The following is a 121,896-nucleotide window of genomic DNA, read 5'->3' as shown; positions in this document are numbered from 1 at the left end:
ACCATCCACTCTCCCATTCTATCACTTGTGTGTCAATCAATCAACATGTGGGATACAATTTGTCAGCGCTCGTCTAAAATCTTGTCAAGGCTGCTTCATGTAAAGACATGCAAACGACCGCTAGGTGTCACTGTGGAGGCGGTTTCGGATTGATGTTTCGAAGCCTCGAAACATACGGCACAATTGATTCAACTGTTTCAGTGTTTCACAAAGCCTCGCTCTGCCCACCACTACAGATTAAAGGGGAAAAGGGCAAATAAAAGACTGGTACAAACAAGAGAAACACGACTGGACGAGACAAGAACTAGCTGGGCTAGCAATTGGTGAGCACATATACTGTAGCGAACAGAGACAAAGCGTATATAGACAAACTTAGACAAACGAACTTGCAAAGACACACTAAACACACAGGGATTAAATACACAGACATGATGACGGGATAACAAGCAACAGGTGAGGAAGACATGAGGAGGCAATCACACAGAGCAGGAACACCTGAGGGAATCACACGTGAACCTGCAAAACAAACACAAACACAGGACAACCACAGCACTAACAAGACAAACCATAAATATAGTTATATATATACATATACATATATATATATATATATACATATACAAATATATATATACATATACAAATATATATATATATATATATAAACAAATATATATATATATATATATAAACAAATATATATATATATATATATAAACAAATATATATATATATATAAACAAATATATAAATATATATACACATGAAAACAGAACACTAGACTAAACAAAACATTAAAACAAAGACTAGAAAATACAAGGGAGCGGGGAAAAAGTCACAAGACACGGGAAAAAACGTGGTTAAATATAACAAAACCAAAACCACGATCCCCCACACAAAACATGTACTGTTAGGACCCTGCCATACAAAACTAGATATAATTACCAACAAGATTATGGCAGAGTCCCAACACATAGTTCATCGATAAATTACCCTTAAACACTGTGTTCATCTCAAAGAATACTTTATAGTATCAAAGTTCATCGATAAAGCACCCTTGAACACTGTGTCCATATCAGTGAGCTCTCTATAGTATCATAGTTCATCGATAGAGGCACTCATAAACACTCACTCAAGCAACCCACTGGTTTTTCCCTCACTCCAGGGGCCCGTTCTTCGTACGTCGCTTAATACATCCAAGATCAAATGAGACATCCGAGAAGTTTAGATCTGGCTAATTATAATCTCGCTTATTTGGTTCTTTGAACACCACTGCTGTTGATGATTATTATGGCAGGACTGAATTATCTGAGATCACTGCGCGTTCGGGCACTGCAAGAAAAGTCAATACATATCGATAGTAGAAACACTGATCAGCCACGCTGTGATTGGCCAGTTGTTACAATGGCCAAGAACACGCCATAAAGTATGATGTGCAGTATAAGGGAATGGTAATGTTATTCTACATCAAAAGATTATAAAATACAACCGTTTCTGATAGCAATGCACATGACAGTAAAGAAATCCTCTCAGATGGTAGTCCTTTAGAGAAACTATATGCAAGTGGTTAAATAAGTTTACTTCAATTGCATTATTCTTAACTGATTTCTGACTATATTAGCAGTATTCCACGTTAACTGAAAGTCCTGCATCTGCTGAGTCTGCACAGAAAAGTGTAGTAAAGAAGATAAAGATATGTGAAAATATGTGCAAAAAACTTATTTGGTTATTTTGGTCATTTTTGTCACAGAACAGGGACAGGGTAACATATTTGTAGACAACGTTTTAAAGATAGAACAGATAGAAATTACTAAACGAAAACCCTTTCATGCATGACTTTGTAAGCTAATTGACAATCTAAAGAAAAAACTAAAATGGGAGATTAGTTTATTCAAATGAAAATTATTTTACACTGAGTAATAGTCTTTATTGTACATAACATCTATTAGTGCTGGGTATGATTAATTCAAACAAATTTAAAATGAATGTGATCAGCATGTTTGTCTTGTCATTCGTTTAAGAATAATAATCAAACAACTGTTACACAAAAACAAGTCGCACAAGTACAGAACAAATATATTTGTTATATTATATATTTTTTAAATAACATCACTAAAATATTTAATTAATATATCTTTTTTATTATGTGTTGAATTTGAAAAGCTCTTTATATTAATCATGCATCTTACGCAGATTGCGCTCGTATAATGGAGAATACGCGACTGCCTCAGACTTTCTGTATCACATCCGCTTAAATAGGTACAAACTAATCTTGTTTACATGAAATAAGCCTGCTCCTGAGCAGGTTTGAGCTTACGGACCTGTTGCTATGACAGCAAGTCTAGAATGAGCTTCGAAGAACCAAATAATCCAAGATCATGCCAAATCATCAACAATCAAATCCAGCTAACTGAGTTAGCGACGTACGAAGAACGGGCCCCAGACTCTCTCGCTCACCCTTGTTTGCACATTCTAAGCACCTTGGTACACAAACTATGCAAACTCTTCATATTTGTTTCATAGAGCAATTTATAGTATCAAAGTTCATCAATAAATTACTCTCAAATACTCATTTAAGCAACCCACTGGTTCTCCCTCAACAAAAATCTCTGTCCTATCTCACTTTTGTTTCGTAACTTAACCAGTTACATCAAAAAACAACTAACAATCAACCCCACTGGTCTTCTTTCCTTTAAAAAGATATATCCGTACTAATCTCAGATAATCTATTTATATCAGCTTTGGCTTTACAAAATTTAGTTTCAAAATTAATGTTTTAGTTTGAGTCCATAAAATCAACAAAATTTAGTATAATTAAATGCCCTCTTGGCTATTAACAGTCAACGCCCTCTTGGCTATGTTAATATTAATTTCCATCAACTGTTTCACAGCTGGATCCTCTTGACCCTCAGATAAGAGTACACCTACTCGGAAGACCAGGTTTCCCTATTAGAGATAATTTATCTTGTAATATCATCCACAAGTCCCTTCTCATTTATCGCAATACTAGTTAGTTTATGAGTTACAGAGAGAATTCAGGAATTCAAATGAAAACGCCGGGCTGCCTGTGTTTTCCAAACAGAGTCAAAAATTCCATCAATGTAGGTGAAAAAATGCTATAACACTTTGCTTACCTTAATTTAAGAAGCAAGCGGCTGGCCAGCCTTAGCAGTTTAACACCCACAAAGAAGAAACAATCAACTCAGGATGGAGAACATCTCCCCCCGACCGTGACCGGCCTCTGAACGATCCAACTCGGTTGTCCAATGTTCTCTCTTGTAACCCTGCTCCGCAGCGCCAATAATGTCGTGGATTTTTTCAGGAGAATCAGAGACGGTTGAGATGTAAAATTCTCTTCAAAGTATTTTATTAAAGAATTGTGTCAGACAGCTTGAAACACAATACTGGTCATAGGGTGTACACCTGGTAAAATGATAATGACAATGACCCCGATATGAGTTTTTCAGTATATTATATAGTGGTCCAATAGTGGTCCAGTAGCCCTGCCTTTCTTTCACTCTGTACTATCCCAATGCTCAGCAGACTCCTGCCTTTAGGCCCCTTAGCTCCTTCTCATAACTCATGACAACTTGGTGATGCTGTGACTTTATCTCTATAACATTCCAATCTGGTACATAAATCCTCCCATGGGTGGTAAAACTCAGTGTCTTTGTTCTCTAACACATCATACAACTATTTCGCTATCCTTACCAAGGACACCCTTATCTCCTCCAGGCCCAGCTATGGACCTACACATTCATGTTCAAGCAACAGAGAGACAACTTTATTCATGTAGACATTAAAAACATACCATATAAAACCTTTATACTAATCTTTAAGATAAAACACTCAAAATTTCTCTACCATAAATTTACATGCAAGAAGCTCATAAACTCTATCATAGATAGAGTAGTGCCTTACTGGCAATGGAGAAGAACACCTACACCTCTTGGGATTCAAACCTGGGACTCCCACATGGGAGAGCAAGTGCTCTAATCACTAGACCACAGAGAATGTGCTGAATCAATGCAGCCTGTTGCTGATCCTGTGTATTGCTCTCTATGCTAACGGTTGGCTGGGAAAGTCAGAGTCAACCCAACACAGACTGAGAAATACATGAATGTATTTAGCTTGAAAGCACTAAATGTTGTGTCCAAGACTCTTTCTTAAACTTCATCACAAAGATCCAACAGGAATTTTAAGCTCACATCAGCTCTGAAGACTGCTTCAGTAGCCATATTAATAGTGATAAAGGGATCAACTTACTTGCTTTGTAAAGGCAAAACGGAAATTCCAAGCATGAAGCTGCCCACAAACTCTATCAGAGCTTAAGAATTGCCTAGGCTACAGAGGATGTGTTGATTGCTGTCTATATTCAAACTGTTGGTTGGCTGGTAGAATTAGAGTCAATCCCACACAGGCTGACACATACATGAATGCATTTTGCTGGTTATGTCCAGGAATCTTTCTTAAATTTTATAACAAAGGTGCAACAGGAGCTTTAAGCCCTGATCAGCTATAAAGACTGCTTCAGTAGCTATATTAATAATGAAAAAAGGATAAACTTACTCACTTTGTAAAGGCAAACAGAATTTACAAGCAAGAAGCTCATAAACGCTATAGTAGTGCCTTACTGGCAATGGAGAAGAACACATACACCTTCTGGGATTCAAACCTGGGACTACCACATGGGAGAGCAAGTGCTCTAACCACTAGACCACAGAGAATGTGCTGAATCAATGTAGCCTGTTGCTGATCCTGTGTATTGCTCTCTATGCTAACGGTTGGCTGGGAAAGTCAGAGTCAACCCAACACAGACTGAGAAATACATGAATGTATTTTGCTTGAAAGCACTAAATGTTGTGTCCAAGACTCTTTCTTAAACTTCATCACACAGATCCAACAGGAATTTTAAGCTCACATCAGCTCTGAAGACTGCTTCAGTAGTCATATTAATAGTGATAAAGGGATCAACTTACTTGCTTTGTAAAGGCAAAACGGAAATTCCAAGCATGAAGCTGCCCACAAACTCTATCAGAGCTTAAGAATTGCCTAGGCTACAGAAGATGTGTTGATTGCTGTCTATATTCAAGCACTTGGTTGGCTGGTAGAATTATAGTCAATCCCACACAGGCTGACACATACATGAATGCATTTTGCTTGTTATGTCCAGGAATCTTTCTTAAATTTTACAACCAAGGTCCAACAGGAACTTTAAGCCCTGATCAGCTATGAAGACTGCTTCAGTAGCCATATTAATAGTGATAACAGGATCAACTTACTCACTTTGTAAAGGCAAACAGAATTTACATGCACGAAGCTCATAAACTCTATCATAGATAAAGTAGTGCCTTACTGGCAAGGGAGAAGAACACCTACACCACTTGGGATTCAAACCTGGGACTCCCACATGGGAGAGCAAGTGCTCTAATCACTAGACCACAGAGAATATGCTGAATCAAGGCAGCCTGTTGCTGATCCTGTGTATTGCTCTCTATGCTAACGGTTGGCTGGGAAAGTCAGAGTCAACCCAACACAGACTGAGAAATACAATAATGTATTTTGCTTGAAAGCACTAAATGTTGTGTCCAAGACTCTTTCTCAAACTTCATCATAAAGATCCAACAGGAATTTTAAGCCCACATCAGCTCTGAAGACTGCTTCAGTAGCCATGTTAATAGTGATAAAGGGATCAACTTACTTGCTTTGTAAAGGCAAAACGGAAATTCCAAGCATGAAGCTGCCCACAAACTCTATCAGAGCTTAAGAATTGCCTAGGCTACAGAGGATGTGTTGATTGCTGTCTATATTCAAACTGTTGGTTGGCTGGTAGAATTAGAGTCAATCCCACACAGGCTGACACATACATGAATGCATTTAGCTGGTTATGTCCAGGAATCTTTCTTAAATTTTATAACAACGGTGCAACAGGAGCTTTAAGCCCTGATCAGCTATAAAGACTGCTTCAGTAGCTATATTAATAATGAAAAAAGGATAAACTTACTCACTTTGTAAAGGCAAACAGAATTTACAAGCAAGAAGCTCATAAACGCTATAGTAGTGCCTTACTGGCAATGGAGAAGAACACATACACCTTCTGGGATTCAAACCTGGGACTACCACATGGGAGAGCAAGTGCTCTAACCACTAGACCACAGAGAATGTGCTGAATCAATGTAGCCTGTTGCTGATCCTGTGTATTGCTCTCTATGCTAACGGTTGGCTGGGAAAGTCAGAGTCAACCCAACACAGACTGAGAAATACATGAATGTATTTTGCTTGAAAGCACTAAATGTTGTGTCCAAGACTCTTTCTTAAACTTCATCACACAGATCCAACAGGAATTTTAAGCTCACATCAGCTCTGAAGACTGCTTCAGTAGTCATATTAATAGTGATAAAGGGATCAACTTACTTGCTTTGTAAAGGCAAAATGGAAATTCCAAGCATGAAGCTGCCCACAAACTCTATCAGAGCTTAAGAATTGCCTAGGCTACAGAAGATGTGTTGATTGCTGTCTATATTCAAGCACTTGGTTGGCTGGTAGAATTATAGTCAATCCCACACAGGCTGACACATACATGAATGCATTTTGCTTGTTATGTCCAGGAATCTTTCTTAAATTTTACAACCAAGGTCCAACAGGAACTTTAAGCCCTGATCAGCTATGAAGACTGCTTCAGTAGCCATATTAATAGTGATAAAAAGATCAACTTGTTCACTTTGTAAAGGCAAACTGAATTTACAAGCAAGAAGCTCATAAGCTCTATCATAGATAGAGTAGTGCTTTAATGGCAAGGGAGAAGAACACCTACACCTCTTGGGATTCAAACCTGGGACTCCCACATGGGAGAGCAAGTGCTCTAACCACTAGACCACAGAGAATGTGCTTAATCAAGGTAGCCTGTTGCTGATCCTGTGTATTGCTCTCTATGCTAACGGTTGGCTTGGTAAGTCAGAGTCAACCCAACACAGACTGAGAAAAACATTAATGTATTTTGCTTGAAAGCACTAAATGTTGTGTCCAAGACTCTTTCTTAAACTTCATCACAAAGATCAAACAGGAATTTTAAGCCCACATCAGCTCTGAAGACTGCTTCAGTAGCCATATTAATAGTGATAAAGGGATCAACTTACTTGCTTTGTAAAGGCAAAACGGAAATTCCAAGCATGAAGCTGCCCACAAACTCTATCAGAGCTTAAGAATTGCCTAGGCTACAGAGGATGTGTTGATTGCAGTCTATATTCAAACTGTTGGTTGGCTGGTAGAATTAGAGTCAATCCTACACAGGCTGACACATACATGAATGCATTTTGCTGGTTATCAGGGACGTGCACAGGGGGGTTGCTCAGGTTGCCCGGGCAACTGCCCATATGCCCTTCTCGACTCAAGTTGCCCTTCCGAGGTGGAAAAAAATTAATTGTACTTTTACTTTATTTACACTATGCAGCGATCCTTCGTTACTGTATTTTAATTAATTACGAAATTTGTATTTTATTTTTAAATTGCTATCTTTTGTTTCTGGCGTATTCGAGAATTAATGACTCCTTTGAGTCGATTCCTTACAAAGTGTTGCAAATAAACGAGTCTTTTGAGTCGATTCTTTACAAAGCAAATGGGCCAATCGTTTTAAATTGGTTCGCGAATCAGTTTGAATGAATTGTTCAGATCGCTGCAAAAACGGAATCGTTCGAAGCTGTTTTACTCGTAACCTATAAGCACGCAGAATATAACCAGTGTTGGGTGACGTGGAAATGAATTTACCAATCTTTTAACTAAAAGCAAAACTTCACACATGTACCCGCCATTACATACACGCGACCTGTTCGTCGTCAGACACAGTTAAACGCGTGCAACCTCCAGAAGCATTGTAGCACAGATTGAAGAAAATCCATCGATGATTGACGTCTGATTCGCTGTATACTGTACTGTATATGATACGAGTCCAGATTAAGGACAGCCCTTAGTTTTTACAACAACCAATCAGTTCCAAATTCCTATATGCTTTGTTCTCTGGTTATTTAAGGAGATGTGTAGAAGATTTAGGCGGGACTTTCCATATCGAGAAATGCACCCCCATGATGCTGTCCTGGCACAGCATCATGTATTTTATTTTACTTTGAGGAATCTGTAACCAGATCTTCATCTCATTACCAGGTATGCAATGGTTTTTCGTTTGATTTTCGTATTTGAATTGGAATGTAAATTGGCTTCTGAATTATGTTTTACCTACCTGGTCAATAAATTGTTACATTTGTATTCATTCTAATTTGCTACGTATCATTGACTCTTCTAAGTTACTATAAGTATTACAATATCTTTTGTCAACATAAATCTACGACCGGGGTATAAATTCATGCTAATTGTCTATACCGATGAACTAAGAGGTTCAGCCATTACTTTACTATATGTGGACTATCAGATGATAAGTCAGGACCTCTGATCAGTATCTCTACTATAATTATAGTTTTGAGTTCCGTATTAAGTTGGATATAGTTGGCTGGGTTGCATAATATTTTCTAATGATAATTAAGGGCACGCCAGCATGGGGCAGTTGCTTCAACCATTTCCTCTTGTTACACGGATAGACTAATTATTTAACCCTAACTAAGTTGTGGGTAATTGTGATGATTATTCGAGGGCTATATAAGTCAGGACCTCTGGTGCGGTTAAGTTAAATTGTTTAACCCTAACTAAGTTGAGTATGTTTTATGATTACTATACAAGGGCTATATAAGTCAGGACCTCTGGTGTGGTTGAGTTTATGTTTCAGAATCCGCACAACGGCCGGTGTGGGCTGATATGACATTGGTAATCGAAGGAATGAGTTCAATGCTAACATGAGTAAATAGAATGATCAAACGATTATCCAAATTCTACATTTACATCAATTTGATTCATATTACAATACGTTTTATATCTTTGGAGTCAGATGTAAAGTTGCGTAATGTTAAAGCGTCATCTACAAGCACCGGAAAAGACCGAACGCGTTATAATTCTCGTTTGGATTCCGTCGTTGGGCCAAACGGATGGATGGGGTCATATTTGGACCTCCTTACACCCTTACAGAGCCAGAAAAGATCCAACCATTTATGCAGGAAATCCGAATTATAGATCTGCCTTCGGGTAGCACTCCACTGGCCTCAACATGCACTTATATCACCACGACTCCTCTAATCTTGGCGTGGCTTCTGTCGACACAAGCACAGCAATACACTGCACACTTTAAGTGAAATAAGGACGGAGACACAAACGACTAGGGTTCGTCTTGTGGTTTGTTGGGCGTTGTTCTTAATGGAAGGAGAAAGAAACCTGAAGATGACCGCCTGGCCTACTGCGTTTTCTTCCACTTTTACTTCCCGGCCCACCCACACTCTTTTCCACAGTTGGGCCGCTAACCTGTTTATCTTGGGCTTACAACACACGCTGAATGATGCACTTTTCCTTAATGATGTACAGTTCAATGTATAGAGTCACTCACGTAAGACAATAACACTCTGACTTTATCTCCTTCTTGCAGATGTCCGATCCTCCTCACACTGTCAGCTGTCCTGTCACCATCGATCGTCATTGACGACACTTCCGGTAAGTAGCTCCTAGAACAATTTCTCAATACACATCAATACTTTGTAAATGCTGTCTCCTCACAACATCAATCAAACGTCAATACTCAACCCAGTATTTCCATGTCCATGTATCCTTCTTCACCCAGTCAATAACCACCTCTGCCTTTGCCTCTAGCGACTTCGCTCAGACCTCAACTTCTTCGCATCGGATCGATTGGTAAGCACCCCGCTGTTTCCGTGGTGCTCCTTTGATAAAACAACAACAACGCCTTTCTTTCACCTTCTTCAGCCCCACAAATGGTGTGTGTGTTTTGAGTTCGCCCTTGGCGGAAAAGAAGCTCACCCCGAAAATCAACCGCCCCTTCCTGTGTTTCTATGGATCTATTTTTATGTCCCATCCTCATCACATCTTCCAATACTGTAAATGCTGTTGTTACCAGCCGGAGCGGGCCACTAATGCCCCTCCGGACTATCCACCTCGAGGAGGTCCCCAAAAGCACCCCAATGACCAAGCAACGAAACCAGATGAGTAAAATTAAAACAAACTTTATTTAAATTAGTTAAAATCAAGATGGGAGGGGAAAGGGGACTTTAAAATAATGGCCAGTGTGTTCTTCTTTGCAGGGAAAGAGGGGGGCCAAGGGAAGAGGATGGAGCTCCTTCATTCTCAGGTAAGTATTTCCTCTTCTCCTCGGATCCTGGAGGCAGACAAGAAACACACAATTAATGACTGGAAGTCCAGCGGCTACCTGTGGCTCAGTCCCTGTGTGAGGCGTCCTGGCCTCGCCCTAGCGACTTCCTGTGGCTAGGTAGTCCTCTCCCTTCTAGATCCCGCGCCGACCGCAGAGCGGATCAGGAAAGGGCCTCGGGAGATCGATGGTAAAGGTGGACCCTCGCTTGTGCCCCTGAGGTCTTACTCGCCAGCGGTTCCTACAGTCACAGGGATAGATAGTTAATATGCTTTTATTCTCGTTTCAGGCATGCCAGGTCGTTGCGAGGTCCAGCTGAGAGTGAAGGACGCCGGGCGTGTTACTTTGGACTCTCAGACGTCTTGGGTATCTATCACTCTTAGGTTGGGTCTACAAGACTCTGGTTTCGCTGGACGTGTTGCTTTGGACTCCCAGGTGGTTTGGGTAAGTATAACTCTTAGGTTGGGTCTACAAGGCTCTTGGTTCGCTGGGCGTGTTACTTTGGACTCTCAGGCGTTTTGGGTAAGTATAACTCTTAGGTTGGGTCTACAAGGCTCTTGTTTCGCTGGGCATGTTACTTTGGACTCTCAGGCGTTTTTGGGTAAGTATAACTCTTAGGTTGGGTCTACAAGGCTCTGGTTTCACTGGGTGTGTTACTTTGGACTTACAGGCGGTTTGGGTAAGTACGACTCCTAGGCCGGTTCCCTCGACCACACTAGAGGGCTTCTCCCCTGAATAATGTTAGGGTAGAAGGAGACTATACATCACCTAAACGAGGTAGGGGCTGGATAGCTGACTACTGTTCCCGTCTTACTGTCCTAGTGAACTGAGCCTGGCCGGCGTCCTTTGTCGATGGAGCACCTGTGAAGAGAAACCACAGGCTTCGTCCGTGCGGCTGGTCACTAGGCCTACTCTCCGCCCCGTCCCGGGGTATGAGAAGTACCTGGTTCAGGGGTAGATGGCAAAGCTTTCTTCCAAGACAAGATGGCACACCACAGTCAGGTAGGTAACAAGTAATTTCCTTTGTCCTTGTAGATCAATATAGTTATTATTGTAATATTCCGTTCACTGTACTCACAGTTTCTCTTCACAGCTGAACACACGCAGGCGGGGGGTGGTAACCAGATAAGTCTACGTTGGTATTACTGTTGCTGTACTCCACGAATCCACTCACACGGCGCTTTGCCGGATCTGGGGTAAGTATGGGGGCCAGGAGACACGGCACAACACTGCAACACTCCAGGTGTACACACGTCAAAATAGCACACTTACCCACAGCACAACACATTCTATTGTGAATTATAAGGCCAATACTTCCACACTTGGTCCAGCTCTGTCCCGGGGGGAGTCGTTGGAGCACTGTCACAGCGAGTGGAATGAAGATCGTAAGCCCCCTCGCAGTTCTCGCCTTTCCCTGGCTCACCCACCAGCTACAATCCTCCACGGTAGGGCCACTACAGAAAGAAAATCCTCCACACAACGGTAGGCCTCTATGTACCAAACGTACTTTGAAAGTAAACAACGTGTGTACTCATAGCCTTCGTTGAATTTTTGTCCCACAGCTTCCGTGTCGTTCTCTTCACCTTACAGCTCTTCGGTGACCACAATGTTACTATGGTTCCGCTGAAAGTGACTTCCTAAGCAGCCTTCAGAACAACATGCACATTAGGTAGGTATGGGTTGCAACAACACAGCTTTTACCTTTCACCCGGTGCTACTGGTAAACACAAATCTTCATTTTAATCCAGCGTATCCTTTCGCAGTGCTTAGCCTGTTTGCCTTGTCCTCACGCCACTATTTTGCAGCCTAGTCTACAACGCCGCTTTTCCGCTTCCAAACATGAACAACTTCCTGTGTTTCTAATGCTCCTTTTATCCTCCCCAGCTCATGCGAGTCGTCCAATGACCATCCGCTGTGTCATCATACACACCTGGTGCGTGTTTGCCCTGATTTGCGTTGCCCGGGGTTACCCGGAAGTGCCGGTGTTTGCGGAAGTCGGACGGGGCGGAACCTTCTCTCGCTGTTTTTAGTTCCGCCCGTTCTGTCACTCATGACACTGTCTCCTCACAACATCAATCAAACATCAATACTCAACCCGGTATTTCCATGTCCATGTATCCTTCTTCACGCAGTCAATAACCGCCTCTGCCTTTACCTCTAGCGACTTCGCCCAGACCTCAACTTCTTCGCACTGGATCGGTTGGTAAGCACCCCGCTGTTTCCGTGGTGCTCCTTTGATAAAACAACAACAACGCCTTTCTTTCACCTTCTTCGGCCCCGCACTCTTTCCGCTCGCTTCCCAGCAATCGCCGGATCAACGGAGCCTTCAGGCTCTTCAAAAGGTGTGTGTGTTTTGAGTCCGCCCTTGGCGGAAAGGAGCTCACCCCGAAAATCAACCGCCCCTTCCTGTGTTTCTATGGATCTATTTATATGTCCCATCCTCATCACATCTTCCAATCACGAGTTGCCACATTAAACCTCCACACCTGTTGTTCGTAAAGCCTTGATTTGTGTTGCCATCGGAAAGCAGGAAGTACTGGTGTTTGAAAAATTCGGTCCGGGCGGAACCTTTCTTCCCCATCTTAGTTCTGCCCTATAAAGTCACCCTGTGACAATAATGTCTCTAAGGTCTTTATAAACCACTGATAATATAGTTATGTATATTATATTTCTGTAACTCCACGCCAGCAGGGGGAAGCCCACACCCGAGTACTGACTGGGTACCGCCTCCTTCGCCCTTTATGGTCAATTCCTGCCACCTGTATATTAAGCATGCCATGTTTAACTACACTTTGCAAAGTATTGCCAGTTTACCTGCCTTATCTATCATTATTCTCCATGTTATTCAGTGTATGACTTGTTATGACCATTGCCTATTTTGTGTCCACGTTTATTGGATTTACCCTTTGCTCTGTTGTTTGAATTGGACTGCCTGTTTGTGTACCTACTCTGCCTGCTTCACGTTTATGCTGTTTGTCTGCCCCTTTGGATTTGTTAACACCTACTGGTTTTAATAAACATCTGCAAATGTATTCTGCCCTCTTAGCGTCATCCTTACAATTGCAGTTCTATCAATAGATCCTTCTATAAGTTACACAATGCACCTTTAATGGTCTAACTCAACAGTTCAGTAATTTGTTTCAGCAGTACATTTCTAACATTTATAATGTGTGTGTTTAGAAACAATTCTCTAAAATGACTTTACATGGACTTTAAATATGTATGTTACGATAGTCTCCAGTATTGTTGCCAATAAAATACATGAAAAGAACTGCATACTTAAAACCTCTAAGCAATAAAAACTTTGGATTGACTGACTGCATTATTAGGCTTGTATTGACTGTATGACAACTTAAACATCTGACCAGTAAACCTAAACTTCTCTGTAATTACATAATCAACCTTAACTGTAACAACCACTCTGTCTGTTTGTTATCTTGGACATTGCAGCTGATGCCAATATTCCTGCTTAGATTCTCTCTTTCAACAGAGCAATGCTGTAACCACCAGAGGGTGCCACCAGAAACCTTTAAGAAATGTATTTAGAAATGGTAGACTAAAGATAATTTGGCTGAATTTTGTGAGTTTAAAATTTTTTTGGTGTGGCCTAGCCTAGCTTTAAGGACAAGTTCGGAATTTTACACTTAAAGCCCTGTTTTCAGATTGTTTATTATGAAATAGAACGGTTTTGACTGAAATTTCGACATATGTGGCTGCCCCGAGAATTTTCCGGTGTTTGTTTTTCACCTCCCACCTCTAGGTGCACAGGAACAATCCTTCCTAAAATGCATTAAACTTTCATTTACAAATACGTGAAACTTACAGAGTGGTCAGGGATATTCACTGACATGCTCACACAAAAATCGCTGCAAACGATGCTTTCCAAAAGGTGTTTTGGCATTCATTGAAAACTTGTGGACCTATTTTTCCAAACGCCTCACACCCGTATATTCTTCCGTTGAGAGCTTGAATAATAAACACTCCAGCCCAGTTGGTGGCGATAATCCGCCTTTGCCAATTGCAAGAATAGAAACAAAGTTCCCGGCGCGGAGTAATACCGTACCTCACAGCACATCTAATACAAGTCAATGGAGTTGGACAAAACTACGATAAAACCTGTTGGAATGCGTTTTTTGCAGCGATTTTTGTGTGAGCATATCAGTGAACACCCCTGACCACTCGGTGAGTTTCACGTCTTTGTAAATGAAAGTTTAATGCATTTTAGGAAGGATTGTTCCTGTGCACCTATAAAGCCATTACAGAGGTGAGAGGTGATACAAGAAACCCCCGAAAATTTTCGGGCCAGCATCATATGTCGAAATTTCAGTCAAACCCATTCTATTTCATCATAAACAATCTGAAAACAGGGCTTTAAGTGTAAAATACCAAACTTGTCCTTTAAGGAACCAGTCAAAACCACCATCACCAATATGGGGGAAATATAGACTTTTTTTGCTGTATTTGTACATATTTCTGCATCCCCCCCCCTAAATAAACAGAAACTTTGCTTTAATTGCTTTAAAGGAACTTACAGTAGGGCGCTTTTCAGACCTGTAGCCCATTTGCTTTATTGTGATCCAGAGATTAAATTGTTACAACGTTGCATGGCAACCTGAAACAGACAAAAAATTGTAGTCACGTGAGAGTGAACTAAGTATCCTCTCAATAAACGGGGTTCACCCACATATGTTTTGGAATTCCGCTTGTACCCGTAATCATTTGTCACCTTGTAAACTTCTGTATTTTTATGCGTTTTGGAGAGTTGTTCTGAACTACAGTATGTTTTCCGACCGTATCTGTATATCCATCATATTCAGCATAGGTCTTTGGATAAGATTGCTGTCTTACCACAAGCAAACCCCTCCATAATTAATTTTCAAGCGGGCCAAGACCACCTCTGCTCAGAAGTTCTCGGAATAAGCTAGGTGTGAAAACACCCTTAAAGTAGTCAAAGCTGATGCCAAGATACGTCACAAAGACAATTAAAAAGAATGTACACGAAATTTAATGACAGACACAAGAACGTTACTTTTTTTTTCATTTTAACCTAAACCACACCTAAAAAATCCTTGATGGACATTGGTAATTATACAGGAAGGTCTAATCATGGTCGTGTTTGAATGCGATATCAAAGTTTTAATGAAACTTTTTGTGTGTTGTGTTGGTGCTAGCGGGGGAGTTGAAGCACATGAAGGTGTGAGAGGAATAAACAGATTGCACTGAGCATATCAAAACTCCAACTACCTGTACCTGCGTATCTCAATCACATGGAAATAGATGACATTTGGTTGCAACACAACAAAAACATGACTGATTTTGTTGTTGAGTTGTTAGTTTATGCATGCTACAAGGTCTTGGACACATAATCTTATTATTCATTTGATGCATTTTGGAAAACTAAAAAAAAAAAAATTTGAATGTATGACACTATAAAATGTCAGTCCAAGTAATAACAGTTTCCTTGAAAACAAGTTTTTGAAAAGCATAATTTTGAGTAAAAATTTTACAAAGATATTTGCATCCTAAATGTAAATTTTTTATTATACGTACTGTAAATATACCTGAACTACAAATGTATTTTTTTTTAAAGAAAGACTTAGGACTAAAAACATCAAATGACATGTTGACTGATGAATGTTTATGTTGCACAGTTGTTTTAATGTTAATACTTGTTAGTGTTGAAATACTGTAATTTTAGAGTTGCTTTATGTCTCTCTAAAGTGAAGAGGGGGAAAACATGCAGACATGAACAATGGCAATGGGCTCTAGTATTTTTCCTTTTGTATGTAATGTCCATCGGTGGGGATGTCAGCAGCTACAGTAACGGTAAATAGACTTCTGCCTCAATGTCAATTGTTACCAGCCCACATCCAGGCTTATTTGTGGAAAAAATATTATTATTATTATTATGACCACCTGCCTAAAATACTGTTAATCCTCCGCATTCTGCCATAGCAGCCAACCTGCTATATACTTTACAAAACTTCTGAAGGTGTTCTATGGCACCATGATGCTTCCTGACAATCCTTCAAGTCCTGTAGGATGTGAGGTGGAGCTGCCATAGCTGGAACGTGTTGGTCCAGAACATACCAAAGATACTCAGTTGGACTGAAATCTGTGAAAATTGGAGACCAAGGCACCACCTTGAAATCTACAACCTTTTTTTCTTAAACCAGACCTGAACAATGTGTGCATTGTGGCTGGGTGCATTATCCTGCTAAAAGAGGACACTTCCACCTGGGAACATCATTGTTATGAAGGGGTGTACCTACCGTAGTCTGCAACAATGTTTATGTCGGTTGTATGTGTCAAATATTCATTCAAATGAATGGCTGAACTCAGGGGTTCCCAGCAGAACATTGCACAAAGCATCACACTTCATACACCGACTTGTCATTTTTCCACAGTGAATTCTTGTGCCAAGTAAACCGCACACATGTACAAGGCTATCCACATGATAAAAGGTAAATGTGACTCGTGGACCAGGAGACCTTCTTCCACTGCTCCAAGGTCCAGTTATGATGCTTAATAATGCTTTTGACGGTGGAGATGGGTTATCATAGACACTAGAATGGTCTGCAGCTATGGAGCCACATGTGCAGCAAAATGAAATCCACAGTCTGCTTTGATAAATTCATTTTATAACCATCATTAAAATTTTGTGTGACTTATGGCGCAAAACACCTTTTGTAAGCTTGGACCTAACAGGATAGCCTCTGTTGCCCACATGCATCGATAAGCCTTGGGTGACTAAAACCCTGCTGCATGGTTTGTGGTTTTGTCTCTGCAGACTACTGTTGGTTCATTTTCACTACTGCTGATCAGAAGCAATTTACAAGCATTGCAGTTTTAGAGATACTTTTACCTAGTCGCCAGTTATAAAAAATTATCTTTCTTCTCTCCACATGGTGCAAAATTGTTATATTCTTAGGATGTATAAAAATGATAGATAAAAGGATGGATAAAAAATTTACCAATTTTTTACAGACAGTGATTGTTCCCTTCCTACACTGAAAACAAATCCATAGTTTTTAAACTGGCATCTGGTGGTTGCCAGGAAACCGCTGTAACAATACAGGAAACATGCAAACAACTTTACAATAAAAAACTGTAAAAAATAAGGTGGCATTTTTTTCATTTTTTCATCTAAGTTTGATATATTTCACAATTCTTAACTGTATTTTTCATGACAAAGTTGTCAAAACTTTACAATTCTTACCCACGTATGTAATTAGCTGATATATTATGTGTGTTAATATAAATCTGTTTTCTACTAACATAAAACTTACCAGCATAACACAGGTTGCAAATGGATGACTACATGCGGCTGAATCAAAGTTTGCCACAGGGGCCTTTCGATAGATTGTTGCCAATACGTGTAGAGATGGTACACAATGTTATTCACACAAATACAGAATGCCACGATGGTAACACATGTGAAAAAATTTGCACTTAAAGCACCTGTGTTGAACCGTATGGTGTTATGTACCATAAATGTAGAACAATAAGTGGTGCCATATCACCACTTATTGTTCTTTTGCACTAAAAATGGTTCCCCAAGCTTTTAGTGCTATTAAGCACAATTAATTTTTTCTGAGTATAGCGACATTAATTTAACAACAGAAAATGTAACAAAACACTTTATGTATGTAACTGATACAAAAAATGTAAGAGGAAACGTAATTATTTAATCAAATATAAAATGTGAAGGGTCACACAGGGAATAGTGGGAAATGTCCTTTTATGTTTTTCCCCGTACATTTTTTTTTACTTGTATTTTTAACTTACAGAAACCGTCATTTTAGTAATGTTTTAAGATAAAAGTAAATTTTAATCCCATTTAATATTATAGAGATTTTTACCATAAAATATATGTTAATTCACACATTTACTTTTAAAATCTGTACATTTCCCTTTATATTACCATACAATTAAATGTAATGTTTTGTTTTAATTTATCACAGTTTTATGTCAAGTTTTTTTTAGAATTAACAGGTTTTATCGTGGGATTAAAAATACAGTTAAAATTACAGTGTTTACAGTGTCGTTTTTTTTTAGAATTCCTGTTTTTATATATTTAAATCATCCTAGTATGGTGTACTTTATTATTACATTTCTTTCTGTTACATTTATACTTTAACAGTCTAAAAAGAGCTGTCCAGACTTACATTTCACTGCAAGTTGTAAGATGTGTATGTGACAAATTAACAGATTGAACTGAAAAATGGAGATTAGCAATACTTACAAAGCTTGTAAATTCTGTGGATACAAAAGAGGAAGACAATAAAATTTGTTTGGAAAATGTTTCTGATCACTGATATAAATCTACTTTGACGGCATTTAATATTAGGCCTCTGTTTGCAATAACAAAGTAAAAATATTTTAAAAACACATAAACCTTCCACAACTTAACAGTACAAGCCCAAGCCCTTGTCCTTTAGTGCAAAACAGACAGGTTATGTTTAGGATGGTTTCTGACAGTTTAACCATAGAATAACCCTTTAAATTAAGTCCTTCAAATGCTGCCAAAACAGCCTCAATAAATAAATAAAATGGTTTTAGGTCAGGTGGTGGATAAAACACCGTTGTTTATGTCAGTATCACCACAATTTATTAAAACTAATAACATTAGCCTTTTTGAGAAACAAACAGGCCCCCCTGTGGTAAGGAAAGCATAATGCAAAAAAATATATTCACCTTCTGTAAATAATAATAATAATAATAATAATAATAATAATAATAATAATCTTGAGGGTCTTACTTGTAAAAAAAATTTCCTTCCCGAAACTTTAGGGTCATATGCCTTGTGCTCTGAACATGCAATGCTATGTGAAGGCAGCAGTCTGCACTTGTGGTTTTGGTTTATAACATTGTTCTGTAGAGTAGCAGCAGAAGTACTGTGACATGTATTCAGAAAGACACTGTGGATTTAAGAAGAATTTACTAAAACAAAAAACAAAAAAAAACAAAACTGCAGAACAGGGTTTTATAGATAAAAAGCTTTCAGAGTCAGACACGATCTCTTAAGCAATGTGGGTGTTGAGTACCAAAAGGTTTGAACCAAGGTAAGAATTCCAGGGTGAAAATGACAAACCAGCAAGCAATAACCATCATTTCACCATCTAGGTTCTGTAGATGTTTATAACCTTTCTCAGGGCAAGGTGCCTTTTTGGATTGAGAAACAAAGCAGAGGTCCCTGTTACTTATGTTTTGGGTGAAAAGTTCCTTTAAAATGGCGGTAAGCTTTTTCACAACAATATAGAAATAAATCTAAATTATTCAAATAATTTAAATTATTCATGTACTATTTAAAATACAGTGCTGGGCAGTATACAGTGTTTTAGGCGCAGTATGCAGTACGCCTGTGCATGGGTGTAGTTAAAATGAGACGCTGTATCTTTAAGAGGCCGTGTGGTCTTGGTGTTCTGTAGGGATCGGCTGATGGGGGAAGGGCTTTCACACATCGACTCATGGCGGAGAGGAGATATCAGACTCGGTTCGATCATACCGCCGCGGCCGCTACTTAGATCCGCTAAACCCACGTCTGATTATTCCGAGAAGACGACATGAGCGCAGCTGAGATTGCGGACAGACTGCATGTTGTGTTTCTGCTTTTATTGAGTCAGAGAAGTCCTGCTGCATCCATACACGGTACGACAAAACAATACATGTGTTATTATTATCAACGTTTAAAACAAAATATGATCACATCTTTATATTACATCTGATACGTAGACTTTCCTGTCTGATCCAAAACAATATAGACTTTATTATCTTTATTCCATGCTATTGATAATGTAAATAGGATAGTGATTTTTTTTCATTGGATTTATTTGTATAAAGTGATTTTATGGATTGTATTCCACTAAACGAGATCAGATCCCGTTTAATGTATTCTAATTAAACATATTAAACATCAGATCACGGCATAAATCTCAGAATTGGTCCTTGTGATGTGCGGTATTTGTGTATCTGTAATAATTTGACATTTACGGCAAATTATTACGATATGTAAATATCTTACATTAACCGTAAGACATCTGTATAATCGATAATCTTTGCCTGTATATTTACCTGTCCAACCTGTACATATGCACACATGTTCATGTATCAGGCCTCTGTCTCTGTCTCTGCTCTCTCTCTCTCTCTCTCTCTCTCTCTCTCTCTCTCTCTCTCTCTCTCTCTCTCTCTCTCTCTCTCTCTCTCTCTCTCTCTCTCTCACACACACACACACACACACACATTGATGTGTGTGGTACATGCACTGCTACCCTGTCCTTTTGTTCTTTGTTGTTTTTCTGATGAACATTTTCTTCTTTATTTTCATAGGTGTCCCTGTTAGGCCAGGGAGGCTGTGAATTTTCTAAAAGGAACTGAACAACAAACAGGGGAAATGACTGCGACTGTGGGCTTCTCTAATGGACCTGTTCCTTGGACGATGAGCGACACTGAAGTGAACGGTATCTACCGTGACCTAGAGCTGGGCACTGTATTGACTCTCTTTTACTCGAAAAAGTCTCAAAGACCAGAGAGAAGGACGTTTCAAGTCAAGCTAGAGACCAGACAGATTATTTGGACCAGAGGAACGGATAAAATCGAAGGTGAAAGTAAGTGATCATTTCTTTAACTCCAGATTGATGGAAAAAATCCTTGCTCGTCACGAGAGGTTCAGAGAAGAATGCTCTTGTACTTTGTGTGAAAGTTTATATTCCTTCAGCCAAAAAAAAAAATCTAATAAGTCTCCTAAATAATCCTTAATTGCAGAAGAGGTTGGTGTCACATTAATAAACTATATTCTGCTTATTTCATCAAGTATACTTTTTTCCAGTGTCACCGAATTATTTGCTTACAAACTTCACTTATTAAACAATTGCTCTGTAGTTTTCATATCCGACAATTAAAACTTGAACTCTGTGTGGTACATATTGCTAGCCTAATAATCTTGCTTGGTTTGATATCTGACCATAACCACAGCTCTGGCCCTCTCACTTGGCTATTGGTCTGCAATGAAATGGTCTTCAAAAGAGTTGAAAATGACATTTGTCTTGGTACACTAAAAAGTAACAAAATATAAGACTAATACAGATGTGTGTGGTTAGTCTGTAGGTCTAGGTTTGGATTGGTAGGGCAAATGGGTTTTGTGCTAACATGTATAACAGTCGTGTGCTGCTCATCTCGGGTCTGATTGGAGCGTAGGCCCATCTGCACTGCTGTTCTCCTGCAGCAGGAAGCCTCGAACACAGCTGCGCTCTGCTCCGGATGCACCAGCCACACGAAACAGTAAAAAAACACCCATTGAGCCTCAATGTGGTGTGATTGTGTGCATTATGTAACTTTAAAAAAAAAAGACCTTTACTAGAGCTCCTGTCAGTATGGATCAGTTTGGTATAAGAGGAGGTTAAGTTATTTGATTTCAAGCAAGGTCAGATGGTATTGATTTGTTCTGTGCTAAGAATTGTGCACATATGTTCATTCCTGCTGTCCTCTTGCTAAGACGTTACATGATCACAGGAAATTTGCAGCTTTAGGTGTGCAGAAACCTCATGAGATTAAGACTAAATATTGTATGTCTGTTCACGGAAAACATGGACTAATAGGAGAATTTCAAAATTTTGACTTTAAGGCCTATAAAAGTTATAATGCCATGCATGGATCAGTTTCTCTACTTTATAATATTTCTTGGACTTTAAATTGTCTTTTTCTTAGTGTTCTTATTATAGTTGAAATTATGATTTGATAATCCGATGTGTTTATTAACCCTTCTCTTTTTCATATTTAAAGAGTTTTATTTAAATTTTATTAAATTTTATTAAATAAATTGTAATGTTTTGTCCTCCAAAGCTTATCGTTGTCAGAGCAGGTCACACAAGAAATATCTTTACAACACAATCAGCTCTTTTAGGACTGCACGATTACACGACAAATTATGATCATGGTTATTTTGCTCAAACTTATACAAACTTTTATATATATAATATATATTCTGTTTATTTAGTTATATATATATATATATATATATATATATATATATATATATATATATATTAGGGCTGTTTAATTAATTAACTGATTAAAATAGTTAATTGCGATTATTCACATGATTTCATGAGTTAACTGTTCTAAATTTACCTAAATGTAACACTTTTCAAGTTTTTAATGCTCTAATCAGCATGAATTTGGATAATATATATGCTATATGCAAATGTATGTCTACAACAGCCTGTTTACATTTTCAACAGAACCATCAGCCATAGTTTTATATATGATTTTCCCTTTAGAAGACCTTCTTCTTTCTCCATTTCTGTTTGCTGCTGCATCATTTGTGACCTGTGCTGGCAAATTGAGTTGGGATGAGCAAATTTTCAAAAATGTTTCATTTATATTTTAACATTCTCTATTAAAAAACTTCAAAACAATTGTAACAATATGGAATATGACAAAGCATGACAGAACTATACCCGTTTACGCAGAGCAAAAACAATATCAATATATGTTACATATATGTTTTTCTTTTATTGTTTAATTTTGACATTGAGACAGACTGCTTTAAGATACTGTATACTAATGCAAGGGTTTATAATGTTACACAACAGATACTTTTCCTTAACAGTTAACCAAACATTCACTTCAGATATAACAGATTATAGGTCATACCTGCGTGAATTCTTGTCAAAACAGATATTTTTAAAAATGTAATTTTGTGTTAGATGTTTATATATATCGGGGTCGCGCACTCCCGTGTTTGTGTACATGCGCTTCAGACGTCTGCGTCAGATATCACTTTTGAGCCTTGTCACTCTTAATAACTCTTTTAACATCAATCAGGTCCCAAACTTTATCTCTCTTAATAATTATTTATCAAGAAAATCCTGCAGTCTATTTTCCATAATTTCTGAATGCTTTAAAAACGAAACTAAAAAGTAAAAGAAGACGCATCTTTGGTTTATATGGATTTGGGACGGTACACCTCACAGAAAACGTACAGATAAAGATCATTTTAGATGTTTAATGACCATTTAGAGCATTGGATTCGCTAGAAGAGAGCTTAATGTTCTTATTTTTATGAAAAGCTTGTGATGAATGATAAATGAATGCCCTACCAGACTACATGGATGTGACCTAGAACACTAGAACTTGCATTGGGCATAGTGATCTAAAATGTCAAACGTGCCAGGTTTGGTCTTTATGCTCCTCTGATCATATCTGATACCTCATTCTTTATCTGTATGAATTAATTTTAAGCAAGAGTGTCAGATAAGATTGGTTTTTGGTTGGTTGGCCAGCAAGAATGAGACTATGCCAAAACATTCTCATGACTCCTTACCAAAGTTACCTGCAAAAAGGCAATAGTTTATATTTTGATATCATTGTTTCAGAAATTGATACAGTTTGATTGTGTGTGCCTGTGAGTACAAATTGTACTTACAAATCCCAAGTTTAGAGTATTACAAGCTCTGGTGTATTCATTTGGACATTTCTGATGGTTGAACTTTCTTAATGGTTTTTCCGGAGTTTTCGAAGCTGTGATTGTGTCTACAGTGCGCAATATATAACATGTTCTTGTTTTACGTGTAACGAATTACAATAAATTATTTTTTACACAATTTACTTATCTCTATAGCGCTGTTTTCACTGTCCTAAAAATGGGCTGATGTCTTTCTTTGTTTTATGAAGTCTCTCCTTCAGAAATAAATAACGAGTTCTGATTGTGTAGTTGGTTTACTGTGTTGTGATTGTGTAGCTGGTTTAGTGTGTTGTGATTCGATATTAGCTTAGCTTAGCTGGTGACTGACGTATTCCTGTGGGTGGAGGTTAGTCAAAATCTCTTAAATTGACGTCATATATGTGGGAAGCAGAGGGCTGTAGTCCAATCCGTCCGTTCTCTGTAGTCCTTGAAAAGCGAATTCTGTTTATCTGTTTATATCAGGTATTATTTATGCTCTAACAGCAACATTACACACTAACTAAAAACAGTTGCTTTAAGGTGTTTCTGTGTTATGGCTGCACAATGTATTGTTTCTCCATCAAGATCACAAAGTGCGCACAACGCAGAATATGCAGAGAAAACAATTTTGGATGCCTTTTGCACACCGGATGAGAAGCGCCGTGTTGCGCCATGAATCTAAAAACAGAACACTTATTTTCTATGAATGTACGCACACCGGCGGAGCCACAGAGCGCCACTCACGTAGTTTAACATTAAATAACATAATATTTGTCCCAAATCGTTAGCAATTAACAATGGCTGCTAACGTACATTTTGCATTTTGAATAAACACTATCTGACTCAGCTCGCACTATTTAATGTTCCCTTCGGTGTTCGATACCTCCGAGTTGTCCTAGACGCGGCGCTTGGCATTATCAAAACAATGACATAGAGAGAAGCCTAGCGTTTGTCTGAGAGTGTAATGGCTATATTTCCACACTTTGACATTAATGATAAATGCAATGCAATATTTCGAAATTTTTACTGTATCTAATTATAGCTATTTTATGCTATCCTTACATGCAATTTGGCTATCTTCTCCTGCGCTCTTGTAGTGGACAATGTGACGGTGAGACAGCGCTGATTAAATTTGAATGATTTTTTTATTTGAATGATTTTTATTTAAGATTGGATTGGACAGGAAGATGTAATAGCCTATATGAAACAATTATCACTCAGTACAAGTGCAAACAACTGCTGGATACAATCTTCATGATAATGTGTATTTAACGTATGAGATGGATTGAATTTAAGTGTATGTGTTTGTGTTTATGCCCGCTTGCACATAGCTGAAAAACAAAATATCACAACATCAGTTTTTACCTGATATTGTGCAGCCCTACTCTGCGTGTATGTCTCGGCGGTCCTGCTGCTGCGTGTTTGCGAGACAGGAAGACACTTGGTTGTGCCGTGCAGTCTTGTGTTTCCTGCTGTGCTGTTTGGGATTGTGAAGCTGTTCTCTTACACCCAGCCCGAGCTCCTATCTCAGGCCAACTGCCTTTGTCCTGTGTGTGTTTGTCCCGTGTGTGTTTGTCCCGTGTGTGTTTGTCCCAGTCAGAGCGGCTTCCTCCTCATGATTGTTGTGTTTCTAGTAGCAAGCTTTATCATATAAAAAGAAACCGATGGGGCAAATGTAGATGCCAGTAACTAGCCCAACAGAGGTCATATTTTGGGTCTTATTCACATACTTTTTGAAAGAACAACATTTTTTTAGAGTTTTAAACAAAGCAACTAATCTGTTTCTTGGGTCTGATGTTGATTTTTATTGGAATGAGAGTTTTATTTTCTAAGGGACACATTTCAATAAAAGCAAATAAATTAAAGGAATAGTTCACCCAAAAATTAAAGCTCTTTCATCATTTACTCAACTTTCATGTTCTGATGACCACAAAGGAAGATATTTTGAGGAGTGTTTAAAGCCAAACCAATCATGGGTCACATTCACTTTCATAGTATTCTTTTTTCCTACTATGTCAATGGGGCTCATGATCGGTTTGATTTCAAACATTCCTCAAAATATCTTCCTTTGTTGTCATCTGAACAAAGACATTTATGCAGGCTTTTAACAACATAATAATGAGTAAATGATGACATGATGAAATAGTCAGGTTCACACAACTATGATAAATGCAAAATCATGGAAATTAAAGAAGTTGTTGTATTTGTTTATTTTTACACTAAATGTGCATTTATGATGTTAGTGATTTTTGTTGTGTAATTATTTAAATATATGTAGTTTTGTTTATATATGTATATGAGTACAACAGTTCTTTAGTCAAAAACAGAGAGGGATTTTCTCTTTAATCTAATATGTTCGATTAAGCATTTAGGATGGTACACCTCCAAGGATGTATGGCTACAACTCCTTGAAATGCATATCATAAACAGGATTACTACCTAGTGATCTGCCTACGGACAGAGCGCATCTCTCTGCACGTGCGCGAGAGAGCCGCCAAGATGCAGCGGCTTATATTTAAACAAAAGCGATAGTTTGCCTCAGCTCGCATGAAACACATAAAACTGAACAAATACGTAAGGATTACTACTTTAGTTTATGTTTAGACTTTGGACTAGGGTGACCAGATGTCCCGAAAAATTCGGGACAGTCCCGAAATCTAAGCTGCTGTCCCGAATCCCGAATTCTGCTCTAATTGTCCCAAAAATTATACTGATGCAAAATCTTGAGTAGTTATTGTCTGATAAAACATGCGCAAGGAGTTTGAGTCATCCTGCAGCCAGCCCCCGCCGGCTGCTCATTGGCTGCAGCATCTTTGTTTTTTATAAAGGCTGTAGGCGCGCAGTAAGATATGTAAGGGATAATGTAGAGGCAGCCAGTAGTTATTGGGAAATAAGCCCCGACAGTGTGATCAGGACCCGACGCGAAGCGGAGGGTCTTGTATCACACTGAAGGGGCTTATTTCCCAATAACTACCGGCTGCCTCTACATTATCCCGCTTATTACACGGCTACTTGCCACATAAGAAAAAAAACTGGACATGAATATGAATTTGAAACATTTTATTGGCATATTTGTTTTAAATTAACATTTTTATCCTTCCGCAAAACTTTGCACAGATGCATAAAATGATCGTAATACCTTATTAAGATCCTCTGCTTCATACTTGTCTGTCTCCATTTTTTTCTCTTTAACTAGTCTTTGAAAAGTTTTAATGCCCATTCTGTATTTTTTTGTGTGTTGGCTTCGTAGCTGTCATGCTCTATTTTGTCAAGTTCAGTCTCAGTAAGCTGTCTGTGTCTTGTCGTGGTTGTCGAGTGTTTGTCACAAGATGGCGCCAAACAGACAGTAATCTTTATTGATCTTTATTGGCGCGGAGCGATTTTACTCGTGCAAGTAGTCCGGCTATGCGTTATTATTTTGGAGCGGTTATTATTTGAAAAGAACGAACCTGCAAATGTCTCAACTGACCAATCAGAATCAAGTATTCCAGAGAGCCGTGTAATAAGCACTGATAAGGCATGGGAGTGCTGGATGCAGTGAAAACCTCCGCTGGCGTCGAGCCTCCACAACCTCGGTAGGCTATAGCTCAAGTGTGAATTTAAAGTTGGATTGTTTCTATTAATTTATCTAATTCGTCTATATGCACAAAGACAATATGAGCTTTTTGTCCTCTTTTTGTTTTATAGACTAGAATAAGAGAGTGAAAGTTACAGCAGCCGTGAGGACAGTTGAAAGTGCAGGCAGTGACAGTCAGTCGCCTGAAGGAGTCAAGGGCGAGGCACTGTGTTAAGAAAAACTACTTCTATAAGTATTATATAAATGTATATGCATATGTACTTATATTAATAAAAATATGATTGGTTCAATAACTTCAGTTTGATATTCATTGTCTTTTATAAGTACATTTAATATAGAAAACTATCGGATGATCTAACTATTATTGTATGAAGTATAATATTTCTTTAGCCTACGTATTATATAAATGTATTGATATGCATATTAATATGATTGGTTCAGTTTGAAATTCATTATCTTTTATTATTAAATAAAATAAATAAATAAAACTATTATTGGATGATCCGCAAATCAACACCGTATCCCCCCCGGTGACGTCTGCCCCGTCCCGAATTTCAGTCAGTCTCATCTGGTCACCCTACTTTGGACAGATGCAAGAGTGCGTGCACGTGAGACAGAGAGAAGCGCAGCTGCTTATGACGCACTGGTTTTATTTCAGATGTGTGGAGTCCAAGATGCGCGCATTAAGTCCATGTGCGTGCAAGAAGGAATCCTCTCTCTACAAGCTCTCTTGCGTTAACTGAAGCCCACAAGCCCCCTTGCAAGGAAAAGCACGCAATGTGCTTGTTAATGTGAAACTATAATAATAATAAATAATGACATAACATTATTTATTGACTTTCAAAAAAAAAAATGAATTAAAAACCGAGAATCGGATCAAAACGTGACCTTAGAATCAAAAATGTAATCGAATCGAGGATTTGGAGAATCGTGACACCCCTATCAAGATTGCTAGATGAGGGCTTATTGTGCTTATTTTTTATGAAAACCTCAATTTGATCAAAATTGACACATTTTCTTTTGCCTCTATAGACCAATTTAGAGTAGACGTCACAGTTACGTCACTGCAAGCTGCGCGCGCAATGCGGTTGCAGAAAAACAGTGGAAATGAATTAGACACGAGTGAAAAGAGCAAGATAACTCACTAGAAAATGATCTGCTGTGCTGTTAAGTGTCAGAATAAGAATGCCAAAAAAGATGGCTTTCATTTTTATAGAATACCATCGTCAAAGACATCATTTCAAGATAAACGTAGGTGTTTATGATTACAATAAGCCCTTAAATGGACAGAATGGAGCGAGGAAATCATCTGGAAATCTTTTAATAATTAGAATAGAAAATAAGTAGAGAAGATGTCCGGTGTTTTGTCGAAGTCTGTTCCCTCCACGTGTTTTTATAGCGTTTTTATCACGTTACAATTATAATTTATTCAGAATAAATGTTTTTTTTATACTGAAACAGCAATAATATCACAATTTTTAAAAATATTTCATACTTTTTTCGTTTTCTATTATTTCTTTTTATTTCCTTATATCTTAGCTTATGTCTTCTTCCTGTTTGTTCTAAAATTATGTTTACATACTTAATAAATATATCAATATAGCACACACACACACATTATGTAAAGTGTTATTAATATATAAACAGGCCTTTTTAATGTATGTTTAAACATAATACTTTTATAATAGTTTTAGAACAAACACGTAAGATAAATATAAGGAAGAAATAGAAAACAGGAAAATTATGAAATATTTAATAAACGCTATTATATATAATACATGATAGTATTGCTTTTATATGTACTTTAGCGATTCAGACTGTAAAAATAATTGATTTAGAAAAAAAGAACAATACATATACATAACATACATGCATATCAGTATCCAAGCCATTTAAACTTTTTATCTATCTAAAAAATAAATGTTACGTGATTAAAACGCTATAAGAAACATTGCACTAAAGGGAAACATAGGGGAATCAGACTTCGACAGAACGATCCATAAAAATCACGGTTTAATGCTAAAACACTTCACAACCACTGCGGAGAAGTCACTTTCTGCAACCAGTTTGGCTCCGCCCACAAAAAACGTCATCTCTGTTTGCAAACACGAAATTGGTCTATAGCTCAAAATGAGTCTGTGTGCATTCTCATTTTGCCAGTATCACACATTATTGAGAGAGTGAGAGAGATCTTTGCTCTGCACTCGTGTTTAATGAATGTCTGAGAAGCTGCAAGTAAAATGAAAGTTTAAACTGTCAAAACTTTGAAATGCATGCAAAAAAAAACTTTTGTCATGAAGGTGCAATGTCCGCGGTAGATATATATATGAAGGGTTATATATATCCCGAAAATCGGTTGGTTATCCCGAAATCCCGATATCCGGCATGTTATTCTGTCATCTTTTCTCCCTTTTTTTCCAAACCGCAACAAATGCCACTTTTTCTCTGCGGAATGCAATAAATCCACTTAAAAAATCACAGTACACCATTCCACGCATTGTAAACAACATTGGCGGCGCTTTGAATACACACAGAATCCTAGTTTTCCTCATCTACATTGTGATCAACAAAAAAAGGCATTGACAAACCTGTGTTGGTTTTTTGTGGCAATAAAGAAACGTAAGCCATTAAAATAGAATAATTTACATGAGAGGCACTCTGGCAAAGGAAAACTGCCGGCTGTTGCTTGTTCTCACATTATTTTACTCAAGTCAACGAAAATCAAGCAAGACCAGAACATCTTACAGCTGATCCCTGTCAAAAAAAGTTCAGCGATGACGTCCCAAGTATAACAGCAGCAATGACACTGTTCTTAATATGACAAAGTAAATGTTTTGATTGATGCCATTTAATGTTTATTTTTTTATTCAGTGTGTACCTCTAGTCAACTAAATAAATATAACATGGCAAAGATGAGTTCACATTTATATATTGATTCAATAGATTTATAGCATTCAAAAAACTTTTTGCATTTTGCGGATAAAATAATCAGTTTTTATAATAAATCTCTGAAAATCAAATTATGAATTTAAAATTGAAATTGAAATGTTATTAAAACATAATGAATTCTAACTAAAGATGCTATGTAAAACTTTGTAACAGAAAATAGTGGTTTTAATCTAGTCAATTTCTTGGTATAGAAAACACATTTTTGGAACCAAACTTTTCTGTTTAATGAGGCTTTGAAGATATGTTTTAGGACTGGAGCACGCCCATAGAATATACACCTCTGTATAAAGTCAGAGAGAGAAATCCAAAATTTCAGGTCGCACATGAGCAACTGGTTGAAAAAAATGCCTGCACTGTGTAAAAATGGTCTCAAAATGTGGCCACATTCAGGAGCCCTATGATGACGCAAGTAAATAGTAGGGCTGTCAACTTCAGTTGTTTAGTCGACTAGGCTTGTTGCGATAGTCGGTGAAACGGTGATTACCGGTGCTTCAGCCTCTCACCGGTTAGATCACTTGCCCACCGCGACACCGTCTTTCAACGTCGTTTTGATATTTTCTTGTAATTAAATCATTTAGTTTGGTTAGAGAGAGTAAACACTTACAACTGAATGTGTCTGCTGCCTGAATTCAGCGGAGCTGAACGTGCGTCATCACAGAGCAGCGGCTGCGGGTGTCAGATTTAATTTATTCCTGTCAGACTGCGGCGAGCAGACGATGGCAGAAGCCGCGTGCTTACACGTTTTTGTTATAAGATACATATATGATGTTTAATATAGGCGAGATCGTTTTGTTGTTGTGTTTTTCATTAAGAATAATAATAAACCCATCATTCAAGCAGTGCTTTATGGAGGAATAGCCGGTTGCTCTGCTTGGGACTGGCGGGTTTCTGTCAGAAGTACCTGCGCACATTGACTCAAGCGCTTAAACCAGCTGTTGCACTCGCATTTGCACGCAAATTCATACGCGATTTTAACGCAGCGTACGCAAGCGCTGGATTTAAACAACAGTTGCATCTAATTCAAAAGTAAAAGTAAAATGCGCACTTCTGTGCATTTATAAGCCCCTCCCACCCGGTGAAACCGGTATCACCGGGGTTTGTCACGCGCTGATTAACCGGTGGGAACATTTTGTCACGGCAACAACCCTATAGTCGGCTAATCGGTCGAAGCTGTCTTTGTCGACTGACATTTTCATTGGTCGACCAGTTGCATAATTAATTTATTTTCACCAATAATAAATTTTCATTGATTTACTCCTTGATATTTATTCCTTTAAAAGCAGTTACATATTACTGTATTCTAAATATAATTAGCCTATGTTTTATCCCCAACTTTAAATGCTTTATTTTAGGCTATTTTGTAACAGCGCCAAAATGCTTCTTCAGGCTTAGTAAGGAATATAGGTAGTTTTGCTGTATTAATTCAGTTCAAACGCTACTTGATTTGGCTTTAGTCAGCAAAATGTCCAAGAAATCTAAATCTTTTGTCTGGCTGCATTTTACAAAAAAAGGTCACGGAGTTTGGGTTCGCACGCTCACAAGGTTTGCGAAAAGTAAACAATACAGTCTATTTTTTTGTAAATTCTTTCATTCGAATAGTAAAAAAAATACAGTAATAAAATAATTAAAATGAAAGTCTCTCCTGATTGTGTTCCAAATTATTAACATTTACCGGTACGTAGGGGTGTGACGAGATCTCGTGCGACGAGATCTCGCGATATTCAATGTGTTTCGCAAGATTACATGTGTCTCGCGAGATTTCTTGTGGAGGTGAAATGCTGGCCGTTTCTCAAATAAAAGACTGCATCCTTCGGAGGTCGCATTTTTAAACTGCATTTACTCCCATATGTTGATTAATCAACACTGGCCGCCACAAATAGATTTTTCATGATTCCCATTTACATTTTAATCTTACTATTTAAAACGGCTTAATTCATTGCAGCGAGTGCCCAGCGCGCCTCCATCCTCCCTCTCTCGTTGTGTGAAGCGCCGTCGGCCCCTCCCCTCTCTATGAAACGCGCCTCCAGTGAAAGGTATTTTAACTCCGTGTTCCTCCGTGTACTTTCTCTTTTTCGCGTAAACGTCAACAGTCATGGATGTTACTGACAGCTGATCAAGTTCATCATGGGTGACTTTACAAAAGGTTAGCAGTAGTGTTTCCCACACTTACCCTTTCTTATGTGAGTCTGTGTCCGAGCTCTCTCCCTACCTATGATGTGGCATGCCCGTGCACGTGTTCTGGAGTAACAGCAACCGTGTATTCTCTCATATTTCTGAATTTGCAACGAATTGTCTGCGCTATATGCGATATACAATAAAACTACCACTCGTATTTAAATAAAAAAGCGCTCATAACACAACAACACTGATGAGAAGAGCAACATCAGTACAGCCTCAATGTAAATGTATGATGATTTTTTCAGACGATGTCGCATTTTTAGCAGCAGTTAAAGAAAGAGCTGATTGGATTAAACAAAGAGTAACTGGGTCGTGGGTCCTTACTGGGTCCTGTTTAGTCACTATTGTATAGACAACAGAACAGAAACTATGTAAAAATAGCATTCAGTTGTGTTAGAAAGCAATATAATGTGACGGATGCAGGCATTTGTTATAATACATACATAATGCTTTTTATTTATAGACCACAAATGTAATGTGTTTGTTAATGTTGTTTAATGTAACTTGGTTTTAATACTTTATTTGAACCAATTATTATTGCATCTTCGTTATTATGTAATTTTAAATGCTACTGCTCACTTGGGTCTATTTTTATTACCCCAAAATAACAAATTACTTCATTATCAGTTAGCAAAATAATTGTTAGGGCCAGTCCTTGATTTGTTAAAACATTTAATTAAAAAAAAAATGTGATTTCAGTTTCTTATTCATTTATTTTATCATTGTGGGTTTCTTAAAAAGTGTACAAATATCGTCTCGTCTCGTTCTCGTGAACCCAATCTCGTGTTTCGTCTCGTCTCGTGGATTAAGTGTCTCGTCACACCCCTACCTGTACGTCTTTTAGGCTATAAGTAAATTGCAGATTAAGTTTTGTTTTTGTAAATCCTCAGATATTATTTTTACCACTTAATTAAGTTTTGCTTCATAGAAAGCATTTCTTTAAAGTGAATTTCATTTTGTATAAATTGTATCTTAATTCTAATAAATGTTTCATTAACCAACTGCATGTATTTAATAAATAAAAGCAAATATAGCAGACAATATAATAACGGCGCATGGAGGTTCACTTGCCGCGTTCACTTGCATTGCATTGTTAACTACAACGCACATCATCATAAATTAATCAAACTCCGCGTATGCCTATATGCCTCATACATTGGCATTACATATCTTTGCTGCATTCGTTCTAGAAGATGACAAGGGCTGGCACACACAGTGAGTTAGACCCGCCTTGGCTGGTGTGTCTTTTACACATTTTATCCATTAGTTTTATCGTGTTGCAGTCTATTTGGCAACATTCCACATTCGACGGGCTTATATTTGGAAATATATTACATCTTCATTTCAGTGGTAACAGATACAGTGATGGTGATCATCTTCTTTCTTTATGTTAGCACTACCTCAGTCTAAAGCGGAGTTTCTTCTGAGCTTTCATTGTCTTAAATGAGCTGCGGCAATGTTTTAAATGAGCTTCTAACTCTAGACAAACGCATCTATTTTCAACACGATCACCTTGTACCCAAACCATTTCGAAACTGAGGAGCCATTTGTCCTCCGATTCATATCCTCCAAATAATGTAACAAAACGAAAATAAACCTATAGGCCATCCTACTATACAACCTATTATTATTAGGATTGTTTTTAGGCTATTTGTGTGTTTGTCTGTTTGTTTTAAAATGCCTAGATCGGCTGGACAAAAGTCATCCCATAACTTCAAAGTAAAGAAGAATATACAGCCTGTATAAACGAGAGCTTTTAGGAGTTTTCATTATTTGGCAGTTTTAGCAGTTATATTTTTGTAGTGTGGGGGTGTGGTGAGGTGCGCGATTGTGACTGTCACTATAGACCTAGGACAGAGCTCCTCACTTTGCAGTTAAAAAATCACGTAATTTTCAAAGAATTGTATTATAATTATATTTTTATGTATTATTATTGATGTTTTTTCGTTGTTGTTGTTTTATAAATTCTCTGACAATTGTTTAAAAATGTTCAATCAAAATGCAAAACATTGCATCTTTTTTTAATTTTTAGTCGACTAATCGATCGATGCGCAGGACAGGACTTTGGTCGAATAAGAATTTCTTTGGTTGACTACAGCCCTAGTAAATAGATAGTTATTTTGCGAGCTTTGTTTCAACAAATCCTGTGTGGAAATATATTTTGAGTTCTGATTTTTTTTATTGGTCAGAATATCGAATCCATAATAGTCAGTCAAACTGCAAAAAAAAAAAGAAAATTAGGTGTGGTTTGACTGATATGGGGGTTTAATGGCCGACATACAGTAACTTGAATGTGACATAACAGTCTATCACTTATCATCAACCATTAAAGTAAATTTGGTCTTTACTTGTTCAAGTAAAATATGATTGGCCCTGAGAGGAAAAATTACATACTGAAAATAAAAATAATATAATAATACAATCAAATCCTTTTTTAAATCTTGACCAAATAACATTTAATTCAAGAGATCATCACACATTAATGCATTATACCAGGGTTCCCCAAATCTTACTTTGGAGGGCCGGGGCACTATAGAGTTTAGATCCAACCCTAATCAAACTTACCCACCTGTGATTTTCTAGTGATCGTGAAGATCTTGATTAGCTTGCTCGGGTGTGTTTGATCAGGGAAATTACTGCAGCAGTATACCTTTTTATAAACCGTAGTCAGATTTTAAAGGTCTACATTTTCCACAGTTACTGTCTTAGACAGTCCATGCAAAGCATCTCTCCATCCTTTTCTTCACATCTCAGACAGTCAAATTCATCTCTCCAGCAAATGGAAGATTTCATATAATTTTTTAAAAAAAACTCTCTCTTGGTTCTCTTTGTTTTTGAGTTTGTGCTTTCGGAAGTATTGTATCGGGTCATGGAGGCCTTTTAGGAAATTAAAGTAATTAATTAATTAAATTAAATTGTACTTTGCTGAAGTTGCCTGATGGAAAATTGAAACGGATTATGTTTATTAAAACTGTATGTTTCTGTTTTTTTTGTATGTGGCAGTGTGGGTTTGGTTGCAACTGTCTATATCACAAACAGAAGTTATTAAAGCAATAAACCCCAAGAAGCATTGGGTTACCAGTGCATTTTATAACAGCTAAGGGGCGTTGTTAGGCACGACGGGAAGCGGAGTGCCTAAAACCCCCTTAGCTGTTATAAAATGCACTGTAACACCACTGCTTCGAGGGGGTTTATTGCGTTTATAAAACGGTTACTTCATATGCATTACGTTAGAGGGATTTTATAAAATAAAACACAAATAAGTTGTAATTATATTAGTACAAATATTACTCTTCCGCCAAACAAAGTAGTTCCTCAGAATCAAGTGTGACTGAACCAAGTTCACAACCAACAGAGACGCAGCAAAGACACAATGAAAATATGATTTAAGACTGTGGTGTTTATTTTATAAATCAACATTCATCAAATTTATACATTAACATTTATATCATGCAACTGTTGAAGTGATGATCAAATACGCTTGGAAGCATGCTGAACTCTTTCCCCGTCAGCGTTTTTTTTTTTTTTAAGTTGCCACCCAGTTTTAGTTTAATGCCTTGCAGAAAAATTATCTTCTTTAAATAAACATAAAATATCAAATGAAAGAACAGACCATCCGCTTTCAAACAAAAACAACCAAAAAAACGTTTCATCCTACCTTCATTTGTTCTCTTATCACCTCTCAAATTTTTTAGCTAAAAGCGGAGATAATTCCATTTTTGTGAAGAACTTATGTAAGAGATCAGATTCAAAGCCATCAAAACTTACACGCTGTGTTTTCAGTGTTGAGTGAATGCATCCGTGTTTAAGTTGGCTAAGATCTCCACCCAGTGGATAATAGCGGACGTATGAACTTGAGTTATAAACTCTTCAGACAACGTTTTCTCTTTATCGACGAGATGACTCAACAATATTTATTGACAGTTATCTGGATATCGCCATTAATTGTGCAATTGTAGACAAATTAAAAATATGATTAAAGACACTGTTGTTTATTTTCATAAATCAGTATGCAGCAACAGTGGCGCAGATACTTATGTTATGTGGTCTGAACTGTGAGGTTACCGGTGTATTTTATCACGGCTTAGAATGCGTTTCAACCAATCAGAATGAAGAACCAGAACTGCCCGTTTTATAATATTGTTTTTGACATTTTCAAGCTTGTTCGTTCAGGCACGTAAAATTCTATTGTCTTGGACAAGTCTTAATGCATTGTAACCGTTGCGAGTATTGTAAACCTTAACTTGGTCTCATGAAGGATATTAACAATTTTATCTGTCACTTATTCAGGACTTTTATCTAATGTCACACATCTAGTCATGTGGAGGACATCTTTGGCAGAATTTATGATGCATTCCTTTCCAACGACGCAGTTCAGTTTTGCAAAAACTGATGTCATATATTTGGGTTATTGAAAAATGTTTAGGTACTTTTAGATTGTAGGAATTTGTGAGATGAAACTTAATTTAATATTTTTTATTTAATTAATACATGAAACTAGGGATGGGCATGATTAATCGACGATCGATAATTGATCGTTAAGAATTTAGTCGATGACGTTAATTTGTTATTGATTAATCGAATACTTTTTTTTATCTAATGCAGGTTGCATTGTTTAGCGTAGCATGTGTCTTGAAGCAGTTTGACCTTCCGTTTTGATTTCAAAATAATAATCATGAAGAGGTCATGATTTTTTGGAACAAATTAAGTCTCTGTTTAAGAATGCGGCTCGCAGCTGCAGGTTCCGCTGCTTTAGAGCACCGCATATTCAAGCGCACATATCTTCCGTTTGTCTAACTAAATGTAGTTTAACTGTTTGCCACAAGTTGATCTTGTAATAAAGGTCTCATGGAGGAAAACGCGCTGTATTTTTGTATTCAACATTTTTGAATTATAAAAGTTAAATAATTATTTTTTATGATAAAAATATTAATGATTAATCGATAGTCGATCGTTAATTCTCCTGACGATCGACTAAAAAAATTTTATCGAATGCCCATCCCTACATGAAACCTAAAAGGACACAGAAAGTGTTGTTTGTTGGGCTCAATGCTAAGGATTTTCAACAAATTTGAACACTAGCACCAATAAATACAGCAGAAACATACAAATAAAATAATGTTTAGGTTTTTGTGTTGATCTAACAGTACTGTACTTTTAGGTACAGAAATGGAATAAAGTGCAGTGTTGTTGTTTGGTTTAACATTAAAGTCGCAATGAAATTGAAATGAAAAACTATATATGTATTTTTAATAGTGTGGTATTATTAACAAATGACTTATCTGTGAGCTTCATTATTTTTTTAAAATTCGTGTGTGCTCATAATCTTTAATCAAAAATGTAAATCTCCTCCCCTCCTCAAAACGATCTCTCTTCACTTCCGGTCAAAAGTATGGCAGGTGGGCGGGGTCCGGGAGAAGATCGCAGTGATTAGCAATTAGCAACACGACCCAACTTCAAACGATCCAATCAGATCTCGATGGACAAATTCAAATCCAGCCCTGCCTTATTTCATCTCAAAAGCCGTTTCATTTGGATATACGTCACCACGGGGAAAATAAGGCAATCGCTACTTCCGTTTCATGGCGACTTTAAAAACAAACCGCAGCAGGTTTATTTGGGATACTGTCACTAAGATGAAATACACAGATCCAATACTGTTAAACATGCGTTTTATTTCTTAACTGTTCACATTCCCTAGACATAACATATGGAATGTTTTTTTGGTCTTTTTTAAATTAATTAATTAAATTATAAAATAATTAATTAAATTATAAAATAAAAATAAAATTGCAAAATATGTCCCAAATTTGAAAATTAAATGCTAAAATAAAAATTAAAACATTATTTCATTTTCATTTTTAACGTGATGAAGCATCATTCCGGCCAAATTAAAAAATAAAATTTAATTGATGATTTGACATTTCATTTTCAATATAATCTTGAGTCAAGACTGACAATATTAAAATAAAAAGGCAAGCTTGAAAAGGAATCTGTAAATACATTTTTTTAAAAGGCTTTTTATTCATGCCCAAGCAATAATAGGGACAAAATTAAAATGTAAAGTTCAGTTTTAATTTTATGTTCTGTTTAAATTATTTGATTTCATTTTCTTTTTCGTTTTCATTTTCTTTTTCGTTTTCATTTTCAACTTGTATGCAAATTCAATGTTAATCAATGGGTGACGTTTACTTGCTTAAAAAAAGGGGATTGGCTGAAGCAGCGTTGCCAACTCAGCGACTGTGTTGCTAAAATAGCGACTTTATTGCTACATCTAGCGACTTTTAGGCCCATTTAGACAAACTTAGCGAATGTTTGGATGAATCTTAGCTTCATATCTGTACAGATAGGCTACTGTGTCGCTTGTACTGGCCCACGAGTGCCGGGTGGCGCTGACGTCCTGGTGAAATGTGCGTCTGGTGTCTCTGTGCATGGAGCTGGGCAGTGTAGGAGCTGACCCGTGGATGAGATTCGCGTACATTGTTTACATTTCAAAGGAGTAACAAACTATAAAAAGTGTCTGGTCCGCTGTTATATATGTGCGTATTTTCACACATCTGGTCCGGTGAGGCGTAAGTTTAACGAGCTGATACACCGACCAGTCACTTACTTTTAAATGAACATTATCTGTTTATTTAGCCTATGTGTTGTCTGTACAAGTATCAGAACTTGCGTCCTCTGTGAAATGCGAGTCTCTCGGAGTCTTCTGTGTACACTGCACTGGACACAACATACAGTTCTTCTGACCATAGCTGAAGCGTGGAAGACGAGCTACGCACATAAGGGCTGTGACGATATCACAGTAATACTGCATCACTGCTGTATGCCAGCTGCGGTGATGTCACGGCCGCAACCTTATAAAGCGCGTCATGCCCAAGTGCTCTGATTTCTTGAACTGTACCAACTCACTTCCTGGTTTTAAACCCCTGCGCGAATAACAACATCTCTGCAAGGAAATGTCAGAGCCATGCCCATGAAAGTTCATGTGCAAGGAGTCCGAGCCACACGCATATTAAGCTTTCTCGTTCAAGGAGAAGCAGGCACTGTGCTGGTGATGATAATGATAGCATAATAATAATTTAAAACTATAATGGGCAAACATGACAACTATCGTTATGAAGCCAGGAGCGCGTATACTGACAGCACAACTCGTTATTTGGTTGAATGCTGTGCTTATATCTGGAGCTACTGTAAGCGAATTTCTGAAAGCAATGATTGGAGTATCCATAAGTTTTGTGCAGTTATTTACGTAATGATGCAATTGTCGATTTCGTTTTGTATCCACTTTGAGAAAATCTAATTAAACATACTAACAATAATAACATTAAATAATGTTTATTTTCGATATCTTTTGAGTTTAATATCAATTATGGAACAGTTTTTGTCATTGTTTGTAACCCATTTTTTGTACAATAAATTATTAAGAGTTTCAACATGTTTGGAGAAGTGTGTTTCTATTCACGGAGAGTTTACCGAAAATGAATGTCTAAAGAAATAGGAATCAGGTTTTGCACAACTCATCAGAAACATCTTAAACTCTGCATGTTCTTTCTGCAGGTTTTCAGGTTGTTATTCTATGAAATGTATTGTATAAAATGGGTTATAAACGATGACATAAAAGGTCTATAAATCATAGTATATTCAAAAGATATAAAAAACAAAAGTTAACATATTGAAATACATATTATTTCACATTGTTATTGCTAATATAATTTGTTGTTTTAATAATATGGGGTGGGTTGTTGTGCTAACAGTCTAACCGCGTGATTCTGTTGCTTCTTCACCACGGTAAAATACAATCCCGTACGGTCACAGCCCTACTCACAAATCAGCGTTACAAATGAGGACCACTTATGCCACAAAGGCTGAAGGTCTGCTCTGCCAGTGTGCCCGCTGCAAAAGTAAGTGACTGGTCACGGTGTATGTCCATTTTCATGAAATGCATACAAATAACACGCAGTGTGATTATAGTGCTATATATACGCAAATTTTGCGAGCATATGATACTCCAGTCCTTCACGGATTTTGGCATAATTATGCATTGCACGATAATCACACTGTGCTATGTGTATGCATTTCATGAGAATGGCTGACGCCTCACTGGATCAGATGTGTAAAAATACGCACATATATAACAGCGGACCAGCCACTTTTTATTGTTTGTTCCTCCTTTGAAATGTAAACAATGTACGCGAATCTCATCCACGCGTCAGCTCCTACACTGCCCAGCTTCATGCACAGAGACAGACACCAGACGCACATTTCACCGGGACAGCGCCACCCGGCACTCGTGGGCCAGTACTATGGAAGGTTTTTTGGTCTTTTTTAAATTAATTAATTAAATTATAAAATAATTAATTAAATTATAAAATAAAAAATAAAATCGCAAAATATGTCCCAAATTTGAAAATTAAATGCTAAAATAAAAATTAAAACATTATATTAAATTATTTCATTTTCATTTTTAACGTGATGAAGCATCATTCTGGCCAAATTAAAAAAGAAAATTAAATTGATGATTTGACATTTCATTTTCAATATAATCTTGAGTCAAGACTGACAATATTAAAATAAAAAGTCAAGCTTGAAAAGGAATCTGTAAATAAATTTTTAAAAGGGTTTTTATTCATACCCAAGCAATAATAGGGACAAAATTAAAATGTAAAGTTCAGTTTTAATTTTATGTTCTCTTTAAATTATTTGTTTTCATTTTCTTTTTCGTTTTCATTTTCTTTTTCGTTTTCATTTTCATTTTCATTTTCAACTTGTATGCAAATTCAATGTTAATCAATGGGTGGCGTTTACTTGCTTAAAAAAGGGGGATTGGCTGAAGCAGTGTTGCCAACTCAGCGACTGTGTTGCTAAAATAGCGACTTTATTGCTACATCTAGCGACTTTTAGGCCCATTTAGACAAACTTAGCGAATGTTTGGATGAATCTTAGCTTCACATCTGTACAGATAGTACTGTGTCGCTTGTACTGGCCCACGAGTGCCGGGTGGCGCTGTCCCGGTGAAATGTGCGTCTGGTGTCTGTCTCTGTGCATGAAGCTGGGCAGTGTAGGAGCTGACGCGTGGATGAGATTCGCGTACATTGTTTACATTTCAAAGGAGGAACAAACAATAAAAAGTGGCTGGTCCGCTGTTATATATGTGCGTATTTTTACACATCTGATCCAGTGAGGCGTCAGCCATTCTCATGAAATGCATACACATAGCACAGTGTGATTATCGTGCAATGCATAATTATGCCAAAATCCGTGAAGGACTGGAGTATCATATGCTCGCAAAATTTGCGTATATATAGCACTATAATCACACTGCGTGTTATTTGTATGCATTTCATGAAAATGGACATACACCGTGACCAGTCACTTACTTTTGCAGCGGGCACACTGGCAGAGCAGACCTTCAGCCTTTGTGGCATAAGTGGTCCTCATTTGTAACGCTGATTTGTGAGTAGGGCTGTGACCGTACGGGATTGTATTTTACCGTGGTGAAGAAGCAACAGAATCACGCGGTTAGACTGTTAGCACAACAACCCACCCCATATTATTAAAACAACAAATTATATTAGCAATAACAATGTGAAATAATATGTATTTCAATATGTTAACTTTTGTTTTTTATATCTTTTGAATATACTATGATTTATAGACCTTTTATGTCATCGTTTATAACCCATTTTATACAATACATTTCATAGAATAACAACCTGAAAACCTGCAGAAAGAACATGCAGAGTTTAAGATGTTTCTGATGAGTTGTGCAAAACCTGATTCCTATTTCTTTAGACATTCATTTTCGGTAAACTCTCCGTGAATAGAAACACACTTCTCCAAACATGTTGAAACTCTTAATAATTTATTGTACAAAAAATGGGTTACAAACAATGACAAAAACTGTTCCATAATTGATATTAAACTCAAAAGATATCGAAAATAAACATTATTTAATGTTATTATTGTTAGTATGTTTAATTAGATTTTCTCAAAGTGGATACAAAACGAAATCGACAATTGCATCATTACGTAAATAACTGCACAAAACTTATGGATACTCCAATCATTGCTTTCAGAAATTCGCTTACAGTAGCTCCAGATATAAGCACAGCATTCAACCAAATAACGAGTTGTGCTGTCAGTATACGCGCTCCTGGCTTCATAACGATAGTTGTCATGTTTGCCCATTATAGTTTTAAATTATTATTATGCTATCATTATCATCACCAGCACAGTGCCTGCTTCTCCTTGAACGAGAAAGCTTAATATGCGTGTGGCTCGGACTCCTTGCACATGAACTTTCATGGGCATGGCTCTGACATTTCCTTGCAGAGATGTTGTTATTCGCGCAGGGGTTTAAAACCAGGGAGTGAGTTGGTACAGTTCAAGAAATCAGAGCACTTGGGCATGACGCGCTTTATAAGGTTGCGGCCGTGACATCACCGCAGCTGGCATACAGCAGTGATGCAGTATTACTGTGATATCGTCACAGCCCTTATGTGCGTAGCTCGTCTTCCACGCTTCAGCTATGGTCAGAAGAACTGTATGTTGTGTCCAGTGCAGTGTACACAGAAGACTCCGAGAGACTCGCATTTCACAGAGGACGCAAGTTCTGATACTTGTACAGACAACACATAGGCTAAATAAACAGATAATGTTCATTTAAAAGTAAGTGACTGGTTGGTGTATCAGCTCGTTAAATTGAACGCCTCACCGGACCAGATGTGTGAAAATACGCACATATATAACAGCGGACCAGACACTTTTTATAGTTTGTTACTCCTTTGAAATGTAAACAATGTACGCGAATCTCATCCACGGGTCAGCTCCTACACTGCCCAGCTCCATGCACAGAGACACCAGACGCACATTTCACCAGGACGTCAGCGCCACCCGGCACTCGTGGGCCAGTACAAGCGACACAGTAGCCTATCTGTACAGATATGAAGCTAAGATTCATCCAAACATTCGCTAAGTTTGTCTAAATGGGCCTAAAAGTCGCTAGATGTAGCAATAAAGTCGCTATTTTAGCAACACAGTCGCTGAGTTGGCAACGCTGCTTCAGCCACTCCCCTTTTTTTAAGCAAGTAAACGTCACCCATTGATTAACATTGAATTTGCATACAAGTTGAAAATGAAAATGAAAACGAAAAAGAAAATGAAAACGAAAAAGAAAATGAAATCAAATAATTTAAACAGAACATAAAATTAAAACTGAACTTTACATTTTAATTTTGTCCCTATTATTGCTTGGGCATGAATAAAAAGCCTTTTAAAAAAATGTATTTACAGATTCCTTTTCAAGCTTGCCTTTTTATTTTAATATTGTCAGTCTTGACTCAAGATTATATTGAAAATGAAATGTCAAATCATCAATTAAATTTTATTTTTTAATTTGGCCGGAATGATGCTTCATCACGTTAAAAATGAAAATGAAATAATGTTTTAATTTTTATTTTAGCATTTAATTTTCAAATTTGGGACATATTTTGCAATTTTATTTTTATTTTATAATTTAATTAATTATTTTATAATTTAATTAATTAATTTAAAAAAGACCAAAAAAACATTCCATACAGTACAAGCGACACAGTACTATCTGTACAGATGTGAAGCTAAGATTCATCCAAACATTCGCTAAGTTTGTCTAAATGGGCCTAAAAGTCGCTAGATGTAGCAATAAAGTCGCTATTTTAGCAACACAGTCGCTGAGTTGGCAACACTGCTTCAGCCAATCCCCCTTTTTTAAGCAAGTAAACGCCACCCATTGATTAACATTGAATTTGCATACAAGTTGAAAATGAAAATGAAAATGAAAACGAAAAAGAAAATGAAAACGAAAAAGAAAATGAAAACAAATAATTTAAAGAGAACATAAAATTAAAACTGAACTTTACATTTTAATTTTGTCCCTATTATTGCTTGGGTATGAATAAAAACCCTTTTAAAAATTTATTTACAGATTCCTTTTCAAGCTTGACTTTTTATTTTAATATTGTCAGTCTTGACTCAAGATTATATTGAAAATGAAATGTCAAATCATCAATTTAATTTTCTTTTTTAATTTGGCCAGAATGATGCTTCATCACGTTAAAAATGAAAATGAAATAATTTAATATAATGTTTTAATTTTTATTTTAGCATTTAATTTTCAAATTTGGGACATATTTTGCGATTTTATTTTTTATTTTATAATTTAATTAATTATTTTATAATTTAATTAATTAATTTAAAAAAGACCAAAAAAACCTTCCATAATAACATCCTACATTTTGGAGGATAATTGAGTTAATCTGGACATTTTGAGAATTTTGTATTAATAAGCACAAGAAAGTGCTGTCTGAAGCCCTAAGTTGTGGCTTTCCAGGCATGCACACAGAACTTCTCAAACAGGACGTAAGAAGTGCAGTGACATTTCTTTGGCGTTCTCTTTACTTGAATATTTAAATTGGCAACCCTAAAACACATTTAAATAATACATTTTTGAGATGATGCAGCACTGGCACGATCAGGCATGTGATAGTTCTGTTAACTGGCTATCAGGTACTCCTTATTATTGAGCCCTGCTCATGTTAGACACATTTGACTTCATTAACCACATTTCACACATGGATGTGAGAACTTTTATCTACCTTTTTTCAAACGCGGAAGTAAGTGGTGACGTATTTCCCATCTTTGTGCGAGACGTCCACTTCAATAGCCAGCCGGTAGAAAACAGTGTATTGGGAGCATGCATAAAACATGATTTAAACTGTTAATATTTACTACACCTGCCATGTATGAACCAGTGTGAGGATGAAATTAAGAAGTGGCTTGATATATCATATGAAGATATATTCAATCATTTCGTGTTGTTGATCGGAGGTGACGAGTCTTCAATGCGCAAATATAAAAGCATAGAGCATACGAGTATCTTTACAATGGTAAGTCAGTCGAGTGTTTGTACATGGAATTTACCAAGACCTTGTGTTTTAAACCTTTTTAGGCAATGGTTTAAAATGTCACAACTCTCCCTCTGGTTTAAACGGCAATTTTTAATGGTTTGAGTTTTTATGGCGACACGTCAAGCTTCACGCGGTCCGACAGTCAGCAGCATCTTTCTCATTCAACACATTGTAAGTTATTTGAACAAACCATAATAAACATATTAAACTGCTCCATGTATTGAGTTTGGTTTTTGTTTTATGAAAATATTACTACATCGCTTCTTACGCACTAGATAAGCTGATGAAATTATTTGCTTATTTTTAAATGAATTGCTTTTGCATTTAAAACATAACAAAAGTACACGGCACGCAAACACATTACGAACTATTATAAACATTAACTAAGCAGATTATGTCGTATATATTCTGTACTGTAATCACATTTTTGTAATATGTAGTAGCAGAATAAATAAATCAGCATTTTTTTATCAGCATAATATTAGTTGTTTTAAACAATTGTTGTATTTATTGATCACTGGCAGTTTCTGTGAAAGGTTTTACTTGATTGATTTGTGAATACAGGTATGAGTGCATGTGCACCACATACACATTCGGTGGTTGTGCTTGTATTATGGTTAAAACAAATGTTTTGTACAGATTTACTGCATTTGTATTAGCTATTATGGTAACCCCTAACTGCACAAATTATGTCGGTCTTCCTGGATTTCATAATAAACATTAAAAAGCCAGTCAAAATGGCACACTTGTAACCTTTGCAATAGACTACCATTAGCTTTAGTGGCTAACTGGAAGTCGTAAACAAGAAAGCTCAAAGATGGCGGCGCCCACATTTATGTAAAAAAAAAAAGGTGGATAGTTAACTACTCCTTAAAGGCATAGTTCACCTGCATGAAAATCAGTTTATTTTGACGGATTTATAGCTTAAACTCAAGATACTTAGCCATGCTTGAAACAAGAGACACCAGTTATCTGGACCTCTACTTCGTTCCATCTGAACCTGAGACATAACTAACCAATAAACACAGTAAAGGTGTACAAAACACATTTGGTGCCATGTTCTTTCAGTGCTGTATCCTAAATGTTGTTATATAGTGCAAACTATGCTGTATTTAAGGCCCTATCACTCTCTTCCCTATGTCAACGTAAAGCACAGCCGTGCTTCTGATTTTGCACAGTTTTAAACAATAGTGTTGTAGAAACATTGAACAGCTAAATAGAGACAGACAAATCTTTTTGCAACACTGCAGCATTTTTGTTTTCTGCAAAGTAAAAAAAATTCCGTCTGTAAAAGAGTTTACAGTAGGCTATATGTGACCATAAAGACAACTTTGAAATGACTAGGTAACACATTAACTTTGTTCATGACAGCATTTTGAGCAAAAGATTATTCTAATTTATAAATATGAAAACGGTCCGCTTAGACTTACCTTTAGAGGACCATTTTGAAGCCCCAGTATCTCTTCTCATTTACAAGGTATTTTATGTTACATATACATGAGTATCTGACTGTAAAAATAATAAAGGCTCTTAACTTACCTTATCTTTAAAGGTACATATCCAGTTGAGCTAAAATATTTATATAAAAAAATCTCACCTTAGCTGAAATGGAAATGCATAGACTTGGACCTCTTGGAACTTAAATTGAATACCCCAGCCTAAAATGGTGTTTAAGGATTTGCCAATTCTTTGAAACAAAAAGGTTTTCATAGAGACATTGGTAAAATTGCTTCTGCAGAGAAAAAAAATAAATATAATTGATTGCCCATATCATGTCGCCCTTAGTATTGTGATACATATCGTATCATGTAGTTGTGGTGATGCACAGTAGGGCTGGGCAAAAAATCGTCTGCAATTCTCGTGCGTGTTTTCGTCAGTAATGGCAGTTTCTTGATTAGTAGTAAATCTCCATAACCTGCTTACAGATGGAGCAGCGTTTACTATCCAGATCCGTATTTCACAGAGAATCTAGGCAAAATCGAGTTCATAATCAATGAAAGGCGACTCCGATAATCTATGCGATTTTGGCTAGCTTCTTGGTGAACTATGGCTCTGTGTAGTAAATGCTGCTCCATCTGAAAGCAGGTGATGGCGATTTACTACTAATTAGGGATGGGCACGAGAACTTGATTGCTCGAGTACTCGAACGTGGCATCGATGATCGATCACGAAAACGATGATCATGTGGGTTTATTTATTTTTATAAAACGGGCAGTTCTAGTTCTTCATTCTGATTGGTTGAAACGCGTTCTAAGCCGTGATAAAATACACTGGTAACCTCACGGTTCAGACCACATTACATAAGTATCACTGCGCCACTAATGCTGCGTACTGATTTATGAAAATAAACACCACAGTCTTTAATCATATTTTTATTTGTCTACAATTGTACAATTAATGGCGAGATAAATGTCAATAAATATTGTTGAGTCATCTCGTCGATAAAGAGAAAACGTTGTCTGAAGAGTTTATAACTCAAGTTCATACGTCCGCTATTATCCACTGGGTGGCGATCTTACCCAACTTAAACACTGACGCATTCACTCAACACTGAAAACACAGCGTGTAAATTTTGATGGCTCAATCTGATCTCTTACAAAAGTTCTTCACAAATATGGAATTATCTCCGCTTTTAGCTAAAAATTTGAGAGGTGATAAGAGAACAAATGAAGGTAGGATGAATGAAACGTTTTTTTTTGTTTGTTTTTGTTTGAAAGCGGATGGTCTGTTCTTTCATTTGATATTTTATGTTTATTTAAAGAAGATAATTTTTCTGCAAGGCATTAAACTAAAACTGGGTGGCAACTTAAAAAAAAACGCTGACGGGGAAAGAGTTCAGCATGCTTCCAAGCATATTCACTTCAACAGTTGATTAAATTAGATGAATGGTGATTTATAAAATAAACACCACAGTCTTAAATCATATTTTCATTGTGTCTTTGCTGCATCTCTTTGGTTGGGAACTGCGCTCTGTTTCAGTCACACTTGATTCTGAGGAACTACTTTGTTTGGCGGAAGAGTAATATTTGTACTAATATAATTACAACTTATTTGTGTTTTATTTTATAAAATCCCGCTAACTTTATGCATATGAAGTAACCGTTTTATAAACGCAATAAACCCCTTGAAGCGTTGGGTTACCAGTGCATTTTATAACAGCTAAGGGAGTTTTAGGCACTCCGCTTCGCGTCGGGTGGTTCTTCGCCTCTACGTCGTGCATTAAAACCCTTTAATGCATGGCTGGCCGTGGATTATCCCTTACGTGTTTCACTGTTTAGAATTAAATACTTTTTACAAGCACTTTTGCAGAATACTTTTGATTGAATGTCTGCGCTGTCTTTGTATTACAGTTGATATTCGGGAGATTAAAGAGATCCGGGCAGGACAGAAATCACGTGACTTTGAGCGATATGTGGAGGACTCGACTGCCAGGCCGGACCAGGCCCACTGTTTTGTCATTCTCTACGGAACAGAGTTTCGACTCAAAGCTCTCAGCCTGGCAGGTACCACACACACATATTACATATAACACAGGTCTGCAGTGTTCTATTGTTTACTGTATGATGAAGTATTTGAAAAACAAGTGTGTGTGTGTGTGTGTGTGTGTATGTATATTGAATATTGAACATATATATAATATTGAACATAATATTGCAAGCAGAGGGAGAGCGCGCAATATGTCCAATACAACCAGCACCACGTCGAATTTCATTCAACACTACAAATCACACAAAACACTGTAAGTAACAAAGTCTGTTCCATTGTTTTCAGCTAACATCTTAGCCATGTTAGAAGTTGATAAAAATAATCCAATAATCCAAGGCACTCAAATGTTATTGAGAAAAAATGTATGTATTCTACCGGTAGGTATGATAAACATCGTAGAAATGAGTCAACCAGCAGAGATTTTGGACTATAGTCTCTATCGAGATTAAGCGCCTACGTCTCTTGCTGTGCGCATGCATGGTCACGAAAACTTAACATTTGTTCACATATTTAAGCACCGCACGCTGTTTCTGTGTAAGAGGAGCGTGCAAGTCGCGCATCCGCTGCTCATTAAGCTCGTGAGTATTTTTTGCCGCTTATTGGCTTTATATAGACATATGCATCAAAATTCCCACCTTTGCAAGTATCCTTATAAATATGGCCATTTAGGTCTTAAGAGAAAGTAAACCGCTAAAAGAGAAAACGCATGTGTAACAGTAGCTGTGTCCCAATTCAAGGGCTGCGACCTTCTAAGCATTAGACCTTGAAAGGTGAGCACTCGGTCTTTCAAGGTGGCAGCCTCAGAAGTTCGCGAAGAGATAACTGAAATGAGACGGTCTAACCTTCGGAGGACCCATAATTGGTGTCACCTGCTGCACGCGCCCACCGCGCCTGTCAGCAGGACACAGCGGAGACGTTTCTGACTTATTAAAATAAATATGGAATCAGAAAAATATCAATTTATTTAAAAAAATATATGACACTTTGATGTAGATTTAACTATTCAACAGTATATCAAATTAATCAACCTTAGAAATATACGCAACATAAACAGAATAATATTAACATAAAACATAACTTATAATACTAAAACAGTGACAAGAAAAAAAAAATTTTCTGATATATTCACACTTTTATTTAATAAAGGTTTTTATAGCTTATTTTATAATATTTAGCCATTATAAAGTTGTGGCAGGCGCGCACCTTTTTAATAATTTTTTGTTGCAAATAAAACTCTCATAGTCCATAACTATTGTAGATTTAACTTTGTTTTATATATACATTTAGTTAAATCATCAAACATCTGTATGACTTGTCAGTGACTTGCTTGACTCAAGCTATGACTTGACTTGAATTGCTTGACATAAAGCAGTGACTTGACTTGACTTGACTTGACTTGACTTGACTCGACTCTCACAAAAAATGACTCGGACTTGCTTGAGACTTGAAGGTTAAGACTTGAGACTAACTTTTGACTTGCACATGTGTGACTTACTCCCACCTCTGATATATATACACACACACACACACACATATATGAGTGCGTGTTGAAGTTTGAGGAGCATAATGCTGCAATTCATTGCAATTTTGTATATATATATATATATATATATATATATATATATATATATATATATATATATATATACAAAATTGCAATGAAATGCAGCATTATGCTCCTCAAACTTCAACACGCACTCTTTTGATCCTATCTTTTGTTTGTCAGCTACCTCCGATGAAGAGATGGTCATGTGGGTAAAGGGTTTGACCTGGCTGGTGTCCGATACATTACGCTCCCCCACGCCCCTGCAAATAGAGAGGTGACCTTTGACCTATTTTTTAACTCTTTTCTAGACCCCATTAGGTATTGATTGATGACATCCATTAAAGAACATGTGATCCATGCTATGTGTACACACATGTCAAGTAAAGTTCTGGCCTGTGATCAAGTACAGATATTTTGAAAATAAATGTTATCAATGGTCAACATTTAAATTGTTTTTTTCTGTCATTGGACACATGCAGGTGGCTAAGAAAACAGTTTTATGCAGTGGATCGCAACAGGGAAGACAGGTATGTTCACAAGCATCAAGTTTATGAGATTGTATTGTATTACATTGTATTGTATTGTTTTGGACCGTCAATTTAGTGCTATATGTATATATATATGTATATATATATATATATGTATATATGTATATATGTATATATGTGTATATGTGTATATGTGTATATGTGTATATGTATGTGTATGTATGTGTATGTGTTAGGGTTGTGCCGATAGACGATAGTATCGTGTATCGACGATCTTCAGACATATCGCCAACGGCAGGCTTTCATGGCGATAGGCATGACGATAGTTGGCGAATGGTTACTATTATTATTATTATCATCATAGTTTTACATTAACATCCACAATGCATGCTTTTCCTCACATGAGGGTTTGTGGGCTTCACTTTACGCGGAAGGCTTGTAAAGAGAGAATTCCTTCTTGCACGCACCTGCACTTAATGCGCGCGTCTTGGACTCCTTCTAGCACCCGCGTCATGACCAGCTGCGCTTCTCTCTGTCTCACGTGCACGCGCTCTCGCGTCTGTCCGAAGTCTAAACATAAAATAAAGTAGTAATCCTTATGTCTTTGTTCAGTTTAATGCATTTCATGCGAGCTGAGGCAAACTTTACTTTTTGTTTAAAATATGACCCGCTGCATGGCGCCTCTCTCTCACTCTCGCGTACGTGCAGAAAGCTGCGCTCTGTCCGAAGTCAGATCACTAGGTATTAATCCTGTTTATGATATGCATTTCAAGGATTCAAGAAGTTGTAGCAATACATCCCTCGTGTTTATTATATGTTTGTGTTTAAAATATGATCGCGTTCCGCTGGACCGATGCGTTTAAAAAGGCTCATCTGAGAGCACCACTGCTTGACACGTGTAGCCTTCTGCAACAGCACTAAGCAAATGCATTGAATTGTTTGTATGTGCGTGCGCAGATGCATGTTTTTAAAGTTATTAAGTAATCATGGTTAGGGTTTTTGACGCGCTCGCATTAATGGCATCAGTTTTAAGAAGGTTGCGGTCATGACGGTGTTGCTCTTGTTCTTTTTTGTCCACCCATCAAGTGACTTTTATAATGAGTAAAAAATTAACAAATAAAAAAATGAGTAAACTACTGCCCCGCCCCCCGATACTATCGTGTATCGCCGATCTCAGAGGCTGACGATAGGACGATCTCAAAATAGGGCATATCGCCCAACACTAGTATGTGTATATGTGTATATGTGTATATGTATATATATATGTATATGTAAACGGATAAGGAGATTAAGCGGGTTCTACCGGTGGTCGTTGGTCAGGCATCAGCTGGGCATCACTATCATCTACGGCCAGTAGATCAGAGGTGTGCCGACCTTCATATTTACCAGAACTGGGTCTGTTTGTCTCATTGTCTTCGGGGTCGACGACAAGACGGGTAGAGAGAAACAAAATCCTATTAGCGTAGGGGCCGTTCAGATGTAATGCAAGTTGCACACAGTGAAGTGGTTTAAATCAGCTTGGTTTCAGACAGGCTAACTATTGGGGCATAAGTATGTTACCCACAGTTGAGGATTTAGCAAATTGGGGGCCCAATGCAAAGGTATCTATGGGCCTTTTTACACCTGGTCACTTCATGTGTTTTCTCTGATCGGATAGCTATCTGATTTGTTAAAACTGTTCCATTTACATTTGGCCACATAAATGCGTCTTTGCAAAATGGATATGAATCCAATCTTTTACCCCCGCCCAAAATGCAAATACACTATTTATTACTCCGCCTTAAAAAACTTAGGATGACGTTTATGCAACAATAGGCAGCACTTACTGTATGTTGTACTGTATGTTGGACAGGGGACGTGCGTCTCCTTGCTTGGCATGAGCTGAAGCTCGCAGTACAGCGCAGCAGGAGAGTGACAGCCGGGAGATTTCATGTACAGGTTCATGACAGGAAAAGCATTCACAAAACTCTCTCTTAAAGTTTTATTTCTTTGTTTAATATTATTTGAGTTTGTCATTAGACTCTTTTATTCTATGAAGCTTTTTTACCCGCTGTCATCGAAAAACTTTGGAACAATTTACCTCTACCTATTAGGACTGCTTCGTCACTCTTTGTTTTCAAATTCCATCTTAACTTCTTTAACTCTGTGGACCCTGTACCGGGTCCAGAATTATCTTATTTTGACTTAATATAAAATATTCCTGTAATTTGTAATGGTCTGTCATGGACCCAGTACCACATATGAGATACTGTTTGAAAGCTTAGACTCTCTACTTTCTGCAGATATGCATCACTTTGACATATCTTTCACTGTAAGAAAGTTATTTACAATTAATTTACACCATCACCCCCCCCGATATTTTTTAATATCTTTTAATATTCATATATTTCATGTTTTTCAAGTATGACAAACATGGGCAAGTCTTATATCAAATGAAAGCTCTCAGTCTCAGGAATAAGTCTGCAGCGTTATTTTTGTCCCTATTATCATCACCTATCTAACAATCATCGAATGAATAATGAGGTAAAAAATTGTCTTTTGTAAACATATGGGAAACTTGAGTGTGGACTGCCTCAGATAGCACAGATAGCCACAAATTATACACCATCTTTTATTTTAGGTCCTTCTCTAAAAAATGAGTCCATTCACAGCATTTTCTTTGGTTGTGTGCATAATTAATCCCTTGCTATTTATTATATGTGGAAAACAAAAAATTAATATTTATATGAAAAATTAATTTTCGCACACTTCAGTAAAATGAGAATAACTTTTGAATGGAACATGCTAAAGAGTTCATTCTTTTGTTGGGTGTTTACTGTCTGCTGCTGGTAACAACCAGAACTGTCTGCAGTCTGCTAGAGCACCCAGAACCAGAGTTATACACTATCAAAGATAGTATTACAACATAAAAAAAGAAAATTTGGTGTTTTAGCATATGAAAAACCACATAAATAACACTATTTGTCACAAACAACAGCTTTTTATGTAACTTCAAAGGGATTTTTGCAAAATGATATAAAGATATTGCATTTATTCCACTGTATGTGGTTATGGGAGCACTTCAAATGTTTTTAGGCAGAAATTGTACACCAAAAGCGTATTAGTCCTCCCATCAGTTGGAGTAAAATAACTTTTGCATTTATTATGATAGAGAAAAAATTCCTTTTTCCTCTGTAAGCTGGCAATTGCTGGAATCAAACAAAACTGTCTGGAGCTTTCGTTACCACTCAGGGCCAGAGTTATACACTTTTAAATACAGACTTTAGAAAAAAAACATCAAAAAGCGCCTATTTATTTTTGTGTTTATTAGAGGCCTGACATCACATACAACCATGTTTAGCACTTTTAACAGAGTTTTATGTAATTTCAAAGGGTTTCCTGTAAAATGATACCAAACTTTTGTATGTGCACCTTTGCATGTGGGTATGGGAAGCTTTTGAAATTGGGTAGGCCAAATCCAGGCAAAAATCCCCAAAATAGCCTCAGAGTGTAAGAAGTTAAAAGACATTTACTGAGGGCCATCTGACCTCTTACTGAGGCTGTTGAATTTGGACTTTTCTTACTGGTTTTTATATGTGGCACAGTGGATGCTCTGCATTAGAAATTTTGATGTTTTCCTGGTGCACGAATGCTCTCTGTTTCATGTCTGTGCGTCTTTATATTTTGGTAGTTAAATGTAAAAAATTGCCGACTCAGGGGGTAGTGGGCCTAATCAGTTAAAAACACACACTCGCACACAAACACACTCCTGTTGGGTAAATAGAGCACAGAGACGGCACATCCTGCGACAGGAAACAACATGAGAGTGTGCGCACACACACACACACACACACACACACACACACACACACACAGAAGGTAAATACAGAGAGACACCGGAGGGGTGGAGAGAAACAGTTTGAAATATATTCAAACGAAACTTGAGGTTACTTGTAGATGTGACGGATTAGAAAGCATCAGTGACTAAATCAAAAGGAAAAGACAACATGTGCAGTAAAGGTGAACAATCCTATCCACTTACAATGGAAAATTACCTCAGCACCTTGTCTTAGTGTATGTGCATGTTTATGTAAGCTGTACAAGCATCATACAACACACACACCAAATGTATTATTTGATTTTCAAAGATTTATTATAAAAACAGATTCTTTTTTTTCTCGCAAAATGCAATAAATCCATGAAGTTGTTTTTTTAAATGCTATACATCTATTGAATCCATATATAAATGTCCATTCATTATTAAAAAAGAAACATTAATGGCATTAATCAAAACACTTACTTTGTCATATTTAGAACATTGTCATTGCTGGTGTCATCCTTTGGAACGTTGTCTGTGAAATATTTTGACAGCAAACAGCTGTAAAATGTTTTAGTCCTGCTTGATTTTTGTTGACTTCCAGTAAAATGGAAAAGTTTGGTAAAATGTAAAGTTTTTCATAAGATCCCCTGGGGGTCAATGTGTTAGTATGACAGAAGCTTGATGTTGTCGTGTGAGAACAAGCAACAGCCGCCATGTTTCCTTCGCCCGAGTGCCTCTCACGTAAATTATTTAATTTTTGATGGGATTATTCCCCGCTACAGGAAACCACCACAGGTTTATCAATGCCATCAAAAAGTATTATTTTGTTTTTGTTTGTTTGTTGATCAAGAAGTTCAACGTTGATGAGAAAAACAAGGATTCAGTGTGTATTCAATGCGCCACCATTATTATTTTTAATGCATGGAATGGTGCACTGTGATTGTAGAATGCAATAAATCTGCTTAACCAGAGAAGGAGGACTGGCGTTTGTCGCGGTTTGAAAAAAAGGAAGAAAAGATGAAAATAACATGGCAGATATCGGATTTTGCGTAAAATGAAGAATTGACTTTTAAAAACTGACCAGAACCAATACTGATTTTGATATATATATATATATGAAAAGTTTGTTTCAAAAATCATAGATAATTGATTTAATAGATAATTGATAATAGATTTGCACTAGTTTTCTCTGCAGTATTAAAGATTAGAAACCACTGCATATTTTTTGTTATTTTGACCATGTTTTCCTCATTTTAATTTAAGTAAATAAATGCAAATAAAAAATTAAACACATCATCATTTTATTTGCATAAATACATATAATTGATAAATCTAGAAAAAACTGAAAGGGATATATACACATATGCATATAAGTATACAAAATGCAACATATCACAGTGGACATAATTAATTTCTAATAAAAAGCTCTAGGGAACCCTGCTTTATAGATTATAGCAGTTTTTGAAAAACTTGAACGGTAAAAACTGATGGGTTGAAATTATTCTGTGTATTCATTGTATAAATCTCTATCATAATTACATTCATCAATGTCTTTTATGTTGCAGAATTTCTTGTAAGGATCTGAAAAGTATGTTGTGTCAAGTCAACTACAGAGTTCCCAACATGAGGTTCTTGCGGGAAAAACTTCCGGTAACACACACAAATCATCTGGATAAACTGTTGTATTTTCATTATATTACTATAAAATAGATATAACCATACCATATTGGTATGCCCAACTGACAGAGGGTATTATTGGCTTAGTCAAAATAATTACCTAAAATCACCCAATTTGTAGCATCTCAGTTGCACATGATAAGTTTATTGGATATATTTATGTAAATAATTAGTTACATTGCAAATTTTTTCCAGTGTTTTTCATTGAGCAGGGTGATATATAGAAGTTGTCAGTGTGTACTGCACACTGTTGTAATGACACAGGTGTAAAGGGGTATAGAATTGAAAGGGGCACAGTTTCATTTCTGCAAATCCACACAGTACATGTATTTTATTGCCTGATGCTTTTTTTGACCTCCATTCACCTCAGACTCAAATTTGGCAATTTCCTATAGATCTCTACTAATGTGTTTTTCTAGAATGACAGTTTGCATAGGAGTTAGATGCTATTTATATCTATTGCGAATCAAATATTAGTTTAACCATTGTTTAAGTTGCTGTCTTAACTGCTTAAATACATTTGATTAACACATTTTTTAATAATTAAAATTTACTGTACGATTTAAAACAAATAGCAAAACCCCTTAAACAAGGTGTTGTATGCACATACTACAAAACATACATTTTAGAATAAGCACATTTGTTATATAGATGTTAAGATTCATCTGGGGTTCATATATTCAGAACTTGAAAAATGAATGAAACTCACTCTGTGTTTAAAAAGGATGGAAACTTTAAATAAATACGCTGCATTTGCACGCTTAGGACGTTTGAATTGTAAGAATGTACCGGGAGACTTCAGATAAAAAGCATTGATTGGTAATGTACTATTTTACCATGAAAATCTGATAACTTTTATTTATTCAGTATTGTGTTTGGGCAAACCAATATGGTGGAGTGGTGACTTCTTTATTATGCTGTCTAGTTCTTTATTGTAGATCACTGGTTGTGATGTGTTTTAACATTAATTTCTAGGACGGAGAGCTGAGGAATGGAGATGTGTCGTATAGTCATTTCGCCCAGCTGTACCGCAGCCTGATGTTTGATGCTCAAAAATCGGTAGGTTACTCATTTGTGTTATTTATATGTTGGTAAAATAGGGTGAGATTTGAACCCTTCCTCAGTGAGCTCTGAGCCACTTACACCCAATCATTTGTCCTGCTTCTGAAATGGCCTTCTCGTCAATACTCGCCTCTTTTAAAGATGCTGGATCACTCGGCTAAAAGCCATTAGACCACACTAATCCCCCCACACACACAGAGCACAGATGACCCTTACACTCACATTTTGTGTGTGATATTATTTAAGTTAATTGAATCACTCACATCAAGCTTATTTTGTACAGAAATTAATCTGATCTGATATTTGATATGATAATATATGCAATATTTCAGCACAATTTGTGGAATGATCTGCCGGTTGTGACAAGATCTGCTGACTCTGTAGCCATCTTTAAGAATCGGCTAAAAAACTATCTTTTCTGCCAACACCTCACTTCCTAATACAGAGTTTAATATCTTTTTCTATCTTTATCTTTTCTGTCCTTAAAAAAAAAATAAAACTAACCCTTGGCTATGTATACTGTGTTAGATTTGATGGGACTAGTTCTAGTGAACTTATGTATTGCTGTTCTTGTGTTGTATTTTTGCTTCATCATTTTCAAGTCGCTTTGGATAAAAGTGCTAAATGACTAAATGTAATAGTTCAATACAAATTAGTTGTATTTGATGAGCCTGTATTTGTGAGGTTCAGAGATGTGTTAACTTTTTTTATATATTATACTTCATATATTAGGTTTGTTGTTTCATTGTTTTCTATCATTTTTAAGTGCATTTAGTTATAATTATCCTGTTTTAAATGTGGTACTCCCCTTAACAATGTGTGTTTTGTTTTTGTATAGATGGAGATTCCACTGCTACAAAGGTACTTGCTCACTTGGTTCTCACTCACTCACTCACTCACTCTCTCTCTCTCTCTCTCTCTCTCTCACTCACTCACTCACTCACTCACTCACTCACTCACTCACTCACTCACTCACTCATTAGGTTATGTTGTCATTAGGTTATTTTGTATACTGCCAGGGGCATAAGTCCCAGGTGGGACAGGTCCCGCCCTATCTGAAGGTTGTCCCCCAAAAAATACTATGAAACATTTCATATTATAAAAAATATAAAGAGATGTAGTTTAAATAATTGTGAAAGTACTTAAACAATACAAAGTTAAATGGAGCAAAATGCTTTTTAAGTTTATAAACATTTGAGTGCCCCCTCCTTTCTCTTATAGTCATTCAAAACAGATATTCCCCCTCCAAAGGGAGAAGGGTACGCCACTTGCTCCGGATAAAGAGAAAGACGTTGTTTTCATTATGCCAAGTGTATTTTAAAAGGCCACAGTATGAGTACGAGACATAATTGGTACTCCCCTAAACAATGTGTGTTTTTATGTTTTTGTACAGGCCATTAAATTATTTGAAAATAATGCACAAGCTGGTGTTGTTGCACCGTGGGTGTGCATTATTTTCAAATAATTTAAAGGACTGAGTCAGTTTTTCCACTTTTACCACGGTTACCACAGAAATTGCTAAGACATTACTCGGGTAGTTATTTTAAGCCATTTGAAAGCTTAACTTCCGGTAGAATTCTGCATAGAATCTATTACAATAGAGTCCTTTAAAAGAGTAGTTTATTTCCGATAACAAGCTAAATAAATGATGATATATCTAACATGTATAAACTACTACACTGAGCTAACATTACGGTATAAATCAGTGTATACAATATGAGCTCCAGATCTTTGAATTCTTGCTTGGCTGTCAAAACCTCTCTTCACACAGCACTGATCCAAGCTCACTTTCTCCTCTCCTCTTAAGGAAACCGACACATTTTATTTTCGATGAGGTATTTGTTGCAGAGGTCAGTTTAGCCACTAGCCAGACTAATAAACATGTACAGAGCAGAAGTTAATTTTGTAACCGCGACAACTCGAGTAACATAACCTAGCTAAGGGGCTGGACACACCAAAACTTTTAAACGTGGCTGAAAACGCCTTGAGGACGCCGAATGCCAGCTGTTTTTAAGCTGAGTGCCAGCTTCCTTCAGCTGAGCGCTTTGGTAGCTGTGATACTTCAGCTGCGAGCCGGTTGGTTGCTGTGGTAATGTCCTGCCCCTCCTCCACTGTGATTGGGCGGCAGTGTGAGAACTGACATTGACGAGCGGAGCATTTCTCCCAAAGTTGAATCTCTTTCAACTCTCGACGCTCAGCGCCGAGCGCGGAAAAAACGCTGAGCGCCGTTTTCAGCACGGAATTTGAAAAACTTATTTGAAAAACGCCAAGCTTACATTGGAAACAATTGAAAACATGCGCCGGCCGCGGGCGTAAAAGTTTTGGTGTACACAACCCCTAACAGTCATTCCGTTTAAAATTTTGTTTGTATTTCATCGATGGCTTGATTGTAAACAGCTTCAAAACATTCCAATAAATAAATGATTTTGAAGAAGAATATTAGGCTTTTCGGCTGCACTATTTGTGTCCCCTTCAAAAATTGCTTTGGAGAAATGTCTTGTTTATTGCCCTCCCACTGTTAGATGATGTTTATGCCCATGATAACACCACAAACTAACTTTTTTTCACTTGATACACAGCAATACCAATTACGGTTTTTTATGTTTTTGGATTGCTTTTTTTATTAAGTTTTTTGTTTTATAAAAATATTTTTTAACATGACAAACTCAACTCAATTAAAAAAATTAAAAAAAATGTTTTAAGCGCTTTGAAGTGGTAAAAAGTTACATTTTGTCTCTAAATTTCCTGTAGGTTTATTGAGAGGCCTGAGCAGAAGATCTCACTGGAGGACTTTCAGAACTTTTTAACTGAACATCAGAAGGTAAGCATGTTGTAGTAGTATAATTAGCAATGTGCAGTGTGCTTAAAGGAGCATTTCCCCCGTAGAAACATTCATCTTTATTGAAAGTGGGTCATATTTGTAGTCGAAATGTAACATAAATTTAGAATTTGGTGCCTATTTGACAGAGAAAAGGGGTGTTTGTAGTCTCACCCCCTCAACAAAGATATTGGACTTCCTTCTTTCAATGATGCAAAATGATGATTTTACATCATTGAAAGAAGAAAGTGCAACACTGAAATCTGTATTTCTCCTGTCTCAGCGGCAACTGAGGAAATGATGCACGACTATTCAAAAACATGACTGGAGTTCTAACTAAAGAAAGCTTAATGCAAGTGGGTGAAGTGTCCCTTTAAGAATTGAGTCATTGCATTATAACACTAAATGTCTAGCTTGTTGTTTCTTCACAAAACGTTTTCTTTTGGAAAATAACATTCTAATGAAAAATACATTTTGTTTTTGCACACAAAAATCCATAAATATATACAGTACTTTGCAAAAATCTTAGGCATCCATGCCAGAATTATATTTGTTGTTTTTGCAATGATATAGTGATTATTTCTTAGTCTATTTTAATAGAATACATCAGGAAAATACAGGAAATGTGTATATAGTATTAAAAACCGTATAAAAATGTGTTTTTAGGGTAAACTCCCCTTCCACTTGAGCAATAGCAGGAATCTGCAGGATCTCTTAAACCTAAATAAAATTAAATCCTAATTTTTTAATTTGAAAGAAATTAGTCCTTTTTACTTTTTTCTGCTCAAAAACGCTCAAGATGTGTTTAGTGCCAAGAGAGGTCACACTAAACACTGACGATGCCTAAGACATTTCGTTTTGAAGATGTATTTTTGTTTACATATTTCCTGTATTTTCTGTTTGCATCTTAATAAAATAGATTGAAAAATAAATATGGATGGATGTTAAAACTTCTTAAACAAGAAGTCTGGTGGCCTAAGACTTTGTCACAGGACTGTATATGTTGCCTTTGCTACAGATGTATGCTTACTAATAACGGCAATGTTTTTGTGCGCTCAGGAGCTCTGGGCCACGGACAACAACAAGGTTCAGGAGTTCATGTTTCACTACCTGAAAGATCCTCTACGAGAGATTGAGCAGCCATACTTTCATCAAGATGAGGTTACTTTAACTTTTTTCCAAAGTGATTTTAAAAACATTTAAACTATACATTTTTGGTGTCTACCAGTTGAGCTATGAGAATGTTAAAGATACCCACACCGCTTGCTTTTTCACTGCAGTGACCTTCAGTGTTTTTTATATTCTTGAGACACACATTCATTTAATACCCTTATCTGTAAATTGAAACATCAGTGTGCTGTTTGCAAGTGTTGGAGCCTTGAAACAGTAGGACCCTTTTTTTCTGTAAATGATCTTGTCAATTTCTATATACTCAAATTATAGTATTGACAGAACTTGTTACTAAAGACAAAACATTTGCTGTATAAGTAGATAGCAAATCTGTAAACTGTAAAATTGTAAACTAGCTCCTCAGTGATCGCCTAATTTATTAGTTTAAAGAGGATTGTCGCTTGCAATCATTTTTATCATGTATTCTGGCATATTTACATCTTATGAGAACCTTTAACCTATAATTTTAGTATTGCAGTTTTATGCTTATTTGCTTAATCTTAATGAATTAATTGCACCAGCTCTGACCATGGCTGTGCAGGTGTTAAAAAATAGCAGTGCAACATCAATAACCTGAGAAACCACTGTTGTTGTTATTATTATTATTATTATTATTATTATTATTATTAGTAGTAGTAGTAGTAGTAGTAGTAGTAGTAGTAGTAGTAGTAGTCATTTTTCTGCATTGGAAATGATTTACTTACAGATGTAGTAGTTTAATAGAAAAACAACAGAGCCATTGGTAATGATATCCACACTACTTGTTCTGAGTTATTGGCTCATTAATTGGAAGTGTTATGATCAAAATTATACCAGTGTGAAGTTTAGTAATAGAGTATTCTGCAGATTTTTCCATCGATTAATCAGATAAAAATGAAAATTTCTTCATTAAAAACAAATAGAAATAGAAAAAATAATACTTCAAATCAACTAATTGGTTTCATTCTTTTAAACTGTTAACATTTTCATTGCTAAAATTCCATTCATACAGACTGCTAAACTCTTAAGCACAACCCCATTCTTTTTCACTCAATAGAAATTTTACTGTTGAAATCACTACAATGGTCCTTTTTTTTAACAGAAAATACACAGATTTTTGGTTCAGAAACCACGCACGTGCATTTTTGTTTATGATAAGATCATAAGTAGCATGTGATACGCTGTTCTGATCTGCTGGTAAATGATATCAGCTTCAGCGCAGATAGCTTCTTGGTCTCTGCTTCAGACCAGTTTGCAGACATTTCTTGTCATGAAATTTCTGTGGTTAAATCCCTGTGTCAAAGAGCTGAACCATAACTTCTGGATATGATGACATGTATGTCTTCACTACAGCCCGCTCCTTACGGCATTGTTTCTGCCTCTTGTCCACACAGAATGGTTTCCGTGAATGTTACGGCAGTGTTACTAGGTCCTCTTTACGGGAGCAATCCCAGAACATTTACGGCACGTGTTTGCGTTCACACAGAAGACACACTGACAATTTTAAAGACATTTTCTGGGACCAAAGTGCTGTGTGAATGAGGCTTTAAATTCTAAAGAAGTAAAGGAATCAGAATGCTGTCAAAATACACAACCTTTTTTATTGCACAAATTTCACAAACAACTTAACGTAAACAATCCCCTTCTGTTTTAACTGCAAAGTTAAGCAAAGACAACTTGCATACAACAAATAAATAGAAAAGGTATGCAACTTGCATTAATAACACTAATCCTTCAAGTTCAAGCTCAGGTAAATTAATTTCCAATCAAACCTTCTCGTGGTTGACCACAGTATATGTTCATATATGCCACATTCAGCAGTTCAAGACACGTAGCTGATATTTTTACAATGCATACTTGAGTTTCCCATTTGTAGCATGTATTTTTTTGGGTGCTGATGTTAACAGGCTAAAGCATTCACACTACACATGCGAGCAGCGCATTCTCACGTCACCGAATTAAAGCTGAAGCAGCTGTTCTGTGATTATTTCAGTGCACAGTCTATATATATATATAATTTATATGCACCAATTCACACGTTCAACTGTGTTGATATGATTGGTTTCATGTTTGTGACGTAGGAAACCAAGGCGATTTCAAACTTCTATTTTGAGTTTTTCTTTTTTGTTGAAAACTGCAATTTTGTGCAGAAAATCCTAAGCAATAATGTTAAATAAGGGAGTCTGCACGTGGTTTATCTTAAAGCAGACATATCATGCTTTTAAATCTGTCCTTTTTACATATAAATCATCTATTTGAGGTCTATTTAAAGCGGAACTGCAATGCTTGGGTCTGAATTCCTCATTATTATAGCCCCACAGGCCCCCTTTCTACCCCTTTTCTGATGTGCATCTGAGAGCAACTCATTTTGGTGCTGTCTTTTTAAATGCACGTCATACCCTGCCCCCTCACCAGGTTGCAGAGGCGACACTCGGTTAAACTCCACCCCGTTCGGCCATTTTTGTAGTTTATTAGCAGAGATACGATTATCTAGCGGCACAGAAACTTTTTATTCACTCGTTATTCACAAAATGTCAACAACGGAAGACTTGTCCATCCAGCCGTACATGTTCGAGCCAGAGTCGGAAACGGAGCGAGATGAAAATGAAGACTACGAACTTGCAGAACAACGTCTTCATATGGAGGTATCGCAATGGTGTGAGGCTGCAGCCTCCGGAGGTCGCTTTTCTAGGCTGCATACGTCATCAAGACGGTGTTATTTCAGAATATTAACAATTATAAAGCTGACTATTATTCTTAGTTAATCGTAAGTTGTTGTAATATGCTCATGACTTGCAAATGTAATGCTCAGTTAACTTAATTAAACCAGGCTTGATACCCAAAAGCGATCTCCGCAGGCTGCAGCCTTCGGAGTGAGAAACGTAGTGTTGGACTGGGAGTCGATGTCCTTATTTGGCAGTTCCGCTGCAAATACTGTGACGTAATTGTTCAAAAAACGTAATGGATAATAGAAAAATCAGAACAGGTTGGAAAATATGACCAAAACAGAATATAAAGATATCAACAAAGCACCTGAAGAGACTAATTTCAACTTTTATGTACTTCCTAACACTACAAATATACAACAAAATGCATTTAAGAGCTAAGAAAGTGGATTTAGCATGATATGTCTCATTTAAAGCATATTATAAACACCACAAATATAAACAATACTTAAAACTTGATTACCACTACAATGGGACTTTTAAGAAGAATGTGCAGAGTACTAATTTGTTCTCACTGTTTTTAGTTTTGTGATACTGTTTTTAACGCAAACCTTTATGTTTCCTGGTTCTTAGTTCCTTACATATCTGTTCTCAAAGGAGAACACAATCTGGGACTCACAGCTTGATCAGGTGCGCCCAGAGGACATGAACAACCCCCTGTCTCACTACTGGATCTCCTCATCGCACAACACGTGAGTAAAGCCGTGATCATATATACAGATAAGCTGATGATATGGTTTAGCTGATCACTCAGAATAATTTGTGCACTACTAGAATCAGCAATTAGCCTATGAATGTGAAAAGAGCAGAGGTTAATGTTGATGCATGATGCCTCATATCGGTAGAGATTAGTGTGTACCAGAAAGAGAAGCTGAAAGTTTGATATGTGGTGTATTTGTTTCACTGGCTCATTGATTTTAAACAATCACACTTTCATATTTACTTCTCTTATTCTGGTTTCTCTCTTGAAATAAATAGTAGATTATTTTTTTGAACTGGTATAACTAGATTATACAGCACTTAGATTAAGACAAAATAATGGAAAGTACTCTGAAGAATATTTGTGTAGACACGTGATTTCCGTCTGCATTGTGTTTCTTCATCTTTATTTAAGGTGAAGGGTGATTGATCTCAGAGTGAAAGGTGTGCGTGTTGTAAAGTGTATAGTAATGCAGACTGCAGACAGGTCCTGACGTGTGTGGTTTATTTTTAGCTATCTGACAGGAGACCAATTCTCCAGCGAGTCTTCTCTGGAGGCGTACGCCCGCTGTCTCCGAATGGGCTGCAGATGCATCGAATGTGAGTGCATCACAGTGTTATTATACACCACCCTTCATTACACTGTAAGAAAATGCAGCATGAAGTTAAAACAACTTGGTTTACAAGTCAATTTCGACCTACGGTTTTAAGTTTTGACCTGTAATAAGTTGACATAACTTATAACAAGTTGAAATTGTCAGAAGTTAAAGAAACATCAAAATATATTTGCTTTTAAAAAAATGCTGCACTTTTTACAATTATTAATGATAATTTTATATACAATAGGTTCTAAAATTGTGTTACTTTTGTGTAGAAAGTAACAGCCACATAATTTTATTTTGCAATATAACAAATTTCGTCTTGTTTTGTTTTATTTTTTATATTTACTTAAGTTGCTTTATTCCTAGCAGTGCTAGATTTATATGATTAGAAAGATTGTGCAGTTTGTAGAATAATTTTATTACTTACATTTTTTACTTGCATGGTAAGAAGTAAAAGTTGGATTAACTTAAGAAATTACTTCAATTGGTAACGGCTACATTTTTTCCCCTACATTTTCTCTCTTTAAGTGAAAAATTTTAGTTAAAAATATTTTATGTGTTATGTAATTTAGCGTTGCCGCGGTGACAGAATTTTCCCACCGGTTAATCAGCGCGTCACAAACCCGGTGATCCTGGTATCACTGGGTGGGAGGGGCTTATAAGTGCGCATGCAGACGTGCACATTTTACTTTCACTTTTGAATTACACAACTGTTTAAATGCAGTGCTTGCGTACGCTGCGTTAAATCTCATATGAATTTGCGTGCAATGTGAGTGCAACAGCTGGTAATTAACTCTTTCCCCGCCATTGACGAGATATCTCGTCAATTTGTTTTTTGCCATTGTCTTTTCCGCGTCCGGCTCGCGTGTGCACGCGTCCGCGCAGCTTTCCGAGTATAGTCCCCGCGGCTACACGCGGATGGCCGCGTTCGACACTATACGCAATACAAATGATTTCTTATTCAAATTATTAGTCTAACAGGCTGTCAGGGCAGCACTGATTTGGCGACATTTACAGTACATTAAAACATTAGGATAGGTGAAGAAAAGTAACTGATCCACCATTGCAAACACAGTTTAGAACAAACAAGACAACAAAGAACAGGAATCAAACAAACATGCTCCACAGCTTTCTGTTCTTGGAAGAAGTAAAAGTTAAAGTAGAAAAACGATAGTGTGTTTGCAAATGCTGTCTATTTCCTTTGTATAATTGTTTATAGTGGAGTGTCCTCTCTAAATATTTTCACGCGCATGCGCTGTCGTACGCGGACTGTACGCGCACGGCCGCGGACCCTCCTGATGACAAAATGACGTCATGCAGACGGCGCGCATACGCGGACGTCCCTAGTATACTTTCGGCTTTAAAGGGTGGTTCTGTGTTGATTGTTGTATGTTGTTTTCAGTGGATTGCTGGGATGGTCCTGATGGGATGCCAGTGATTTATCATGGTCACACCCTCACCACCAAGATCAAATTCAGTGATGTGCTTAACACCATCAAAGAACATGCCTTTGTCACTTCTGAGTGAGTGTCAATCATTTCTCACTTCTTTTGTTAAACAAAGATAAAGATCATAACAAACCAGTTGTGTGGGTGTGTGTCTGTTTTGACAATGTTCAAAAATGAAGAGCCATTATGAGGCACTGTTAGGTTTGACGTAAGAGGTTTTTTCTTTACATACAGGTATCCCATCATCCTCTCCATTGAAGACCATTGCAGTATAGTCCAGCAGAGAAACATGGCCTCCTTCTTTAAGAAAGTTTTTGGAGAGATGCTCTTGACCAAAGCTGTGGACATCTCTGCAGACGGTCTCCCCTCACCCAATCAGCTTAAGAGAAAGATCCTTATCAAAGTGAGTTGGTTACTTGATAGGAAGTAGAGTTACTTGGTTGGAAGTACTTAAGTTGGTTACTTGGATTTTTCTGCGCTCAGCACAAGAAGTTAGCTGAAGGAAGTGCTTATGAGGAGGTCTCATCTTCGACGCCTTACTCTGAGAACGACATCAGCAACTCCATCAAGAACGGCATCCTCTACCTGGAAGACCCCATTAACCACGTGAGGACATCATAGATTATCGTATACCTATACATGCATAAAAATCTTTCTGTAGATGTTGTATTTGACTGTATTTGGTTATGTGTTCACAGGAGTGGTATCCTCACTTCTTTGTTCTGACCAGCAATAAGATCTACTTCTCTGAGGAGACGTCCAGTAATCAAGGAAACGAAGATGAAGAGGAGCACAGAGAGGTAAGGAAACGTATCTTCAGATCACGTTTATGGAAAACAATTCTGTGATGTCACCCGGGACCAATAGACATGACCAGTCGTGTTCTATTTTGTTGCTTCCTAAAGCCAATATATGCATTCTTTGCTGCATGTGCGCTGCGCAGACCAATCGACGTGTGCCATCAAACTACTGCGAGAATGAATCGAAGGCTGTGCTCTTGCTGTACTTTGATGTGATACACTGAACTGTCTGCACACACATAATGATATGCTTCTCGGTTTCTGCTTTTGATGACATAGAAACCACGAGTATGTTGGACTTTATGTGGAACTGTGCAGATTTATCGGTGTATGACATCAAACTGTTGCGAGAGTGTTGCTTTCGAGTCGCTCTCGTGATAATTTTATGTCAGTCTGCGAAGTAGAAGTGGTTCGCATGCGGAAGAAATAACATCTGGCGCATGTCGCTCTGATGTGGCATTGAAGATGAAGACTACGACTTCCATCATTCCACGCTCTATAAAAACATCATCAAGCTGTGGCAGATTTGTTATTAAAGCGTAACTAAACCCCTGGTGAGAGCCTGACTCCACCCACTGGCAATATTTGAAAAATGCAAGGAAAGTGGGCAGATCCCAACGGAGATAGAGGGGACGAACTAAGTGTGTGGTGAGATCATAACAAGGGCGTGGTGAGCTTGAACCTGCTTACGTCACGAGTCATTTTTTGGATCCAACATCCAATAGGAAAATTCAACTGCAGTAGCCACCGTTCAACCTGAAGAGGGCAGCACTCAGACGTTTTTACACCATATATTGTAGTATTGAAACACTTTATGTCCAAATGTCAAAAAATGTACTAAAATCAATGAACAGCACTAATAAAGCCCCATTCTTACAGATCAACTATTCTTAAAGATTAACTAAAAAAGTTGGTTTAGGTTTTAGTTACTCTTTAAGTGTCCTCTAGCGGTGAAAAGTACGTATTGTGCCTTTAAATTGAGGTGGTTAAAAGTAGTATTTAATACATTAAAGCTACAAGTCTGTAACTTGCTCCTCTGTCAACACCTCTGTTTGAAAATTAAAATTGCAAGTTACTTGTAGTTATTTTCTTTATGTTTGTTGAAGTCAAATGATATCAAACTAACATTACCTGTAAAATCGAACCCAATAGCTCAAATTACAAAACATTACTGCTGCAAGTCAGAGTAAGATAAGAATACAGTTTTAAAACACAGATTTTTTATGTCCTTGTATATTTTTAATAGATTTGTTTTCATTAAAAATTTTAATTGCAGCTTTAACAATAACCTCACATTTAAACAATCCATAGAATTAAAACACTATGCACTGTCTTATTCCATGCAGATCTGTAATGGTATGGACCAGCACGTGACCGAGAAATGGTTTCATGGTAAGCTGGGTGCAGGACGTGACGGGCGTCAGATCGCAGAGCGTCTGCTGTCTGAGTACTGCTTGGAGACTGGAGCACCCGACGGTTCATTTTTGGTGCGGGAAAGCGAGACTTTTGTAGGGGACTACACACTCTCTTTTTGGTAATACCTTATCCTGGAGCTAATATAATGCCTTTATATTTGTTATACAGTTTGACAACAGCAAATGAGATGCTCATTTCAGATTTTAAATAAAAATGTTTTTATAAAATGTGTGCTCAGGATTACAGACCAATATATTTGTTTGTCATTGTTATTATTGAATATTGAAAAATATTCCTCTTGTCAGGCGTTCTGGGCGAGTTCAACACTGTAGGATTCACTCTCGGCAGGAAGCCGGAAGCCCAAAGTTCTACCTGACAGATAACCTTGTGTTTGACACGTTGTTTGCCCTCATCACACATTACCAGCAGGTGCCTCTGCGTTGCAATGAGTTTGAGATGAAGCTAACGGAGCCAGTACCACAAACCAATGCTCACGAGAGCAAAGAGTGAGTCACACATCTGTTCAAAATGATATGAAATGCTTAAGAGTATAGCAGGCTTATGACTACTGTTACTGTAGCACGATTGATAGGGCATTTATTTAGCAATACAAAGGTCAAGGGTTCTTACCCCAAGAAACTATGTTCCAGTTATACATCATATCTGTATGCATCTATAAGTTGCCTTGAATAAAAGTTTGTGGCACGTATGTATAGACTGTTTTATCGGACGCACACACGTTCGGAACAAATCTAGAACAAATACCTTGTTGAAAATAATTCGTAAAGAATAATAGAGACGGCAAGCATGGATCAAAACTGTGAGGAGAGGTTTGGCAGCACGCCAAGATCTGTAGCTAACATTGTATAATTAATTTAACACGGAAACCTTTAGCTCAGTGTAGTAGTTGATATGCGTTAGATATGTCTGTACGAAAGTAATTTACTCGTCATTTATTTTGCTTGTTTATTTGTAATTTTATTTTATTCATTTATTTGTCAAGGACAACGCACAGACTAACATTAATCTCAAATAGAGAGAAGATGCTCTGCCCCAGATTTAGCTACTAGCTCATTTCCATATGTAGTCCTTGGGCAGGTCACTAGATAAACAATTTCTCTAAAAAGTCTAACATACACAAATTTCATAAAAACAATTCCCTCTAAAATTATCATGAGCACTTCAGTTCAACAATAACAACAGCAAATCATCAATTCATTTCATCAATAAAACTCCCCACTAAAAACACACAAAAAAAATTTAATAAATGTAATTGAACGTATTATTTCAGTACATCAATTTCTGTAGTCACTAGAGAAAAATAAAAGTTAAATGACCATTATAATAAATATTTGTCCTCACTTAAAATTACACACGTACTATTTCATTAACAATGATTACGTTAGAAAGAGTAATCACACCAAATGACTTCTAAAAAATCTAACAGTATAAACCCTGAGTCCTGCTCTTATTTAGTTAAACATTTTTATTAACAATAATGTTAATGTTGACATGTCTGTTTGCCATTGTTTTAACCCATGTGAGAAAGTATAGTAATAGGACACGTTTTAAGCTCAACCGGTGGAGAGTTCTGTTGTCAGAAATAAACTACTGTAAAATGACTTTGTTGTTATTGATTCTCTACGGCGGTCTACCAGAAGTTAAAGGTTAATCTTAAAAATAGTTTTTAAACACATTATAAATGTTAGAAATATATTTCTGAACACGCCTAAAAACTGTAGACTATGTAGTACTGAATTGAGTTGTATTGTCAAATTTTTTTCACAATTTCTGTGTACAGGATTATTTGGGCAGGATTAAAACAGTTAAAAAAGTTTTTAAACCAATCACGAGTATCTATTTAGGTAGCAGCAGTTTTTAAAGAGATGGCAGCTTTCCTGTAAGGGGGCGTGGTTTCAGTGTCGACAGCAGACACGCTTGAGAGCAGAGAATCCTTCCTATTTTTCCAAGATTTTGATCTCATTTTATTTACTTGGCGTTTTTTCCATCTTTCAAATTTGCTTGGTTGGTTAATAACACATTTTCTGTTGTGTCACAAACTCTTTACTGGGACTACAACTGTTTGTTTGTTTGTTTGTGTTGTTGCTGCTAAAACCATATATTGCTGAACAGAATAACATAAAGTATATTAATTTTTTATTTTATTTATTATAATGAATAGCTTTGAAAAATACACCTCACCTCTCAGTCTTTTTCCAAGGGTCTGGAGTGAGATGTTTGTTCAGTCTAATACCAGCACATGTACATGTATGACTTTGTTGTTTCTTTATGCAGGTGGTACCACGCGTGTCTGTCCCGCAGTCAGGCTGAAAACATGCTGATGAGAGTTCCACGTGATGGGGCTTTCCTTGTTAGGAAGAGAACAGAATTCAACTCCTTTGCCATTTCCTTCCGGTAAAATCCAGACACCCATTCTTGTTTTTCTATTGTCCTTGTTTGTCGGGTTTTCTCACTGTTTTGGGGTTATGGTTAGAGGTCGACCGATTTATCAGCCGGGCCGATTAATTGGCCGATTTTTGGCATATTTTAGAAAATCGGCTTTGGTCGATTTTGCTGCAAAATTAATAGGCAGGCGCATCTGCTGGCACCTAAGCGTTGTTGTAGAACTTGTGACGCTGCCTCTTGCTGCAAGCAGATCGCTCCTGTGTGTGTGCAGCCGTGCCTTGTTCACAAACAGCTTTAGTAAACGATGGCGGGATCGCGCAAATTAAGCAGCCAGTACAACAGCGCGATGGGCTTATGTCTCGCGGTGCACTGTCCGTGCAAAGATTTCATGTGATTAATGAGTGATGATGAGATTTGTTTGTGTGACAGAGAGAGCAGAGCCGCGCGCGCACACTTTCTGTCTTTAAACTGTCTCCCTGCTTTTATTACTCAAAACAGAACTGACTCGATGGCCAAAGGTCGGAAGACCAAATCATATCCCCGAGGAAATGTTTTTCGTGTTGTTACAGTAACACTTTGTTTACAGTTTTGCGCTGCTCAGCCTGGATTAGAACACAACGCGTCCGATTCGCGAACTGACTCCTTTGAACGGATTCGTTTGAATGAACGGTTGAAACAACAGATCTGTCCCAACACTAAACTCACAAGACGTCACTGTCAGCACAATCAGTCACTTATAGCGCCTCAGAAATGAGAATGTAAATGTGTTTAGAAAGATTTGCCCTAAATAACAGTCTCAACTAAAAAACATAGACATTTACTATATGTTAACTGTATGATGAATAAATAATTTATCAGGTCTACCAAATAAGGATTTTATCCTACAAAGCAATAAAAGCCATGGTAAAAAACTGATCAAAGATGATGACAGCAGAGTGTCAGGTAATATCTGTGTCTGATAAATGCATGGTGCAGAGGAGGTTGTAAAACTCTTCAGAAAGACCATAAAAGTCATAATTCTTTTTAATACTTTGACTTAAATAGTGACATTTTTACATTTAAAATATCTCTAATGATGAGAACATTTAGATTATTATGTACATATAGAAAATCGGCCAAACAATATCGGCCATCGGCTGCCCTGATTTCTAAATATCGGCATCGGCCTGAGAAAAAGCCATATCGGTCGACCTCTAGTTATGGTTAGAGAAGTCACTTATAACCCCAAAGTTGCAGGCAGGTGCACTTGAGAAAGATACCTGTCCCCCAATGCTCCCTGGGCACTGGCTGCATTGATAGCTGCCCCCTGCTTCGTGTGTGTGTGTGTGTGTGTGTGTGTGTGTGTGTGTGTGTGTGTACCTGGTAATTATCACGTTGTCCCCACAAAGATAGGAATACCAGTGTTTTTGTGACCTTGTGGGGACATTTTGATGTCCCCATGAGGAAACAAGCTTATAAATCTAACAAGATGATGTTTATTGAAAATCTAAAGTACAAGAAAGGTTTTTGTGATGGTTGGGGTTAGGGAATGGGGTAGGTAAGGGGAATAGAATATACAGTTTGTCTGGTATAAAATGCATTACGTCTATGGAATGTCCCCATAAAACATGGAAACCAGAATGTGTGTGTGTGTGTGTGTGTGTGTGTGTGTGTGTGTGTGTGTGTGTGTGTGTGTGTGTGTGTGTGTGTGTGTGTGTACACTCACTGGATGTGTTAAACGTAACCATACATTTGTCATTATGTAACTTATGCCACTTTCTTTGTCAGGGCGGAGGGCAAGATCAAACACTGTCGCGTGCAGCAGGAAGGACAGACTGTTTTTCTGGGCACCTCTGAGTTCGACAGTTTAGTAGATTTAATCAGTTACTATGAGAAACATCCATTGTACCGCAAGATGAAGCTGCGCTACCCCATCAATGAGGAAACACTGGAGAAAATCGGCACTGCTGTAAGTTCAGCTACATACACAAATGTGGCTCTGTATTGATTTACCTGAATGTTTCCTGTTCCTTTAGTTCAGCTTGGTGTATAATGTTTGATAAGCGTGGGGAAAATATATTGACTCAACTAGCAGAATTGTTTTTCCAGAATCAATACCGTTCATATTCAGTTGCTTTATTTTAGTCTTTGCTTATCTGAGGTGGAGTCTGCTTTTATTCCAGAAAAGAGGAAATTGAATTTGAGTAGTACGTGGAGTCTAAATTTTGCTTTGCTAATTTTAAAGGCTTTTGATAAATACAGTGAATGCATTTGCATTGGGTGGCGAGAGATTAGTGCATCAGATCTGAAGTCAGCACATTTTCTCCCCAGCCGACCGTATTTATAACATTCTGATATATGCTTGTTTCTCAGCAAAAACATGTAATTTACATGTGAAACATGATAACCATATGTCGATCAGAGTGTACTTTCACGCCGCGTTAAGTAAAATGCCTTTGCTTGGTAGTTTACACACATTGTTTGTTATCGACAAAACACACTATACATTTTTAACAATTTTTTTTCTGCATTGCAGGGAAATTATAGGTTTATTGTTTAGTTTAATGAAGACATTGATTTAAAGCATTTTAATTTTTGTTTTCTTGCATTACTAACTTAATGTGCAGGAGCAGCCTAATGTATCACTATTTAATTTCAATTATCTTTTTTTATATTTAGTTCATTGTGATGAATAAATGTTACCATTTTTTATATAGATTCAATAATGATAACAATGCTCTGCATTTAGTAAAATGCTTTTGTTCTGTAGTAGTTACACACATTACTTAGTAAAAAAAAAAACCTGCATAGCATAATAAAAAATAATGTCTCATTATTTAATTCTCATTAAATTCAATTTAAACAAACAAATAAGGAATGCATGTTTATGAATTTTCAAATGCTCCTGAAATAAAACTCAACGGTGTAATGCATTGCTTTTGTAAATACTGTATGACTCATCATAAGCATCATAAAAATTCCCTGTAAGTGCTGAAACTTTTTCCAGGGTGTAGTGTTAAAGATAAAACTCATTATATTTTCATATCGAATTGTAATACTTTTAGAGTTGCAATTCTTAAGAATCATGATAAATATTGAATCGGGCCACAAGTATTATGGTGTATCATCCCAGCTCTAATATTTGAACCAAGAGAACTTGAAGGTGTGTGGGACGTTTCTTTAACTTTAAATCTATGATGCATGTGTTTCACACAATTTCCATCTATGTCACTGTATTTTGATATTAGGAAATATCAAATATGTTGTGTGAAGTCTGAGGTCATATAGCTTATTTATAGACTTTTCTAATCAGTTTGATCAAAACCTCCTCTTCTTTTCTGCTGTATTAAACCAATCAAGTTTAAACCGCTTGTTTTAGAGCAGAGGTGGATTGACAGGTGAGTAGGCGGTCCTACGTGTCAATGATGCATCTACAAAGGAGTGTGGTGACGTGTGTATTGAACTGACTGTGGATGTGGTTTAAGCAAGGGGTTTTCAAACTTTTTTTGTCAGCCAAACCCCCTTGACCTAAATAATTTACTTGATGTTCCCCTCTGAGATTTTAAGTTCATATTTCAGTAAATTAATAGCACCTTTGCAGCTAAATTAGCATATATTTTTTGCCCGTTTAAAAGTTTGTAGCAAGGTAAGAAGGTTTTTAGTTGTCTTTTGAAGTTGGAGGCATTATGATATATTTATTTATTTCAGGTAGCCTCAATAACTCGAAGTGATAAAATTAAGGGTGGGTGGGCGAATTTATCTCTGACCAGGACAAAGAAATATTACTTTCTTTTTTTTTTGTGATTGTTGCGGGGCAAAAATCCTTGATCTTACGGCACGTTTTCTTTAAAAATGTAATAGAATATGCGGGATATTTATGCAGTTTTATGCAATGAAATTGCGGGAACTTGCAAAAACTGCAGTCGCGTAATTACGTCACTTCATAATGTTTCCATGGCAACAGGAGACATGGCTGCGCTTGTGTGAAGTAAATGCAACATTTATTTTAACTTTTTTGCTAAGATATATGTGACTTTTTGCTATGAAAATGTGGGGATTATGAAATCATGCAAGCCCCGCATATTTTGATTGTGGACATCTGCAATTTATGCGGCGAAAGTGCGGTGTATTTGAAAAATGCGGCCCCCAGATAAATATGCGGACTTTGGCTGATTATGCATCGAATCATGTGATCACATAATCGCTTTTTTCTCGAGGGACTGAAATATATATTTTTATAGTAAGTGTTCACAACCCCTCGCAATTCCAACCCCAGTTTGTGAAACCCTGGTTAAAGTGAACCGATAAAAATATTTCAGATTTTGTTTACAACAGCATTGTCAACCACTGTGTATGATTTGCTCAGCGTTTTGGATCATGTCATTGTATTGTGATTGGTGCAAATAAGGTCTTCATAATAACCAGCAGTGGTTCGTTTATGATGGAAATGTTTAAAAAGTGTACGCCTGCAGGTGCTTTCAGCTTTGAAAGGCAACAAACTCTATGATGTATATTGCACACCAAATTGACAGGATTGAGGGGTTTGTTTCAGTCTGATGAAGGATTTTATCAATCTGGCGGAAAACAAAGTATTGTCGCCAAGTCTGCTAACGGTCCTTGAAACAAACCTTTGGAAGAAATTCAGTGGTTCTTGATGTTCTTTCAAACCAGTAAATGTGATGTCCTTGAGCATATCTTACATTCCACTTCATGGGCTAAAACATTTGTGGTCAGAATTTTCTTCAGTCGAAATATAAGTGTTTATGTACTGTATATAGAGTTAAATATACTGTAAGACAGCACACGTTTTTTCAAGGTGTTTCTGTGCAACCTTTCCTGGAAACATCGGATTGCGCTGCCACTTTGTTGCTTACTGACTGTGGTGCCATTGATTTTAGATTTACCCTCTATCTAGCTGCCCCCCACCTATGTAAAGTAGGCGATTTATGGCCAAAATTAGCTGTAAAGTCAACCAGTGGTCTGGTCTGCTGTGCTGCTGTTGATCTCTCTACATTTAAGGAAAATTGTGTTAGTTTACTTCCTTGGATATTTGGAAATTTTGTCATGCTAGACTGTAGTGATCATGTCGTACCCTAAGGAGTTAAAGTGTCTGTGTCTGTGTGCAGGAGCCAGACTATGGATCTCTGTATGAGGGTCGTAACCCTGGATTCTATGTGGAAGCCAATCAGATGCCCACATTCAAGGTACCTCTACTTATAATACGCATTGAGGCATTTTCATATTGTTTACTAAAGTAACACTTTTGTGTAATTAATTGGGGGTGTTTGTGTGTAAGCAGTGTACAGTACGGGCCATGTATGAGTACAAAGCCCAGCGAGACGATGAGCTCTCCTTCAGTAAGAATGCCGTCATTCAGAACGTGGACAAACAGGAAGGAGGCTGGTTAGTACAAGACCCATTATGGTTTATGTTTATGTTGTTACCAACGTAACATCTGCAAATAGGGATGCACTGAAAGGAAAATTCTTGGCTGAAGCAGAATAAAATGTAAAACTCTGCCAAATACCAACAACTGAACAATTTTTATTTTTTCGAATTATTTTGTCAATTTTCTCACCATTGCACAAGTTACCTTTTCAGAATTTCCTTTGTATATATTTATTTCACATGATTTTTTTTAACATTCCAGCAGTCATTAAACGGCCTGGTCACATTTTTGATCAGATAAGCTATAGATAGACTTGTTAAAACGGTTTCATTTACATTCGACCACATAAAGAAGTCTTTGCAAAAATGGATATTAATCTGCTCTTCTATTTCCGCACAAAATGCAAATAACCTATTCATTACTCTGCCTTAAATAAACTTGCAACAACGCTTATATAGCACTGTATGTTGAGCAGGGGATGCACACCAGCGTCAGCGATCAAGCACAAGATTGACAGGAGATGACAGAGGGAAAAGCGCTCAACAAAGCGGTCTAACAATAAGCTTATTGTTAATAAATGTTTTATTTCTCGTTAATTTAAGTGGGTTTGTCATTGTAGGACTTCACTGGTTTTAGAAAATTTTTATTACTGCTGACGCTCTTCGTCCTTCTATGACATGAAGATGAAGAAATAAAGGCTGTTTCTCAATCAGCTCACTTGTTCAGTAGTCAGGGCACTGATCAGCCATTTTAAGGGCTGTCTCAATCGCAAAATCCTTTCAGTGCACTGGAACATTCGTTTCCTAAAAATTCCCACAATGCAACTTAAAACCCAGTGAGCATCGTTGCTTCCTATGTTACCTTACCAGAAATTACGTAACCTTTTCTAAAGCTCTCCGACCAAAAATCTCGTGACCCAACTCCATAAACGTTATGACGTGCGACAGAAATTTTATAAAGACAAATGTTTGTTTTAGTTTTAAATATAAACACACATCGCTACACAGTGAGGGACCACAATCTACTCAATATTTAAAATAATAATGTTTATTTAAAACATTTAATATTATAAATTTAAGTAAATTCCTTCAATTTTATGCACGAATATGTAAGAGAATAATGACAGCATTTTTCCACAATGTACTGTTTAAAAATTGAGTCTGAGAGATGTTGGTTTTGCTGGTTGTTGACAAGCAACAGCTGTGAATGATCACAACGCGCTTAAGCAGTCACGTCACAGGAGAATAAGTGAACAGTGTCCCAATGTCAAATGAGCTAGAGTGACTTGGGAGCTAGGGAACGGATTGAGACACCGGGAAAGCCTCTCGTTCTCTGTGCTTGTGGATTCAGCAGATACGCAGGATCGCTGCTGCTGTGTATTTCATATGCTGCATGATGTTCATGATGTCTTGATTTTAAATAATATTTGTGTCTTTCGCTGACACTTCAAAATGCTTACCAACATGTTTGCTGCATTTGGGCATCTCTCACTCTGGCTGGTAACTATTTGATTGTGTCATCAAAGACCTTATTGTTCAGTAGAAATTTATTTGACCTTTTCACTTTTCTCAGCCGAATATCGAAAATAATTTTTTTGCTATTTTCTGTCAAATTATTTCAGTTGCCGAACATTTGGTGCATCCCTTTATCTGCAAATATATAGCATTTGTATTTACCACAAGCAAGCATTCACTTTAAAATAAGCAATGCATTTCTCTGAAGTTTAAAGAAATTCTTATGCAATTTATATGAATGTGATTTTCTAAATGTTAATCTTATGTTATGTAAGAAAGTAACAGGTAAATAAAAAAAATCAGAAACAAGTTTTTTTCCCGGTTTTTAATCAGTTGTAAAAAAAAAACATGAGGACCCTTTTGTGATTTTGTTATATTTTGTTGATGTTCTTGCTATGGAGCCACCAAATTAAAATGATGTCATCACACAGGTTTCTAGAAACAACAATAAAATACAAAGACATTAAACTTACTGGCTAGCAGGACTCCAGACTGCAACCAAATGGTCGCTGGGTTAATTTTGGACCCAGTCTTTTATCTCATACATTAATCCAGTTAACAGCATCATATGATTTCTAAATTTAAGAGTGTTCTTCACACAGGTGGAAAGGAGACTGTGGTGGTAAAAAACAACTTTGGTTTCCTGCAAACTATGTGGAGGAGATCAGCCCTACAGCTGTGGAGCCTGACAGAACTGTGAGTTCACCGCAACACATTTACACATCTCTGATCTGCGTGTGTTTATTGTTAGTATGTAATGTCAGTGTGTCTCTGACCTTAACTGGTGCTCTCTCTCTCTTTCTCCTGTATACGTGCATTCGGCAGGCCTCAGAAAACAGTCCTTTGGGAGATCTTCTGAGAGGAAGTGCGGACGTGTCTTCCTGTCAGATCGGTACCTTTCCTTCTTTCCTCATACACACTCAAACTTGTGTCCCTGTTTAAAGCCCTGTTCCAAGTTTCCACACAAGCACACACCAAGTTATTGTTGCAATGCAAGCAAATGAAAAGAAATCAAACATTTCTCTTCAATTTTATGTTGTTCTTCAATGAAAGTCGCAAACAAGAGGCAGAATATGTAAAAATGCTCTTTTTTTTTTAAATAGTTTCATTGATTGCTGCAGCACTAAAATTGGTTAAAGTCCCTGTGAACAGGAAGTCGCGATCGACTTTACTTCCATATTGTGACTTATTTCCGAGTGAAATGGAATATCACACAATTTAAAAAAAAATTGCACCTGTGGCTTGAGTTTTTCATTCTGAATTGATTGTATACAGGAAAAAAAACTTTAACAAAAATCATAACAAACTGACAATTATGATTTTGTCATAATCATGCCAGTTCTAATACAGTCTGTATTTAAAATATGCATGTTAAAACAGTGCACTTTTATATGCTAAAAATAAAAAAACAAGTATTTTATGATTTATTCGTTTTTAAAGTTGTTTTAAATTGTACAATTTCAGCGACACAAATTGCAACTGCAAATTAAAAGCGACCCAATATCTTAGCAAGGCCAACAGGTTTAACCTTATACTTGTTAAGAGAGACTTTAACATCAGGTTGCACATTCAGCATAAATGAAACCTTTCAATTAAGATGTTTAAATGTGTATTAGCATTTAATATAATTGCAAGTAAAATCTGCCATCTGTAGCCTTTTTGGTGGAAAATAAACAAAAATCAATTATTGAGCAAGTAAAACATAAAAATGTTGTGAATTTTTTTTACTTTGCTCCGAATTAGGGCTGCAAAAGCGTATGCATAATTTTAAGGAAAAAATAATAATATACAGTAAATTATATAAAAATGTATATACACATGTAAATATTTCTTAAATATATACATGTATGTGTATTTATATATAGATAATTATTATACACAGTACACACACATATATGATGTAAACTAAAACTTTTATTCTGCAAATGATTAGATTTGTCATAACCACTGCACCACCACGGGGGTGAAGTGCGGCCTGTGGTGGTGTGCATGTCATAAATTATGAAAAATATATATTTACGCCTCTTCAAAACGTTAAAGCGTCTGCTGTTGACAGGTAACCTAAGCATTTCTTGAGGTAATGACCATCAGTACTAAATAAAAACCTTTAAAAATGATCTTATTCTCCTCTTATTTTTAACATTTTCAGATTTGGCAAGGTGTATGTACACTTTTGACTACCACAAACATGATATTACGTTAAAGACAAACTATACTAAAACAAAAAAAAAAATTATGATTTTTGAAAAATAGAAACCTATTCAAACCAACTAAAACTAAATAAAAATAAAAACGAATATTTTTTTTAACTATAATAACCCTGCCGCCCATGAACAAGCACATTTGTCAAGATATGCATATCTGATCATTGTTTACATTTTTATATTTTTAAATCTTGTATGCATTATATACAGTTTTTTTTCAAAATAATAGCAGTACAATGTGACTAACCAGAATAATCAAGGTTTTTAGTATATTTTTTATTGCTACGTGGCAAACAAGTTACCAGTAGGTTCAGTAGATTCTCAGAAAACAAATGAGACCCAGCATTCATGATATGCACGCTCTTAAGGCTGTGCAATTGGGCAATTAGTTAAATTAGTTGAAAGGGGTGTGTTCAAAAAAATAGCAGTGTGGCATTCAATCACTGAGGTCATCAATTTTGTGAAGAAACAGGTGTGAATCAGGTGGCCCCTATTTAAGGATGAAGCCAACACTTGTTGAACATGCATTTGAAAGCTGAGGAAAATGGGTCGTTCAAGACATTGTTCAGAAGAACAGCGTACTTTGATTAAAAAGTTGAATATAGGGGAAAACCTATAAAGAGGTGAAAAAAATGATAGGCTGTTCAGCTAAAATGATCTCCAATGCCTTAAAATGGAGAGCAAAACCAGAGAGATGTGGAAGAAAACGGAAGACAACCATCAAAATGGATAGAAGAATAACCAGAATGGCAAAGGCTCAGCCAATGATCACCTCCAGGATGATCAAAGACAGTCTGGAGTTACCTGTAAGTACTGTGACAGTTAGAAGACGTCTGTGTGAAGCTAATCTATTTTCAAAAATCCCCCGCAAAGTCCCTCTGTTAAAAAAAGGCATGTGCAGAAGAGGTTACAATTTGCCAAAGAACACATCAACTGGCCTAAAGAGAAATGGAGGAACATTTTGTGGACTGATGAGAGTAAAATTGTTCTTTTTGGGTCCAAGGGCCACAGGCAGTTTGTGAGACGACCCCCAAACTCTGAATTCAAGCCACAGTACACAGTGAAGCATGGAGGTGCAAGCATCATGATATGGGCATGTTTCTCCTACTATGGTGTTGGGCCTATTTATCGCATACCAGGGATCATGGATCAGTTTGCATATGTTAAAATACTTGAAGAGGTCATGTTGCCCTATGCTGAAGAGGACATGCCCTTGAAATGGTTGTTTCAACAAGACAATGACCCAAAACACACTAGTAAACGGGCAAAGTCTTGGTTCCAAACCAACAAAATTAATGTTATGGAGTGGCCAGCCCAATCTCCAGACCTTAATCCAATTGAGAACTTGTTGGGTGATATCAAAAATGCTGTTTCTGAAGCAAAACCAAGAAATGTGAATGAATTGTTAAAGAATCATGGAGTGGAATAACAGCTGAGAGGTGCCACAAGTTGGTTGACTCCATGCCACACAGATGTCAAGCAGTTTTAAAAAACTGTGGTCATACAACTAAATATTAGTTTAGTGATTCACAGGATTGCTAAATCCCAGAAAAAATTTTTTTTTGTACAAAATAGTTTTGAGTTTGTACTGTCAAAGGTGGACACTGCTATTTTTTTGAACACACCCCTTTCAACTAATTGCCCAATTGCACAGCCTTAAGAGCGTGCATATCATGAATGCTGGGTCTTGTTTGTTTTCTGAGAATCTACTGAACCTACTGGTAACTTGTTTGCCACGTAGCAATAAAAAATATACTAAAAACCTTGATTATTCTGGTTAGTCACATTGTACTGCTATTATTTTGAACAAGACTGTATATATGCATCACACACACACACCCCAGTACACACATTCTATAACCACTGCATTGTGGTAAAATACTGTCACCACCATCACAGTCCTAATGGCAATAGAGAGGCAAAAGTTAAGAATTGCATGTTACATTTGGCATTGGTAGCACATATACACTGTCAGTCCATCCTTGCGGCCTGTTATAGCACTGAATTATGCTTACACAGTTTGTGATTGTGGCTTCTCTCTTCTGCAGCTATAAGGACTGAAGGGAAGGGCAGCAGACCGTTTGTCTTTTCTCTGGTTCCTGTAGCTTCACCACGTACAGGCCCAGTGCTGGACATTGCAGCCAGCTCAATGGAGGAGCTAAAGGACTGGGTGGCTAAGATCCGAGAGGTCACCATGACCTCTGAAGCCAAGGTAAGCTGATCAGAAACCTGTCAGTCTTTTGATTATAATTTTTCTTCTTTTCAAGCCAAATAAACAAGTAACTGACTTGTTAAAGAAGTGCTGCTTGTAAACCATAATATTGGGACCTCACATCACACTAATTTCTTCATGAAATTAGTCGTATTAATAAAGTAATTTATACATTTCATCCTTTATACTGCATGAAAGACTAATTATAGTTTCTTATCCATCAGCTGGAGGAAGGTAAAATGATGGAAAGAAGAAAAAAGATTGCTTTAGAGCTGTCAGACTTGGTCATCTACTGCCGACCAGTTCCTTTTGATGAAGACAGTAAGATACCCGATGGGTTTATATTTTATTCAAACTTATTTTATTTTACAACACATGGCTAATACCATCATTCAGCTAGCCATAATATCTGTTCACATTCATCTTGGGCGTACACAACCTTCTTGTTGCTTTCACGTCATGTCGTAATTACCATAATTACAAGATGACAACCTATGATGATGTTCACAGTTACCAGTTTCTGTGGCAAAAAATGCTTTGTTTGTTTTTGCGTTTATGTTCATGTTCACTTTGAGACATTAGCCACAATTAATGTATAGTCATGTAAATAATCAAACCAAAATATTTTGTGATAGCTACTGAACTTTACCATTTTGTGTGTTTTTGCATGACGTTGCGTGACGGTTAGGTGGTACAAATCGGTGCTCTTAGTAAACGTTTACAAAGTGTAATTACGAGTTCAACGATTACGATTTAAACATTCATGCATAAAACAATTTGGCAAAATAAACTCTTCCCTCTCTCCCTTACAGAAATTGGGACGGAGCGGGCCTGTTTCCGGGACATGTCCTCGTTTCCAGAGACCAAAGCGGAGAAATATGTGAATCGAATCAAAGGAAAGAAGTTCCTGCAGTATAACCGTCTACAGCTCTCGCGTATCTACCCGCGCGGTCAGCGCCTGGACTCATCTAACTATGACCCGTTACCCATGTGGTTGTGTGGCAGTCAGCTAGTTGCCCTTAACTTTCAGACTGCAGGTAAGAACAGGAGTTGAACTCTCTATTTCTTCTTAATCCTGTGTTTTGTGTCTTTAGTGGTGATTCTGTCATTTTGCTTTTATAATAATTTCTTGAGTTCTCTTTGTTTAGACAAGCCAATGCAGATGAACCAGGCTCTCTTTATGCTGAACGGCCGGAGCGGTTATGTGTTGCAACCGCCAATCATGAGGGATGACAACTTTGACCCATTTGATAGACATTCTCTAAGAGGAGTGGAGCCAATCACTTTGGTCATAGAGGTACAGACATTGGTTTCAGGTTTTTTTTACAGTGACATACTTTCATTAATGGCCTAGTAAATGATAAACATTAAGGAGCAGTTTCCCGGACGTCTGATATAAACCGTTTGAGTGGTGTTTCGAGAATCGCTGTCTCAGTACCCAGCAAACAATTTTGGCTAAAGCAAGGCAACATTTGGGCTGTCAGTGAGAGTTTAATAGACGTCTAACCATAGCTCGGGAATAGACGATGTGTATACGTTTAGAGCAAATGAAAGCAAACACCTTGAACAGCTGTTGACTTTGCTAACATGATGGAATATAATACTTCTCCAAGTTATTTAGGCAAAAACAGCATGTTACCAAATTCAAGGTTATTTAGGGTAGAAGTTTGTTACTCATAACTGGACTATATTGGGTCTATAGTTAGCCATCATTTCACTGTCTGATACTGTAAACACAACATTCAAACTAGTCCCCTACTCTCTTTATATTGTGTCTTTTGGTGCTGCGTCAGTCATTTCTGTAGCTGCTTTACATCTGGTCACTGTGTTTCTATAAAGTCCCACCCTTAACTGAGTGTTTTTATTTGTTATTGTCTGGTGTCACACACCCACTAGTAGGGCTGTGTTAAAGAAAAAACTGCAATATGGGATAGCATGCTAAATGGTGCGATATGTGATACAATATTTCTTTTTCTAAAATGAGTTTAAATTGAATTAAAATATATTTAAAAAAAAAACTATTTAACCATCATACAGTATGTTTCATACTTCAGGGAAAAGAAAGCATCACAACAACTTCTAAAAGTCAACAGCCATGCTTTACTGTTGCATAGAACAAATCAGACCCAACCCTGATCCTGGTGGGCTACCGTCCTGGAGATTTTAGCTCCAACCCCAATCAAACACAGCTGAAGCAGCTAATCAAGGTGTTAAGGGTTGCTTGGTGACCACCAGCCAAACCAGCATGGGAATTATATGCTGGGGTTTTTTTCAGCAGGGAAGCTTCACAATATTGCAGAATGAACATAAGCACTATTTCCAAATATTGCGCTTCCCTACCCACAGGCCAGAAGTTGCCTCCTGGAAACCTTTTAAGCACCCCAAAACAATAAAAACATAAGAAAATACACCACCACACACTTCCAGTGGATCACACGTAGTGACTAAGATATTTTTTCAATGTCCACATTAAAATCCTGCATATTGTAATATTAAATATTAGATGTTCATGTGCTTTGAATGTGTTGTGTGGTTGCAGGTTTTGGGAGCTCGCCACTTGCCCAAACATGGTAGAGGTATTGTTTGCCCTCTCATAGAGATTGAGGTTTGTGGAGCAGAATATGACAACGCCAAGCAAAGGACAGACTCTGAAGGTGAGGTGGATAAACATCATTTTATTGACATTTGACCTACGTTTAATGTGCTTTTATCCAGAAATAAAAATGTAGTCATTATTTACTCATCTTCAAGTCAATCAACCCCTTAGTGGATTTCTCTGCTCTTTTAAAACAAAACCGAGATAAAAAAAAAAAACATATTTTCTGCTTATCAAAGGATTTGTTTTTTTGACAGCCCTGTCTTAAGCTTCACAATGATACAAAAGCTTTATAAAATTCCACTTGAGCTGAATATTTCTAGTGTTTTAATGGCATGAAAATGGGTTTGATATAAAAGAACTGAATCAGACAAAGCTGTTCCCTCCCCATTGTTGAGTTGTGGATATAATTTATGTTTCCGTTGTTACATTTTACTCAAAATTAAACTTTTTAAACTGCATCAATAATGCAGTACAGGCTAGGGAAGAACAGGCACAGGTCAAGACTTCAATTCAGATTTATTTCTATGCATGCATGCCTATTAGTAAATCTGTATTAAATAGTTTATTGCATAAAATAAAGGATTATATTTCAATTTGTATGCCTTCAGATAGGGATGTGACGAGATCTCGTGCGACGAGATCTCGCGAGATTAAATGTGTATCGCGAGATTAAGTGTGTCTCGCGAGATTTCTTGTGTAGGTGAAATTCTGGCCGTTTCTCAAAAAAAAAAGGCTGCATCCTTTGGAGGTTGCATTTTTAAACTGCATTTACTTCATAAAGACTGTCTTTTTAGAGACTAACAATTATAAAGTTTACTAATAATTTAGTTAATCGCAAATTGTTGTAATATGCTCACGACTTGCGAATGTAATGCTCAGTTAATGATCTGAAATAAACCTTAATGACGTATGCAGCCTGCATATGCGACCTCCGGAGGAGGCAGTTGCAGGCGCCTTTTTTAAATGATAATCTATGGGCATGGAGCGTTTGCGCGCTGTTCATGCGCGCTGAGCGCCTTGCGGTTTTTGCCGGGGGCCGCAGCACGCGCCTTTGAAGGAACGCTGAGAGCGGAGAAGCGCCCGACGTCATTCGCGTCTTTCCATTGTCCACTCGAATGAGGGGAGATGCGGGCCTTACGTTGTGGTGAGGGAAGTTTACAGTTGCTTTGAAGAACCGGACTCCACTCGCTCACTCTCTCCTGCGTGTTTGTGCACCTCTCACCCTCAAACAAGGTCAGATCAAGCATCCTCTTTTTAAAGTTTCTGCTAATATGACAGTCAACAGAAAAAGAGCGCACGCTTCAATATTTGATTGACAAGACAGCTGACTAGGTGGTTGCCTAGCAATATTAAAAGCCGCGTCGACACGCACTGCTCTTTTTTTTTTTAAAGGCAGTGCGTCGCGCCTTGCGTTTCCAAGCGTTTAAAGCGTGGTTGATATAATTAGCCTCTTACAGTGCATGCATTATATTCTGTCTTTTACTGCATTTGCTTTTTTGTTTGGGTTTCCAATAATGTTCGTTTGGGAGCTCGTATGAAGTATGAGACGTGTTGTGTTTTTCTGTAGATCAGTGTCAGATGTGAAGTCTCAGCAGATTAAACCATCACAGAGTTTACATGATTTAATGTCTGCATGTTCATTTCTATTGTAAAGAAATGGACGTATATTAAATATTCAAATGGATTTAAACATTGTTTGGCTAAAAAATAAGCGTTTTTTTTCCGTCTAAAGTGAAAGTGAAAGTGAAGATAGCATCCGAGACGAGTCTACTATCGCCCCCTGCAGGCATTTGTTATAATATATACATAATGCTATTTATTTATAGACCACAAATGTAATGTGTTTGTCAATGTAATGTTGTTTAATGTAACTTGGTTTTAATACTTTATTTGAACCAATTATTATTGCATCTTCGTTATTATGTAATTTTAAAGGCTACTGCTCACTTGGGTCTATTTTTATTACCCAAAAATAACAAATTACTTCATTATCAGTTAGTAAAATAATTGTTAGGGGCAGTCCTTGATTAGTTAAAACATTTAAAAATAACATGATTTCAGTTTCTTATTCATTTATTTTATCATCGAGGGTTTCTTAAAAAGTGTAAAAATATCGTCTCGTCTCGTTCTCGTGAACCCAATCTCGTGTCTCGTCTCGTCTCGTGGATTAAGTGTCTCGTCACACCCCTACCTTCAGAACATTTTAAATGTATGGCACAAATCACGTATCATAATTTATAAAGGTTTTGTGTACCTTTGAAGCTTGAGCGTGGCAGTTGCAATCCATTGTAAGCAGAACCAAAACTGAAGTAAAAAAAATCAGTTTTGGTTCCAAAAATAGAGAAATCGATCAGTACAAGGGTAAGTAAATAATCTTTTTGGTACATATTGCTCCAAGTATTGAATATTGCTCTGGTTTATTTATTTTTCTTCATCTTGCAGCGGACAATGGTCTGAACCCCACTTGGCCCAGGAAACCATTCCGATTCACCGTGTGCAATCCTTCCTTCGCATTCTTGCGTTTTGTGGTCTATGAGATTGACATGTTCAGTGACCAGAACTTTCTCGCCCAGGCATCGTTTCCCATCAACTGCCTCAAAACAGGTATTGTTTCAAATATAACACAAAAATGAAATGATTTCTGTAGCACTTTTTTCTTACTGGCCTCAAACAGGGTTTGGATTTTTGTCTCTTAATTCTTTAAACTCCTTCATCAGCGTCACTGCTTTCTTAAACTTATCACACGTGAAACTTTTTTCGCTTGATGAAAGAAGCTTAACTATACATGATAACCAAAGAGGAAGCCACGACTTATCCCTAAAAAGTATGCTAAAAAGTATCACATCAATAAAAAAATAATAGTAGGCAGTGAAATAAAACCATAAAAACATATAACTAAAACAAAAAACCTTGTATGCTAGTGTGCTACAAACAAACACAGTCTACGTACCAAGAGCAGAGACAGGAAGTAACGTCATGCAGTGAAAGTAAAATGTTTTTTTTTTCTGTTTGTCTGCAGGCTATCGATCAGTTCCTCTGAAGAACAGCTACAGTGAAGATCTAGAGTTAGCGTCTTTGCTGGTGCACATGGAAATCATCAGAGGAAGGGTGGGCTATGAGATCATAGTATGTACCGTAGATATGCACTTCATTTTAATTTATTTAATCAAGCCATTCAGTATGCTGTATTGTAATAGCAACGCTTGTTTCTCACTGCAGCATGAGAATGGCGAGATGTTGAGTCCCTTCTCAGCGGCGGGCGCCATGGCCTTACAGGTGGGCCGGGAGCGTATGGGCGACACGAGCTCGATTTCATCCACGTCCTCCATGTCACCTCTGCCCTCGTCTCCGGCTCAGGCACTGGGATACCGTGGTCGGGAGGGCTCATTTGAGGCCCGATATCAGTCTCCGTTGGATGACTTTCGAGTCTCGCAGGAGGCGCTGTTGGACCATGAAAGCAGGAGGTATGGTGTGACTATTCTAGTGATTCACATCGATTCACAAATGTAAAAAAAACCCGTAAAAGTTAGTTTACAAAATAATAATGTGACGTTATTGGAATCAAAAGCTAGAAGTCAACTGCAGGAGCGCTGCAGCACACGGACATTTTAGAGAGTGCATATCAGCAGCATAGAAGGAAAACAAGTACATCTAGCCCCGTTTGATTAATTCTAAACTGCGAAATACATTTTGGTATTGTGTTCCTCTGCCTTTCTCTGTTCAGTGAGTATCAGGGAGAAACAGCACCTTTAATTCATGTCCCACATCTGACTTGTATTAAAATAGCATTTCCCAAAATGGTTTAGACATAATAACACGAACAGTTATTATAAAAATATGCACATAGTTTATCCAGACAGAGGTGCTAGGTGTGCTGCATAGATAAATGCATTAATACTGCCAAAAGCAGTGTTCATCATCATTATACACTGCATTATGTTACTGCCGGTTAACATGTAAAACTAATGAGTCGTGTTTAATTCATATTTTTCACTTATATCTTCTGTTTTTAGACATGTCAATAAGAATGGCTTTATTGGGGACTTAGTTGGATTAAAATCCAGTATATAACAATTCAGAGCCTAGCAGTTAAAGAGCAAACACTTGTCGGACCTTGATCACAAAATACAACATAATGATGTCAGTAATATGCTAATTAGTACGTCAAGAATCGATTCTGAATCGAGTCGGGACCATAAGAATTGATTCCCACCCCAAATGATGACCGTGTTTGTAAAGATAGAGATGCTGAAAGAGATGTTTATTCAATAAAAGAGATGTTTATCCATAAACAAGAAACTGTCTGTGTTAATTGTAATAAATATATAGTCACAACGTTTTGCCTTTAATCGTCATTTCTACATTTATTGTGACCATTTAAGTTCAGTGTCTGTTGAATTCCAACAAAGTAGTGACATAAAGTCACCCAACAGCAATGTAAAAGTCTCAAAGCATGATCGGGGTTATTCTGTCAAATAATCATTCTTGAACTATTTCTAAAATACAGATTAAAACAGTAGTATTATTGTGTTGAAAAATGAATATATACTTGATTTCATTAATCTATAAAACGTTGAATTTTTTTTTTTTGCTTTTTGATCAGTTTTTCCCCATAAAAATTTTTAGTACATAAATGCAAATAAAAATGTTTTATTAGTAGTTGACACAGAATGAAACTCAATTAATAATTTGACTTAAACACGTACCAATAAATAATAGTACATTTTAAAAAATCTGAAAATAATCTTGAAGTGGGCTGTATTCATGCGTTAAACACATTTGGATGTAGTTTCAGTCTTTTTTTTGCCCCAACTCACTGCTCTGGTGCCACCAAGCTGTAGTCTAGAGCCCTGCAAGCAAAATTTCACTTAATTGTCCTAATCATTTCCAAATCATACTTATAATTGTGCTTTCTATCCAATCATTAATTTCAGGTGTACATTCAATTCAGATCATTTTCTGTGCTTTTTCTATAATCGTTCATGGGCCAGCAATGCTGTGCACTTATTTACTGTGAAGTTGTGAAAATTGTGCAGTCAATGAAAAAGACAATGTCAGGCTACACAAAACTGTGAGAGTTGTTATTGAAATGATGGGCATTTTTTATTCACATGCTGTTTTTAAACTCTTCAAGGATTCGGAGGGCTCGCGTCAGCGCCGACAACCGTGCGTAAAACGAGCAGCTTGACAGATGGACAGAACAGACGCGAGGTCAGCGTCAAGGCTCCTTCAGGGCTGATGATGTCAAGGACAGTTGTGAAACCCGTTTCTATGGAAATCATCGTAGCCAGCATTTTTGGACCGATCTCCCTCTCTGTGACTCTACTGCTCGAGTTCACGCGAGTTGCAGAGGGACTTGCGGAGCATGCAGATGATGGAGGAGCCTTTGCTTACAGACAGAAATAAACAAATATCTGCTTAGCTACAATCTGAACCTGGAGCGTGAGGGACAGGAGTGTTCTTATGATGCAGCGTAAATCTCAAGGACAACCGCGTGCTGGTGGACGATAAAAGATCAGTGTTTCAAAATTGAGTGGGGACTGTATCATTCTTCACTTTGAAACTGATCCCAGGTTAACATTTATGGAGTTATAATTCTTTCTTCACTCCTTCTATGGCTTATATACAAGTATATAAATGTACGTGCTTCACGTTCTGCTGTCGATCAGAAAACATCTGCTCTCAAAGAGCCTCTCACTCCAGATTTTGTTTCCATTTTCAAATAATTATTTGGATTATTTAAGCATTTGTTTTCAAGTTTTCTTTTTTCTAACATGAAGGCTTGGCCATTTTAATTGTTTTTCAAGTTTTTGCTCGTTTTTGCTCCTTTCCTCTGTCTGCATCGGACTGAATTTTGACCTAATCCGGGATGCACATTTCATAATCCAGGATGTTTCTAGACAGAGAGACAGCAGTGTAAGAGATCATAGCTTCTCATGAAAATGTTAACTCAAAAACAGACATTTTTGTGTTAGAATAAAATGAAGTAATCGAGCGACTAGAGAGCAATATCACTCTCCTTGTTTTGTGTTTTAAGTAGACCAGCTCAGGTTTGGTTCATAAGCCAGTCTTATGCCATGGGAGTGTTGGGAACAGTGTATTTCGTTTACGAAACAGAACTTGGACCATCTCATTTCACAGTGCTTATTCTTTATAAAATATCTGTGATTATTAATATACCTTCCTATTTTAGCACCATTTTTTTAAGAACTTTCCCTGAAAGATCTTTTGGTCAAACAGGAGGATTTTATGTATTATTTAGTACCATTATGTGTTAGCTTCTGTGTCTGTTTGAAGAAAGCCAAAGGTAGACGGTTCAGTTGGTGTATGAAATCAGGACCAAACAAAAAGCTTTGTCTCAGCATTGGTCAGTAAAAAACCTTAAGCATTAATTTTAAGAGAACGTTGTTCTTGACAAAATTCACCTTTGCTTATAATTTATTTTAGCTGTGGGCAAGTTTTTTATTTTATTTTATTTTATTTGCGGCCTTTTGTTAGGTGCCAAGCAGTCATTGTAATTTTGTATTTTGCAATCATATTGCCCAGGTTATTTCAGTAATACAGATTTCAGGATTTACCGTTTATGTAAAAACTGTAGGGGTTTAATAACTTTTTGCAATTTTAAGCATTTCCCGTTTAGACAGTATAACTTGGGATGTCACTGAACTACATACATAAAGCAAGCCATGTGGTTAGAAGTATAAATTATTCTGTCAGTACTACATCAAACCTGATGTGGTTTTACTTAAATTTTTATAACACTTTACCATTTATCTGGCTCTCTGCTTTAATATGTTTTTTTGTAAAGCAGCTTGACTATGGTGAGGTCAGCACTGAATTGTTTGTGACTATTGGAGAAAGGTCCAGGGGCCATAATCGTTTCCTAAATGTATGAAAGGAAAAGTGAAAAAGATGAGGCCAAACCTTTTAGAGGGAACTCCGTTCATTTCCCCTGCATTTATTTCTTAAATCTCTGTACTTCCATAACTCTTTGCCTGTCTGTTAATGAGTTTCTGCTTTTCGCTGCATCATCTTTCATGTGCCTTGGTGTATGTATATTTAAATACATCGAAGATCCCCTGTTGGACATGTATGCCTTTTCTAGGCTTTATTGCATCAGTGTTTTGTTACGGATGTTCTTATTTACAAACCAAGCCTTTTCTGTAATGTGCCTATGCTGTATTGAAGAAAATATACCTTTTAATTTTGCTTTTCATATGAAACATAATCAAGCCTGAGAATAAAGTACTTAACAATAGAAGTGATTTGTCTTGATAAAATTTCATGACCCATTGTTTCTAAGTGTATTTATTTTGCAAATATCTATCCAAATCACAGAATAAGCCCAGGCCTTCACACGGGTAAAAGTTTCAACACTAAATTCATGATTTTAGTTTAATTTCGCTCTCGATGACATTTCAGAGAAAGTTCTGTACTGATGCTTTACCTACAGCGTACACATCTAAACCTCTGAGGTGCAATTCTGTCAATCATATTTTAAGAATTACAAAAAGGCTCAATAAGAGCTGTGCATTGTGTTTCATACAACTGTAAATCCCCTAACATAAGTCACTCAAGTCCACATTACACCATAGCAACTGCTTATAAAATATCCATTCAAGGAAAACTTCTTTGTGGCTTTTCACCCAGCCCTCCTCTCGTGTGTCTTGCAGACAAAGTCGGTTTCTCTGTCCAGGAAATAAGAAAAAATAGCTGACTTGTGAGGGGGAGCATCCCAACATAATGCAATATACCCAATGTCTTGTACAGTGAGACAGCCAGTAATTCTAGGGCAAAACTGATGTTTATTCAGGGATCGACGTTTTGCCAAGGGGTTCTCCAGTGCTTCTGTTTCAATTATATCTGATGTAAAGGCCACTGCGTGTGCTGTAATCTTGCTGGGTAATATCCCTCTGCACTCCAACACATCCATTCTTGCGTCCATTCTCCTCATCAGTCCGACCCTATCAAGGAAACACATGTATTATAAATAAATTGTAAAGGTTATTATTGTAAGGTCCTCAAACCTTTAAACCAGGGGTGTCCACTCCTGCTCCTGGAGGGCCGGTGTCTCTGCAGAGTTTTATTCCAACCCTAATCAAACACACCTGGGGCCTCATTTATCAACAGTGCGTAGAAAATGCTCTATATTTGTACCTACGAATGAAATTTAGAATGTGCCTAAGTACAAAAAAATCGGGATTTATCAAACGTGCGCACGGGGTTCGTACGCACATCAGTAAGTAATCCTTGATGATAAATCCCACTTGTTCTTAAGCACCATGCTCGTGCACGTTCATGGTCATTTGCATTCCGAAACGCCTCCAATGAACCATATATGGTGACAACACCTCCCGTTATAAGTCACGTGGTTGTGCTTTTTCCCTCATCGCAATAATGGCAAAGAGAGCGTAAAAGAGGAACTTTACAGACACAGAAATTGAGTTACTTGTGGATGAGGTTAATAACATATCTGTTTGGTTCACTTAGTACGGGAGGATGTCTAACAAAAGAAAACAAATCTGCATGGGAACATGTTACCAGTGAGTTTAATTCCGTTGGGTATGAGAACACTTCTAGAAATAAAAAAGTGGTTTGACATTAAATTATCAGCCAAAAAAAAAAAAAAAAAAAACGCGTCACAGCACACCGACGTGAAATCTGTAGGAGGACAGACAATGACAGAACTTTCCTTGGACAGCCGCATAACCAGCATCATCGGCGCGATCTCTGAAAACGCGCTCCCGGCGGAATGGATGATTTGCCAAGTCTTCCAATAATGCAAGATAAGCCACTGTGTCAAGCATTTGATAGAGCTTTCTAATATAGGGTTAGACACTTATTTCATGAATTAACTTCAACACTGATTTGCAGTTACTTTATTAACAGTAATCATTTTTAACACTTTGGGGTGGATAATAAATAGACAAAGTGTTCTTTTAACGCTGGGGATGGACGGTCCTGTGTAGTATCGCTATTCTACCACTAGATGCTCTGCGTACGCATACTCCGAGGTGTGCGTATATTTACACACATTTCTACGTATAAGTACAATTTGATAAATTCCACACTTTGCGTAAAACTGTTCCTACGCACACTTTACGCACACTTCTGTTCGTACGCACGCTTGATAAATGAGGCCCCCGATCCAGCTAATCAAGGTCTTACTAGGCAGACTAGATACTTTGAGGTAGGTGTGTTGAGAGAAGTTTTAGCTAAACTCTGCAGGACACAGGCCCTCCAGGACCGACTTTGGACACCCCTGCTTTAAACCTAACATTTCATTACTGTAATAAAGAGGCCACAGTGGCTCAGTGGTTCATGTAGGTTGTCTACAAACCGGAAGGTTGGTGGTTCAATCCCCGGCTCCACCGGACCAAGTGTCGAGGTGTCCTTGAGCAAGACACCTAACCCCAGCTGCTCTCGACGAGCTGGATGGCGCCTTGCATGGCTGACACCGCTGTCGGTGTATGAATGTGTGCGTGAATGGGGGAATGTGAGGCAAAAAAAAACTTGTAAAGCGCTTTGGATGGCCATAGGTCTGTTAAAAGCGCTATATAAATGCAGTCCATTTACCATTTACCACTAGAGGGCGATAACAGGCCCTCTGACCTAACTGCATTGGCAACAGAATAAAAATCTCAATCTAAAAGAGCAGGTAAAAAAAACACGCTAGCCATGACTGTGCCGTAAAGGCCACTTCACATGAGATGCAGTGAGGGGTAAATTGCTCAAAGGCTGCCACTTTCTCTTGTGCTGCTTGCTTTCAAGACAACCTGGAATCTGCTGCTTTTGCCTTAAATTGACAAAGTCCCTTTCACTTTGCTCTGTTACGCCTTTCATCTAGACTACTCCAGCTTTTTTGACCCTCATAACCAGCATCGTTCATAAATGCTGCAGTTCTTGTTTTAGTTTAAGAACTCATCTAAGTTCCTCTACACTACAGCACAACCCTGGAGTCTTATGTAAACCAACAGCTGGCTGTCGTCATTCAGTTAAATTGAGGTTTGCAACGGAGGTTTTGACCAAAATAGTAGTGCAATCTACTATTACAAAAGCTACATCAGATTGTTTTTAACGTGGATCCTAATGGGGAAAATGCTTGAATGTTTGAGTATTGTTGTGTTTGAATATACATAAAAAAAATTTATGTTTTATTTCAATTTAATCAATTTAAACTTGGCCAGCTGTTTCATGCTTGTATTAGCATCACACGTGCATGGCCCACTCAGCATTGAAACAGTGGTTAAGCTTCTGAGCTTCAGCATTGAGTGTTTAACAAAGCTTATATAGAACAACGGGTGGAAAACTCACCAAACAATGAGAGAAAGAAAAGGCATTACACTGCTAGCGGTAGGAGCAGTGCAGATGAGTTTGTTTTGTTAAAGACAAATCATTTTTGTTTAATGATTTATACTGAAGGAAACATAAACAAGCAGTTCTTCCAGTTTTTTGTGCAACACTGCCACTATTCAGTGTAACAGCAGCAGCTCCAGAAACATGACAATGCTCAGATCTCATAGGTCGATCCATTTAGTCCTTCACCGAAAAAGGAAAATGGTTCGGCCACAATGGTCGAAAAAACGCTTTTTTGCGGCGGAAATAACTGCGGCCAATGTGAAGTCATTCATAGACATCAATTGGTTTTGTTCTAGTGTGTTATCGCACGGAATATACGTGGTCAGTGGAGAAAGACCTTAAGTCTGTTAATTAGGGAGACATCTACAACACGGGTGTAAGGGAAAGTAAAAACAATGCCTAAAAGACGACTGAAATGTCTGAATTTGGAGTAAATCTTCTCAAGAGTTCTAAAACAGTTGAGAAGGCTATGTGTGGTGACATTTTGTCCCATATATGCAAAAGCCCCAGACAAGCAGTTATTAAGGCAGCAGCACAATGTGTTATTCAGTCAGCAGAATTTATCCAGTCATGACTGTTGACAATGCATAAATGCAAATAAGAACATTGATATCCAGGGTTATAAATTTCACGTGTGAGAAGCTCTTCTAAATGCTGAGTCACAAAATAAACAATAAGCCAAGTGCACCTGGGTGCAGTCTTGGGTAGATGCAGTCATGCACTATCCTACGATTAAATTATATCATAGACTGTGCCATGATACACTGCATGATTTTTTGTGAAATCTGTCAACTCTTACTGATCAAAATCTGCAGACTATTGCAGACTTTCACCAACCATTGTCAACTGCAAATTGGGGCAAAAATCTGAGCAAAAGTCATGTAGTGTATTCCAGTCATTAAGACATAATGTTGTTATGTATAAACGCAATATTATTTGGCACAACCTGGGTACCAATTCATGTGTCCAAACAGAGCATTTTTTAACATAACAATTTACCTTGTTTAGTGGATACTTCATCTGTTGACTCTGTGGCTTGATCCTTTGAGATTAGGCTGCTTAGTGGCTGATCCACTTCATCTTCTTGGTCTGAAAGCTGTGATACTTGAGCAGTTTCAGTTAGGGTTACTGCAGACAATGATCCAGACTCACTATCCTCCACTAAAAGTGGTGTCTTATTAGCAAACCACCGTCGTACTGATTCCTCACCCAAGCCACTTGATTTGACAATCTCCTCCAATTTACTTTCATCGAGCTTTCCATAGGCATTCAGGTGCTCCTTTAGCACATTTATGTTAGCCTTCTGGAAGTCTTCCTCATCTACCATGGTCTGATAACTTTCAAGCCACTTGAGTTGACCATTCTTTAAGACGTAGCGGCAACCTCCAAACCAGCGCCCCACCTCTGGTCGTGGTAGGCCTGTTTTTTCTGCCAGTTCATCGTACTGGGGACTACTAGGCCAGTGGGTGCGTGCAAAGACTTGCTTCAGCAAGTGGAGCTGTTCTGGTGTTTTTTTACCTCTGTATAGGGATGTCTGAGTTCCACTGGTATCAGAAATAGATGGCAGCACTTCAGTTGCCTCGATGAGCTCACTTTCCTCTGGTTCATCTTTTCCATTAGATTCAGTTACTTTCAACATTTTGAGATTGATTTTGATAGGGTTAACTTTTGGCTCAGTCTCTTCCTTCTGTTTCTCCTCTTTGCCTTGTTGCTGTGTCTCTAAGGAGGGATCCTCTGCTTCATGTGTCTGTTCATTGCTCGTTTTCTCATTTCCTTCTCTATCATCACCATCTTCAGTTCCTACCCTCTCTGCTTCCTCTTTTTTTTTCTCTGCTGCCACCCTCCTCCGCCGCTCAGCAAACCAGCCATGGATCTCACGACGAGTCATCTTTGTTTCTGCTCTCAACCGGTCAACTTCTTCACCACATGGTTCTGGGTCTTGTGCAAAACTAGCTTCTAAAGCATGCACCTGGTGAGGTTCACGCTCTTTATACCGTATAGCGGTAAAATCTGGTGACTGGGGTCGTGGATGACGTTTTGTGGGAGTTGGTGGAGATGTTGTCTGTAAGGGATTGACAGGTGATTGCTGGGGTGTTTTAGGCCTCTCAGGTTGTGCGCTGTTTTCTGACAGGTCTACAGCAACAAGTGCAGCAACAGTCTGACCACCAGCACTGGACCTAGAGCCCTTTAGATTACGGTAATGGTACCGACGATCACTGAACCACTTTCGTACCTCGCGCACAGACAGACTGGTAAGGCTGGTAAGCCGATCTACTTCCATTTGATTAGGAAACTGGCTAACTAGGAAGCTCTTCTTTAAGGCTGCCAACTGTTCCTGAGACTTTTTGGCTTTGTTAAAGCTGGGGTCCAGAAGATTAATGGTGGAAAAAACACCAGAGTTTGTAGAGATAGGACGTGGGGAGTCTGATTTACCTGGTATTGTGCTATCGGTGGCAATTGCTGACATGATGGTGTTAATATCACTTTTTATCTCAGATTTCCCTTTATCCTGACTGGACCTTTTTACTGTATTACCTTTGCTTTGAAAACAAGTGCCATTAGTACCAGGTGTATTTACCTTAATATTACTCTTGTTGTTTGACTTCGCAGTGCTGCTAGAGTCAATACTGATTACACTAGCCTGGCTACTTAAGCTGCTAGTACTACTAATACTGCTTGAACTGCTGCCAGTACTAACATTACTGCTACTGCTGCAATTTCCACTGCTGCTGCTACCAACTGTGCCTAAAACCATGCTGATTCCTTTGTCAGCTACTAGGGCCGCAGCAGGTCTTGCCTGCATCATAGGCTTAGCCGCAGCCTGGGGCTTAGGTGTTACAGCAAGTGTAACAGGGGCACTGCTGACCTGAATTCCATTAGTTATCATAGGCTGGGTGACAATTACCCCTGCTTGCCCAACCAGACTACCCTGTAAAATGTGAGGGATGCCAGTTGTGCCCAGAACTGTGATAGTTGGCTGAGAAGTTGGCTGGTGGGACTGGCGTTGCTGCTGGCCGGAGGAAGCTGCTGTTTGGATGATTGTATTGAACATCTTTCTGCGTGCATCCTCAATCTCCTCTGGAGACCAGCTGATTCCTTGTTTCAGTCTCTGTGCTGTAAACCAGATCTTGATCTGCTCTTCAGGGTACTTGGTGACAACTGTAAGGTAGCACAACTCAGCCTTTGTTGGATAGGGGAACTTGCTAAAGGATGTCTTTAAGAAACTGCTATTGTCCATGGATGCATTGTACGTAGGAATGCTACTGAGAGGAATCATAACTTTTGGAAGATTCCTGGTACTTGATGATGAGCCGACAGAGGAGGAGGGGGATGAGGAGACAGTGACTGGAGCAGACTGTTGGTTAACATTTCTGTTTTGCAAAACAGACACAACTTGTGTAACAGCTGTCTTTAGTATTGGTAAAGCCCCAGAGCCATTAACAATCTGTATGGCAGGTGATAAGGCAACCTTGTTGGCTGCTCCATTGTGTACAATAGTGGGCACATGCGTTACAGTAACAGCAGGAGTTTCATTTTTTTCCACCGGTTTAGCAATAGAGGAGGACGAATCATCAGTAGCAGAATGAGAAACTACAATTCTTTTGTGTTCTGATTTACCCCTGAGCATTTTCATGATTGGTGTCTTGGTGATGGAAATCTCAGTTTCTTTAAAGCTACTGCTCTCATAAGGTTCCATGATAACACTCTGTTCTACTATGATCCTGTTGTCCCTTTTTTTTAGTTGAAGTGTGGTGGTTATTGTACTAGGATGTACACGGGCATTGTGCAGCGCTAAGCCTTCAAATTTTGCAGCTCTTACACCACAATCCACACACAGAAAACAAGGGTCAATGCGGAAATCTGTATGCCCACTGTAGACATGATCAAGGAAAAGGTTTAGGTCCTGGGTCTCAAAGTTACAAGGTCTACAAGTATAAGTGCCACTGTCCTTATTCATATCACCTGCTTCTTGTCCAGAGGACTCACTTAAACTTGGACTGCCTTTTCCACTTGTCTCCTCCCTGAAAGAAAAGCCAGTGTCCTTAGACAAAGGAGATGGTATTTCCCTTTCAAGGTCGTCCTGAAGATGCATGGTTTTTACAGGAATCATGCATGGAATGGTTGACTTCCTCTTGCTAGCCATGGTTCTTTTGGAGCAATGTCTAGTAAGATGCCCAATTAATTATTGCCCTTATCCACTCTTACAGGCCTCCACTAAAACCTTGGTGAGAGACATGATCATCAGTCCATCATCAGAGTTTTCTATGTAGCATTATATGTATTCCAGACCCCTGAATATCAACCTGGAAAAAAGCAAAGATTTAACTTGAGAAAATCTTGAAACTACATATTTTTTAAAAATTCAATTATATACATAAAGGGGCAATGCTGACCAGTAGAACTGGCTAATGGACTACGATCTTTACCCATTTACTCCTAACACACCTAAAACCTATGTTATTCTAGGATAAATACCCTTATCTCCTGAGGGTTTTCAGATGAAATACTAAGAATTGTCAACGTCTACCAAAAACGTAATATCTAATAAATAAAAGTAACAGGCGGTAGATGTAATGTTTCAGCGCGCAGCATAAGGCGCAAATGGGTTAAAGGAGTCATATGACCCGATTTCACGTTTTCCTTTGTCTTTTGAGTGTTAACAGATGTCTGTGCATATAGAAGATCTGTAAAGTTGCAAATATTAAAGATTCAAACCCCTGCAGTTGGACATCATACACTTTGCAAGTACACACTGGCTCTTCTGATTCACAGCCTGTAAGTAACCTATGTTTTTATATTTAAAGAATTTCCTACTGATGATACAAACGCAAGATTTGAGCAGTGTAGAGTAGCAAGTATTGTTTGTCGTTTTTACGACCACAAATGCAGACATGGTCTTAAGTTTTATTATCTTTACCTTTGTGATCTTTAAAAGGTGGGGGTTAACGGTATTTCATGCATTCTGACTTATATACACTAAGCTCGTTGCGATAGCCGGTATAACTGGAGATACACTGTGCTTCAGCCTCTCACCGGTTAGATCAGTGTTTCCGCTACATTCATTCTACCGTGGCGGGCCGCCACGCCTAAAACATTCCTGCCACGCCTGCGATTGTGGATACAAGGGATACAGTAAACGAAATCTCACCGGATAAGCACTGTTTTATCTTTATCCTTCAACGGATTTTTACAATCCAGGTATCTTTGTAAATGGGAATGTCTACTCTGTCTAGTCATGTGATAAATTCTGAGCTTTGGGGTTTTTGAAAATGTTGTCATCATACATATCAGTGTTTCCCATACATAGGCTCTACTTGGGCGCTGCGCCCAGGTAAATTGCGACCCGCCCAGGTAAAAAAAATCACTTTACGAATTTCCGTATTTTCTGAACTCGACTGGATGACCCGTGTTTTGGAGAGAGAGAGAGAGAGAGAGAGAGAGAGAGAGAGAGAGAGAGAGAGAGAGAGAGAGAGAGAGAGAGAGAGAGAGAGAGCGCGCGAAAGATAGAGCGCGCGAAAGATAGAGCGCGAGAGAGAGGTGGGGGTCGGGTGACCGTGAAGATGATGCACGCGTCATAAACTCATCATCCAGCGCGGCAAACTGGATCAACTGCAGCAGCACATACGGAGCAGCCAGGGAACACACTGCGACCAAAATGGTCGCATATGCTTATGTGCATACAGGGAGCTACACTGCGACCAAAATGGTCGCATATGCGACCTTTTGAACTGCCGTTGCGACCCTAATTTTTAATGGGTCGCAAATGTGCTACCTAATGTTTTAGACAATATGCTATGATTTACTATGAGCATTTATTAAAACAGAAATGTGTGTCTTAAGAATACGTTTTATAACGTGCTCTGAGCCATCAACACGTTGGCTTCATTTTGCGTGAAAGCACGTCGTGTCTCTCCCTATCAGTGTGCGTTTGCGTGCTCAGCTGTTTCTCAATGAATTGGGTGGGACGCGACGCAAGCGCAGTGTCTTCCTTGTTTCTGAACTTGAGCAGAGGTCTTTCTTCACTGAGGACGCGGGACTCGTATGGTTCCGGGTTTATGTTTTAAATGGTCTGTCGGGTCCGGTTACGTCCTAGTTTAATTACTTTGGGTCACAAGTCTGATTAATGTTGTGTTTATAACCCGAGTCGATCGGAAAACGTCCATGAGCGCTACCGCGCTAAAGCTCGAGTGCAGTTTCAGCGTGCCTCCGGTTTCTATGGCGATGGTTCTTGTTACGACCACGCGCTGCATTTTCTTTCTCACATTTTTTTAATAATCTTATTATTAATTAAACATATATTTTCTAAAACCATATCCATATTAAGTTTGGACAGAGATTGTAGCAAAAAGCAATGCTAATGTCAAGCCAATTGCACTGAACGAGCAAAGCAATGTAAAGTCTGTCAACGGGACAGCAAGTAGACTTTTAAATCTGAAATAATGAGTGGATTAAGCTTTTTAAATCGGCAAGAGAGAAATAGAAAGATAGAGCAAAAGCAGTAAAAGTGCCTATCTAATAGAAATTATTACCATTATAACATCAGTCATAACATCAGTCACATTTATAATCTATAGACCTGCACTGTCTATTAATATACTATACATAGTATTGTATTATATTGAGTTTGATAAAAGGGGTCTAATTGCTTCATATATCAGTGCAAAAACAGTAAGTGTTTTCTTGGTGCTTTGACAAACAGTGTCAGCTTTGTTAATGGCAAAGAAAGTTTGGGGTGGTTAGATTGATGAAATATAATGTGAAATTAATATTAATTTTCAATGAATCAAAGTATTGTGTTGTGTCACACATTATTAGTTCTACATCACATGTTTAGTAGACCATTATTTGTCAGTGGGTAATAATTGCCCTTTTCACCGGCTACCACCACCAAGTACATTTCAGATCTGTGGGAAACACTGCAACGTTTAAGAAAACAAGGCGGCATGTGGTTTAAAAGATGGCAAGTAAAATAAAAAGCATATCTGTATGCAATACAGTTTTATTATTGTTCATTATTATCCAGAGCGCCTTACTATAACTTGAAAAAAATATGTGCGACCAAATCATATTTTGCGCCAGTAACTGAAAAAGTTGGTAGCGCAAGTGCCACCAGTGGAAAAGGTTAGTGTAGTTCCCTGTGCATATGTGTTTATAGCATCTAAGTTGGCTTCATTTTGCGTGCAAGCACGTTGTGTCTCTCCGGTTGAGTGTCCGTTCACGTGCTCTCTGTTTCTCAATGAATTGGGCGCGACGCGAAGCAACCTCAGTGTCACATTGTATCCTTTCATGTTTCTGAACTTGAGCAGAGTTTTACCATTAGAGGTCTTTCTTCACTGAGGACGCGGGACCCGTACGGTTCCGGGTTTATATTTTAAATGGTCAGATGGGTCCGGGTCGGTCCTAGTTCATTACTTCGGGTCCCAAGTCTGATTAATATTGTGTGTAAAACCCGAGTCGATCGGAGAACGGCCGTGAGCGCTACCGTGCTAAAGCTCGAGTGCTGTTTTAGCGTGCCTCCGGTTTCTATGGCGATAGCAACTGGCTCTTGTCACGACCACGCACCGCTTCATTTTCTTTATCCCATTTTTTAATCTTACTATTAATAGACAATATCTTTACTAAAATCTAAACAGTTAGCACAGAGATTGTAGCAAAAGCAGTGCTAATACTGAATGAGCAAAGCTCTAGCTGACTCAGGATATAAAAAACGCAAAGCTGTAATGTAAAGTCTGTCATCGGGACAGCAAGTAGACTTTTAAATCTGAAATAATTAGTGGATTAAGCTTTTTTTAATCGGCAAAAGAGAAATAGAAAGCAGAAGCAGTAAAAGTGCCTATATAGAAGTTATTAACATTATAACATCAGTCACATTTATAATCTATAGACCTGCACTGTCTATTAATATACTGTACATAGTATTGTATATAATTGAGTTTGATAAAAGGGGTCATCAAATTGCTTCATATATCAGTGCAAAAACATAAAGTGTTTTCGTGGTGCTTTGACAAACAGTGTCAGCTTTGTTTATGGCAAAAAAAGTTTGGGGTGGTTAGATTAATGAACTATAATGTGAAATTAATATGAATGTTTTATAAATCAAAGTATTGTGTTGTGTCACACATTATTAGTTCTTTGTTACATGTATAGTAGACCATTTTTTGTCGGTGGATAATAATGATCGCCCTTTTCACCAGCTACCACCACAAGTAAATTTCAGATCTGTGGGAAACACTGCATATACATACATATATATACACATATATATACACATATATACACATATATATACACACACATATACACACATATACACACATATACACACATATACACACATATATATATATATATCAACGGAAGGTGGGTGACCGAAAATGCTGCTTATTCACATGTTTTTGCATGCAACTTTCTCATTTCATCAGATATTTGAAAAAATAAATCATGAACATTTATTTTTTTTAGTTGGAATGGGCCATTTAGTTGGAATTAGTTTGTCATATTCAGACTCAGACCCATGGTATTTAGAACGATGCCTGCAGTTCTGATGTTCTGACAGGACGTTCGCTAATCTACCACCACAAACGTGACAACCATATTTCCGCAGTTCATTTAAATACCCTCTTCTTCCTAGGTTTAGATGAAATTTCGTCAGTACCAAGATAAAAGACATATATTTTGTCAACCCAACTTTTCAGTTTTGCCCCGAGTCTAGCGGGAGCACATAGACCGGTTGAAAGTGACACGAATTGCTGTAAAATAAAAACACCTCAGGACTGAAAGCTTAAAATATCAGATGCTTCTGGTGGTTCTTCTTCACGTATTTATTGTAGGATTTAGTAAAAGAATACTAACACCATGCGGCGAGATATTGCATGACATGCATCTTAAGTAAAAAGTCGGATGAAACCCAGAAGTTCTGCCCAAAAATTTGACGCGCATGCCCGCGATGTCAGCATTGCTATATATAATGTTTAATATAAGCAAGATAGTTTTTATGTTTTGTTTTTCATTAAGAATAATAATAAACCCTTTATTCAAGCAGCGCTTTAAATGGAGAATGTGCCGGTTACTCAGCTTGAGACTGGCGGATTTCCGCCTCTGGCTAAGCACTTGATTAAAACAGCTTTTGCACTCGCTTTACATGTGAATTCATAAGCGATTTAACACTGCATACGCAAGCGCTGCATTTAAACAATTGCCACCAATTCAAAAGTAAAAGTCAAATGCGCACGTCTGCATGCTGGTATCAGCAGGTTTGTCATGCACTGATTAACTGGTGGGAAAATTCTGTCACCGCAACAACCCCTATATACAGTTTAAGAGTTGGATTCCTCATGCTAAACATGCTAAACAGGCAAAGTGTAAAAAAGCAGTATTTCTGTGCCGAATGCACTTCGCCAGGGTTTGTACAAGTTTATTTCCAACATGGGTACATCTTACATATCATGGGTAGACGTTACCGTTATTTCTTTTATGTGCACTTCCCCCAGAAAATCACGCCCAAAGGTCAATCAGCGGGAAAACAAGAACGGAGGACGCTAGAAGTCACAGGCATAAAACAAAGCTGTTGCGTGAAGTGATATCAAGACTTGACAATGGAACGAAACAAGTGTAAGGAGAAGCAAGCCAGCCTTATAGAAACAATGAATATAGTTTATAGACTAAAGTCACGTGACTGCAGTGTTGCAGGATGACGTGTTATCCTTAGTCATGTTTGCATCGTATGTTATCCGCCTTACTGCAGTCATGTGACTTATTTCATCAACTAGTCTCACGCATGTGCTTCAAAACAGACACGGAAGAGAAGACAATGCTGAATAAAGTCATAATTTTTGTTATTTTTGGACCAAAATGTATTTTCGATGCTTCAACACATTCTAACTGACCCACTGATGTCACATAGACTACTTTGATGATGTTTTTATTAAACTTTCTGGACATGGACAGTATAACGGACTATATTGGACTAAATATGAAACATCTTAAACTGTGTTCTGAAGATGAACGGAGGTCTTACGCATTTGGACGACATGAGGGTGAAGTAAATAATATAGGCTAGAAATATAAAAATATGAACGGTTCTTTGAGAACCCATAAATAGTTATTCTATGGCAGTGGTTCTCAACTCCAGTCCTCGGGCCCCCCCTCCCAGAACATTTTAGATGTCTCCATATATAAAACACCTGATTCAGTTCATCAGCTTGTTAGTGTGTTAATTAAGGAAGCGCTTGAAACATTCTGTCAGGAGCTTGATGAGTGGATTCAGGTGTTTCATATAAGGAGACATCTAAAATTTTCGGGAAGGGGGGCCCATGGACTGGAGTTGAGAACCACTGTTCTATGGCATCACTGTGAAGAACTTTTTAAGCACCTTTATTTTTAAGAGTGTACGCAGAGACTCATCCATTAGTTAAATTAAAATGTATTTAAGGACTGCTTGTTTTTGACCATCTTGTGTGAATTTAGAGGACCTGAAAGCAAATACCAAATTTAGCAATTTCCTATTATATACACCCTTAAAAATGAAGGTGCTTAAAAGGTTCTTCACAGTGATGCCACAGAAGTATCTTTTTTGGTTCCACAAAGAACCACTTAGTCAAAGGTTATTTAAAGAACCATTTCTTTTATACATTTTATAATCTAAAGAACATGTTTTCACCTTAAAGAACCTTTTGTGAAACAGAAAGGTTCTTGAGATGTTAAAGGTGCATTAAGACAGAAAAGGTTCTTCAATGGCATCGTGAAGCACCTTTATTTTTAAGAGTGTAATACCTTGGAAATCTGGTGTGCATGTGTGCCCTAAACATGTTAATCATGACATATGTTGATCATCATAGATTTATAGTGTAAGTGTACTCAATAAGCCCACCAAAATCTAAGTTAAGGTGTTTATCATAGATAATGAGATGATTTATAAGAAAAAGGTTTGTAAAAATGCAAGATTTATCTTTCATTTGAAAATGCATTAATTAGTTGATGTACAGTATTTGACGTTATACCATGGTCTGTTTAAATACTCGATTCTGATTGGCTGGAAGGTGTGCATTAAAACCGTTTAATGCACAGGTAGTTCCAGTCAGTTTGATTACAGTTAGAAATTAATCCGCTACTATAAACATTGGTAACACAGTTACACTTGCAGAGAGAGCGTGAGAGAGAGCGAGCGAGCGAGCGAGACATGAGTGCGTCCCTCTTTAAAGTGCGTCTCTCTCTCGCGCTCTCTCTCTCTCTCTCTCTCTCTCTGGTGCTTCTCTTTCAGTTCTCTGTCTATCTCTTTTAAAACATTGCTTCGAAATTTCCAACTGTTTGATTTTTGTTTTCATTTAATGTCATTCATTTAAATAAAAGCAATACAATGGCACTACTTTATTTAAAGGGGACATATTATGAGATTTTTTTTAAGCTGTAAACTAAGTCTTAATCTAGGTCCGGGCAAAAGTCTGCCGTTTTGGGTGTGTCATTTAAAATGCAAATGAGCGGCTGAAGTGCAAACACTGATCAGAATGATGGTGGTTTGTTGTAATTGAAACTCAATTGTGCTGTCAAGTCCTTCTTTTCCCTCTCTTCTCTCTGAACTAAATGGCAGTGCTGTGGTTGGATAGTGCAGATAAAGGGGGCGGTATTACCTTATTCTGACATCACAATAAGAGCCAAATTACAATGACCTATTTTTTCACATGCTTGCAGAGAATGGTTTACCAAAACTAAGTTACTGGGTTGATCTTTTTCACATTTTCTAGGTTGATAGAAGCACTGGGGACACAATTATAGCAGTTAAACATGAACAAAGTCACATTTTCATAATATGTCCCCTTTAAAGTTTACGGAGTGCGAGCCTTAACTTAAGAAAATGATGTCATTTTACCCGTCTGTTAAAATATTACACTGTAAACATTAATTACAGCTTTAACTTGGCAAATAACCAAGGTATAAGCGGGATAATTCACAGCTAGCCATGCATTAAAGGGTTTTAATGCACCTCCTCTACGCGTCGGGTGGTTCTTCGCCTCTTTGTCGTGCATTAAAACCTTTAATGCATGGCTAGCCGTGGATTATCCCTTACATATATAAATGTTTTATAAATATTTTATGAATTTAAGTCAAAGTCTAGAGCAGGCTAATTGGTACTTTGGCACCATTTGAGCCTGCATTTGTGTTCCAAATAAGCCCATCATGACTGATTTACAAAATATTTAAAAAATATATTTATTCAGTGAACGGAAAATATAAAAAAAATATATTTTACCAATGTTTGCCAGTGTTCATCATCTGTACAAACAACTTTAATTACATCTCCTATCCCTGATAAACATCAACTCTTTATTTTCTTGGCCTTCACTCTCTCCCTCAAAGACCGTCTACTACAAATGAACTTAATAGCATACACAATTTTTTACTGTGCTCTTGTGACATGATTTTTGGACAGGTGCTGTAGTTTTATCTTTTTTCCTTTTTTTTTGCTGAAAACAAATGATACACAGAGAGCAGACATGTATTTGTTTAATAGTGTTACAAGGTGTGTAACACGTAAATATAGTTGTAAATTAAGGTAGAAGTAAGGTAAACATTGATAAGGTGAAAATCACAAAACACTCTCACTCAGAAAATCATCAATGTTTGAAATTAGAGTGATTCCTCATTGAAACACATAAGGTAGCAAGGTGAATAATGGTGAAAACAGACAATGTTTTCCTTTAAAAATATAAAATATGTTTGCAAACACATCCAATATACTTGGCCTTAGCATCAGTTATTTTCATTGTTCCCACTTTAAGAATTGTTTAGCGTCTTTTCAATTCAATTTTAGCTTGTGTTGGATATAGCTTGCATGCGTTTTGTGGAATTGTACCATTTAAGCCCATCTTAAAAAAAAGTTAATTTATGCAAATATTCTGCTCTACAAAACTAATTTATGATGTATTTATTTGTAAATTAATGTAAAATCACAAAACATACAGTGTTTGCAGTTCACATGCTTAATTCTTTGGCAATGTGTGTTTTAGTAAGGCTTATTGTTTGACTCCATGTTCACAAGGTAAAAATGTCAGGGAAATAATAAGTCTCTGATTGCATAAAATAATGAGCCCTATAAAATGATTTTTCTTTTTTTATAATTTGACATCAAAGTTGAAAGTGGGCTTAAAGGCTATACGTGACCTTAATGCATGCACTTACCCTACTGAATTGTCAAGCAACACCATAAAACAGATTTTTTTCACATTTCTGTGTTCAGAATTATTTTCAGGGCAGGGCTAAAATGGTGGCAATGAGCATGGCCCCACCCCTAACATGATCACAAGCATCCATTCAGGTTGTAACTTAATATCACTTTACACAGAATAATCTGGAAGTGATGTTTGAAAAGTAGGAGAAAAATAATGAAAAAAAAAAATACATAAAATCATTCAAAGTATCATTTTTGTGTTATCCAAAATGACTGTCTGCTTTTCATTACTAACGTCTGCCGGGGTGTAGTAAAGTGTAAAGATTTTGTGCAGTAAGAAGGAGCTGACATCCATAATGTGGCTTAAGCCCAGAGGATGGAGAACCGATGTAGTGAGGAGAATAAGGGCAGCAGGGGGCTGAGTAAGCGGCTATTTACACCTGGTATGCGTTTTGGTCGATCGAATCACAAGGGTGACGGCACTAAATACAGGTACGGGGTGTAAAACATTTTGAGCTCTTCCACTTTCGACCACATTCAGAGAGAGTCGAAAACACTTTCGACCGGATTGCTGTTGTGGTGTAGATGCGCGTGTGGTCGAATGTGTTCGAACAGCCACAAGAGCCCGCCTACTCTCCACCTATTGATCTAATGTAATGTACTACTACTGAGCACTAATGTTTTTCTATACACATTATTCAGCCTGCCGCCATGTTGATTCCAAAACGAGGCTGTGAGGGATGGATGTCCAGAGCCTGCGCTTTAAACGTATTGTTTGTACTTGGATGCTGCTGGTCATTTAGCCATCAAAACACAGAAAATACATCATTTGACAAATTTCCACAGGACAAAGAACCTCAGAAATCATGGATTGTTAAAATAAGAAGGGACATATGACCTAATTTTTTAGATAAGAGCAGCGCAACGTATATATAAAATCTGTTTTGCTATTAGCCTGTTGGCTAATCACTAATTCTTATCGTTGCTGTCCGATAGTGTTGGGCGATATGCCCCATTTTGAGATCGTCCTATCGTCAGCCTGTGAGATCGGCGATACACGATAGTATCGGGGGGCGGGGCAGTAGTTTACTCATTTATTTATTTGTTCATTTATGACAAGACTTGATTGGTGGAAAAAAGAACAAGAGCAACACCGTCATGAATGCATCTTTCTTAAAACTAATGCCATTAATCTGAGTGCGTCATTAAAGCCCAGACGCTCTTTGCGTGCCAGAGAGCGAGAACAGGACACGCGCTGGTTTTAACCCTCTGCGCGCTAACAACCTCTCTAGTGCAAGGAAATGTCAGAGATAGGGCTGCTCAATTATGGGAAAAATCATAATCCTGATTTTTAACACGATTACTTAATGACTGTAAAAACATGCACCTGCGCAGACACACGCAGCGCACATAAAAATAATTAAATGCATTTGTTTAGTGCTGTTGCAGAAGGTTACACGTGTCAAGCAGTGGTGCTCTCAGAGGTGCCTTTTTAAACACACTGGTCCAGCGGAACACGATCATATTTTAAACACGAGGGATGTATTGCTAAAACTCCTTGAAAAGCATATCATAAACAGGATTACTATCTGACTTCAAGTTCAGACAGAGCGCAGCTATCTGCACGTACGCGAGAGTGGCGCCAATATGCAGCGGGTTATATTTTAAACAAAAGGAATAGTTTGCCTCAGCTCGCATGAAACGCATTAAACCGCACAAATACATAATGATTACTACTTCAGTTTATGTTTAGACTTCGGACAGATGCGAGAGCGCGTGCATGTGAGACAGAGGGAAGCGTAGCTGCTCATCCACGCGCTGGATTTAGGTGCTAGAACGAGTCCGAGACGCGCGCATTAAGTGCATCTGCGTGCAAGAAGGAACTCTCTCTCTACAAGCTCTCTGCGTAAAGTGAAGCACAAACCCTCATGCGAGGAAAAGCATGCAAAACTATGATGATGATGATAATAACAACCATTCGCCAACTATCGTCATGACTATCGCCATGAAAGCCTGCCATTGGCGATATGTCGGACGATCGTCGATACACGATACTATCGTCTATCGGCACAACACTACTGTCCGATGAAAACCACGCATGTCCATTTTGCGGATTTTGAGATTTTTCGAAGAATTGAATGTCCAGGTTTATTTCCGTATACCGTATGCTTCACATATTTAAATGGCCAATGAAAAGTTGTGAAATCATGTCATCTAATTTTCACGTATATCCATTTGGTGTCAAAGCTGTCAATCACGCCGTGTATCTCCCACCCTGTGGAAGCCGGTCTCATGAAGTTTTATCAAAGCTCAGCACTGGATAGCTGAATAAACATAGCCTGGTGAGACAATGACTTTCCTTTTATTGAGGTAAATGGTAAATGGACTGCATTTATATAGCGCTTTTAACAGACCTATGGCCATCCAAAGCGCTGTACATGTTGCCTCACATTCACCCATTCACTCACACATTCATACACCGACGGCGGTGTCAGCCATGCAAGGCGCCATCCAGCTCGTCGGGAGCAGCTGGGATTAGGTGCCTTGCTCAAGGACACCTCGACACTTGGTCCAGTGGAGCCCGGGATCGAACCACCAACCTTCCGGTTTGTAGACAACCTACATGAACCACTGAGCCACTGCCGCCCAATCCCCCCCTGACTAGGGATGTTCACATTGACTGTTTAACCGTTAACCGAAGGTAAGAATTTATGAGCGATTAACATCAGTTAAAACAAAAAATATTTGTTAATACATGGTGTGTGTCGTCATGAGCCACTTTTCTATCTTTAATTTGTGAATGTCCTGTAAATGACACAAATGATTGCTGCCCTGACGGTCTGATAAAGTAATCATTTGTATGAGAAATCATTTGTATGCGACGTGTTTGGAAGCTGAACGGAGACGCGCGCGTGTCCGCCCAAGATGACACAGTCCGTCTCGCGCACATCCGGACAGACGTTCGCTGATGGCCTCTGACCCTTACCATAAACATCTCTCTTTTTGCACAAACGGAGAAAGACGACGCAAAAGCAAAACTTTCTGAAAAGCGTTCTGCTTTAGAAATGATCACTGTGGTAGATGAAACAGAGACAATCTGCCCTTTTTGGATATTAATCCTCTGGACCGATCGCGTGCTTTTTAATAAGGTAATGTTGCGTGAATATCTGGAAATGTATTAATCCTGGTTCTGTTGTTGATCTGTCGCTGCTGTTTGCGCGTTCAAATTAAATGTTTTCTTTTTACTAGTTCACAGACATGTACAAAGAACAATTCCCGCACACTATCTGCTTGCTGAAAAAATGTATTTAATGAAAGTTGCGTTGCAACGTTTCGATCAACTGATCTTCATCAGGCAATGAGACTTTTTGTCGTCTTATCCTACGCACCTATCTATTGACTTCAGGTGTGCGACGCTAATTTGTTTGACTAGTTCACAGACAACCAACAACTGTATTTTTACTCAATGACAATTTCATATTAAAATCTTATAAGTTAACGGTTAATGTTCGGTTTAGAAGCTACGGTTGTCGGTTGGGAAAATTAACTGATATGAGCATCCCTACCCCTGACGCCAGACGTACGTCTAGGAGTGACAAAAAAGGACTGTACAAACAAAGTATCTGTCTTGCATTACCCTGTCAGTGTAATAATTCATTGTCCCTTCATAGTTTGCAAGAGCCATTTAATAAATGTATAATTAATATTAAATAAACTAAGCATATTTAATAAACTAAGATTTAGGCTATTTACTACACTGAGCGTATTCATCTGTCAATATGGAACACGACTTGACCATTCTAATTATGATCGTAAGAACGCGTATCAACCAACGTTACTGTAAAATATGCATATATGTCCATTCAAACTCAATTTTGGACAAATGTGGATTATATCATTACACTGGCAAGAATATGGTTACATGTAAAGATGTCGTACCAAGCATGACAACGCTACATTCAACTGCTTTTGAAATATAGTGTTTTTTTTTTCACTTCCTGAAAAGTAACCGTTTTGGACATATGTGAGTTTTATCGGGCAGCCACATTATGTTTTAAGTATTGTAAGCAACATCAATATAATCCTATAACTAAGTACATAACTCCAATTCGTACAGATTACAAAACGCAGGGCATAAATACGTTAAAAACTTTCCTCCGAATAAAGTTTTTTAAGCACATTGACCGGAATCAACAGAAGCAGGATTAATTTCTAACTAAATAATATTTGTAAGTTACACAACTTTGGGGTTCATATGGAGTTTTACATCCAACAATTCTTGCAAAATGAACTATCACTTAAATAGCTTATTATCAAGTCAATCACACGTTTTTAAGTCAAATTAGGTAATATGTCCCTTCTTATTTAACAATCCATGATTTCTGAGGTTCTTTGTCCTGTGGAAATTTGTCAAATGATGTATTTTCTGTGATTTGATGGCAGAGTGACCATCATCCCGGTTTAAAACAATACATTTAAAGTCCACGCTCTTGACGTCTATCCCTCACAGCCTCGTTTTGGAATCAACATGGCGCAGGGCTCCAGACTAACTTTTTTCACTAGGAGCACAGTGGCCCCCAACTGAAAATTTTAGGGGCGCAGCCAGAAAATTTAGGGGCACACACCGTAAATCAACATGCTAACCAAAACTTCACATTTCTACTAATTTCCACTGTATTACTAATAAATACTTAATGATAGATGCAGAAATTACAATGTGCTGTTTCAAATTCAGTGTCACATTTTATTGTGCACTTTTGGAAAAAAAGGTCAAATTTACTGGTTGCACATGTGCGACTGGATGTAAAGTTCAGTGGCACACTCTCAAATTTTAGGGGCAAAATGCCACCATTTGGGGGCAGTCTGGAGCCCTGTGGCGGCAGGCTGAATAAGGCATAAAGGACATGACTTCTACCACAAAGTGGCTGCTCTTCTGCCTCTTTCATTTGTTTAATCTTGCAAGTGTGTGAAAGTTGTGCAAGCTTATTTCATCAACTGCTCCGAAATATCAGAGAAACCTCTTACATATACATGTACAAAACTCTTGAGCAGCATGTATACTAAAAACACAAGCAGTGGACTCTGACATAATATTAGTTTGCTATAATTTATATTTGTCATTTCTCACGCTCGCATTTAAACGAACTGAGGGACTCGTCCACAGTCTCCACAAGCCATCCCCTTAAACTAATCAGGACAGCAGCGGTCGAAAGTGGACAATAGAGAACGATTAAAATACCAGGTGTAAGCGTGAATGTGTCCCTCTCGTCCACTTGTGTGATCCTATCGACCAAAATGCATATTAATACCATACCAGGTATAAACAGCCTGTGAGTTTGGGCTGGGGGGGTGAGCGTGCATGCACACATTTTGGGGAGGGGGCGTAAACTTTTGCAGGAAGCAGTGAGGTGTTTCAGCATGGAATTTTTTTTGCCCTGACTCATCCCCACCCCCATCACACACACCCTTTTTCTACCCACCCTCATCCAACAAGCACACAGCCGTAACCCCCATGTCGTCCTCCTCCTCCTCCTCACTGGTTCACTCCATAGACGCTGGAATGTTCCACCATGAGCTGTTTAGCAAGTGGTCAACCCGGGAGATGAGCTTCCATTTGCATTGAGCGACTCTTGAATAAGCTTTACATACAAACTTTCCATCCGAAATTCCATAATACAAAACCAATGTCTTATGTCAAATAATAAACAATTAAACTCAAGAATGTAACCAATCACTTAAGAATATGGGCTGGTAACACCTTAAACGACCACCATACAAAAGCTTTAAAAATTAATTTATGAAATAAAAATGTCACAGCAATCTTTCAACAGCAATACTTCAATGTAATGCACATTTGTTTGTAAGTGTGCAAAAGTTAAATAATTCGGTTAATACTGTAAGCGCTCTTGGCATTATCACAATGTGCCAAACCGTACCCAAGTAAGTTTGAGCCCCAAAGTCTGTTTTGTGTAACTAGTGTGAGCACCCCGTACCATAACAGGGTGCATATATTTGAATTGAATTAAAGTATTAACAGTCCGACACGTATCATTCTGTGCATTGACTACAGACATACAGAATATCTTTGTTTCTCTGTAGGACATACAAATAATCATTATCACTTGCCCGGTGTCTAAGCTGTACGATTCTAACCCATGTGCTTGTTGTAAGGAACGCCAGCGTTACCCAAAAAATACAGCTTTCAATAGTCAGGGATGCGAGAGTTACATCGTTTTTATTAAATATAACTGTACTCTCACTTTACGTTTCTTCTTGTGTTTCGGCAAAAACACACGTATCTCATCGTCGGTGTGCCTGCTCGCCTTAACCTCCCCTCCCCCTCTCCATGTCTCACTCCCTCAACAAGTTCAGCCCAGTCTGCAGGGAGACGGGTCGTCAGCACCACTGGTGTGTTACTATCCCCATGGCAACCACCCCCCACACACACACACACAATTCTGCTTCAAACACACACACACACACACACACACACTTAATCACACACTAATACTCTCACTGGTTTGTTTTTTTCCCAAACGCTACAGTAGGAGAAGGCCCTGATCCTAGGTTTCGGCGTTTGCTGGGTGCTGATGTTCTCACCAGCACACACTCATTGTGAATCATTCATCATAGCCCCTTATCCAGAGTGGCTGATCACAATATGTTGGCTTTTAAGGTAAAACATATATTGTACTGCACTGGTGCACAATGTCCAACGTAATGTAAGAATCTAACCCTAACTTGGGCCAAGTTACTTTTTATTTCTATTTATAGTTCATTGTGAAAAACAAGATATAACCAGAGAGAAAGCAGAGAATACCAGTGCATTTACGTTCTGATTCTGGCTTAGTTTTCACTGAGAATCCGAAAAAACACCAGCACATCATTACCAAGAGTTCAAAGGCACCAAACAACATTTGGCTTTTCAGATGCAGAGTGAAGGTACAGATGACCAGCACCTAAGGTGTTAAGGCTCAGTTAAAAAGGGAAAAAAAAATGGCGGCACACCACACGCTCTGCTGTCCAACTTAAAATGGCTGACATCACAGTCTCTTAACCAGCGAGGCAGCGCAATGCCAGCTGACCAGAGCCTAGACAACCCACAGTGCAGAGACCTGCTACCCTGATCCTGGATTCATACAACTGCATGCCTAACCCCAAGCCAAATCAATGTTTTCACTTTGCAGGTTTTGTTTGGAGATATCTTATAATATATTATAATCCCACCTGGATGCTGGGAGAAAGACAAGTAAAGTAATAAAAGATTTGCATACCAATAGACCCTTTATCTTGATACAAATACCCATTTCTTATTAATGGCGCAACGTCATCATATATTTTCGTTACATCTTGATTTGTTAGGTGTTCACTGATGGTTTTGGGTTTATTTCCTCCTACAGCAGAAAAATTATACAAGTATTAATACACTCAGCTCTGTTGTTTCAACCCATAATTATATGGACAAACTCAAGTGTTGGGTTATAAATAACCCTATGCTGGGTTGTTGTTACCCAACGATGTGTTGAAACAACCCAGCATTTGGGTTCAAATTAACCCAACTGTTGGGTTTGTTCATATTTGACCCAATTATAGGTTGAAACAAGGGAGAAATTTAGAGTGTACATCAAAACAAAACGTATTACAACGAGAGGCTCAATGTAATCGATTACATTGATTGTCACTGTTAAGATACAGATTTCATTTCTACAGTAATCTATCTCATTCACTTTTGTCTCAAATCATTGTCATTGACACACAGAAAGAGCTGTATTTTACTAACCATGAATCTGCTGAGGTTTAGATAACTTTCAGTTAAGTTACCTTTTCAAGCTAAGAAACTGACTTCATGGTTAGATGTAATAAGACTGCGAGATTGTTTTTCTGTTTATCACTTTCACGCTGTACTACTGATCTTTACTGACCACATTACACTCCTAAACTTTTAATAAAATATTAAAATGTGATCAAGAGAACAGTGTTGTCAATGGCTGCTACACACACACATGCAAACACAACTCAGACAGCCATACACAGTGATGCTGATAATCTTTTGATTAGGAGGCCTGGCCAATATACCACCATATAATTATATATTTACATTCTTAAACATGTACGTATTTCAATTTACAGATTAATTCTTTGAATTGCTTTTACACAAGAGTGTTTATTGTTGATGAATGACTGACCAACTGGACAGTATATGCATGTGAATTGGAAACACTTATAATAAATTTGGATACTCAACATATATTAAACACATAACATAAAATAAACTATAAATAAACCACAATAAATCATTTTAGTTTAACAAACGCATAACGTTACAGCACTTGTCTGATAACACGGGTAACGTCTTACTAATCAACTTTTAATTGTACTTGCATCATACATGCTAACATTATAAAGTATAACATATTGAATATTACCCCAAACTACATCACCCACCTCAAGTAGTCATTACACACACACTTACACTGATAGACTTTGTTTAACTGTTGTAATAATGATACACTGTGACGTTGTGTTGTAACAATAAGTCAAACTCACCCGCGCGCACGAGCCAAATGGTGTCACCGACGCGCAGCTTCTGCAGCCATACACAAATTAAAATCAGCTAATGTGTAATATCAGCGTGTGCTGATGAATGTAACGCAAAGGCCTTCCACTCTTGTTTATGTCCAGTCTAGCTCTGTGCGTGAGCGTGTTAAACACAGACGGGAAAAGAAACTCGCGCAGTGCGTCACCATCAGCAGTGTCATGTGACTCTACGCGTCACTGACGTTCGACGAACAGCCGAGGATCATCTTTTGAGGTCTTTTCTTTAGTCAATCCTGGCCCTGAAGGTCCTTTATGCTCTTCATTTATTTTTGACAAAAGGCTTACTAATCAATTTGTTGATCAAACTCTTTTCAGTAGTTTATCAAACAAAAAAAAAGCTAAATTCTTCAGAAAGATCACATATCTTTACCTGCTGTTTAAGCTTTTGGAATAACAAATTTGATGATATAGTATGGGAAGATGTATGGCTCCTTCAGAAAAAAAATATTTTGAGATTTCTTTTAAAATTATTCACAATTGCTACCCAGATAATTATAACTTTGCTAAATTCAATAAAATATTTCCCCCTTGTGCACCTTTTGTCATCAGGTTGATGAGACAATCATTCATTTATTTTGGGAATGTATACTATACTGCTAAATATTTTGGGTTGACTTTTCAAATTTTGGTAAAAGATATCTAACTTAAAATTTCTGTATAAACCAAAAAATGGTGTTCCTTGGTAAAACTATGGGATTAGACCCTTATCACTTAAAATTTATTCTTAACTTGTTTCTTCTCCTTGCTTAATTTTATATTCACATATGTAAATTCTCAAAGAAAACTCCTTCTTTTTTTTCATCTTTTAGGAAGATCTTGATATGTATTTAAATACCCTGAGGTACTCAAAAAAACTCTGTTGCTTGTAAGACTCTACAGTGGTGTCAATTCTTTAAGCTATAGCTTAACTCTTTTTATATTATGTTTATGTAATGAAATCCACGATATTGTCTACTATTATCAATATATTTTATTGTTCTGTATATTTTATTAAAGCATAATAAAAAAAATCATCTTTTAAGGCTACCTCAGTGACTCAATGTATGACATTTATCAAATGCTATAATATTTAAATCTGTTTACCACTGGCACTGTGTTTGTAAGTTCACAGAGTTACAATAAAAAAAAGGATAATCTTTTTAATTGATCAGCCTTTCACAAACATAATATTTCTCCCCACAACTATTTAATCTCTTATAAGCACAAATTTCTCTTTATAAGAACTGGTAATTAAGAACGGTATTTAACTTGTAAAACTAATGAAGAAGGGCAACTTTTCTCATATGAAGATTTTATCTCTCATTTAAAATACCAGTTACTCTTTTGTTTTTGGTTCAATCCCATACATTCACATGTTGCTTATGAATACTGTTGAGCATGGTTTCTCTCCGTTGACTTCAGTTGATGTTATGGAATCCTATGTTGATAAAATTTCATTAACCACAAAAACAATAGAGCCATTCACAATCTTTTTCAAAAGGAAGTAGTCACTATATCATATCTTATTGGAACTCTTTACTAAATGGCAGAACGATCAGCTGGAATAAAGTATGGCTATTACCCCAGAAATGTCATATTAGTAATAAAGTTAGAGAAGTCTTAAACTTAATCACACATTTTATCCAGCTAATCTTTTTTGCTAAAATGTAAAATACAGATTGTACCTTTTGCAATAACTTTGAAGAAACCGCCCTGCATTTATGTTGGCATTGTAATTGTTCTATCAGTTTGTGGTGTAAAAATGGATTAATGAGAATATTCCTCTCTCCATTTTATGGGAAAATATTCTATTTGGCTTTACAGATTATTCCAGAGAAAATTAAAAATGCTTTTACTTAATTCATTTATATTTACTTTTGACCAAATCCTGTATGCATAATTGTAGTTTTACATATAAGAAACCTAATTTTATGATTCTGTTGTCTGTACCCTACTGAAAAATCCAGCTAAGACCAGCATAAGCTGGTAGCTGGTTTGAGCTGGTATAAGGTGGCAGTAGCTGGTCTAAGCTGGTCCTCCCAGCATGAAAAAGCTGGTCATGCTGGTGGGCCAGATGGTCTTCCTGCCTGACCAGCTAAGTCCAGCTACACCAGCTTAAAAAGTGACCAAAACACAGCTAGACCAGCTTCCTACACCAGTAAAACCAGCTAATAGCTTATGCTGGTCTTAGCTGGATTTTTCAGTAGGGTAGTATTAAAGATTATTTTAATAAAAATACTAAGACCCTAAACTTGCGTGAGCGTTACAGTACTTTTATTTGATACTCATTTTAATTGATCTCTTTCTATTCTTCGCCCACTTTCCTTTGTTTCATGTTTCTTATTTTATAAAAAAATCTTGTTTAAGCATGCATCTCTCCTCAGATGTTGTGTATACTTACCTGACTCTTACCTTCATTCTGTGAAGTTGGATTGTCATCTCATTGCTTTCATCGTTGCCATCTTTATCTGTTGTTGGAAAGATAAGGAAAGTGTTTATTTGTTACTGTGACTGTCAAGACGTGTATGTGTGGAGTTATATGTTATCATCATAGCATCTTACCATCATATCAACCCATCTGCTTTTGTTAACATCTGTTTAACAAGACTTCTGTTTTACTCCTGTGTCCTCTGCCCTCTGTATACTGGAACACTGTGTACATGATAGTGTATTTGTTTTATATTAGTGCTTTATTTATTGTACATTTGTACAAATTTTTATACTCTATATGACTTCAATGAAAAGATCATCTTTTGAATAGCCTACACAAATAATTAGTTATTAATATCCACATGCAGAATAATACAGCTATAGGCTATGACATATAAATGTTGTGCAGGAATGTTAAAGTCTGTGGTTAAAGCTTTGATACCAGGTCATAATATAACCGAACATAATATAATCGAAGGCATGTTTATTGGAGCCAGTTATTCTATATCCTTTATTCCTAATAAGGAAAAACGTGTATAATGGATCATTATTATTATTTTATTTTATTTTTGTAAAGTGCATGTCATTGTTTTCTCGGGAATCAATTAATTCATCTTATCCCTTGTCTAATCTATGTAATGAAAACTCAAACATAGAAATATTATTTAATATTATTTTCTTTTATCACAATTCAAAACATTGTATTGAGTATATTATAAATCTTTTTATTTTATTAGGAAAATTCTTTGTCCACAAATGCAAATTCCTCAGAAAGAAGCCCCTCTTATCAATATTTCTGGGCAATTATAATTCTTACGTTTTGTCTTTGTTGACCATAAAAAACAAAAATCTTTCAAAGGTCAAAAATTGCTTTCAAAGTTTAACCTTTTATATTTTCCCTCTAGCTTTTCTTCCTTTTTTTCTCCTTTTCTTTTTTGTGCAAGTATTATTTTTTTCCTTTTTTTTCCCTTTCCTTCTGTTGATTCCTGTTTTATATTGTTACAAATTGGAACATGATACAATTTTGAAACTGTTGAATAAAAAAAACTACATATCCCATGATGCAATTTTGTACTGGTTGTGAATGGATCTCGAGAGACCTTAACCACAACCCATTCTGGTAGGAGCATGATGATCCCACGAGAGTCTCCCAACCATTTTTTTTCTATTCAGGAAATTTAAAGGGATAGTTTACCCAAAAAGAAAATTCTGTCATTATTTTCTCATCCTCAACCTGTATGAATTTCTTTTTTTTTCTGATGAAAACAGAAGATTTTTGATAAATAATGGTAAGCACACAGCTTATTGTAACCATTGACTTCCATAGTAGGAAAACAAATACAATGGAATTCAATTGGTACCATCAACTGTGTGCTTACCATAATTTAGTAAAATATCTGCTTCATCATTTATCACAATATCCTAATATTTGTTTTTCCTACTATGGAAGTCAATGGTTACAATCCCTTTTTAATGAGCAATAGAAAGTTAACAAACATAAAAAATCATTAGACTAGACAAGAATGATAAAAAAAGATAAAGAATACACATAAGAAAAAACATCAGATGTTAAAAAAAACAGATAAAAAGGAAACAACAAATAATGCAAATCATATGTATGAATAGATCAGCACTCTTCAAATTTTTCTGAAAGATCCAAATAACCCTAATCATAAAAAATCATAATAAAATAATAAGTAAAAGTAATTGCATATTACTTGAATTGTATTTAGAGGAATTTTCCTTGTTTTCTTTGAGAAAACAAATGTAAAATTTTAATACTAAGCTGATATGAATTTGTTTCGAATTATTTTCCCCTTTAAAATAGAACATAAAAATGTGTCTACATTTTTTTACAGTCTATAGTCTAAACAACTTGTTTAGAAATGAACGGTGAAGACAAAAAAATAAATCAAAGTATAGTTTGCCATTTCCTTAGACAAATAATTACAATGAATGTCTGGGGGAATTGAAATTGTTTATGTAACCACGTATGTAT

At 37.4% G+C, this 121,896-nt stretch overlaps 2 protein-coding genes across 3 annotated transcripts; one reads left to right on the top strand and one right to left on the bottom strand.

The window, feature by feature from the left end:
* Nucleotides 1–19,677: 19,677 nt before the first annotated feature.
* plcg1 (phospholipase C, gamma 1) lies at nucleotides 19,678–92,631 on the top strand. Of its 2 annotated transcripts, none has more exons than XM_065286576.2 (33): nucleotides 19,678–19,906; nucleotides 20,585–20,862; nucleotides 48,698–48,850; nucleotides 50,560–50,653; nucleotides 50,859–50,906; nucleotides 56,232–56,316; nucleotides 57,319–57,402; nucleotides 58,244–58,266; nucleotides 60,157–60,226; nucleotides 61,283–61,384; nucleotides 64,672–64,790; nucleotides 65,312–65,397; nucleotides 66,802–66,922; nucleotides 67,082–67,250; nucleotides 67,331–67,453; nucleotides 67,546–67,647; nucleotides 68,994–69,181; nucleotides 69,369–69,569; nucleotides 71,359–71,478; nucleotides 73,237–73,417; nucleotides 76,575–76,652; nucleotides 76,745–76,851; nucleotides 78,954–79,047; nucleotides 79,177–79,243; nucleotides 82,604–82,767; nucleotides 82,992–83,088; nucleotides 83,580–83,804; nucleotides 83,916–84,064; nucleotides 85,307–85,421; nucleotides 87,809–87,970; nucleotides 88,386–88,492; nucleotides 88,586–88,830; nucleotides 90,501–92,631. In XM_065286576.2, exons 2-33 carry the CDS (start codon nucleotides 20,649–20,651, stop codon nucleotides 90,538–90,540), a joined length of 3,933 nt encoding a protein of 1,310 aa, XP_065142648.1. In that variant the 5' UTR covers nucleotides 19,678–19,906; nucleotides 20,585–20,648; the 3' UTR covers nucleotides 90,541–92,631. The 2 variants fall into 2 exon arrangements, with proteins under 2 accessions (XP_065142648.1, XP_065142649.1); XM_065286577.2 differs by having other exon boundaries at nucleotides 19,679–19,906; nucleotides 76,748–76,851.
* A 27-nt stretch (nucleotides 92,632–92,658) lies between these two features.
* Nucleotides 92,659–117,644, bottom strand: zhx3b (zinc fingers and homeoboxes 3b). The gene is made up of 3 exons (XM_065286579.2): nucleotides 117,438–117,644; nucleotides 96,725–100,029; nucleotides 92,659–93,330 (listed from the first exon to the last, which is right to left on the bottom strand). Exons 2-3 carry the CDS (start codon nucleotides 99,867–99,869, stop codon nucleotides 93,320–93,322), a joined length of 3,156 nt encoding a protein of 1,051 aa, XP_065142651.1. The 5' UTR covers nucleotides 99,870–100,029; nucleotides 117,438–117,644; the 3' UTR covers nucleotides 92,659–93,319.
* Nucleotides 117,645–121,896: the final 4,252 nt, after the last annotated feature.

This window comes from Paramisgurnus dabryanus, chromosome 21, assembly GCF_030506205.2.
Source record: "Paramisgurnus dabryanus chromosome 21, PD_genome_1.1, whole genome shotgun sequence".
In the NCBI taxonomy this organism is placed as follows: Eukaryota; Metazoa; Chordata; class Actinopteri; order Cypriniformes; family Cobitidae; genus Paramisgurnus; species Paramisgurnus dabryanus.
The sequence above is the reverse complement of the archived record's forward strand: the minus strand, read 5'-3'. Positions and strand labels throughout refer to the sequence as shown.

Coding starts and splice junctions, on each gene's coding strand:
- plcg1 (XM_065286576.2), top strand. CDS start 20,649: ATGACTGCGACTGTGGGCTTCTCTAATGGACCTGTTCCTTGGACGATG. Junction 69,182..69,368: donor GACTACACACTCTCTTTTTG/GTAATACCTTAT, acceptor TCCTCTTGTCAG/GCGTTCTGGGCGAGTTCAAC. Junction 83,089..83,579: donor AGTTCCTTTTGATGAAGACA/GTAAGATACCCG, acceptor TCTCCCTTACAG/AAATTGGGACGGAGCGGGCC.
- zhx3b (XM_065286579.2), bottom strand. CDS start 99,869: ATGGCTAGCAAGAGGAAGTCAACCATTCCATGCATGATTCCTGTAAAA.